The 120,917-nt window shown below is 45.0% G+C and overlaps 1 protein-coding gene across 3 annotated transcripts; it reads right to left on the bottom strand.

Annotated features, from left to right (window-relative positions):
* Nucleotides 1-28,308: 28,308 nt before the first annotated feature.
* PRKCQ (protein kinase C theta) lies at nt 28,309-114,303 on the bottom strand. 3 transcript variants are annotated; one of them, XM_074942682.1, is made up of 20 exons: nt 114,139-114,303; nt 96,154-96,315; nt 95,911-96,062; nt 92,492-92,617; nt 81,639-81,838; nt 78,886-78,946; nt 74,896-75,058; nt 73,847-73,878; nt 73,668-73,753; nt 72,472-72,601; nt 71,839-71,948; nt 71,228-71,351; nt 65,858-66,018; nt 63,073-63,246; nt 53,672-53,763; nt 47,039-47,101; nt 43,042-43,180; nt 36,978-37,166; nt 33,728-33,856; nt 28,309-31,361 (listed from the first exon to the last, which is right to left on the bottom strand). In XM_074942682.1, exons 4-20 carry the CDS (start codon nt 92,607-92,609, stop codon nt 31,206-31,208), a joined length of 2,127 nt encoding a protein of 708 aa, XP_074798783.1. In that variant the 5' UTR covers nt 92,610-92,617; nt 95,911-96,062; nt 96,154-96,315; nt 114,139-114,303; the 3' UTR covers nt 28,309-31,205. The 3 variants fall into 3 exon arrangements, with proteins under 3 accessions (XP_074798783.1, XP_074798784.1, XP_074798785.1); XM_074942683.1 differs by lacking the exons at nt 95,911-96,062; nt 96,154-96,315; XM_074942684.1 differs by lacking the exons at nt 92,492-92,617; nt 95,911-96,062; nt 96,154-96,315; nt 114,139-114,303 and having other exon boundaries at nt 78,886-78,942; nt 81,639-81,773.
* Between the last annotated feature and the right edge of the window lie 6,614 nt (nt 114,304-120,917).

The following is a 120,917-nucleotide window of genomic DNA, read 5'->3' as shown; positions in this document are numbered from 1 at the left end:
GCCAAAAAGTATTTGTGAATTTTGTTGAACTCACAGCCATGAATTAGATTCAGCAGCATGAATAACCCTTTTTTGTTGCAGAAAGGGTTGCAAATACTCATTCAAAAATGGATTCCCAGGGAAATACCCGTGCAAATATATAACTGCACGAGTGTTTGTGCTGGACGTGTTCACATGCCATATTAAAAAATGGGTGCATTTGGGAGTGACCCAATCAGTGAGCAGAAAGAAGAGCACGTTACTTAGGATCTGCCTATACTGCAGTCATTGGATGTGATTGTAGACATACCTAAGCTAGCTTTAATCTAGCTAGGTCAGATACTGGAGCCGTGAAGCTGAAGCCCCTCCCAAACCCTGGCTATTAATAATGCTACCATGGCTTCATGGTTCTAATACCTGAGCTAGCTGGGTATGTCTACACAAGCTGCAGTTGTGCCCTGTGACAGCAGGGTAGACATACCCTCAGACAACCAATCATATGGCAAGAATAAGTGAATTACAAACAGGGAATAACAAAAGGACAGCTGTTGCAAAGAGTTTGCAAGGAAGCTAGAAGAGACGTTTGTATAAACCATTCAGCTCATGATGAGCCTTTCCTTTTGTCATTCTGTCCCTGCACATGTGTCTTGGTGTTATTTGATTTTCTTTGTGTGTTTAGAGGTTATTTGTTTATAGGCATCACAATTTAACAAGATTACAAAAACACTGAATAAATACATTTAAATGAATCATTGACTGGAGTGACCTTAATGTCAATAGCAATCCCCTTTGACTCTACGCAAACATTTTAGCCTTTGCAAATCTGGTAATTCATTGCATCTGTTGATGTTACAAGTGAGTTTTTGTTTATTTTAAATGACTGCCTAATAGCTGGAACCGACATTGTGTCTCTTCTGCTGACTCACTGGTTAGTAAAAGCACTATAATGAGCATGACATCTTTAAACACTATTGAACATACTGTTTCCTTTCAACCAGATATAATTTGCAGTCATTCAACTCTCATGTAAAAGAAGCATGTGATAAAGTGTGCAATTTAATATGCCCCTCCCTAGCCATTATAGGAGAGGGTGCCGAAAATGCTGAGAATTCCAATATTATTTACTCTGATAGTCCCCAGAGAATATATATTAGCTGATTGCCTTTGTTTAAAAAGGCATGTGGATTTAGCTTCAGCAAAATCTTTTACTTTCTTTAACAGGAGCAATCTTGACGCTCACTTCCGTCATTAATAGACCATAATAATAGCAGTAGTTTTATTTATACACCACCCTTTGCCAAATTACTTGAAGCACTAAAAAACAGAATAAAACCAAAGTTGAACATTCTAAAAGGATCATAAAACACGCCCTATTATAGTACATAAACATTAGTGCTACCTGAAAGCAGAGAGACCAGTGTTGAGTTCCTGGCTCTGCCACTGGCTCTCTGTGTGACCTTGGGCAAGTCACTTCATCTCTCTTGTGGTAGCTAGATTAATAGATTCCAAGGCCAGTAGGGATCACTGTGATCATCTAGTCTGACATCCCATATAACACAAGACATAGAACTTCCACAAAATAATTTCTATTTAATCTAGAGCAGATCTTTTAGAAAAACACCCAATCTTGATTTTAAAATTGCCAGTCATGGAGAATCCACTACAACCCTTGGTAATTGTTATCCCCATTCTATAGATGGGGAGTTGTGGCACAGAGAGACTAAGTGACATGTCTAAGGACACACAGGAGGTCTGTAGCAGATGGATACTGAATCCAGATCTACTAAGCCCCATTTCAGTGCCTTACTCACAAGACCACCATCCCCGTCTAGACCACCCTACACCTATACTACCTTAGTTTCTTTCACTCTCCCCAAGCTTCTCACCTATAATGATTAAAACTTTCTCAAATCCTACTAAACTCAGTGACATCTTGTAGCAATGAGTTCCATAGTCTAATTGTGGATAGTGTTGAAAAGTATTTCTGTTCATCTATTTTATTTTTGCTGCCTTTCCATTTCCTTGAGTATTCTTTTACTCTTGATTTATGAGTGTGGGTGAATAGAAGTGTCCAGTTTACCTTCTCCTTACTGTTCATGTACTTTTATCTTGTCTCATTTTCCTCTTCTCTTCTCTAAGGTAAACAGATAACCCCTCATGAGGGTTTATGAGGACTATCCCGTTGTTTTATGCCAATAGTAAGGATTCTCTGGGCCAATGTATGGTCTCAAATACATGTACCACAGCTCTTGTTAAAGTTGAGAGGAAATGTGCTTGAAGATGAAGGGCCAGATTTTGGTCCATTGTCCAGCAGCCTGGAAAATGCCAATGCCCAAAGGGTTCATCTGGCTATGAGTCAGCATGCTTGAGAATCCACACTCTTTTCAGGCTGTCCAAAACATATGGAATTTATAATAAACTTCAATAGAAAGCAGCAGAATCAAGCAAACCGGCGGCTTGGCCCCTTTGATATCAGTATTCAAAAGGTCCCCAAATGTTTTAGGAACAAAGAATGAAGTCTCCTTTCCACTCCTAAGCCAGAGAGCAAACAAGGGAAGCAGTTGCCTGGTGGCACCCACATATGAAAACGGGATGCAAATGAGTGTATGATGCCAAAAGGCAGAGTGGGGCTTAGAATATTCTGTCATTAGGGGACCCCCCAGGGAAATTTTGATACCGCACACATTGAATACTTGTTATGTTCAATCAATTAGCATGGGGGAGATACAGGCCCAATGGTACATAGTCCTGCCAGGAGTGCAGGGGATTGGACTAGATGACCTCTCGAGATCCCTTCCAGTCCTATGATCTCAGAATATTCTCACTGACACAGCAGAGATGAATAGTTATGAGAATAAACAGTCCTGTGGAGGCGGCATCTTTCCTGACAGCCTCAGAGATTTCAGGGTGAGCACTTGTGTGCATTTGCAGGGACAGGTGTGTTTACATGCGTCTGTGTCTGCAAACCTTACAGATCCAGTGCACGTGGGATGGCCACCATCTTGGCTGACACACTGGGAATTGAACTGATAACCTTTAGAGCATGAGGGGTCACCGCTTGAGCTAAAACAAGTGAACACTTTGCAGCTGGGGGCTGTACTAACTCAGACTCCCTATGGATTGGCACAGAAGAGGATCTGCAACACACATGCACCACTTTCATTTTTATTTATTGGACTGCCCCTAAAATAGCTCAACATAAAATTTGGAGAAAAAATAATGAAGAAAAAACCAAACCCCTACGAATTACCCTGAGTAATTTCAAAGAACCTCAAAGAGCCACTTTGTACAGCTTTCTGTTTCAGAACACTTCACAATTGCCTTCTGCTTTTAAAACCCTCCATGGACTTATTCCAACCTCTGGTCTTATACAATGGGCCCAATTCTGATCTGATTTACAGAGGTGTAAATCAGGAACTCAGCACAGTCACACCAGTGAAAAACCATTGAGGGACCAAAATTTAGGCCCCTTATTCTTTTCTCCGTCTGAACCCAGTTCCTCGGCTTGTCTAGCATTGACCTTCTCTCTGTCCTTCGGGGCAGCCTGGCCATTGCTAAGCAGGTGCTCGGGTAGTATGGTAATGCTAATGAGATAGAGAGATTCTGAACCCTGCCCTCACAAAGGTCCCAGTTCAGCAGGGGACTTAAGCACATGCCTAATTTTAAGCATGTGAATAGTGCCATTGAAATCAATAAGGCCAAATTTTGTGCTTGGATTTGTACTTTAGAGCCTCTCTCTGACCCGTAATCTGAACACCTCCTGCTTCCAGAGCAAGTCTGAATTTGGATCCCAGTATGAAGCCCATGCTTTGTGGCTTGGGCCCATCACTACTCTTCCTACCAGAGCTTTCTCTTCTTCAACTCCTGTCATCTTGCTCCTCGCCACCTCCTCGAGTCTCCAGCTCCCTTCGCACATCACCGGCAAACCTCTCATTTGGATGTGATGTCCCAGCACAGGCTCATCTCTAGCTGTTCCAGACTGTTCATTCTATCAGCCCATTTGTCGGCATGAACATAAGTGAAAAAGGCCATTGAGTTTCTTCGCCTTGCCAAAAAGCCACATAGATTTCTGACTGGATTATTGTTTGATTGGCTTCACTGAGTTTTATAAGGGTTTGTACATGGAGTTGAAAATATTATTTACTTTTAACAAGCTATTTATGTCCTAGCGAGCCTCAACCACTAATCAATACTGTTCTCCCATCTGTTCTCAGATACTGAGATCAGCACATTTCTAATCTCCATTCTGAATGAAAGGAAAGAAAACATTTGGTCAGAGAGAGAGAGAGAGATGGATCTGAACCAAGTCTCCATATCCACACATCTCCAAATGTTTGGGAACTTCAGATCCAAATCCCTGACCTTTATAGGTTATGGACATCTTTAGGAGGAGATCCTTGTGTAACTTAGCCCTCAGTCTCCTGGGCTCTGATTAGTGTTAAGTTCATGGCATACAGACAGAGATATTATGTAAAATCATAAAATACTCTTTCTGGAAGGTTTCAACGTAACACTACTTTATTTCTTAGAATCCAGCACTAACACACAAGAAGCTAAAACAGAGAGAGACGAAGCACAAGTCACCTCACCTTTCTATAAGCTGACTCTGGAGACTGATTGCTGCTAAACCCAGATCGCACGCTTCCCGACAAAGCCCCTTAGCCTGCAAGCAGGACCAGGAAAACCTCTGAAAATTTATAGTGCTAGCTTACAGTTTTAACAGTTTTCAATACAGCACAATTAGAAGAATCATTTTACTCCTTACAGTCTCAGCAGACATCAAGGCTGTTTAAGTCAGTTCGTTTAAATAGAAGCAGTGTATTCTGACAGCCAGTTGTTCTGTGGAATTACAGTGAAAGGATGAGATTCCGTTGATATTATTATTTATTTGTATGGAAGTAGTGCCTTGAGACCCTAATCATAGACCATGACCCCATTGTGCTAGGGGGCTGTACAAAAAAACAATTCCTTGCTTCAGTGCTGTGTTGATGGCTCTTTAATCAGCCCCTGCTGGCTCAGGGAGCAAGGTATTGGGCCCAGAACTCAAACCTAGATCTCCCACATGGAACCAGAGAAGTCCCACTGGGCCACCTACCGAGACAAACCTTTTTTGGGTCAGCATCTGGCTAATAGTTGCTTACTTAAAAACATAAACATAGCAGTTATGAGCAAGAGGCTCGGTTTGCCATCAAGGCCTATATACGCATCCTATAGGCATCCCTATTCTGCGCTAGGCCTCATAACAAATGAGGTCACTTAGTGCTAGCTGCAGCTTGCCTGATGTGGATACGTCTCATCTCTAATCCTTACCATTAAAAGCCACCATCGCTGCTCTCATATCTCATTCTGACAAACGTGGCGGTTCTCATAGATATATTTCAAGCAGGGTTGCTGCTGCCTCTCCACCCCCTATATGGAGAGAAAGTAATAGGTAGCCCACACAACCAGAAACTGTGGTATCTGGCTATGCTCTCACCTGGCAGGTTAAGGAGGACAGAGCTGATCACAACTAGGGTTTCTTTACTGCTGGCAATCTGGGACAACAAGCCATTTCTATTGATCTACCAAGGAAGAGGGAAGCACAAGGGACTAAGTTCTATTTATCTATCTTATAGCCTCATAGATTTTAAGGCCTGAAGGGACCACCATGATCCATCTAAACTGACCTCCTGCACATTGCAGGTCACAGAGCCTTGCTCACCCACTCCTATAATAGGCCCATAACCTCTGGCTGAGTTACTGAAGTCCTCAAGTCTTAATTTAAAGAATTCAAATGACAGAATTCACCAGTTAGTCTAATTCAAACCAACAAGTGATCCAGGCCCCATGCTGCAGAGGAAGGTGACCCCCTGTACCAGGGTTTCTGTCCATCTGACCCGGGGGCTGTGTGGGCTATGCACCCCAGCACAGATGGCTTGGTGTGTTTATTTGATTAAAACCAAGGGTGGACATTTATTTGCAAGTTACTGCTGGGTGCAGCCTTCAGCCATCTGCTCCTTTGGTATCGCAAAGTTTGGGCACCCCGGTTTTAATATGCGTCACAAGCCTCCATATGCTAAAGCACAAGGCAGTTTCTAATCTAAGCCATATAGATTCAGTGGCATCAGACAGGGTTTCTTTTTTTCCCCCTTACAAGCGCCATGGTATCTTTTGCAGACCATCAGAACAAGCAAGCTTTTCAGAGAATTGATTTGCATTCTGTCTCGCTGCCTTGCCAGGGTCACTCCGGGTATGTCTACATTGCAATTAAACAGCCTGGCAGCCTGAGCCAGAGTCAGTTGGCACAGGACAGCCCACGGGTGTCTAATTGCAGAGTAGCCATGGCCTCTGTGCTGGCTGCCTCAGTGAAAGGAGAAGCCTGGCTTTCATTGAGGGAGGATCCAACTCGCCTTTCAGCTTTCAGGTTTAAATCAGGAGTCACTCCATGGAAGCCAATGGACTTAAACCAGCAAGAAGCTGGTCAGCGAGAATTAGATCCTTGGAGTGCACCATCCTTTCTTCTGAAGGCGGTAAGTGCTAGGTTATAGCTTTGCCACAAGCCCGGCGTGTGGGTCAGTGTTTGGAGCTGCACTGCCCCAGAGAGAGAGCAGGGGAAGAACTGTATCTCAGAGAGGTACAAAAAGGAGTAGAAATTGGCTAGTGGTCCAGGCCAGAATCAAGTGTTTATTATCCCTTCTGCAATGGCTCAGCTGTGGCGTCTGGCTCATTGGAGTCTTACCAACTCCTGCACCCCCTGCTTGGAGGGCTGACCGATCACATTACCTTGCATGGCTCGGGCCAAAATCTGAGTAGAATTTGCACCTGTGTAGGGGTGCAGCCTGCCTCACAGTCTAGCCCTATATGTTTAGTTTCCAGTTGGTTAGATTAGTGGTGACTAGTGAATAAGAATCACTCCCGAGGGCAATTTTGCTTAACAAACTTGGAGGGAGCAGTGAGCCTTTAAGCCTTTGTGATCCATGCAGTTATATAGGCTCTGATCCATCACCACAGCCAGCCCTGGACAATGTGATGTAGCTATCTGTTTTCTGTGCACTGCCCCTTTAAAGTTTCCAAGGAATTCACCTGGTGGTCTCCTTTGAAGACAGGATCTGAAGAGCCAAGATAGCTGAAGATGGCAGCTGCTACTGAGTGAGCTGTGTAACCCACACTAGGGGAAGTGCGGGTCTTTGTCTCCCCCTGCTCATTGGACCATTTAGGCAATTTGAGTCTGTTATGGGTTCCAGCTAAAGCATTTAAGCCTTTAGTTCAAGTGATAACGGCTCATATTATTAGCTCATCAAATTCAAATCCAGATTTGGGCCCAAGCTGCGTCAGTTACCATCACACCCATGGTGATCTCTCAGAGGGATTTTACATTTGTTCTTGTTTTGTCGGGCCGAAATAAGTCACTCGAGACCAGAAGTGTATAGTTGCATTGTGTGTGCGAGGAAACTAAAGCACAGAGCAGCAGCTTATATTCCTCCTCCTCCCAGTCTGAATCCTGGTGCCAGTGAGCTGCTACAGAATTAAAATGCATTATTAAGTTTAAACATCGTTTCAGAAAGTTAATTTCCCAGTCTCTGCCAGTTCCCACCTTGCTATCTCAGACTCCACCGGGATGGGATTTATTATCCTGATAATGGTGTGCTTCACTTTCTCCATTCTGTCAATTTTTTACTCTTTTCATTATTCCTAGTATGGCTAGAAGTGACTCGATATGATGAGTTGATTGTTATGCCTTTTGAATGAAAGTCACTATGCGGTTCCTTTTCTCAACTGCCTTCACCCCATGACATTATTTTTGGGGGGGAGATGAGATGTTACATCTCAAAGAATTTCACCCTGGTGGAAAATGCCAGTGATTTTAAATAAATACATTCTCTGAGATGTTACATTACCCTGCAGAGCTAGTGCACAGCAGAGATCAAATGGCTTTCCAGAACTGATTTTGCTTCCCCGCAAGCCGAACGGAATATCAAAGCCCACATTAAAAAGGAACCATTAGGAAAAAGGTTATACATAAAGTTATCAACGAAAAGGTGTTGTAAATGAAATGGAAATGACTGCCGGAGAAATCGTTTCCTTTGCTACCGAGAGGCCAACAACAACAATAAATAATAGAGCTGAAAGCTGAGATTCCTGCTCCAATGTCAGAATATTTTCTGTTTAGGTTATTTTAAAATAAAAGAGCAAAGTTGGCAGGTGGGATTGAACCTGGGTCCTCTGGAGCTTAGTGCAGGAGCCTCTACCACATGAGCTAAAAGCCAACGGGCTGTTAACTAAAGCTGTAGAGAAAACTCATTAATCTCTCTCTCTCTCAGTGGTCTCGCTGCCACGGGATGGACAGAGCACCACAGCCGGGTGGTGTGTGGGTTACACACACATTTACACCAGCTGAGAATCTGGCCCCATACGTGAAAAGAGAAACACAGACCTATGCAAACGTATAGAAACCTGCAATGATGATTACACTTTATTTGTATTATGGTAGGGCCACAGTTAGGTGCTGTACGGACACAGAGACAGCCCCGGCACTGAAGAGCGAGTCCTTTTGTAAATATTGGGGCTGCTCAGTGCTGGAGTACACCAACCCCCCCAGTGCCAGTAGTGTGCCAGGAGCACCAAGACTTAGAGGCAAGAACTGCAGGTGCTCCTGCATCTAGGCCTCATCGATGCTCGCCCGGGTAAGTCTCAATAACCACGCCGACACACGCCTAAGGGAAAAAGGGTATTTTGGTAGGGCTTGCGGGAAAGGGGAAGGTTGCAGATACCCTAGGTGCAGAGGCTCACCAGTTACAGTTCAAGGTGACCAATAGCAGTAAATGTTTGGGTCCCTGGGGAGTCCAATTGAGAGTCAGGGCTCTTCAGGGCTGGTGCTTGGGGTGCCCTCTCCATAGAATCATAGCTTATCAGGGTTGGAAGGGACCTCAGGAGGTCATCTAGTCCAACCCCCTGCTCAAAGCAGGACAAATCCCCAACTAAATCATCCCAGCCAGGGCTTTGTCAAGCCTGACCTTAAAAACTTCTAAGGAAGGAGATTCCACCACCTCCCTAGGTAACGCATTCCAGTGTTTCACCACCCTCCTAGTGAAAAAGTTTTTCCTAATATCCAACCTAAACCTCCCCCACTGCAACTTGAGACCATTACTCCTTGTTCTGTCATCTGCTACCACTGAGAAAGTCTAGATCCATCCTCTTTGGAACCCCCTTTCCAGTAGTTGAAAGTAGCTATCAAATCCCCCCTCATTCTTCTCTTCCGCACACTAAACAATCCCAGTTCCCTCAGCCTCTCCTCAGAATTCATGTGTTCCAGTCCCCTAATCATTTTTGTTGCCCTCCGCTGGACTCTTTCCAATTTTTCCACATCCTTCTTGTAGTGTGGGGCCCAAAACTGGACACACTACTCCAGATGAGGCCTCACCAATGTCGAATAGAGGGGAATGATCACGTCCCTCGATCTGCTGGCAATGCCCCTACTTATACATCCCAAAATGCCATTGGCCTTCTTGGCAACAAGGGCATACTGTTGACTCATATCCAGCTTCTCGTCCACTGTAACCCCTATGTCCTTTTCTGCAGAACTGCTGCCTAGCCGTTCGGTCCCTAGTCTGTAGCGATGCATGGGATTCTTCCGTCCTAAGTGCAGGACTCTGCACTTGTCCTTGTTGAACCTCATCAGATTTCTTTTGGCCCAATCCTCTAATTTGTCTAGGTCCCTCTGTATCCTATCCGTACCCTCCAGTGTATCTACCTCTCCTCCCAGTTTAGTGTCATCTGCAAACTTGCTGAGGGTGCAATCCACGCTATCCTCCAGATCATTTATGAAGATATTGAACAAAACTGGCCCGAGGACCGACCCTTGGGGCTCTCCGCTTGATACCGGTTGCCAACTAGACATGGAACCATTGATCACTACCCGTTGAGCCCGACAGTCTAGCCAGCTTTCTATCCACCTTATAGTCCATTCATCCAGCCCATACTTCTTTAACTTGCTGGCAAAAATACTGTGGGAGGCCGTGTCAAAAGCTTTGCTAAAGTCAAGGAACAACATGTCCACTGCTTTCCCCTCATCCACAGAGCCAGTTATCTCATCTTAGAAGGCAATTAGATTAGTCAGGCATGACTTGCCCTTGGTGAATCCATGCTGACTGTTCCTGATCACTTTCCTCTCCTTTAAGTGCTTCAGAATTGATTCCTTGAGGATCTGCTCCATGATTTTAACATGGACTGAGGTGAGGCTGACTGGCCTGTAGTTCCCCGGATCCTCCTTCTTCTCTTTTTTAAAGATGGGCACAACATTAGCCTTTTTCCAGTCGTCAGGGACCTCCCCCGACCTCCCTCCAGTCCAGTCACTATTAGATTGAGGGTTTCCCAGCCGGGCTCAGTAAGTGTCTCTCATTGGGGCCCCTCTGCACTGGCTCCCTGCTTAGCTGCTTCTGCTCCTCCATACGCCTCACACAGAACTGGTCCCATCTGTAATATCTGACAGCCACAGCATATTCGACACGCAGCTCTGCACAGCGTTATCTAGGGAGTCTTCCTCCATCCAGCTTCCTGCAGCTCCTGACGAGCTGCTTCCCAACAAAGACTGGCCATTTCCTGGTCCAGGACCTTTCCTCTGGCCTGGACAGGGAAAGGAGAGGACTGTGGGGAGGGGACTGATGGGATTTGGGAGTCATAGGCCCCGGCTTAGCAAATCCATCACACTTTTCATCTGAGGTTGGCAGATAAAATCTAATTCTTCCAAGCCTATTTATAGTGTTTATCAGTAAATATAGATAAATGTTGATTTCACCATACACATTGTGAAGCAGGAGAGCCGGAAGCTCCCTAGAAGTGGGGGTCCACCATTGCCTGGACCATGGCCTCACCCCCTGCTGTGCCCCCCAGTAGCCCCACCTGTGCTCCGCCCCTGAGACCCTGCTGTCACTTGGCCTCTTCCTCCTGAGGCTCCAACCGCTTGCTCCTCTCTGCCCCTCCCCTGCATCGCTCGCCTTAAGGCAGGTAAAAAGTGATATGGCCACGGCCACATGGCCCCCCCGGTGTGAGACTTTCTGTGGGTGTCCAGAACTATGATTGTCCCTGTTAATCCTCTGCTTTAGCCAAAGAGATTTGTTGGGTGTTAAACTGAGTGACAGCTCTCAGTCACCTCTGGTTGCTAGCCTGGCAGACAAGATCTTTAGGATTTCACCATCCCTTTGTGCCTTGCAGGTAACACTAGATACACCCTGGTCCCCAATCTCCCTGGAAGAGTGTTCATCTGCAGGACCCAGCCCTGGTCACAGAAATGACCAAATTTGCTGCGCACACACCAGCCTGTTGGATCTGCTGAGGTTTCACACATTTATTGGTCCTACAAAACCCAGGAACTCTTGGGCACCATCTACCGTGAGCTTTGGCCTGCTAAACCCAGGGTTGTGAGTTCAATCCTTGAGGGGGCCATTTAGGGATCTGGGACAAAAATTGGGGATTGGTCCTGCTTTGAGCAGGGGGTTGGACTAGATGACCTCCTGAGGTCCCCTCCAACCCTGATATTCTATGATTCTATGATACCAGCACGTTATCTATTACCTATTAATGGATATACAGGCGTAGGGCACGCTCATAGCAGTCGGTTGCATCCAGCTGTGGTTCTGAGCTATGCAGCATAGGCTATGAGCTATGAGCTGGCTGTTTCCTGGAACTGTTTGGGTTGACAGACTCTGTTATTCATACCACTAGACCAACCCAGGGCTGTTACTACAGAAAGGTTATATGTTTCGACCGAGGTCACACAGCGATTCCATGACAGAGCTAGGAGCTAGTGTAACCTTTGGGTGGGCTCAGTGCTTCTGCGTTGCCCTTCTCCAGTACCCATAAAAACCATCAACTCCCATAGAAAAGCAACTGGAGACCCAGAATTCAGTCTCTAAGGATTTTCAGCAAGGATTGCACAGGGTCAACCTCCCTACATTCAAGTCCCCAAAGGAATGAAATTAATGACTTTACTTAAGTAGCAACTTTATAAAATCTTTTGATAAAGAAACATAATAAATGATAATAATTTAAATTTTTACAACATAACATGGCTATTTTATAATCCATAGACATTATCTTCACAGTTATACATTAACATAAATAAAGAAAACAAATTAAATCTAAACAGGTCAGTCCCCACAGAAACACAGTGAGAAGAAATTCAGAGTTCCCCACAGTTTAGGCTGAGTTCACTTGAGTCTCAGTTAGAGTGTTTGATCACCCAATCTACAGTCTGCTGAGTGCCTGGTCTACATTACAGAGTTTAGTCAACTAAAGTTATGCCAAAAAGAAAAGGAGGACTTGTGGCACCTTAGAGACTAACCAATTTATTTGAGCATAAGCTTTCGTGAGCTACAGCTCACTTCATCGGATGCATGTTATGTCGACACTCAAAAAGTGCTATAATACAAATCAGCAGTGCATGTTCACACTCGCTCCCCCTGTCGGCAGAGCACGTCTATCAATTGGGGCACTATCATCGACAGTGTGAGTAATGCACTGTGGGTACCCATCCCACAGTCCAGCTCGACACCTTCTGCCACTAGGTCTTGTGGGAAGGCAGAGTAGAATGCAGCACATCTTGGGACCGGGCTCAGTGTCCCATGATGCACTGCTTTCCGTCCCAGCATTCCATGGGCTTCCAGCTTTCTTTAGTGGCATTTTTCAGCGGCCCTAGTTTGCTGTGCACCCCGGCATCTTTGTGTGAAGGGACGCAACATTTCCCCTCCACTTGCTTTTAAGAAACTTCCATTGGAATCCATGCAGACTCGTCCTCTGCTGAAATCACTGTGAGCCGGTCAGCTAACTGATTAACCAGCCACTCAGCTAAGTATCTAGCTTAAAAAAAATAACCCCTGACAAGAAAATACAAGAACTGAGAACCGCAAAATAGAAACGACTTTTTCCCCATTACTACAGTTAAAGAAAAGTTGGTGAATCAGACTAGTTGAGACAATGTAACTAGAACAGTCTGGCTAAAATCAAACAACATTCAAAGTATACAATTAAGATAGAAGAAATTATTTCCCCCCTTTCAATAATTAACATTGCTCATACTTCCTTGTTAAGAGGGTTAACAATATCACTGACCTGCTGCAGAGTTAGGGACAACAGTCTGTTTTCTGCTCCTGGGCTCAGCTTCTCCCAACTCACCCTTTGTAAAGCAGCTGCCCTGACCACTTGCCCTCATGGAGTCTAACCCCAGCAACAGGGAACCTATTGGGGCAGACCCAAAACTACCACACCCCAAATCGAGAAGCTTCTGCATGTATTGTGCGAAATCTGTCTATCAACAATTACCTAGACACGACTCACTCCTACCACCCAAGGGGTCTCTTAAAGAGATATCTCCCTATTAGGCATTTGGGTTACACAACTAGCTGACACACTGGTACCTCATTATTATTATTTGTGTTATGGTAATGCCTTGAGGCACCAACTGAGATCAAGGCTCTGTTGCACATACATACAATGAGAGTAGGGTGACCAGATGTTCCCAATTTATAGGGACAGTCCCAATTTTGGGGGCTCTCTCTTATATAGGCACCTATTACCCTCCACTCCCTGTCCCGATTTTTTACACTTGCTATCTGGTCACCCTAAATGAGAGACAGGCCCTGCTCCAAAGAGCTTAGAGTCAAATAGACAAGACAGCTCAGAAGGAGAGGGGGAGGGGGAGCTTCCCTGTATTAGATATGGGAAACTGAGGCATTGAGCGTAAATGACTTGCCCAAGGTTACACGGGTGTGTTGTAGCAGAGCCAGGAACTGAACCCAGATCTCCAACAATCAACTAAAATGTTAACCACAAGATCACGCTTCCTCGAAAACAGAGGTTCCCCTATGTTTTTTGCTGCACCCCCCTTCTCCATGGAAGCTACATTGCTGGGTCCCTCCAACTCCTGCCTGTCTGGTGAAGAAAGTGACTCACTGAGGGGAGCGGGCAGCCCACATCTTGGCTGCTGGCAAGACCTGGCTGGCTCCACCCCCGGAAGAGCCCACGGCAGCTCAGCACAGAGCGGTCTGTGGCTCTTTGCTTGCAGTCTCCGGATAGTTTAAAATATGTGGGGCTGTGGTTGGCCTGGTGTCTAGGGTGGGAGCATGTGCAGGGAGTCAGGTTGGGGAGGAGAGGGAAATCAGCAAAATGCTGCCAGGGCGGGGTCGGGTGGGGTGGGACTGTCCTCCTTTCCCTCCCAGCTGCTGGGGATTCCCTGCCTCTCTTCCTGCTGCTCTCTTGCCCTGGCCTGAACACCTGGCTGGCCACAGCTCCATGTCCCATCTAGTGCCCTCCAGACCCACACCTCACAGTTTGAAAACCACTGCCCTAAGACATGACTTAACACAACTTTGCATCAGTGCAGGCAAGGTTAACTTCATGGTAGTTAACCCAAACTATTCAAGCTCATGTTCCAATCTGGCTCAATGTTCTACTGAAGCCCTGAGAGATTCGATACAGTTTGCCAGCCTTCTGAAGGAACCTGGGATGACTTAAGAGTTTGCACAGTGTTGCTGTTGTAAGGTCTGATGCAAGAACCGTGTGGAAAACATTTGAGAATGAGTATTGCTTTGAATTGTTTTACTCCCTCAAACCCCAACACTCAAAGTGAAACTCAGCATCTCTGGGCAGATCAAAACCAAAGGCGATGCTCAAAGGAAGCATAAAGAAAGAGTTTTGGACAACTCTAGTTAGTGTTATGGTAAGTACTGGTGGCTGGTGGATGAGCTGAGGTGGGAATGAAGTGAAACCGAGTCTCTATAACTCTTTTGAGTATGTGCTAGAATAGGCGTGGGCAAACTACTGCCTGGGGGCTGCATTCTGGCCCTTCAGAAGTTTTAAGCTCAGCAACATCCCCACACCCAGAACGCTACACTCCTGGAAATGGCTGCCCCAGACATGTAAATCAATTCTGTCTGTCCCTGAGCCCATATTTATCATTGGTGGTGATGGATAGTGCAGCATTAAATTTCCTTTAAACAAGTGATTGATAACAAGCATAAATGTGAGAGCTCTCGTTTCTCGGGCTGCTCAGGAAATGAGTCATCAGCACTCTGCAGTGCATTTGCCTCACTTTCAAGGAGTTGGTGTTTTAGCAGTGGATGATATTGAAGGAAAATGTACATGTTGATTTGTGAGAGTCCTTTTAATCAACTTCCCCTTGTCATATCAACCTGTTGCATACCTGTCAATACTTTGGGGCGAAAATGAAGCTGCCAAAACCATCCTTAGCAGGTCACGGCTGAGGACAAGTGATGTGTCAACCCTTCCCTGCCAAAGCTGGGAACATTTTCCGATGTTATTTATTATGGGAGTGCCTAGAGGACTCAACCAAGATCGAAGCCCTGTTGTATTAGACAAACACAGAGACAGTCCCTGCCTCTAAATACTTCCCAACTGAATACACAAAAAGTGTTACATCCAACACTGGGCAATTCTCTATAGGACCTCGTCTTGACAAATAAAGAGGAACTGATCACAGAACTAAAAATTAATGGTAACTTAAGTGCAACATTTATAATGTGCGAACAGAATGAAGTCCAGACCAGTGATATATATACACACTTGGTGCTTTAAAAAGGGCTGATTTCACAAAGCGGAAAACAATTATGAGGCAAAATCAGCTAGGAGGAAGAATTTAATGAGAAATATGTGAATGATAATTTGGAATTGTTTAAGAACACTTTACTAGATGCCCCAAAAGCCACAATCCCACAATTGAGGAAGAAGGCCCTGTTGATTAAAAAACTGACCTGGTTTAGACGGGTCATGAAGGAAGCTATATAACAAATTAAAGAAAGGGGAAATTGATAGTAATGAATATAAATCAGAAGCTGGGAACTGTAGGAACTATAGAAAATTGACAAAGGAAGCAAAGTGAAACAAGGAAAAAATCTATGGTCAGTATAGTTAAGAACAATAAGAAGGAGTTTTTAAAGTATATTTGGAACAAAAGAAATCCTAGCAATGGTATTACTAGGTGGAAATGGTAGACTTATCAATAATAATGCAGAAAAGGCAGAAGCATTCAACAAGTATTTTTGTTCTGTATTTGGGAAAAAATATGATGTAGTCATATAATATGATAATACTCTTTCCATTGTGCTAATGTCTCAAAAGGATGTTAAGCAGCAGCTACTAAAGTTAGATATTTTCAAATTGACAGGTCCATATAACTTTCATCCAAGAGTTTTAAAAAAGAGCTGTCTCAGGCACTCACTGGACCATTAATGTTGATTTTCAGTAAGCCTTGGAACACTGGAGAAGTTTGAGAAGATCAGAAGAAAGCTAAAATTTTGCCGATATTTAAAAAGGGAAAACAGGATGACCTGGTAATTATAGGCCAGTTAGTCTGACAACAATCTCTGGCAAGATAATGAAGTGGCTGATACAGAACTTGATTAATAAAGAATTAAAGGAGGGTAATATAATTAATGACAATCAGCATGGGGGTATGGAAAATGGATCCTGTCAAACTAACTTGATATCATTTTTTGATTATATCACACATTTGGTTGATAAAGATAATAGTGTTGATGTAATATACTTAGACTTCTGTAAGACATTTGACTTGGTACCACATGGCATTTTGATTAAAAAAATTAGAACAATATAAAATTAACATTGCTCACATTAAATGGAAAAGAGCTGGCTAACTGATAGGTCTCAAAATGTAATTGTAAATGGGGAAATCATCAAATGGTTGTGTTTCTAGTGAGGACCTGCAGGCATCAGATTTTGGCCCTATGCTATTTAACCTTTTTTATTAATGACCTCGAAGGAGACCTAAAATCCTCACTGGCAGTTTTCATATGACATTATTCACCACATGTGGTAAATAATGGAGAGACCTGTCCTCTTCAGTATTAGATTTTTTTCTAAAAGATACACTCCAGGAATGCTCTTGGGGCAGGTCTCTGGCCTGTGTTATACAGGAGGTCAGACTAGCGGATCACAATGGTCCCTTCTAGCTTTGGAATCTATGAATCTCTGAAGCTGGAGAAAGGAAGATAGAAAACTGAGGCCCAGAGAGGTTAAATGACTTTCCCAGTGTCACACAGAAATTCTGCAGCAGAACTAAACTCACATCTCTTGAGTCCCCATCCTGTGTCTTAACCACAAGACTCTCCTCTCTAAAGATGCTGGTAGTGTCTAGGAACAACAATCAGACCATTGACTTAAAGTGTTGTATAAAGACTATGCTGCATAAAAATCATAACCTGCATCCCTTTCTTTTCTTTTCTCTTGTCTTCTGTACCCTAGTGCAGTTTTTCTTCAGTCTCTCTTTCCTACTATATTGTGTCCTTTTTCTGTGATGCCGGCAAACCAGGTGCCAGCTCTTACCAAGGTTTTAGCCCTCAGCCGAGCACTGACAAATTCATTGCTGGAAATCAGTCTGTTTCACCTGTGTGTTAGTATGGTTAAGATGGGTATTGAACTTATAACAATGTCTTTAGTGTTAGACTTTATGACATGCTTGTAAATTGCAGCATGCATTAATCTCACTTATACTATCTTTATCATGTGCTATAAGGTAATATTTAAGTTCAGGAGGGATTATCTCTTGCTTCTCAAGAAGGCTGTCAAAATGAAATGGGCCATTGAGAGACATCACAATACAATCACTTTATTAACTGCTCCGTCACACCGATGAAGAGGCTACAGTGCAAAAGGGCTCATTCCATCAACTTGAATTCTGGAAGAAGGAAATAAAGACAGTGAAGAAGAACAGTTTTCATCTCTTTTGCTGTTTGGACTCTCATAGGGATGAAGTCACAAAACAGCAGCAGAGATCCCCAGGGTCAACCTGCCTTAGCCCTAAAAGACATGCAATGTTCACAGATTGCTACAACTCTGTCACCTTTTGGAACCATAGACAGTAACTCATTTGTGTATGTATGTTTGCCAGCTTTAACCTGTGAGTAACTCTCTCATTTCTTTTTCCTACTTAATAAACCCTTAGTTAGTTTACTATAGGATTGGCTACAAGCATTATTTTTGGTGTGAGATCTGAAGTACAAGTTGACCTAGGTAAGTGACTGATCTCTTGGGACTGGAAGCAACCAGAATCTTTTGTGATCTTTGGTGTACAGCAACTAACTAAGTCCAGCTTGCCCAGGTGGCAAGACAGACGGGCATGCCCAAGGGGACTATCTGTGACTCCGTGGTAAGGCTCAGACTGCTTCAGGAGTTCACATTTGTTACCGGGTTTGGATTGGTGAAATCTAATTGTAGCACATACAATCAGTTTGAGGTCTCCACCCTGCTTCTTGACCCTCTGCCCTGAGGCCAGCACTCACAGTCGTGGGCCACTCCAGACAGCGTGACACTTTCTATTTATTGTTTCTTTCTTATTTTGCCTTGATCCCCATCTACATTTTGCTGTCGGCATTTCCCCTCTCTCCTCCTTTCTTCTGAGTAGCCCAATCTCTACCCACCATTCAGTCTCCTCCTCTGTTTCCCCCCAACCTTGAGTCTTCTTGCTCTCTCCCCACCGCCTAGTACTACCTCCCACCCTTTAGTCCTCTCCCCTCTCCTGTCCTTTCAGGCCTGGGACTGGAGAGCAGGATCTGCTCAGAAGAACACAGGTGGGGAGAGTATTTCAGAGGGTGAGTAGGTGAATATGCAGGCATGGATGAGTTGTCCTAGCCTGAGTTCCCTGACCAAATCCTTTTGCTTTACTGCTCTACCTTGCAGTTGTAGCCAGAAAGTTTCTGTGGGTGGTGATTTCTAATTCACCCCACCCCCAAGCCAATCTGAACTTCATGAATATATAGATAGACAGTGCCTGATCAATCAATCCAGCCATCTATCAAGCATCTGTCACCATAGTGTCTAAGGATCATTCAGGTTTAAAACCAGTGAGCACTATCCAAGGAGTGGTTCAGTGGAGCAAGGGAGGGAGTGAGGGATCTGGTTTTCTGTCCTACTCTAGGTGCCCTCCAGGGGCCCTAATTTGAGTCCAATGTTAGCTCTCCATCCTGCTTGAAGGTATAGTCCTAATTCCTTCTTTTCTGCATGGGCCCCATTTTTTCTGCTTGATCCCCTCCAGTAAAAGTGGGCAGCTATCATCAGTGCCTAGAGAGGACAACAGTTACTCTATAGCCACTTACATTAAATAGAAGTGTGCTGCTTTCAGTGGGGAGGGTGCAGCTTTCAGGGGGAAGGTGAACAGTGTTGGAGACCCTCAGAGTTAGGCTGGATGACTTGGTCTTTTCTCCCTACATTATTCGGGGTGTTTTTGCCTGCCAGGTTACTGCTACGGAGCCACAAATACATTGGTAGGGATGTTTTATATTGAACTCCCAGCATCCATTTGTCTTCAGTGATTTTACACACATGCCCATTGATCCTGCAAACCCCATCCTTGTGTGGTAAAGAAAATAGCCCCCTCACTAGCTGATCCCAGAGTGAGCTTTCACAGCTACAACTGAGGCCATAACTTCCCTGTAAAGCCAGGAAAGAAAAATCAGCAAATTCCTGAATCAAGCTACCCTGCTTGGCTTGGCTTGGCTGGTCTGGTCCCTCCCTCTCTTTAAGTTTCCCTATCAGTCTGAGTGAGGAAGAAATGTCCAGCTTTAAAGGGTCTCTGACCCCACCCCTCACAGCCTCTACCAATCACAGTGCTTAGTCTGCTTCCTACAAGCTCCCTTTGGCCCTGGGAAAGTGATCAGGCCTTTCTCCAGGTGCTTAGGATCAGGGTCCCTGACACACATAATGAGCATGCAGAAAGTCCCATTGGTATCTTAAAGGGACAGTACTTAAGTGATTTAAAGGAAGAAGCGTGAAGATTCCTGTCCAGATTCTGTCTCAGGTATTTCTAAGGTGTGCACCTTGGGACAGAAGGGCCTTAGTATCTGCCTAGCCATTTCACACCAGTGCACACTTTGGCCTGTCCACAGACTGACCCATGGCCTCTATTCTGTGAATATCAGATTCAGAGTAGGATTCAAATCTTGCCCTTGCTGAAGGGATAGAGGGCCAGGTAGTGCAGTTTCTGTGGCCCGGATCCACAAAGGGACTTGGGTGCTGTAACCGGGAGGATTGCAATGCCTAACTTTTAGGCACCTAGAAAATCACTGGAATAACACTGTGATCCACTAAGCCTGAACTAGGTAACCAGGCTCTCTATACAATGCATGGGGAGAGAGAGGTGCCTGAGAATGTGACCCACAAAAGACAGCACAATAGGAAGGGAACTGCCTAAGCTAGCCAACTGGAGAAGCCAAGGATAGGTGCCGAAGTCTGGGCTACAGGGATGTGCCTATCTCTGCTTATGATCCGTTCACGGGAACCCCTCCTGCAGTCTGGTGGCTTAGGCACCTAGGCCGTTTCCATGAAAATGAGTTAGGCACCTGCCTCACGCCCCACAGAACAACTGGAGGGGGTCGCCTGGCAGCCTTTAGTCCAGTAGTTAGAGCACTCACCAGGGAGGTGGGAGAGCTGGGTTTAATTCCTCCCTCTGCCTGAGTTGGGAGAAAGGATTCGGACCCGGGTCTGCCACTTTTCAGGAGTATGCTCTAACCACTGGGCTGTGGGTTATTCTGAGGTGGGCTTCCTCAGTCCCTCCTGCTGAAGCTGTTCTACCATCTTCCTCTGGCCAGATTTTGACTGGGACCCGATCTGGTGGGCGGCCTCTGAGCACACCAACTGGATCAGGCCCCCTGGGTGAAATAGGTGGAGTAACACCCGTCTTCCCATGGTTCATGAATCACTCTGGAGCTTAGGCAGGAGATAGGTGGCCAAATGCCTTGAGGGGCAGGGGTGTGCATGCTCAGAGGCAGAAATTTATCCGCCGAGGGGACTTTTCCCCCTCTTTTTCTGTGCTTATTTGATCCCCATCCACATAGTAACTGAGGCCCAGATCTCCAAGGTATTCAGGTACCTAATTCCATTTGATTTCATTTGAGTTCATTGCCTAAATATCTTTGAGCAGTGGTTCTCAAACTATGGGGCGGGCCTCCCAAGGGAGGCATAGGAACATGTTAAGGGAGGGGCGAGCTGTGTGCTTTTTGTTTTGTTTTGAAGAGCTCTGACTGACAGCCTAGTGCAGCTGGGGCTCGTGCAGACGGGCTGTGCACACTTGACAGCGGGAGCAGTTCCACCAGGTCTCGTGCTCTCCTTACCTCCCTGCCACCCTGAATCTCTCACTGAGAGGCCTCCCAGGCAGAGGGTCTCCTTCCCGCTGCAATCCGTTACCTGGAGGCAGCAGCAGGGCTTGAGGGCTCCGAGGCTGACAGCTCGGGCTGTAGGGGCTCCGGCTGTCAGCCTCGGGGTGGCAGCAGCTGCACAGAAGTAACGGTGTCAATGGGACGCTAAGTCTGCTGTGAAAAGTGACATTAACGAATATCACTTTCCACATTGCTGCCCTTCTGTGCTGCTGCTGGTGTGGTGCTGCCTTCAGATCTGGGAGTCCAGCCAGCAGCTGCTGCTCTCCGCTCTGCCTTCAGAGCTGGGCGCCCAGCCAGCAGCCGCTGCTCTCCGCTCTGCTTTCAGAGCTGGGCGCCCGGCCAGCAGCCGCTGCTCTCCGCTCTGCCTTCGGAGCTGGGCGCCCGGCCAGCAGCCGCTGCTCTCCGCTCTGCCTTCGGAGCTGGGCGCCCGGCCAGCAGCTGCTGCTCTCCGCTCTGCCTTCGGAGCTGGGTGCCCGGCCAGCAGCCGCTGCTCTCCCCTCTGCCTTCGGAGCTGGGCGCCCGGCCAGCAGTTGCTGCTCTCCGCTCTGCCTTTGGAGCTGGGCACCCAGCCAGCAGCCGCTGCTCTCCCCTCTGCCTTCAGAGCTGGGCGCCCGGCCAGCAGCTGCTGCTCTCCCCTCTGCCTTCGGAGCTGGGCGCCAGACCAGCAGTTGCTGCTCTCCCCTCTGCCTTCGGAGCTGGGCGCCCGGCCAGCAGCTGCTGCTCTCCACTCTGCCTTCGGAGCTGGGCACCCGGCCAGCAGTTGCTGCTCTCCGCTCCGCCTTCGGAGCTGAACGCCTGGCCGGCAGCCGCTGCTCTCCCCTCCGCCTTCCGAGCTGGGCGCCCGGCCAACAGCCGCTGCTCTCCCCTCCACCTTCGGAGCTGGGCGCCCGGCCAGCAGCCGCTGCTCTCCCCTCCGCCTTTGGAGCTGGGCGCCCGGCCAGCAGCCGCTGCTCTCCCCTCTGCCTTCGGAGCTGGGCGCCCGCCAGCAGCCGCTGCTCTCCCCTCCGCCTTCGGAGCTGGGCGCCCGGCCAGCAGCCGCTGCTCTCCCCTCCGCCTTCGGAGCTGGGCGCCCGGCCAGCAGCTGCTGCTCTCCCCTCTGCCTTCGGAGCTGGGCGCCCGGCCAGCAGCCGCTGCTCTCCACTCTGCCTTCGGAGCTGGGTGGCAGTATATGTACTTGTGTGTGTAAATGATTACAGACACAAAGGGGGGGGGGTCCGATCAAATAAGTTTGAGAACCACTGCCTTAGAAGCTCTGGGCCTGAGTACCTGGCATCAGCGAACTGAACACCAGCTAAGGGTGCTATGAAAGTCATGCAGCCAGCAGCAGCTCTGCCTCAGGCACATCTGCATGGCAGATCTCTTTAGGATTAGAAAAGCTCTCAAGTGCTGCTCTAACCCCATCCCAGGGGCTGCCGCTCTACTTGCTGATGCTGCTGAGTGAGTCTGGCTCAAGAAAGTGGCAAAGCGACATTTTGTGTGTGTGTCTCCTTGCATTGCAAGCAGCAAGAAAGAGCAGGGAGAGAGAGAGTTAGCGCAAAAGAGAGATTTTCTAAAAGCTAATCTACAGGAACAGCGCAAAGCAAAATTTTGGCGCTAGCATTGACACTGGAGTTTAGTTTCATGAAAAGTGGCTTTTTGTCAAAATGGTGTTTTGTCACAAAAATGTCCTTTTTTGTCAAAATAAATCTAAACTCAGAAGTTTTTCGACTTTCAGTTGCTGTTAATAAAAACAAAAACAAACAGACAAACAAATGCTCTTTTTATGTTTGATTCTTTGGGGGGCTGAAAAATGCCAGGAAAAATGTAGGAAAAATGTATTGTTTTCTTTTATTATTATTATTATATATTTTGCAGAATATAAAATACATTTTCCAACCAGCACTAGTGATCATGCAAAGTCCCTGTGGCAACTACCCCAATTGCTTCTGTGGAATAGTAACATTAGTTAGGAGAGCATTTAATGTCTTTCTGACTGTCTTCTGCTGTGATGTAGAAGCTGGAAGCCAAGAGGATCAGCCAGCACCATATGACCAGCATGTTCTCCCCATAACACCAGCAGATATGCTCCATGGCCCATAGCTGGGGCCCACTGATCCGGCATGATGTACATCACAGACTAATTTAGACCCCTCTGGATGTGCTAGAGGGGAGTGAGGGCACCCGCACATCAAAGCCTCTGTATAGAAGCTGTCCACGGTTTGGTTGTTAATACATCTGCAATTGAATTTTGGTCCTGATCCTAACACTCTTACTCTCATTGAGCAGTACCCTAACTCAATGAGACAACTGACATCGGGCTAGGCTGTGAACCTCCTTCCTCCCCTTACCCATGTTGGTGAGCAATTACTCCTGTTGAGTAGCTCCATTAGCAAGAATGGGGCTGCTCATGTGAGTAACTGAGTGGGGGAATCACTCAGCGTGGGTAAGGGTAGTAGAATCTAGCTCCAAATCAACTGTGGGTGCAAATCTGTGTTCCTGCCCCTCTCATGACCTGAGCAGCTGAGACCATTGTGGGTGCAAAAAACGTGGCTTACATTTACACCTGAAGCCTGGGAGGCCATCACCGTGGATATACACACGCCACTCCTTTCACCTGGAGGCCAAGGGCAGGATTTGGCCCATAATGAAAGACTAACCAAGCCCTGGTAAGACCTGGATGAAACTGTTCGCAATAAAACATGCCCCTCTCTGAAGAAGATTGTGCACCTGGCTTTGGAGGAGGTAGGTTTAGCTGAAAACAGCAGCAAGGGGCTGAGTTTTTGTCAGCTTCCACACAGACGCTTTGCCTTCAGCCCAAGATGGCGCCTATCACACAGCAGATTGCACCACAGGAAAGCCAGTGTCGCTTCCCATGTCACTCTCTGTGCACCACAGACACCTCCTGGCAGGGAGAGACCAGCCTTTGAGCCCGTCACTCCGGCAAGATGTGCAGCGTTCACGTTCTCGCAACGTAGAGGGCCCCGTGCTTCGGGCTTTTGGTTTTCAAAATGTTGACGCTCGGGGCGAGGAGCAGACCCCTCTTCTTGCGGTCAGAGTCAAAAGCACAGCTTGCAGTAAGTGAAACGGGGGGTACGTTTTGGCAGTTATTCAAACTTGTTTCCCTTGCGAATCACCCGTCTGCTCTGCAGCTTGGCTGTGTGGGATGACGTCTGGGAGCAGTTCAGGCCACGGGGGTGTTAAAAGCTTGGGGTGCTCAACCACCGAACCACAGAGGATGATTCAGCAACTCAAATTATCTCACTTCCTCAGACTGCTCCCTTTGGCTACGCTTGCGTGAGGGTGACACATGCACCCTATGTCCTTGTATAGACGATGACCCAGCTGGATGTTAACAGATACTGAATTTAACCTGCATTAATTACAGACAAATCCTCAGCTAGCGCCTAGCCTGAGTAACTGGGCTGGACGTTTGGGATCTCTCCAGGGATCCTGTCCCCTCAGGCTGTGGAATGGGAACAAAACCATTCGATGGGCATTACTTCAGCATCACAGCTGGAGTAACTCCTGCAGGCCTTGGGCACACCGCTAGGTAATGGTTGGTAGCTGGTTGAACTGTCAGAGATGGACGAGCTATCAGATCTTTTCGATTTGTATCTGCTACGCCGGGCTTGATTCTGATCTCACTTACGCCGATGTGAAACAGGGGAATGCCACTGGAATCAAGGCAGTTACACTTGTGTAACTGGTTACGCTGGTGGAAGAACCAGGCTCTGTGATTTGTTGACTCTTTCTCTCAGATTAACGACAACTGAGCAGTCACCAGATCAGTCAGCAGGATGGGGGTAAATCTTCTGCCGTTTGCTCATTTCTCAGGACAGGTGCAAGGATATGTTTTTGGCTTCTGGCACCCCTTAACACTGACCTGGTTCCATTGTCTATTGTGGGCTAACATAACAAAAGCCTCCAAAACATCAGTGGCCCCTGAAGGAAACTAGTTTCATCTCATATGTTTTGACTTCCTGCATTTTCTTGGCGAGCTTCTCTAGGCGGCCACTGTAATACAACTTACCTAGGTGTGCACGATCCCTGGGTCTTCTCTCCCTTCGTGGTTCAAGAATCAGAGCTGGTGCACATCTCTTAAATGTCTGGACATTTTCTCCTTTGTGAAAAGTGTTTGCTGTGTTTTGATCAGCTCTACCAGGGATTCCTGTTTGGCAAACAAAGGGCGGGCTCATGACATCAGTGCACAAAAGAGGGGAAAAGCTGGTTGGACAGCGTCCATCCCATCCCAACTTTGGTTATAACCTCAGCCCCAGTGAACATGGCACTACTCTAGGGGCAAAGTGTCATTTGAATACCCAGCAACCCAGCCAGGGAAATCCATGCTTTGTGTTTGCCTCTCAGATCTCAGCTCCAATATATTGCTCTTCTTCCCTACCTGGTTTCCCACGACGTCAGTCCAACTGAGCATGTAGGGAGAGCAGAAGTAAAAATCTGCCACATGAAGCTGAGTGGAGAAGAGTGATCACATTATAGCATGTCTAGCTATGTTTCTTACATAGGTGTCTGGCCCCTATTACCGTAGTTATCTGAGCACCTGATAATCTTTCATATATTTATCCTTGCAACATCCCTGTGAAGTAGAGACATGCTCTAACCCCATTTTACAGATGGGGAACTCAAGCATGGAGGCCCAGATTTGTAAAGGTATTTCGGGACCGAAAGATTCAGAGAGGCACCTAGTGGGATTTCGAGAAGTGCCTACGCAGGTGAGGCACCTAACTCCTCTGGGAGTTGGGCACCTGGGTACTTTTGAAAATCCCACATAGGCATAGCCCTGACTCCATGGGTGCTCCAGGGCTGGAGCACGCAGGGGAAAAAATAGTGGGTATTCAGCACCCACCAGCCACAGCTGGGGCCCCCACTTGATCAGCGGGGGGAGGAGCTCGGGGGAGGGCAGAGAGCTGCAAGTGGGCGGGGGCCTCAATGGTGGAGCTGGGTCAAGAAGAGGTGGACTGAGGGCGGGGCCTCAGAGGAGGGGCCGGAGCAGGGGCAGGAAAGGGTGGAGTCAGCGCTTAAGCACCTATCTGCACTTTTAGGTGCCTGAATATCTGTGAAACTCTGGCCTTAGGTACCTAAATCCTTTGCAAATCTGTCCCAGAGAGACGAGTCCAAGGTCATACAGGAAGCATGTGGTGGAGCCTGGACTTGAATCCAGGTCTCCCAAGTTCTAGGGAGGTGCCCAGCCACTAGACCATCTTTCTTCTGCATGTAGCCATTGTTTGTGTTTGACCAGAGCTTCTGCACTAAAAGCTAAGGAAATACAGTACTTCCTCCAGCGTTTCGCTGAACCAGCTTGAGAATGTCAGGAGATAGTGTTACAGATGGGAGATGGAGTTTGCATGTCTAATGAGTGAAGATATTAGAGACACAAGATGGGTGAGGTAATATCTTTTATCGGACCAGTTTCTGTTGGTGAGAGAGGATGGCTATTTAGAGATGGTTTGTATGGGTAGGGGGAAGGAGAAATGGGAACCATTTAGGCAACAGTTCAGAACGATACCATTCAAATTAGACTTTTCAAACCCAGCTCTGAATTTCTTGAAAGTCTTGGATCTCAAAGGTTTTGTTCATTCCATTGGAGATATGGGCTGACCACAAAGTTGAGATCCAAAGCTTCCTATAAGGGAGGGGTGTTGGTAAATAAGGTTTTGATTTGGGTTCATTTCTAATTAATCTGACAATGCTAATAATGAAACTTGTCTTAGTCCCTCAGTGTGGAACACCAGACAGGATTAGGTAATAGTAAGAAACCTCAGAGCCAAAACTCAGAAGAAAATCAAAGTAGGAGACAAGGAGCCAGTTCAGATATTAAATGTGATATGCTTTTAAGAGGCAATCAGTGATGTATCTATTTGGCAGTATTTCTACTTTAGGGGGAGCAAGTGAAATGGCAGAAATTGTATGTCTGCAATGCAAATCCACAGTACTATGAAGTTGAATCTGAGCCAAAAGACAGCTCAGTTCAACAGTTATTCTGGTATAACCCTGAGCATACTGTTGGTACTCATTAAGGGATGGTGCTCAAATCTGGGATCTTGGGGACATTACTGTACATGTGTATATCTCTATTGTTACAGACATACTTGCTGACAGGTATTTTGAAATAAATGTCCAAAATAATTGAAACTGGCATACTTATATAGTGTTATTCTTACAAATAAAATTTGCAGAATTTTAAAATATCCTGTGCAGAATTTTTAATTTTTTGGCACAGAATTCCCTCAGGAGTAGAATAGGCTTGTCTGGAATTCAACAAGCAGGAAGTGAAGTGATTTTATTTCTATTGATGTAGATCTTTTTTTAAAACCTGCCCATCCATCACTCTAGGTTAAAGTACAGAAAGACCAACCCTTTCAAAGTTAGATGGCTAAAAATGGACTCCTAATTCTGAATGTAAGAACCTAATGGGAAGTTTCCTTCCTATCAGCAGTGCTGAGCACTCACAGCTCCCATTGACTTCAATGCAAGCAGCAGGTGCTGAGCACCAGTAAGAACCAGGCCATCCTCTCTTACATGCCCAATTAAGGATTTAGGTGTGGGATTTTCAAAAGCACACAGGATTGGCCTAACTCTGCTCCTGCTGGAGTAAATGGGAGTTTAACCATTGACTTCAATGGGAGCTACGTTTAAGCCAACACTGAGTTCTTTTTAAAATAACACACTGGGTGCCTAAATTTAGGCCCCTGTAAGCATATTTGGAACATGATGGTGGATGTTATACCTCCCTGTTATTCCCATGCAACCCCCTTTGTCACTAAGAGGAGAATTTGGCTCTTTTCTTTGATCCAGTTTCCCTTCTTATAATATCAATTTTTTCTCTTAGATACTAAAGGCCTGATGCTCAGCTGGTATAAACTGGCATAGCTCCATCGACTTCAATGGAGCGAAAGTGAGATACACCTGCTAAGGATCTGGGCCCACGATGCACAAGCAAATCCCATTACTGACATCAGCGGGAGGTGTGTGCTCCCACGTAAGGGTACAATTTGGTTTTACAGTTGCTGTTGTGCAGAAATAGACGTTAGTCCATAGCACAGGTTTTAATACTCAAATGTGTCCTGACTTTGGTTCCTTACCACCTGGTTGAAATGCCCCCGAAGAACACGCAGCAGAGCGCCCGTCACAATTTGAATGGCTTTTCTGAGTGTGTCCTTTCTTTGTTCCCCTTTAATCACATTTACACTCACTCGCCAATCATACACAACATTTTATTAAACTGTACAAACAGCACTGACATTTTAAAAATTCATGTTAACGAATCTAATTAAACATGATGACTAGCGGCAAACAGTATGCACAGATTTCGCCTACGTTTCATACAGCACAAACAACGACTTCTCAAGAGGCAGGAGACTCACATTCCTGGGATAGTCTTTTAACAGCAAGGTGGTTTTCTTTTCTGTCTTAGATTTTCATACTGCTGCCCATCACCGTACTATGGTGAGTGCCCATTCCCTCACATGGGACCATGGTCACTGACACTGATGTCCAGAACGTGGTTGTACAGGTAGAAAGCCTGTGACAGTTTTAATTGAATCGAGTCATTAACATGACATTGCCCTTGGAAATCTCTAAATATTCATACAAATCCTCAGCTGGAATAAACCAACATAGCTCCACTGAAGTCAACAGAGCAGAGAATCTGGCTCTTTATTCCCGCTTTGACATGATAACCAGGGTAAATATTTCCATTAGACTATTAGTGAAAAGCAGTAACTTAGAGGCATTAGATCTTTCCATTTATCTCTTGAACGGCAACTAAATAAGTAGGATGATGGTTTTGCAAATCTCAGAAGACAGCGTACATTTATTGTAAAGGATTTCCACTAAAATCTCATTACTGCTACGATATTTTTTTGCCCGAAACAGAACATAATAGCTCAGCAACTTGTTGTCAACAGTTGAGAGAAAATAATTGCCATTAACATGCAATGTATTGTCTCATCTTTAGAGTGTCGTGTGCAGTTTTGTACCTTGGTTCAGGTCCCTGCTGAATACCAAAGAGCAGGGGCAGCATCATTTGTAGCAGTATTTAGTTGTTCAGTCTTTGAAAGTACTGAATACTATCTTTCAAGTTAATACCTACAGGACAATGACTGGAGGCCCAAATCCCTAAATTATGTTTTGGGGGAGAGTCTCTCCATATTCCTGACCACGTGTTAGGAAGAAGAGACTCCCCCAAAGAGAATCCAGCCCTGATTTTACCCTGAATCTGGCAGATGCTGGGACAGGAGCTTAGAGCAGCGTTTCTCAAATGCGGCCACCATGGCCTTTTCTTGCTACCAGAGGCCCCTGGGATGTGTGTGTGGGGGGAGTGAAAGCCCCTCCCTCTCCCTGTTGCTCTTGGATGCACCACCTTGGTATCAGTTGCTGGGGCTGCCAGCAGGGGTTGGGCCCTGCCCCCCTCTGGAGACACCTGGGGCACAATGCTGGAGGAGCAGGCAGCCGGTGGGTTCCCCACCTTCCTAATGGGCGGTGGGGCTCAGGCTTTGGGGTTCAGTCCTGGGGTGGTGGGCTGGCAGGCTCTGGCTGTGGGGCTTCGGGCTCCAATCCCAGGCTTCAGCTGCACAGTGGCAGGCCCTAGGCTCGGGGTGGCAGGACTTCAGGCTCTAGCGCCCCCTGCCTCCCCTAGCCCCTCATCCAGGGCTTAATTTGTCCCCAGGCTTGGCAGGGCTGAGTAAGTCTGCTGTGAAAAGCAGTATTTGTACGTTAATATCACTTTTCACAATGGACTTACTAGCTAGCAATAAATAAATTATAATGATATGGACGTGCATATGTGCATATTTAATTGTTTTTCTTAAAGCTGATTAAGTATTTTAGGGAAAAGTGTGAGAGCGGCCACCAGCAAGAGTTGGTGGCCGCACTCTGAGGCCATGAAAAATTTTGTCCTGAGAACCCCTGGTTTAGAGAGTCCTGTTTGAATGAACACCCATAGGGTACGTCTACCTTTGGAGCTGGGGGTGTGATTCCCAGCTCAAGGAGACAGACCCACACTAGCTCTGATGGAGCTGGCGGGCTAAAGATAGACTGAGATGCAGTGCTGTGAGATGGTGGGCTAAAGACACACTGAGATGCTAGGCATGAACTTGGGGCAGCTCGATCCTCCCGCTGCTTGCACCGCCACAGCTATGCTCTAATTTTAGCGCGCTAGCTCAATCAGAGCTAGCGTGGGTATGTCTCCTCGAGCTGTGAATCGCACCCCCAGCTTGAAGCATAGACACACCCATACAGTGCAGATGTGAGGAATAAAGCTCAGAGCTGAGCCTCAGTGCATTGAAGTAGAGCTTGATTTTTAGTCTGTGGTTTGAAGATCACTTATACATGTCCCCAGCCTGCGCAAGTGTAAATCCCTGCATGCACACCTAGGCAAATGTAACATTTATGTGCATGCAAGTGCTGGAATTTGCACCCACAAAGCCCGTCTGTCCCAAGGTTTTTTTGTGTGGGCAAATTCTAGCTCTTGCACAAATAAAGGCATTTTTAAAGCGTGCAGGCCGGTGTTTGTCTTCGCCGTGTACATGTAGGTGTACATGCAATTTTACAGGTGCACAGGTGGGGGCTGAAAAGAGACCTACCTGGAAAGGTAGTCTTCTAGGAGGTCCAATTCTTGAACACACAACCCTTTACTCAATGGAAATTAGGCCTCAATAAGAACGTCAGGACTGGACACTGGAGTAGCAAATCTGAAACGCGCCGCTAGGGCCGAAATGTGGTTGTCTTACTCACACGAGGAGTCCCACCGGCTATGTGTGTGAGTAAGGTGAACAGGATTTTGTATCTACTCCTTTTCTATTGCCTTCAAATTCAAGAGCATGCAGAAAAGAGAGCGAGACCAAGAGAGACCAGAAAGAGAGTTGGCCATTCGTGAAGTACGTTTGGCATCTGCTACAGGATACAACCAGGTGGAAACCCACAAACACGGTATCAGCTTTCACTGGTGAGTGCTTCTGTTCAGGTCCTCATCAAAGTGAACCATTCTTGGTTTTCAGTTGATAGAAGTGTTACTCAAATCAATTCACAGAATTCCTTTAGCGAGGAAGGTGCCGGGGAGGGCAGATCTCAGGATAACATCCTCTCCATTTTAGGGTTCACAAATGAAAAGTTGCTGAACATATTCTGGTCCATGCTGTTAATCAGCGCTCTGTCTGCACACGACAGTCTAGGTTTTTCATTGAGAAATTCCTTGTCAAAGTTGCTACAGTCACTTGTGGATTTCTTCAAGAAGGAAAAAGGAAATAACGAAAAAACAGTTGTTTCTTTTCATAGCATTTACCATTCATCTAAATCTAATCTAATGGTATATTTAAGTCACCCATACCTTTGGGATCTAAGGGCATGTCTACACAGTGTAGACACTTCCTACGTCCATGAAAGGGTTTTTGCGTTGATGTAGTTAATCCACCACTCCAGGAGGCGGTACATAGCGTGACAGAAGAATCCTTCCACTGATCTAGCCACGTCTACACTAGCGGTTAACTATGGTGCTCAGGGTGCAACATTTTTCACAGTGCTGAGCGATGTAGTTAGTTCGATCTAATTTTTAAGTGTAGACCAGACCTAAGTATCCATCATCCTGGTATTGGTTACCTTGGTATCAGTGTGGTATCAAAGTATCCAGAACCTTGGTGTCAATCACCTATCTCTCACCGTGATATCTAAGTACTGTAAATGGGAGTACAGATTATATGGGCAATATTGTGACTCCAGTGAATTCTACCATGTAGGGATATTAGAGAATTGGTTTCTTTTTCTGTAAAACAGGGATAATTATGCTTATGTATCTGTCTGTGCAGGCTAATTAACCTGTGTTTGGAAATAACTTTGAAGGTAAAATGCTCGACATAAATGCTGTGTTGTAAGTACTATACAAATGCTATTGCTGTTATTGACAACATCAGCTGTTGGAGGGAGGGATAGCTCAGTGGTTTGAGCATTGGCCTGCTAAACGCAGGGTTGTAAACTCAATCCTTGAGGGGGCCATTTAGGAGTCTGGGGCAAAAATTGGGGATTGGCCCAGGGTTGGACTAAGATGATCTTCTGAGGTCCCTTCCAACCCTGATAGTCTATGATTCTATGAGTATTCTCCAGATTTCACAGAGAAGCTGATGGTTTGATTTGGCCTTGTACCTTAATTCTGTGTGCCATAATAAAGCAGAATCCCATGGAGCCAGTGCTTAATTTGTAATGAAAGATGTGCCGGGGCTCAAATAGTTTTTTTACATTCATAATGGAAGCAGAAAGCCCAGAGTGGGTGGGGCTATGAACTACCAAGCCTAGAGGTGCCGAGACTCAGCCCTGGCAAGCCCTGGCACAAATTAAGCACTGCATGGGGCGCCAGAAGTTAGGTTCAGCATTTTCACATTTGGATGTCTATGGTTAGGTGCTTCTGTGTATACTTAGGCACTTAACCAAAGGCCAACATTGTCTATCCTGTGTGTCCAAAGTCAATCCATGTTGAGGAATCAGGGCCTGATCTGCAGAAGCAAAGAGTTCCCACAACTCCACATGAAGTCAATGAAGCACGTGGGAAATCAGCACAACTAAAAACAAGGCCCTCGGTGCCTAAATGTGGGTTGAAGTCCCTGACATTAGATTCCGGAGCTTGAAAATTTTGCCCAGAGTGTCTGACTAGGGGCGACTACATTTGGAAATGTTGGTCTGAATCCCGCTGGTGCTCTCCAGGCAGGCTGTTCTGATTGGCTGTTGGTGCCAGCTTCAGTGCTGGTAGGGAGAACCAGTGGCATAGCCACAGGTGGGCCTGGGTGGGCCATGGCCACCCCCCCACAGCCCCAGCTCTGCTCTGGCCCCAAAGCTTGTCTGCTCTGCTTGCCCACCCAGCGCTCCTGATGGGGAGCGGGAGCTTGCCCCGCACCACCCGCCCACCCAGCGGGGAGTGGGGTCAGGGCATGGGGGCTTGCTCTGCTCTGCCCGCCTCGTGCTCCTGCTGGGGCTGGGTGGGTGAAGCGGGGAAAGCCCCAATGCCCTGAGCCCACTCCCAGGCTGGAGCGCCGGTGGGGTGGGCGGAGTGGAGAAAGCCCCCTGCGCACCCCCTCCGCTCCCCGACAGGAGCGCTGGGCAGGCAGAGCGGGTAGGGGCACGAGAGCACCCATTTTTCTGCGGTCCTGGGTTGGCCCAGGGGCTAATCCGCCACTGGGAGGAGGGCGAGTGAGCGGGTGGCCGGTGGAAGTAGCGGAGATCTTCAAAAAAGGCAGGCCCACTGCCTGGGGGAACTGGGCCCGGTGTGGGGCGGTGGCACCTGGAAGAGAGCCGGGAGCCGTGCCTGCTGGAGAGCAGCGTCTCCTCCCAGAGCTTGGTGTGCACCCGGGGCCCCGGGGAGCCCCTGGGCAGTGGGTCCAACCATCGCCCCCCCCCCCGCAAGGCCAGCTGCATGAGGTGCGGGTAAGCAGGCCCCCCATCCCTCCTGCCTTCCCAGCCTTCCCATAATTGCCCACCCACCCGCAGTCAGGGCCCACCCACATAGCCTATGCTGGCCTCGCCACTGGGGAGAACGCACAGTTCAGGAACAAAAGAATGTGGTAAGAAAAGCGTTTTGATCTGAGGAACCTAAGAATAGTCCTTACCACTCTGGGTTTGAATGGTGGTTCCATCGCCCGCTCTTCTAGAACCTCCCAGTTTATCTCCTGGAAAAAGGCATGCTGGCGGATGTTCCCCTTTGCTCCGAGCCTCCTCTCCGGTTCTCGCACGAAAAGCTGGAAGTTAGCAGAGAGCGGAGCACCTTACTTTTCTGTGGATAGCACCGTCTTCACTAGCACCCACGTAGCCATGGTAGGTGTCACCCATGGTACCTCTTTACTCAGTGAAAACGTGAATCTTGCAGGCAAAGTGGTGCTGATTCCTAGCCCCACATGCCAAGCGGGAAGCTGAATCATCTTGTCCTGGTCCTCATTACTTCACTTTGATACTTGAGGCCAATTTTTCAATGTCAGCCATTAAGCTGTGCCCTCAAAACGTGCAGGTGCACAAGCAAATGGTGAATTGTGTGTACAAAATAGGTGCTTAGATGCATGATTACTGCACCTGTTTGCCTGTGCAAATGCCTGTACAATGACATGTGTGTACAATTACGGGTTGTGAGGATGAATATTTTGTAGATAAAGCTGAGGCATGAATGTTGGGAAAATTAGGCCTTGATGGCTGGAATATTCATATGGCAGGTGTTGCCCACCTTCATTTGTACCAAGCATTCCAGTCATCTGGTCCTGCATTTTATGGGGTCTCCAAATCAGAAAGGCTGCTAAGAGGTGGCAAAGCTACTTAAAAATCACTCCTTGCGGTCTGTGTGTTGTCTTACCTTCTGTCAGCACTTTTACCATGACACCTCGGCCCAGGGGCACCGGAAAACTGGCGCTATGCCCTCCCACTTTTTATCAGCCGTAAGGACAAGCAACAGGGGAAAGGAGTGGGGCCTCAGGGGAAGGGGCAGTGTAGGGGTGGGGCCTCAGGGGAAGGGGCAGTGTAGGGGTGGGGCCTCAGGGGAAGGGGCAGTGTGGGGGGCGGGGCCACGGTTTGGGCACCCGTGGCCCCCCACTGTTAGGAAGCTTCCACTGTCCCTGCCATGGCCACAGGTTCCCTAGTTTATCAAGATCAACTGAAAAGATAGAAGACTTTTCTAGCCCTGGAAGAAGACGGGTTGTCCTTGACACAGATTTTCAAAAGAGCTGAGCTCTTCTGCAGGCCCCTAAACGAAATGGCATGTAGAGTGGGTCAGGAATGTTTTGACAAAATGCATTTTCACTCGAAAATGCCAATTTGACAAAAATGAGACTTTCTGTAGGTGGGCAATGTTGTGGTAGGCATGTTGGACCCAAGGTATTAGAGAGTCAAGGACATATCAGGTTTAATGAAACTTTCATGGGGAAAGGTAGCTTAGGTCCAGGATGGAATTTCTGGTTAGAGAGAGAGAGAGAGAAAAAAAGACTATTCCCTCCCAACATCCAAAAAGACCAGTGACTATAGAATCTGTTGAGATGTGGGTAACCTTAGTTCAAGACCCATCTCTCCCTGACTCAGACCAGGAGCTTGAACCTCGGTCTCCCCATCGTGGCTAACCACCAGGCTACTGGCTCCAGTGGCATGGGTCTCTCTGTGTGTGTTTCCATGAAAATCGTTCAAAGGGCTCTGTTCTCATCCCCAAACAGGACAATTTCTTTTAAATCTCAGAAACATTTGCGTGACAGGAAAACCATTTCCTGCCCAGCGCTAGGGGCCACATTTTCCAAAGTGCTCAGTGCCCATCAGCTCCCATTGTTCTCAACACAAGAAACTATTTGGGCAATCTGGCCCCCCACCAGTTGTCGGCGCTGAGGTCTTTTGAAAAACTGGCCTCTTATCTGGGGTGGGACCATGTCTTTTATGTGCATGCTCGTTAGCAAGCAAACACACAGCAAACAACTAATAAACAACAATAAGGTCTAGGGCCAAAGGTAGCCACTGAAGAATTGGATGGAAGGAAATCCCAGCTACAGAATGGAGTCTTGGGTTGTGCACCAGCAAATCATAACCTGGCCACAGTGCTGAAATAGACCAAAGGAGATTGATTGCGCAGTTATAATTCAGCTATACAGAGTCCCCTCCGCTAAATTAAATGCTTATGCTAATGAATCTAAAGACTACCACATGTTTAACTATACAAATTCAGTGCTAATGGGAAGTGGCCAATAACCAGGATAATTGTCTCTTTCTCAGAAAGGGAGTTTAGTGTTTGGCAATAAGGATGATTTTTATTTCTGATACTACATTAAATAAAGCTAACAAAGGCTCAGTCTGCTTGTGCAGAAAGACGGCACCAAGAGACACCTAGTCAGGCCTCCATAATCTCTCTCTCACATGTTGTGCATTGTTTGAGTCAGCATGTTTGTACTTTATTTATTATTCTTATTATGGTGGTTCCTAGAAGCCTGAGTCCTGCTGTCCTAGGTGCTGTATATACATAGAACAGAGAATCCTCTTTCTCCATTATTATTATTGATGGAGCATGGTGCATTACCATGTGACTTTACTGACACATAAATAACATGGTCCTTCCCCCGAGTCCAAACCAGAAAGACTAATGTGAGATATGAGAGAACAAGGTGGGGGATGGAGACAACGTGGAGATGAATGTAGGCGTTAAGATTCAGGGGGCCTGGGATCAGGCCCATTGTGCTCTGAGATCCTCAGACAAAGCACTGTGTATAATCGTGCATCCAGCTTTGGTCCCCCCACTACAGAAGGGATGTGGACAAATTGGAGAGAGTACAGCGGAGGGCAATGGAAATGATTAGGGGGCTGGGGCACATGACTTACGAGGAGAGGCTGAGGGAACTGGGGTTATTTAGTCTGCAGAAGAGAAGAGTGACAGGGGTAGCCTTCAACTACCTGAAGGGGGGTTCCAAAGAGGATGGAGCTCGGCTGTTCTCAGTGGTGGCAGATGACAGAACAAGAAGCAATGGTCTCAAGTTGCAGTGGGAGAGGGTTAGGTTGGATATTAGGAAACACTCTTTCACTAGGAGGGTGGTGAAGCACTGGAATGGGTTTCCTAGGGAGGTGGTGGAATCTCCATCCTTAGAGATTTTTAAAGCCTGGGTTGACAAAGCCCTGGCTGGGATGATTTAGTTGGTGTTGGTCCTGCTTTGAGCAGAGGGTTGGGCTAGATGACCTCTGAGGTCTCTTCCAACCCTAATATTCTATGATTCTATGTGATTATTTCTCACCATAGTACTAAGGCCATTTCTCTGCATACCAGTGAGAAGATGCAAACATCAAGGAGAGATGTTAGCATTTGGCAAAAAGGATCTGACCTGTAACAGTGGAAGTGCTGTGTCTTCTTACCTTCACTAGGATGTCTTTTGCATCCTTATTGAGCCAGCGAGGGTAGAATGGATTATCCATGCGGATGGACTGGAAAAGCTCCTCTTCATCTTGGCCATGGAAAGGAGACTGGCCAATCAGCATCTCATACAGAAGGACACCAAAGGACCACCAGTCAACCGCAGTGTTGTATTTCTGTCCCAGCAAAATCTATGTCAGAGGGAGATTGGCAGGGAGTGAGAAAGGCAGACACAAAACACTTGACATTAATAGTCTATCCTCTGGATGCTGTCCATTAGTGGCAGACTTGGACCCCTCTACAGCTGCTTTGTGCTGCTTAGGCAGAGCAAAACAGGCATGATGCTATTTTAAACAGCCATTGGATGATTTTCCTCAGTAACCTGCAGATGGCATAGACTTACCAGTGCACCCTTCCTCACAGTTGCCAGTGTGGGGTGTGAGTGGTCAGAGCAGCTCTAAATCACAGCAACTCCAGGCTTCCTGAACCCTCCCTTTGGGCCATACACAGCTGGGTATAAGTCAGGGGCTTCCCTGAGGCTTCTTTAACTGGTCCATGGCCCCTAATGGAATCAGGGACAGAAAGGTGACGTAAAGACCCCTTTGCACCATCCCTCTTCCACAAGCTGCACCCAGAGCAGGGATGCAGCTGCAGATTTGGGCCAAGGACTTGGAGAAAGCAATTAACTGGCATCATCGTCGTCGTCACCAAGTGGATGGGGAACCAGCCTGTGGGTCAGAAGACCTGGGTTTGCCAACGAGCTAGTGTGTGACTGTAGGCAAATCACTTAATCTGTCTGTGCCTCAATTTGCTTAGCTACAAAAAATAGGGATAATAACAATACTTACCCACCTTTGAAATCTATGCCTGAAAAGCTGTATACAGTAAGTATAATTTTACTACGCAGTTCGCTTTCCTGAAACAATAGAAGACTAGTGCAATCTGCTGCAGCAAAAATAGTCACACGGCTAGCAGGTAAAGGTGTGCCAAAGTTACATTCTAAACCCTGCTGGTTTTCTGCTTACAAACATGGAGCTAAACTGTTGAGCTGCAACATGGGAAGTAGTGCCAGCCCCACATTCTTTTGCAAAATTCATCAGAAAAAGAAAAATTAACTCAGACTTGTGAGTTCCATCGTTTAAAGAAAAAACCAGTTTGTGAGGTGCGTCGTGGGGCTTATTTGACTCATCAGAGCTGTATTTTAAAGAACTGAATTTGGAACTGATTAGTAGTCTATACCAGTGTTTCTCAGACTGTGGTCTGTGAATCACTTGCTGGTAGCCCACAGAGAGCAGGTCATATGATGTTAGCCCCACCTCGTTACTAGCTTCTTCTACAGGCATCCATGCTCTTCGTTATAAAGAAAAGCCCTGAGGCCTGGGGAAGCAGCTGAAGATAAGAAGGAAGGAGCCAGCCTAGCTGCATGTAATGTAATTGGTGTAATTCCCATAGGGATGTTGCACAATTGTGAATAGGATCTTTATTAGGAGGGGCGGCAGTCTGCTAATCACACATTGTTTGTGGGGGAGAGGTAACCAATAGATTATGGACCTACTTCTCTGTTACATCCAGTTAATAGTGGGGGAAGCAAAATGTATGTGTACGTTGGTGAGGGACAGAGCTAGTAGGGAACCTGTTATTTTGCTCCAATAGCCTGAGTCTTTGCCCTGGCATTGGACCAGTTTAGAGCAGCCCAGGGGCTGCTCTAAAATGCACCAGTGTGTTATTCCCTAGGGACCATATGCCAGCTGACTTTGTGCTCTGCCAGTCCTCTTGCCCATCCTAACACACACCCTCACCCCCAGCACTAGGGTCTGCAGGAGAGGAGTAATAGGAAGCAACTCTGCTGGCTCTATGCTGGTTGGGGATTCCCCCATGCTAGGAAATATCACTGCAAAGGTGGTAGAATAGGTCAGAGAAACTTGTCTGACCTGGTTGTTAGGATATGGTTCACTAGGTGAAAAGTTTAAACCTCTGGTCTTCAACATGGTCTAATAGCATCTGACATTTTGAGAAATCAAAATCAAAACCGCCAGAATAAAGTTTAAAAATAAAATAATGAGCTCAAGTGTCCACAGTCATCCAGTTGTTTTTACAGAGTTTTGTTAGGTTTTGTTATTTTATCTTTTACCACTGACAATGCTTTTTCTAATTACATTAATGTGCAACTGGCCAGAAAGTTGCCTATCCATGCACTATACATACTTCAGCCCCACACCAATACACAAAGCCTCTGTCAGCTGCACCTTAATGAACAAGGGTTTCATTTCACTCCACGGTTTATCGCTGTATTGGATAGATTTTTGATTCACAGAAGACAATGCCTCTGACAGCTTGCTTGCAACAATGACTCAGAAACTTCTTGGTTCCCAAATCCCTATTCAAACAGGGTTCAATTTCCACAGCAGGAGGTGCAAAAATAATCGCATAATAGTCTAGTGCCATGTCTTGTAAGGTTTGCTGTAAGCAGCTACATGGGATCTTTAATGTGTTCACTAGCCCCAGTTGTAATTTTACAAGCTGTCCTCTGGTGTGGTGGAATCACTCTAAGTTACCCCGGAAAGGAATGGGACAGCATAGAGGGAATTTCACTCAGCTATTAACAGTGCATAAACTAAGCTTCATGTTACTGGCAATCACATGGCCATATTGAAGGCAATGAGTTTACAACGATGTAATGAGAGCCGAATTTGGCCCGGCAAACCTACTGTGATATGATTGGTCCAGTTCTGCTCCCATTTACATCTGGAGTAACTCCCCTGTAGCCAGAATCTGGGTGATTGTATGTGAGCCCAGAAATGACCCTTTTCTTGAGATAAGCCAGAGCAATAAGAATATAACCCCATACCCAGTTGTGAGTGAGCAAGGCCAAGTTAGAAAGCCCTTCAGCGTGAGCAATTTGGGAGGTGGCAAAGACACGGGCGTGGGCTTGCTGGCATTCGTTCTCTGAATTGTAAGGGCTCTATCCTGTAGACTTTATGAAGGTAAATTTTCCACTGAGGCCAATGAGATAGGGCAACATGACAGAATTCCAATGCCAGACCTAGGATAAAGACATGATAAGTCAATGGGCATTTTACCAGAGTCAGACTGCTGGGTGAAGCCTCAAATGCAATTGTACCTGTATAGCATGGGCTACATTCAGTCTGCAGTGGCCGTCCAGGAGCTGCCCCCTGTAAGGAACTCTGGGAGAGTCAGCCAGAATTCTTCCTGGGGGCTCTGAGGAAATGACATCACCTTTCAGAGGGTTCCCTCTAGGGCGCTGGCCCAGCCCTCACCTCTCCCCTTTCCACCCTTTCTCAGACAGCTACTGCCCACTGTAACTTGCCCATATTAAGGGGCTCAAGAAATGGAGGGGAAGTTCATTGTGGCTCCTCCCCTATGCTCTTCAGCACAGGGGCTGATTACAATTTGACCCCGTATGCTAGAGTTGCTGTAGCTATAAATGACTAACTGTGGAGATGATTAATACCACAGAAGACAATTATTCTTCTAAGTGCAGGCACAGCCGCTGATGGCTGAAGCGGTGTGGTCCGGAGAACAGGGTACTGGTGTGGGAGTCAGGATACCTGGGCTCTTTTCCTGGCTCTGCTACTGATCTGATGTGTGACCTTGGGCACATCACTTTACCTCTGTGTCTGTTTCCCTTCCCACCCTCCATCTGCCTTGTCTACCTAACTTGTAAGCTCCTTAGGAATATGTAAGTATAGCACATAGCACAATATGGCCCCAGTCTCAGTTAGAAACTCCAGGCCCTACCGCAATACAAATAATAATAACTGGAATAGGCAGCTGTGCTGAAATGCTGGAAAAAGTCTGTTACATGGCTTGAAAGATGATTAATAAACTCCACCAGTTCTTTCAGTTTGTAGGTAAAAGGTTTTTCTATGCACTGGCTGAAGTTCTAAAATAAATGATGGTGCTGAGATAAAACCTCTCCAGCTTGCATTAAGTGAAATCGCAGATAATGGATTATCTCTTGAAGACCGTGACTCTGGTTTAGGATCAGAAAAAGATTTCTTTAAAAGAATGTTGAAGCTGAATAAAAGCCACTGGGGACTTGATTACGATCTCACGTCCACCGGCATCAAGCCGGCATCGTTCCAATGATTTCAACAGAGCGGCTCCTGAATTGCATGGTTACCACTGAGATCAGAATCAGGTCCCCGGAGCGCAGTAAAAGATTGATGAAATACAGCGTGGGGGAAAACAAAGCCTTTAAAAACCATCTGGCACGCACTGATATCCATCACGAAAACACTAAACTTGGGGAACGGGATCTTGAAAGGCAAAGAAATGGATTTCAGAGCGATGCCAGGCATGATGCACTGAGGGCTCTTGAGTTCTCTTCCTTCCTGAGAAACATTTGGCTTGTTGCCAGATTAGTCAGAGTGTCTCCACGGAAGATCTGTGTCTGCTTTCAGCTGGAGTCTGCACCCAGTCAAATCAACCACAAGGCCAGGAACAGGGTGAGGGCAGGAGGAAGAGGCATTGTTGGGGCAGGGCCTCCGGAGAAGAGGTGGAATAAGGGCATGGCCTCAGGGGAAGGGGTGGAAAGAGGGTGGAACCTCAGGGGAAGAGGCGGAGCTGGGGGCAGGGCCAGAGTTTGGGCACCGGTGGCCAAACTCTGGAGCATTTCTAGAGCATTTCTGGCACTCCTGCACCAGGCTACATCAGTCAGGGCACACAAAGACCGGATTCTGGTCTCTACACACAGCTCATTAACTGATGCATCCTGGTGAAGGAGAAGAGGACAAGGAGGAGTGCAGGAACAGAGGGGACTTTAAGCCACCTTTGTGTCTCCTTTTATCCCAGCCCCTGATACACTTTAGAGCAGCCTCGGGGTAAATAATGTTAAGCTTTCCCCACTCCCATCTAGGAACCAAAGGCAACTGAAAAACAGTGAAAGCACAGTGACCACCCCCCGATAACTCCTCACTGCCCATGTCGTGCACCATACATAGGATAAGGTAGCTGCTTATACTGGGGTACTTCCCAGGGGCTGTTTCTGCCCCCTTGATGGGACTATAAGGGAGAACTGGGCCCACTGACTTCAGTGATTGACCCTGATGTAAGTGAGAGTCCCTATATATTTATTTGAAGAAACAGTTGGGATTCACACATGCTTGTATTGTGCCTTATTTAGAGCCCAGTCATGTTAACACTTAACTACTCAGCAAAGACCCTGATGCAGGAAGCACTAAAGCATGTGTTAGTTCAATGGCTTAAATCCCATTGAAATTAGGGAGTATCCAGTCAACTATTCAGGATTTTCAATTGAGTTTCATGACGGGTCACTTTAATCACATGGTATTCTTTCGCCTCATTGGATGACCTGCCTTTATAAACAGCTGCTGCCTGAAATGAATTTCATTTAATCACAGATCAAATTTCATTTTGTGATTCAACCACTTATGGTGCAAAGTCTGCGTTCCACAAACGCTTGCCTGATCAACATTTCAGTTGTAGGAATGTTCACAGACATAGGCGACGACTTCTAGTTTTCTCCGGGGGTGCTCCACCCCGGCTCTGCCCCGAGGCCCTGCCCCCACTCTGCCCCCGCCCCTGAGGCCCTGCCCTGGCTCTGCCTCTTCCTGCCCCAGCTCCACCCATTTCCTGAGGTCCCCACCCACCTGCTGCTCCTGGTCTCTGTCTTCCCCCAAGCCCCTCCCTTCCCAAGCCGTCAATCAGCTGTTTGGCGGCGGCGACGAACAGCTGTGGCTTTGGGTGCTGATCATCCACTATTTTTTTTCCGTGGGTGCTCCAGCCCTGGAGTCAGCACCTATGTTCACAGAGTCAGCACCTATGTTCACAGAGAGCAATAAAGGGTACCAACAAGCCAAACTGAAATCCAGTTTCTAACTAGGGGAACCATTCGCAAGAACCTTATATACTTTTCACGCAGCCCTCCAAGTGATTAATCATTGTCTGTTTCCTCAAAGAAAATGATTCAACTACTGGGCTAAATTATGCTTTCAGTAACAAGCGCGCAACCTCATTGACGTTGGTGGGCTTCCTGCAGGTAGGACTGAGAACGGATTTGACCTAAGTTCAGGTCACACCTACCTCGGGAGCAATGTAATCAGGGGTTCCACAGAAAGTGCTTGTCTTTGCATCTTCAAACATGTTCTCCTTACACATCCCAAAGTCAGCGATTTTGATATGCCCGTCCTTGTCTAACAGAACGTTATCCAGCTTCAAATCTCTGCAAGAGAAGAGCAAAGTAAACATCTTCTATGGAAACATTGTCCAGAGGCATAAGTGCATGTATAATATTACATAACATAGGTTCTTGCAATAGGAGAGTGGCAAGATTTGGTGATTTGAGAACACAAGGGGGAGGTCAAGGTCTCCATCCTGACCCCAGCAATCTCTACAGCCAACTCAGTGAGTTCACCCTGTCTACTCTACTCCCATTTCCTCACCTGTCATATGGGCTTATTAATAGTTACTGTACCTACCAGGCCCCGGAAGGGCATTGTGAAAATTAATGGGGAGCAATATAGAGTTGTCCTATCTGCTCCGCAGCTCCAAGAATAAAATTGTCTGTGTAGGAGGGGCAAGAACACAGCCTCACCCTACCCCCTTTGGGCTGTACTGAACCCCAGGGCACGCAAGGAAGATACACACCTTGCACTCAGGGAAGCACATGGGCTGTAGTTTTTATCTGGCTGCTGAGCCAGGGTACAAGAAGGAGGAGGGTTTTTTACACCTTCTTTCTCATTTGTCAGCCCTGCCACACCCACACTAATTAGCACTATAAGCAGCTCTGCTCCTGGGGGGAGGGAGGGACATTAGGAATTCATGGAGACTGAGACAAAGGCCAAATATACTTTCCCACAAGTCCTGTCCCCAAAATCGAATTCCGGTGCTAACCTCAATGGGGTATGTCTACACTGCAGTTAGAGATGCATGTGTGCTGCAGGACCTCGAGATATACCAGAGCTAGCTTTGATCTAGCTAGCCCAATAAACAATCGCAGGGAAGCTGCAGCCGGGCTGGCTTTGCAATGGCTGGGAGCACCCCAGAACCTAAGTAGAACATCCATCATCTTTTCCCTCCCGGGGCCGCACTAGCTGGGGCTGAAGTATTTACAGAAGTCCTTCACGCTCTACTGCCATGCTCTCCTCTGAGGTTGCAGGCTGCTGTGGGAAGCTGGGAGCTTGGAGAGAAAAATATGTATGGGGGAAATTAAAAAGCAAGCCAGCCAATGAATCACGCACATCAACACAGAACAAAGAGGTGCCCACACAGGAACAACCCCTGACAGGAGAAATGGAGTGATAGCTTCTTCTGGGTTAGTCTCCAGAGCTGACCTAAACTTCAAAAAGAACAGGAGTACTTCTGGCACCTTAGAGACTAACAAATTTATTAGAGCATAAGCTTTCGTGGACTACAGCCCAATTCCTTGGATGCATTGAATGGAACATATAGTAAGAAGATATATATATATATATATATATATATATATATATATTATACATACAGAGAAAGTGGAAGTTGCCATACAAACTGTAAGGGCTAATTAATTAAGATGAGCTATTATCAGCAGGAGAAAAAAACTTTTGTAGTGATAATCAAGATGGCCCATTTAGACAGTTGACAAGAAGGTGTGAGGATACTTAACATGGGGAAATCGATTCAATATGTGTAATGACCCAGCCACTCCCAGTCTCTATTCAAACCCAAGTTAATGGTATCTAGTTTGCATATTAATTCAAGCTCAGCAGTTTCTCGTTGGAGTCTGTTTTTGAAGCTTTTCTGTTGCAGAATTGCCACCCTTAAAGTTACTGCTGATAAAATCGCGATTAAGTCACAGGGACCAATTTTCCAGGCGGTTTTTTAAGCAGCACATTCTTCTGCACTCACATGCACCAGCAGGCCCTTAAGCATGTGAATGCCCAACTGGGCTACAGTTCCAAAAGTGACGTAGCCACTTTACCTTGAATGGTCCCTTGAAATATGGGTTAACTACTTATGCTAAACAATCGATTCCATCCTGAATATTTAGCTGTGGCACTCTGAGTACATTTCCCAGACCTGAAGAAGAGCTCTGGATAAGCATGAAAGGTTGTCTCTCTCCCCAACAGAAGCTGGTCCAAAAAAAGGTTTTACCTCACCCACCTTGTCTCTGTAATATCGTGGGACTTTATAAGCTCTAAGCTACAACAACACTGCATACAGAAGTGACTTGTAATTTTGGGCACCCCATCTGAGGCACCTTGAAAGGGGGCCTGACTTCCAGTGGGTGGCTACTCAGAGCCTTCTGAAAAACAGAACGTTGTCTCAAATTGAGCACCCCAAAAATAAAGGCAACCAAAATTACTTAGGCTACGTCTACACTAAAGACCGATGCAGCTGTGCCACTCTCGTGTAGCCGCTCGATGCTGACGGGAGAGAGCTCTCCTGTCCACATAATTAAACCACCCCCAACAAGTGGTGGTAGGTATCTAGTTGGGAGATTTCAGAGTAACAGCCGTGTTAGTCTGTATTTGCAAAAAGAAAACGAGTACTTGTGGCACCTTAGAGACTAGTTGGGAGAAGCTCTCCTGCCGACATACCACTTGTGCACGCGACCACGTATGCCGGCAAAATGTATGTCGCTCAGAGGTGCGGTTTTTTTACACTCCTGAGTGACACAAATTTTGCCGACATAAGCGTTAGTGTAGACATGGCCTTAGTTGCTTTTGAAAATGTAGCGTGCTCTCTCTCAGTAGTCAAACGCGAGCCGCCTTGGACTCCTTTTAAAGGCTGGGATTTATCGAAGGAAAGACAAGGGAGTTAGGCATTCAAATCCCATTCAGTTGACGTGCCCGTTGAAAATCCCAGACAAAGCACCTATGTTTAAAAATAGGGACCATAATATCAAGAGAAGAAAACATTGTCACAGGATAATAGTCTCCTGCTGCTAGAATACTGCCAGGTTGAAAGGTGAGACATTGATCAACAAGAAATAGAGAGGCAGCAATTCCAAGTGGCAGATATTCATGTTGTCATCATTTCCAACTTCACTGACTTTATTTCTGTTACACCAGGGGTCAGCAACCTATGGCACGGGTGCCAAACATGGCACGTGAGCCAATTTTTAATGGCACGCTGCTGTCTGCCGGACCCTATTGAGTAAGAACATTTTGTGTATTTAAAATCCCTTTGCAGTTCTATTGGAACACTTCAGTAGTACTGTAATTCCCCCCTGCCCCCTCCCCCTTTTAATATAAGCCGCTGTCTTCCAATCTCGAAGCGGCTACATTGCAGTGGCAGGGCAAAGTGACCCTTCCATTTATAAGCTCTAAGCATGCATTCCTGGTGCACTCAAAACTCCTAACGAAGTGAGTGGGAGTTCTGAATGGACATGTACTGGAGGGATTGGGCCCACGTTTTGCAATCATGTCTTTGGGATCTTTCAGCTCAAGGCACTATGTAAATGTCAATAACATCTCAAACTGGGGTGGGATCTGAGTTACTACAGAGCATTCTTTCCTGGGTATCTGGCTGGTGAATCTTGCCCACATGCTCAGGGTTCAGCTGATCGCCATATTTGGGGTCGGGAAGGAATTGTCCTCCAGGGCAGATTGGAAGAGGCCCTGGGGGGTTTTCACCTTCCTCTGCAGCATGGGGCATGGGTCACTTGCTGGAGGATTCTCTGCACCTTGAAGTCTTTAAACCATGATTTGAGGACTTCAATAGCTCAGACATAGGTGAGAGGTTTATTGCAGGAGTGGGTGGGTGAGATTCGGTGGCCTGCATTGTGTAGGAGGTCAGACTAGATGATCGTAATGGTCCCTCTGACCTTAATATCTATGAATCTATGAAACTGGCTTTGGAATACACAATGGGCATTGACTTCAATGGGAGTAGGATGGGATCCCCAAAAGGGTGCATAAGACTGACTCTTTTCCAAGCTCTTTCCCCCAAAATAAAATAGGCGAATGGGATGAAAAACAAAGCGGGTTGTAAATTCAATATTAGTATGAAGAACAACGTACAAACTAGCAGGTAAAATCAATATGTTGAAGAAAAAGCCTAACTGTGCCGTATATTAGATTCCAATGTGTAAAACTACCTGTATATTATTCCCTTAGAATGAAGAAATTGCAGACCACAAATGATTTCAGCAGCATAGAACCTAGAAAAAACAAACAAACATGCATCAGAACTGATGTCTCCCCACAATAATTCTCCATTTGGGGCCAGATCCGCAGCTGGTGTAAATTGGCATCACTCCACTGCAGTCAAAGGAGTACAAGCAACATCTTCAAAAGCAGCCTAGTGATTTTAGGACCCCAAGTGGGATTTCCCTACACCCCCCAATGGGGGTGTTTACCCCCGCCCCCGAATTTCCCCAACACCCCCCCAGTTTTGTGAACTAGTTACCTGCAGTGTTGCCAATTTAGTGATTGTTTGGGAATTTGAATTGAAATTGAAACATGAATACACTTTAAAAGCATATACAGTGTATCATAAAATACGTGTATCTGAAAAACTATAATAGATTTGAAAAGTATGAACATAGACTAGCTTCCTTCTACAGCTGTTTATGACAATGTCAGTGCACTCATTTTGGTGATATCGGCCAACTTAATAATTTCAAATTATGATTTGTAAGCAAAGTCTAAATGAGCTCTCCCTGACAGCTAGTGATCAGCAGGGGGCTGGGGGGAAAGGCTTCAGGACCAGATTGTATTTACATTCACACCTAATCTACCTAGGCATCCAGCAAACTGAGCTGCGTTGCCCAAGTGCTAGATTTTGGCTGGGGCTGGGTTACAAATCACTTGAATGGGGTGGGGGGGAAAGAAATGTTGTTTTTGTTGTAGGAGTAAAGGGCAGTAGAACTGTGCTTAGCCTGTGCTGACTGAGGGCATCAGGAGAGAGGGTGGGGACGGGTGTTTTGCTTGAAGGTCTGCCTGAGTCACAAGTACTGTTTGACCTGCCCCTCTCCACTGTTTAAAGACAGAGCTGATTAGGCTCCATAGAGAGTCTTTTGTTGTGTTAAGTGACCACTACAGCTGAAATCACTGATAATCAAGTCTAAGTGCTTAGACCTGCTGTGGGACAGTGTTTCTGTGGAAGAGACGGTCCAGTCTGCACTCGCAGTGAGGTTCCCCCGCTGAGAGCTCAGCTAAAATCCCTGAGAGCTGGGTGGAACCTCAAGAGACCAACTCGCAGAGGTCACAGTGGCAAGTGGCAGCAGAAGGTGACAGCACAGGGCCATTGGCAACAGAGCGATGGAGTGAACGGTGGCACAACGAACAACAGTGGCCAGAGCGAACAGTGAGCAGCTGGAGGAACGAGCAAGGTGCCTTCTTGCTCCCACACCTGGGAGGTGAACTCATGTGAAAGCACCTCTGAACTCTGAGTCTCCACTGACCAAGGACAACACCGGTGAGTGTTAATGAGGCTGTTACACAACACAGTTCATGCGAACAAACATGTCTGTGGCATCATACTTTCTATTTCGGCAAGAGATACCACACACTATAAACGGGAGGCCAATGTTAAATGCATTGTCACTTGTTCATCCTGAAGTTGAACACTGGTTCTGAACAAGACCAGCAAATGCTCACTGTCTTTCTGCAAGAAACAAAACTGACTGGCTAGATGCATGTGATGCAACAGTGAAAGACTCAACAGTTGAAAAAGTGAAGAACTCTCTCACCACATTCAAAAAATTTGCATACATGGCTGATGAATGCACCAATGCAAATGGTCATCAAGTATTAAGTCATTTTTCAGAGTAGCAGCCGTGTTCGTCTGTATCCGCAAAAAGAACAGGAGTACTTGTGGCACCTTAGAGACTAACAAATGTATTTGAGCATAAGCTTCCGTGGGCTACAGCCCACTTCATCAGATGCATAGAATGGAACATATAGTAAGAAGATATACATTATTATCACTACAAAAGTTTTTTTCTCCTGCTGATAATAGCTCATCTTAATTAATTAGCCTCTTACAGTTTGTATGGCAACTTCCACCTTCTCTGTATGTATATATATATCTTCTTACTATATGTTCCATTCTATGCATCCGATGAAATGGGCTGTAGCCCACGAAAGCTTTATGCTCTAATAAATTTGTTAGTCTCTAAGGTGCCACAAGTACTCCTGTTCTTTTTATTAAGTCATTGTGTACGTTATCTTGATGTCAGTGGTAGGCCAGTACATGCATTTCTAGATGTTCAAGTTATAGAAAACAGATTGGCTGCATCTGTGACAACCCACATCTTAGAAGAGTTAAATGCTTGTCAATTGGACCCCAAACAGATGGCTGCTTGTGCATTTGATGGAGCTGCAAACGTCTCTGGAAGACATGGTGGAGCACAAGCTTTTCTCAGAGAAAAGTGTAACCCTAGTCTCTACTATACACACTGCAGAGGTGCCATTACTCCAACTAGTGCTAGTATGAGCTGCAGACTCTTCAAAAGACATTAAAAAAACTGTAAATTGAATGTCTTTATAATCATTTTTCAGCAAGAGTCCAAAAAGACTGAATATCTTGGAAAATATAGAGGATACACTGGGACTGAAGTTCAAAGTAGTCCAACCTGGGAAAACCCTCTGGCTTTCTCATGAGCAATCCTTGGCTGTTGTCTTAAAATTACTCCAGCCATGATTATTGTCTTTGGAAAGTATCTACCAAGATGGGATGGATCTAAGTAGTGAGGCTGGTGGATTACTTTTGCTAGTAGGTTCAGAGAAGACTATTGCTGTTCTCTCTCTTGTAAGTCTACTGTTGAAACCACTTGGGTCATTAAACAATGCCATCCAGGCATCTGCTACAACAGTGGTAGATCTTTGTCCAGCAATAGAAGCTACATTTGGATCAATCAGAGAGCTATCCATTGAAAAAGTACTGGAAGGAGCAAAGACTTCAGTCCAGAAGTTGAGTAATGAAGGCATTTATATTGAATCCTTAAGTGAAGAGGACAAGAAGTGTTTGTTAAGACAACTGAAAAAGTACACAGACTTGATTCTTAAAAATCTACAACAGCGACTTCTAGATTCTACTCAACCTCTACGTAGCTTTTACAGATCCCTGTCCCATAAAACACCGACAGTTGAGTGGAGTGAGGCACTACCAGCAATGGGGCTGCCATGTGCTCAGGACAAAATAGAGAATTTGAACAGAGAGTGGAATATTATACGACGAATGAATGAAGATTTGACTTCAACTTCTTTTTTATCATCACTAGTGGCTCGACCCGATCTTTATGCTCTGTTTCCTGGGCTGAAAGAAGTAGGAATTCATCTCTTGCTACTCCCAGTCAAATCAGCTACAGTCGAGCGTTCTTTTTCATCATTGAATAGAATTTTGTGTTTTGAAAGACATCGCCTTCTGCCTGATCATGTGAAGGAACTAATGAGCATATCAATTGAAGGAATGGAAGTACACACGAGAAGCCACCTAAGGTGAATGCATTGCATTCAAGAAGTTCATTAACAGAGTTGTGCAAAATTATCACAAGAAACCAAGAAGGATGTAGATGTAGTGCTTCATAGAAGGCTTGAGTAGCCAACTTTAATTTGTGTGATGATTTTAAAATCTAATAAAATGGTCATGAAACATTTTTCAGTTTTTACTATGGTGCCATACAGCCCAACTTCACCTCACGGTCTCACCCGTCGGCCCTGACCCCCACCCTGTACATTTGAACATCCCCCCCTCCCCCCGCAATTTCAATTTCTGGGGAAAACACTGCCAACTCCCTTTTTCAAACATGACTTAGGCACATAAGAGCCCAAGTTCCATTGAATTTTGATGAGGTTTAGGCTTCTAAGGGCCAGATTATTAGGCACCTACAGATGACAATAGGTTCCAAGTGGGATATTCTAAAGGGTCTAAGTAGGTTTGGTTCTAATTGCCATATAAATCATTTGGAAAATCAATGAGAATTGGCACCTGACCTGCTTAAGCACTTTTGAAAATACTCTTAGGCGCCTAGTGTGCATCATTAGGCACCTTTGAAAATCTGCCCCCTATGTGCCTAAGTCACTTAGGTGCTTCGGGAAATTTTACCCCACATCCGTTTACACCAGCTGCAGATCTGGTTACTTGTGTCTTTTGTAGAATCCTTTTTACCAAAGTTCTTTAGAGACCCTTGTTCACAGCACACTTCTGCATCGGGGTGAAACTTCACCCCAATACACAGGCCCAGTGTAGGACCAATACGCCACTTAAGTTTCACTTCAGCCCTCAAAATAGGACCCCTCTGCCCAGAGGTGAGTGTAACCCTAGAACCATATTTCCACTGGATTCTACTGCATCCTCTCATCAGACCTTGAATGTCCTAGGCTGGAGGCACAGTCCTCAACATTAAGTTTAAAAAAAAACCCCAAACCCCAACAAATCAAACTTTTATTTAAATTAGGCCCTGTTATTTAAATAGAAATTAATTTCTAAGGTGTTTCAATATTGACTTTTACAATATCTTTTGTTGGCATAAGGATTTAGAAAAAACTTTTATTTATTTCAATTCCTCTATTTCAGTTGTGGCTACATACATTTTTAATTCTCCCTCGGTGTATTTACTTTTTATATAAATTTACCTTTTTACCATTTGTTCTGACAGGGTTCATGTCCCCAGCCTGCCGTTTTTGCTGCTCGGTGACGAAAACAAGAGACTCTCTTTTCCTATTTTTGTCCAGAGTAGGTGGTCCCAGGCTCTCATGGGGGGGGGGGGGGGGAGGAGGCAGGGATAGCTCAGTGGTTTGAGCATTTGGCCTGCTAAAGCCAGGGTTGTGAGTTTAATCCTTGAGGGGGTCATTTAGGGATCTGGGGCAAAAATTGGGGATTGGTCCCTGCTCTGAGCAGGGGGTTGGACTAGATGACCTCCTGAGGTCCCTTCCAACCCTGATAGTCTATGATCTCTGCACAAAGGGGCATGTGGCTGACGCAGTCATCCTAAAGCTAAAAAGCTTCTGGGAATGGCTGAGGCTTTGGGATTCTTTTGTAGTTGTTTTGCTCAATGGCTTTTTCTAAGGGTACATCTACCCTGGAACGAGGGGTGTAACTCCCAGCTCAGGTAGATGTACACATGCTAAATTTGATTGAGCAAGAGCCTAAAAGTAGCAGAGTAGCTGCAGCAGTTTAGGAGGTGGGAAAGTCTAGCTGCCCAGAGTACAACCCCATCCAGGAGCCCAGGTATGTGTTCAGGAGGCTAACCATGCTGCTGCCCGCACTGCCATGCAGTGCTGTTTTTAGGCTAGGGCATGTATGTCTACCTGAGCTGGAAATTACACCCCCAACTGTAGTGTAGACACACCCAGAGTCTTCTCCTGCCTGCAAAGACTTTCAGCAATCAAACTGGGAAATCCTGACAGTTTTACTGCCCCTGCAGTGGGAGTTTGTTCATTTACATCAGGGCTGAACGTGGCTCAGTGTGAGCTGCCCACATGTGTACAAGGCCAGAAGATGTCCCCAGACGTTTGACACTGAGCATCAGGGGCCTGATTAGCCTCTCGTTTACTCCAATTTTACACTGCTGTAACTCTGCTAACTTCAGGGGTTTCACTCCTGATTTCCATCAGTAGCAGTGAGATCAGAACCAGGTTCCAGATCTGAAATTCAAAGTGCGGCACAATCGGGATGCAGGTTGGGGGGGTGGGGGAGGGGGCAGGAAGAAAGCCTTAAGCCACCTTTGTGTTTTCAAAATTCTGGCCTAACTGGGGCCTCCCCAGCTCCCAGTGCAATTTAGGGCAGCCCAGGGGCTGCTCTAATTTTCAACAGTCACCGATGGGCTGCTGCACGGCTCAGAGTATTCCAGCAATGGCACTGTCCTCCCCCAATTCTCCTCCTGCCCCAAGATGTGTCTTGCCAGAGACAGGGAAGAAAGGTGGCTTGGGGCTGCTTAAGCCACCCCTGCAGAGCCAAGGGAACCCCTCCTTTCTGGAGAAATCCCCAGCAGCTGTTCTGCACCCTTTTGTGGCTGGAGCCAAACGGAGGTGCCAAAATAAGGGACAGAATCAGGGTCCTGGTGTGTTGTCAAAAGTCCTGCTATTGCCTTACAGTCGTCTTCCCTGTAGATTACCTAGAGATGTGGATCAATGTAACCCTACCCTCTTAGTTCTTTACTGAATGATTCAGACTTCGTATGAAAAGGCCCAGGTACCTACTTCAGCAGCCTGACTGGGTCCGCTGATCCATGACTGGAAAAATCAGCTGAACAAAAGGCTACACATGACTGGAAGATCTTGAAATGGAAAGTACGCCTTGTGTGATTGTTATGGTTGCACCTAGACCCCTCAACTGTGATTGGGGCCTCATGGTGCTAGGTGCTGTACATACATAGTGTAAGAGAAAGTCTCTGCCCTGAAGAGTTTACAAGCTACACAAGATAAGACAGAGAAAGGGTGGGAGGGGAAACAGAGGCACAGGGAGAGGAAGTGACATGCCAGAAGTCAGTGGCTGAGGCCAGATGACAGCAATAATACCAAGCCCTAATTATAGTAATTTTCACCTGTAGGTCCAAAAGCTTTACAAAGGAGGTTCAGTATCATTACTCCCATTTTACAGATGAGGAAACAGAGGCACAGAGAGGAGAACTGGCTTGCCCAAGCTAACACAGAAGGCCATTGGCAGAGCCAGAAACAAAACCCAGGTCTCCCGAGTCCCTGTGCTTTATCCATTAGGTCACGCTGACTCCCTATTACACTAAGTGTGTGACCTATTAAAGTAAATGGCAATTAAATCATCTTACATTGCTCTGGCGGTGTCAAACTTGTGACAGCTTTGGATATGAAACATTAGATCTCCTCCATTTAGATATTCCATTACGAAAAAGAGGTTTTCCTAGAAAAACAATAAAAGACTAGAATTAGGTACTGAAAGTAAAAATACCATGAAGAAGGAGGGGGAGGAGAAAGGGGAAGGAAAGAAGGGTACAATACAAGGTTGGATTTCTGAAGCAACCAACTTATTTCACCGGTATTTCCTTTCCACTTTTTTTTCCTTGACCCCCTACTTAGCTCCCACTGCCCAGATTTGCATAATCACTGGTAAAAAACATAATAATAAACAATCCCTAACTCACACATAGCATTTTTCATGAGCAGATCTCAAAGTGCTTTAAAAAGGAGGTCAGTTTCATTATCCCCCTTTCAGCAATGGGGAAATGGAGGCAAGGAGCAGTGAAGTGACTTGCCCAAGACCAGCCAGCAGAGTGACAGAGCTGCGAATAGAGCCCAGGGCTTTTGAGTCTCAGTCCAGTGCATTGCTCACTAGGCTACACTGCCTGCCATGGGCCTCAATCGTAGAGACACTTGCCCATGTGAGCTACTTCATGTATGGCAATAGTCCAATAGGGAGTTTGATCCTGCAATGTGCTGAGCGCGTTGACCCTGATCCAGCAAAGCAAGTGCTTAATTTTAAGCAACTGAATAGTTCTATTGATGGGGAAGTACTTAAACAATTATTGCGAAGGTTTAAGTGAATAATAATTCTTGTCGTATGCCCAAAATGTGCTAACAGGTCACAGAAGTTTTAGAAAGCCGCTTCCTACTTCCAAACTGGATACGGACAAGTGTCCTAATACTGCAATTGGATCCCCACAGGAAGACTCTGAGGCTAGTACAGTGCCCCGTTATATAAATGGGGTCCTGCATAGGAATCATTAGCAGCACTGGACTCCAAAGTTTCCATTTCAGCTCTTTGCGTATGGGCATTGCGTATGGTTTTGATAGTGCAATTACAGTAGGGACAGCCCTGTCACTTGAGCCTGCACGAATCCGAGTGGATGCCCTGGTCTAGTGGTGTCAGAACACCACAGAGAATTATGCCAGGCTGGGTTCTTGCCCTTGCCCTGACTCTGGACTCAAGGACAAAAACTTCCTCTGGAGTCTTGGAAAAGTCCTTTGACCTCAATGTCTGATTCTACCAGGCTCTGAGGGACAGCCAGTGACATCAACTCCCACTGGGGCCCTCAAGAGTTTAGGAGTCTGAGGACCTTTCAGGAGGAGAGCGGGATTGTAGCTTGTGCATATGCAGAACTGAGATATTAATTATTGAGCTTAGAATTCTGTTGTGAACATTAATAAAACAATAGCTTAGACTATGAATTTAGGCAAAGTCTTAAATGAGTGTTGGGGCATAAACTGCATCATGCCAGGAAGCACTATGCCTCAGAGGTACCCTGGGAGACACAATTTCTCCCTTGCTTCTTTCTTGATCCTGAAGGGTAACAATTTGCCGCTGGCCTGTAAATTACTCTTCCAATCCTGCTGGCTCAGCTTCTCTGGCCAGCCAGTTCCCCTCCTCTCCCTGTTGCCATGCTCCAGGTGGGGAGTCAGCTGGCTAATAGTCCTGCTTACTCCCATGTTCCTGGACCTGGATAGGATCGTAAGGGGAGGTTTCTTCCTCCTGTTCTTGGGCATATATTCTGAGTCAGAGTACAGCCCGATGTTTGCAGTGTCATTTGAACATGAAAAACGCTATATACAGTGGGCACCTTTCAAATCTGGACATTCCCCACCTGTTGGAGTCAATCTTAAAATGGCCGATCCCTCACCCTCACAGATCTTGGGAGACAGGCCAGTCCTCACCTAAATTTAATGGTGTCCAGTTTGCAGATTAATTCCAGTTCTGCCGTTTCTCATTGGAGTCTGTTTTTGAAGTTTTTTTGCTGAAGAATTGCCACTTTTAGGTCTGTAATTGAGTGTCCAGGGAGGTTGACATGTTCTCTGACTGGTTTTTGAATATTATAATTCTTGACGTCTAATTTGTGTCCATTTATTCTTTTGCGTAGAGACTGTCCAGTTCAGCCAATGTACACGGCAGAGGGGCACTGCTGGCACATGATGGCATATATCACATTGGTAGATGTGCAGGTGAACGAGCCTCTGATAGTGTGGCTGATGTGATTAGGCCCTATGATGGTGTCCCCTGAATAGATATGTGGACACAGTTGGCAACGGGCTTTGTTGCAAGGATAGGTTCCTGGGTTAGTGGTTCTGTTGTGTGGTTGCTGGTGAGTATTTGCTTCAAGTTGGGGGGCTGTCTGTAAGTGAGGACTGGTCTGTCTCCCAAGTTCTGTGAGAGTGAGGGATCATCCTTCAGGATAGGTTGTAGATCTTTGATGATGCGTTGGAGAGGTTTTAGTTGGGGGCTGAAGGTGACGGCTAGTGGTGTTCTGTTACTTTCTTTGTTGGGCCTGTCCTGGAGTAGGTGATTTCTGGGTATTCTTCTGGCTCTGTCAATCTGTTTCTTCACTTCAGCAGGTGGGTATTGTAGTTGTAAGAACATTTGCTAGAGATCTTGTAGGTGTTTGTCTCTGTCTGAGGGGTTGGAGCAAATGCAGTTGTATCTCAGAGCTTGGCTGTAGACAATGGATCATGTGGTCTGGTCTGGATGAAAGCTGGAGGCATGTAGGTAAGTATAGTGGTCAGTAGGTTTCCAGTATACAGTGGTGTTTATGTGACCTTTGCTTATTAACATTGTAGTGTCCAGGAAGTGGATCTCTTCTGTGAACTGGTCCAGGCTGAGGTTGATGGTGGGATGGAAATTGTTGAAATCATGGTGGAATTCCTCAAGGGCTTCTTTTCCATGGGTCCAGATGATGAAGATGTCATCAATGTAACGCAAGTAGAGTAGGGGTGTTAGGGGAGGAGAGCTGAGGAAGCGTTGTTCTAAGTCAGCCATAAAAATGTTGGCATACTGTGGGGCCATGCGGGTACCCATAGCAGTGCCGCTGACTTGAAGGTATACATTGTCCCCAAATGTGAAATAGTTGTGAATGAGGACAAAGTCACAAAGGTCAGCCACCAGGTTAGCCGTGACATTCTCGGGGATACTGTTCCTGACGGCTTGTAGTCCATCTTTGTGTGGAACGTTGATGTAGAGGGCTTCTACATCCATAGTGGCCAGGATGGTGTTTTCTGGAAGATCACCAATGGATTGTAGTTTCCTCAGCAAGTCAGTGGTGTCTTGAAGATAGCTAGGAGTGCTGGTAGCGTAGGACCTGAGGAGAGAGTCTACATAGCCAGACAATCCTGCTGTCAGGCTGCCAATGCCTGAGATGATGGGGCGTCCAGGATTTCCAGGTTTATGGGTCTTGGGTAGCAGACAGAATACCCCGGTCAGGGTTCTAGGGATGTGTCTGTGCAGATTTGTTCTTGTGCTTTTTCAGGGAGTTTCTTGAGCAGATGGTGTCGTTTCTTTTGGTAACCCTCAGTGGGATCATAGCATCATATTCTCTGTATATATACATATCTTCCTACTGTATTTTCCACTGCATGCATCTGATGAAGTGGGCTTTAGCCCACAAAAGCTTATGCTCAAATAAATTTGTTAGTCTCTAAGGTGCCACAAGTACTCCTCGTTCTTTCTAATGTCAGACCAGTTACTGAAGAGGAAGAAATATCTTCCCATGGCTTTAATGGTCACAAATATTTGACCCATTCATGTGGTAGGCATGCATACCACGTACACCTGCTATTGGTTTCCTTTGTTATCCTTGCAAATGTGTGCTATTCTAGGGCCAAGTCCCCAGATGGTGTAAATTCACATAACTCCACTGAGGTCAATGGAAATAGGCTGATTTACACCAGAGGAGGATCTGGCCCTCCAAGCCCACCTATATCAGTATGTATAGGCCTGCCTTGGGTCTGACCCTGTACATTCTTCGATGCATTGACTTCAGTGGGACTACTTAGGTGACAAATGGCTTGTGCAGGATCCTGCCTCCATCAATTTGTGGTTATAGGAAGTACAGAAGATACTATTTGCAATGAAAAACTTTTGGGGACAATCAAAGCCTAACTGCTAAAGACAAAATGACTGAGGGTTTAATTTTGTTCTTCAGTGCTAAAGAATGTTTCCCCTTGTGTAATATCAGCCTATTCTCTAGAGATGGCAGCATTTCCTACAGCTGCCAGCCAATTCAATTCAGTCCTCATCTCACACAATTAGCTTTTGATTCTGATTCTCGCACTTTGTCTTTTACTGAATGTTAAATACCTTATTTGAGATGCTCTGCTTTGCAAGTCCATCTGCTTGATTTAAAGCAGCAAACACATCTGAATATGTATACAAAGATGCAGGTGTAGATTACTGTATCTCCACATACTAAAGGCCTCCTGGCATAATTTAGCAAAGGTCAGCAAAAGGCTAATTGCACCAATTAAGTCTCACTTAGGACTTCAAAACAGAGTTCTCTGTAGTGCTTAAATAGAGAAGCTAACCTACCCCTCCTACAAGGTGATAGAACTGCCCCTATTGCTGGTTTCAGGACTGGTTGAAAATTTTCCAAAATTCCTTTTGGATGGAAAATTGGGTTTTTGACTAAGCCAAAATTGCCTTCTGCTCAAAAATTTTCAATCTTTTGTTGGGAAAACCTAAAAATGCTCTAATTTTCCGCTGAAAACTGAAAAGGTTTTGGCCAAAACACTTTGGTTTTAAATCTGTGATAAAAAGTCAAAATTTTCTGCAGTGGCAAAAAAAAATTCTGACCAGCTTTTCTTAAAAACCCCAACCTATGGACCAGATGTTTAGCTGGTATAAATGGTGCTGATTGTCAGTAGAGGAATGGGATAGTCAATGGAGCTATGCAGATTTACTCCAGCTGAGACTATTGCTCTCTGTCACTTTAATAATCCCTGACACCCGCTTTCCTCCTTTCCTTGACTACCCGCTGTGCAGAGGGCAGAACTCTGCCCCTATCATGTACTGACATCATCCTGAGTACTGTAATGTCTTTTCAATACAGACTTGATATTTTTGATGTGACAATGATCCATTGTGAACCTGAATGTGGGGGACAATTGTGTTTTTACAACTTTTCTCAAAGCTAGTCTTTTGAACTGCCCTGGCTTAAATTTGTATGATGCTGATATAACAGCATAGTGACAGGCACAGAAAACCTAGCCACTGCTGATAGCAGAGATGAGTGGAAACAGGCATTTCCAACTCAAAGAAAAATCTGAAGATTCAATATTTTTTTTGTCCTGAATCAGGATGAAAAGTCAGATTACTGAAATATTTCATGGATCAAAATATTCTGAGAAATTTTGATTCAGAAATAGATAGGCATTTCTTTTCATCATTGTCGATCACAATGAAATATGTCAACATGCCCATACTGAAATGTTTTATTATAGTTTGTTGAACTGACCCAAAATGTTTCATTTAGAATAAGTTCAAAATTAAACTCCATTTCCTTATGATGCTACATTGCCCCATGGGAATCTTAGACTGGGAGCCTGAAGGTCCCATTTGGGCCAGGGTCCCTGACTGGACTACATTTCCCATAATGCACCTGCGAGCACATGTGTCCTTTGATTCAACACCCAGCTTGGTCGGAGGGGGAGGCCATGTTGCCCATAGGGGAGAATGGGGGCCTGAAGTACAACTGCCATTAGGCAATGCAGCACAATATGGAAATGAAGTTTAATGTTGAACTGACTCAAAATGTTCGAAATATTCTGATTCAGATTGATGGAAATTTAAAAAAAAACAACAACAACAAAAAAGCAGCAAAATCTAAATGTTTCACTGGAAAATTCAATTTTCCAGAAATGCCATTCTCTACATTCAGTGTCATTTTGATAGGGAATTCCTGACCAGCTCTAATCAAGATGTGGGTTTGATATGTTGATAAGAGGATGACGGGAGTGCTTGTATATATTAATGGCCTAATGCTGCATGGTACTGAGTGTTCGCCATGACATCCTGAGTGCACTCCACACCCACTGAAGCTTCTTGAAACTCTCAGCTCATCACAGAATTGGCTCCCAAGATTTTATTTTTAATGGAAGTTAAAGGGTCTGATTCTCCTTTTCCCTAAGGCCCTTTACACTATTCTGTCAGTGAACAGGAGTCTTAAAGTGTTAAGTCCCATATGTTAACGTGACATGTTATGTCAAATTTGGCTCAGCCTTTAGGTGTTCTGCAAATGAGCTGTTACAAAAGATAAGGCTAACAGCATAGAAATGTTTCAGTAACATTTATTTTTAAACTACAATAAATGTGGTTTCTATTTTACTGTTAGAGGGACCTTAATGTAAACTAGAATCTGGTGTATGAAGTGAAACAAGCTGTAAACAAAAATGTAACTGACTTTCAAAAATAGAAAGTCTATTTTTAGTGTTCAAGATCAGCAAAATGCAAAAATCAATCAATAAATAAAAAGCAGCAGCATAAATGGTGAAGAGTTAATTCAGAGATTAACACTGTATCGGAGTAAATAATTTCAGGATTAGGATCATGGGAATTATAAAACAGTTTTTACCATGTCCCTTTAAATCACATGAAATAAAAGTTTTTTAACACAGCATATAATTAGCCAGTTGAACTCACTGCTGAGAAGATCATGGTGACCAAAAAAAAAGAAAGAAAAGGTAAATATCAAAAACATTTGAAAAAAGTGCATCTTCATTTATTCTAAGGAGGCTAAAAATGACAAGTGGCTTGATTTTCACGAGTGCTGAAGAATTGCATCTTCCACGGAAGTCAGTGAGAGCTGTAGGTGCTCAGCATCTCTGAAATTCAGGCCAAAGGACTATCAATTCTCATAGTTCGTAGCATACATTGATCATCACTTGCTGGGATCAAGCAGAAACTACTTCCCGTAATGGATAATACTGTCCAAACTAGGTACATTAGGGAGATATTTTATTCCTCTGAAGACACGTGGCAGATATTGATGTTGATGAAGAACACTGGACTGAAAGGACTATTGGTCTGTCTCAGTATGGAGATGCCTATGTTCCTGTTTCTACCATTCTTTGTAGATGCATTCAGTACATAAAGGAACTCAGAAACTTCGCATTGCCAACAAATCAATATTTCAGAAAGGTTTCTGACTCACGCTTCTCTGTTTGAAGCCACTTATCAAAAGCCAGTCCAGTGAAGCCTTCAAAAAGAGATTCCCATAATAACTCCTAGGCATGGCTTCTACACACCAGTGCATCTGCTATGAAATGCTTACTCTGAGGATATTCTGATTAAAACGTGCCTCCATCGAGTGGTGAGAGAATGTCTGCGGCTTGTTACAGCTCTCTCATTCAGAATGACTTTCATGAGTTGAATGATCACTGCTTGACTCGGTCAGAGGAGAAAAACATAAGTCAGAAATCAATCACAGTCTACGGGCGATTTGGATTAAAAAGACATGCGCTAAGTCCTACAGCTACAGTGTGAAATGAAGAGGCCAAACTGCTTTAAAATGTTGAAAAGTTGACTTGGGTAAAACCAAAGAAGATGCTTAACATGCGTCAAGAGGGGAATATAACATCATGCCGAAGAGAGGGGGGCCTGAAGTGATCACTCATTTAACCTCGTTGCATTTTTCAGGACTGTTCACTGTACAGATCCTTGTGCTTCAGGGCATAAGCCAACCTCTGACCCTAGGAGCCTAGGAGAAGCTTTTCCTGGAGGCAGGTTACCCCATAACTGCCGACTGTAGGGTTATTGCACTTCCTCTGAAGCAGCTGGTGTTGGCCACTGTTGATGGCAGGATCTTGGACTATATAAACCAACACTCTGTTCTAGCAACATCTACATTGCTATACATCATTCCCACTGGTGTCTCACCCAACCTACCTTTGAATATCAACCACCTCCACTGGGAGTATATTTCACTTCCCAGTTGTTATTATTGTTAAGAATACTTTTCCTATTATCTAGTCTCAGTTTTCTTTCCTTAGTTTCAGGTCATTTATCTTTCCCCCACAATCTCTGAAACTGTACATAATTTCCTTCCCGTATGTTATGGGTATCCCTTTGCTCATCCTCCTGAAAGGACTAAAATAGATGCCAGGATTCAAAATTTCATGATCTACTGACACAGGAGTTCACAGACTTTTCCACAGTAAATTTCATCCACTGTCCTTAAACACGTGTTGTTTGGGAAGCTAACTGCATATGCAACAGAGGTACTATTTGTTTCCTATGACACTGGCTGCTATGTTGTTAATCTAGCACTAAGCAACATCTAACATCGCCAAATTATGGTATACGAATGAGCATGGAAGCCTCCTGAGATGAATCCAGACCTTCCAGAGCTGCCTGAGTGAACAGAGTGGTCATTGGGATGTCATTCCAGATTTTATCCCCAGTTAAACTTGTCTTAATGCCAGTTTAAAATTTTAGTATATAGAGCAGTGGTCCTCAAACTGCCTAGGGGAGTGCAGAGGAACATGGCGGGGGGGGGGGGGAACAAGGCCCGGGCCAGCCCCCATGGAGGGCGAGGAGGGAGCACCACCCAGCCCTGCTCCACCCCTAGCTCTGCCACAGCCCCAGCTCCCAGCTGCTGCTCCGCTCCTGGCTCTAGCCTTGGCCCCCAACCGTGGCCTGACCATGGCTTCCCCTCCCGGCCCCAGCCCCAGCCCCCAGGTGCGGCCCCACTCCTGGCCCGGCCTCAGCCCTGCCCCCAGCCTCAGCCTCAGCCCCAGCCCCTGGCTGCAGCTCCGTTCCTGTCCCCAGACCCGTCCCCAGGTGTGGCCTCAGCCTTGGCCCCCTTATCCCTCTCCATATGCCCCCCCGGGACCCGCAGCCCTGCTCCAGAGCGGTGGCGTGGACAGGGGAAAGGGGGGTGTGACCCTGAAAAGTTTGGGGACCACTGATATAAAGGGAAGGAAACAAACTGGTTCTTTTTAATTTGCCTGGTATGGTGCTTGAAAGGCTGGTCAGGGACACAGAGAAAACCTCTGGAAGCTACGTTTTGCATCCGGGTGCACAAGGCTCATGCACGATTTAAGTCCCACTTAAGCCTTGTTTTGAGAGCTTAAATAGTGATATGTCTTTTGCTGTCCCCCTGCACAGGACTGAATTTCACCCTTAGTACGTACTGCAACCCCCGGTGCACCACAGGGGCTCTCTGCACAGCCAGTCTTAGGTGGGGAAAGCAGGATAAATCGACAGGGGCCAAAGTCCAAGCATGCTCCCCGGAGCGGATCAGCTGGCTAAGTGTCCTATCCACCCTACACCCAGCACTCTCTGGATGAAAGCTGGGGATGAGGTCAAAGTTTCCAAGGCACATGCTGAGACTGAAGGTTTTGTTTCAGAGAACTTTCCTCAGAGTAAACAGGCTCAGGCTTTAGCCCACTAACCGGAGTAAAGCAGAGTGTCCCCAGCATGTTCGGGGACAAATGGAAAGCCCGTATGTACCTTGGTTTGGAATGTACAATACACATGGGTTAGAAACGGGTGCTCCCAAGCCAAGGAGAGGACTCTCTTTTCCACCATGGTGCATTCGACGTCATCGTCCATCAAAACCACATCCTTCTTCAGAGCCTTCACAGCGAAAAACTGATCCGTATTCTTTAACTCGGCAAGGAAGACCTAGAAGGGGAAGGCCACCTCATATAAGAAGTGTGTTTTCTCAAATCATGTTCAGACCCATTTAAAGAAGTGAGTTGAGCATAACTGGCTCAACACCAGGTTGATGAGACAACTTAGAGTGGAAGGATGATCTAGTGGCTAAGTCACCCGACTAGGACTCAGGGAGCCTGAGTTCAGGTCCCGATTCTGTCCCAAACCTCTGAGGCTTTGGGAAAGTCACTCAATCTACTCGGCATTTGTAAAATAGGGGTAACACTTTCCTGCCTCATAGGGGTGTTGTGGGGATAAATCCATTAATGACTATGAGGTGCCCAGTTACCACAGTGATGCGGGCCATGTAAGTAGATGGAACACTTCAGACAGGTGAAAATTTTGGTGACTGAAACCAGTTTTATGCAAGTTTTCATAAATAATGTTTTCCATTTTCTGACCTACCACGACAATACTCTAAAAGACATATGGGGGAGTATTATTTTGTCAGCAATATATAAATGGAATGTTTGGGGTCAGATCCTCAGCTGGGATAAATCAATGTAGCTCCACTGATTGCCTGATTTATACGAGCTGAGGATCTGGCTCTAAATGCAAGGTCAGAGGGCAGTATGAATAGAGAGGTTGCACTTCTACAGTGTTTCTCGGCTGAGGATCTCAAAGCATGTAGCAAGTACTAATGAATTGAGTCTTAGAGAAATAGGCAAGCTTTATTATACCTTTTTTACAGATGGGGAAACCGAGGCACTCAGAGGCAAAATGACCGAATGAGCCAGGAGCAGAGTTGGAAGTAGACTGACTTCTAGGCCCCCGGGCTAATTACAGTACTGGGCAACCATGTGGCTTAGTGGACCAAGCACTGTACTGGGCCTCAGAGGACCTGGCCTCACTTCTTAACTCTGTCATAAATTTTCCAGATGATCTTGGGCAAGTCACTTCCAGCTCTGTGTGTCAGTTTCCCCATCTCTATCATGGGGATACTGACATCCTTTATAAAATGCTTTGAGATCGATGGATAAAAAGCACTATATAAGAGTTAGGTCTTATTATTAACACTCCCCTTGGTTAGCTAAACGTCCAAGAATAATCAATGAGGCTTCCTCGGTACTGTTTACTGAACCGTAGATATGGAAAAGTGCAGGGGATCCGCAACCCCCTTGCAAGTTTTATTTATTCCTTTGGTTATTTGTATGTTTAACTTACCAGTGTGCTGTGTATCGCCTCTCCCATGCCATATGGGGAATAATCAGAAATATTAATGCTGACGCTATAACAACTCTCTCTCAGTGCCCCTCCATGCTATGGAATATTCTTTAAGAGAGGGGCTCAAGGGATAGTAACCAGCATGGAACTGACTGACTGGGAGGCAGGAGAGGGTAGGAGACAGTAAGGTCAATGCAGTGGCAATGGGCTTCTACACAGATGGCCCAGTACCATCGAAACCCATACAGATCTCTGGAGAGTGGCAGGGTATGAAGGCTGAACACCCTGTGTCTTCTCCAAAGGAGGACACACCCCACCCCAACCAATGGAAGAATTTGGAGAGGATTCTGTGGAGGAAGCTTGTCGTGTTTTCTGCTCCCACCCGGTTTTCTGTGGAAGGGCCTGATTTGGCCCTTCCGTACTAAGCTTGTTCAACTATGGAAAGCAAAATGGAAAAAAATAAATCAGATGTTTCATTAACGATTTAAGACGTGGCCACAGCAATTGCTTCAGTCCATAAAATATGTAAGAATCAGCCATACACCCAGGGGCAGGTTCCATCTCTGATGTCTTTGGGCAACATGTGCATGCTCATTAGTTGATGCTAAATTGCAATGAAGAGTTGCTTCCGAATTGCCTCTCAGAACTGCATGAGCGCCAGATGAGTTCACTGAAGGCAGAAGATTCGAGTTTCAGATCCAAGGCACAGATCCCCAGCCGGTTGAGACGGGTAGAGCTCTATTGACTCAGTGGAGCTATACAGATTTACATCAGCTGAAGATCTGGCCCCAAACACCTAAGGGATGTAGCTGAATCCAGCCTGAGTAAGGGGCAGAGCATAGTTGCACTGCCCCAAGAACAGGGGGCTTCACAATCTGGTCCTTGCTTCCTCTTTGCTTTGAAGGGGGAAGTAATCTACTCCAGCCTTTTTACAGGTGCAGCTTACTACCTCCTCTGAACTAGCTCAGCTGTGCTGGCTGATAGCAGAGCCAGGACGCCACCCAGTCCATTCTCTGCCCAACTTCTCCCCACCCACATGCATAAAAGGGGAAGTAGCAGCCTGGCTGCAGCTTTCCCCTCTACACAGGCTCTGGTGATGTGGATAGCCGATGCAGGGGAGTGAGAGGGCCCTTATATTATATTTACTCTCCTATGCAGAGGTGGGGCTGGGTTTATGCTTGAGCCCTGGGAGAGTTAGGTTTCTATGCAATGCAACAGTCAGGTACCCGTGGTGATGTTTACATCTTATTTATCATTAAGGAGGTTTGGGTCAGTGTTTCTTCCGAGGTTTGGAAACACAGTCATGCCTTCTGCCCCTGGCAAGGCAACATCCACGCAGGCATTGAAAAGCTGTTTATATTCTCCAGCAGTGCAATACCTGGCTTCACTTAGCACACGTCAGCCCCATCTCACTTACCTTGCCAAAGCTTCCCTTTCCCAACATTTTGTGTAAGACAAAATCATCGATTGTTAATTTCAGCTGCTCAGACTTCTGGTCTTTCCCCGGTTCTGATTCCACGAGAGACTCAGGGCTTGTCACATCTTCCACCGGCGTCTCCCAGGAGATTCCCTGTGGCTCTGAAATGAACCCCAAAGCAAAATAAACACCCAGAAACAAAACAAAAAACCCACATCCTACTTTTACATTTTTCAAAGACACCCAGTTCCAATTAAAATCAATGGCAATCCGGTGTCCACACTCACTAGGTGGATTTCAGGCATTGTACCTCAATCTCCTTCTAGTTACGTCAGTTTTTACAGTGGTGTAACTCCACTGACTTAAGTAGAGTGACTCCCGATTTTACGTGGGTGTAAATGAAAGAGAATGACACCCTTTAACTGCAGTGTTGCTTTCAAAGCTGAAGAACAGGGCCAAACCCTTAGATTTGGTGCAGCTTTTACTTGACATTGCTTCTTGCTGGCTGTCACACTATGCCATGACATCTTACCCTTGAGCCTCTTTCAAGCCCATTGCTAAGGCTGCTGTGTGAAACAGACGAGACACTGTTTAAATTTCATGCTCCTATCCCAGAAGTTCAGATCAGGTTGGCTGTCTTTGCTGTCAGTTTCTGGAGTGGAACTTTCAAGAGGTTCCTGGCTATTCTATTTATTTAGATTTATAAAAACCTGTATAGGAATCTATTCCTTACTGAACCTATACCATAAACTCAAACACACAATACCATATAGAGGATTGCTCAGCCCACCTTGACAGATAAAATAAATATCCACTGGGGAAGAGATGGTCCCTTAGGTAAGGGGACCATCTCTTTAAAAATGGTTTAAAGCCGGTCCCAAACCATTTAAAGCTTTATAGGTTAACACCAACATTTTGAACTCCACCTAGAAACTAACTGCAAGCCACTGCAGATGTAATTCACTGATCAGCGTATGTTAGATCCTCCTCTGGGGCCAATTCACAAAGGATGCAAGTCTCGCTCTTTAGGGTCAGAGAATCACAGAAATGTTGGGCTGGACGAGACCTCGAGAGGTCACCCAGCCCAGTTCCCTGCGCTGAGGCAGGACCAAATATACCTAGACCAGGAGTTCTCTGGACAAATTATTTGGCGGCCCACTTTTGCTGGTGGCCACGCTCACACTTTTTCCTAAAATATTTAATTAGCTTAGGAAAAACATATAAATATGCACATAGGCACGTCCAAATCACTGTAATTTATTTATGGCTACCTAGTAAGTCTGCTGTGAAAAGTGATATTAACAAACTTACATGTACCACTTTTCACAGCAGACTTATCATAGAATCGTAGAATATCAGGGTTGGAAGGGACCTCAGGAGGTCATCTAGTCCAACCCCCTGCTCAAAGCAGGACCAATCCCCAACTAAATCATCCCAGCCAGGGCTTACTCAGCCCCGGCTGCCTGGGGATAAATTAAGCCCTGGATGAGGGGTGGGGGAGGGAGTAGCAAGGGCCGGCGGGGGCGAGGGTTGGCTGCGGGAGGCAGCAGGGGGCTGGAGCCTGAAGCCCTGTGGCTAGGGGACGGAACCCAAGGCCCCAGAGCTGAAGCCCAGGTCTGAAGCCTGAAGCCTCGTGGCCAGAGCCTACCGCCACACCACCCCCAGGCTGAAGCCCAAAGCCTGAGCCCCACCATCCCTGAGAAGGTGGGGAACTCACCGGCTTCTCCTCCAGAGTTGTGCCCCAGGCGTCTCCAGAGGGAGACAGGGCCCAACCCTGGCTGGAAGCCCCATCAACCAACACCAAGACATCCAGGAGCACCAGGGAGTGGGAGGAGCCACTGCTCCCTCTTCCCTCCCATTACAGCCCAGGAGTCTGTGGCCGCAAGAAAAGCTCCTGGTAGCTGCATTTGGCCACGGTGGCTGCATTTGAGGAACGCTGTCCTAGACCACCCTGGACAGGTGTTTGTCCAACATGTTCTTAAAAACCTGCAATGGTAGGGATTCCACAACCTCCCTTGGTAACCTCTTCCAGCACTTAAGTATCCTTAACGTTAGAAAGTTTTTCCTACTATCGAACCAAAATTTTCCTTGTTGCACACTAAGCCAATTGCTTCTTGTCCTACTCCACGTGGACATGGAGAAGAATTGCTCACTGTTTTCTTCCTTTTACTGAGCTGTAGAGAGTCATGCTACTGGTGCGAGAGGCCTCTGGTGTTGACCAAGATGGCCGTCATAACAAAGGCTCCAGAGCATTGGTATAACATGCTTCTGCTTTCATAAGTGGGCTGCAGCATTCTGCAAAAGCTTCATTTTCCCAGGGGTCTCCATGTGCAGCCCTCATGCAGAGCAATGTGATCTTGAGATGACAAGGCCATGGATAATGATAGCAAAGTGGGAAAGGAAACATGCTCTTCTCACCGTTTCACTGGAATCTGAGCCGGGAGCCCAATGTTGTGACCTTTATTGGGTTTAAGCTTTGGCTTAGTTTTGCTTTTGTTCCTAACACATGTATTTTAAAGCTTGCAGGAGAGGTGGTTTCTGTGCTACCCATTCTATGAGCTGTATTTCATATGTTGTGTTGCAGCCCTTGGATGCCAAGGTAATAATAGGCAATATGGACCAAAGGTGGGATTTTCCGACAAGTCGATGTGAGTTAGGAGGGCAATGAAAGTCATTGGGACTTGTGCGCTGAACTCCCCTTGGGCAAATTCCCAGCTCAAAGGAAAGAAGACAATGTGCAAGGGTTCTCCACATTGGTCAACTGGGGAGGGGAACAGAATCCTCTTTCCAGGTCATGGGGCTCCAGCCCAGATCCACAGGCCCATGCTCTTACCGTACCCTGCCTTGCCCACCTGAACCTACTCTCCAGTAACATAGAGTGTGCTGTCATGGAACACAGCTTCACAGCAGGAAAGACAAGGGGAGCTTCCTGGTATGGCCTCCTGTTGGCTATTTCCAAATGCAGTTCTTTCACATCAAGGTGCACATTAGCACTGCAGATTAGCATGTATGCACCTTGATCTCAATTATCCAGTCACAATGATACTTGAATTTTGTAGGCATAGCATATACTGTAGTTCTTAAATCTATGGTGCAACTCAACCATTTTATTAATAGATCCTCAGCTGGTGTAAATCAGTGTCACACCATTCACTGCAATAAAGCTACAGTGATTTACACCAGCTAAGAATCTGGGCCAATGTGTTCTGACTTCTTTTGAATTTTAAATGTTCACTGCTAATAATGAAAGGAATATAAGCTATTGTGGTTCTCAGGGGGAGGTAATTTCCAAACGTGGGAGCTAAAAGATTCCACTTAAAACCCACATTTTGACGTTTAGGTCAGCTCTTGGGTGAGTAAGGTGAGATTTTCCATTGACTTTCTATGGGAATGATGGCATGGCTACATGGGGACATCCAGGAAAATTAATCCAAATTAACTAAAGGTTTGAATTTGAAGCACACTTTGGAAGTGAATTAAGCCACATCAAATTAAGGCCACTTTAATTCTGAATAATAGTGTCCATGCAGGGATTTAATGTGGTTTAACTAATCCACTTTAAGAATTAATTTGGATTCACCTTCCAGAGTGTCCTTGTGTAGACAAGCTCTTCAGCACCTAATTGATATCTGTGTCTTTGAAACATTTCCCCTAAATGGCCATTTTTTGTATGAGTGCAGATTTTATTAAATGTGTGATGTGGCCATGCTATGAAGGTGGGCCACACTCACAAAGAAGGCTCACAGCATCAGTGGTCATTACCTGCAGGGATGTTCACAAAGCTAAGTACAAATAAAATTCAAGAGAGGAGAGAAAAGATTAAAGTGAAACAAGCCCTGGAAACACAATTAATTAAGCCAGTTCTTTGAACAAGTACACATGTCAACAGCAGAGTGTAGCTTGCCAACAGCGTGGCAGGGTACACAGGTAAGATAAACACAACACTTAAACACTTGCAGGAGATTAACCTTTCTGTAATCAGCATAATTAGTTAAGACTATACCAACATGCCTGCAGTACTAAAACAGTAAATAAATAAATAAAAATATAAACTGTTCTGAAGCTGCTCTCTTTAAAGAGCATTACTCTTTCATCAGCTGTAAGCCACTGCACAGAGAAAATAATAAAACCAGGATATGAATTTTCAGTGGTGAGCAGATAGTTCAAACTAAACAGTGGGTGACGTTTCTTCTTCAGGTTCTGATGAATATGGTTGTGGGTGGGGGAAGTGTTGGGGTACCTGACCTAAAGGAGGATTTGGGGAAGAGTTTGTCAGCAGTGTATGTGGTGCTTTGTGCCTCATGTCACTGGAAGACAGAAATGGATGGGTTAGGGCATGTCTATGGAGAGGTAGAAGGGAATTGCACTGGGACCAGGGGGATTAGTTGCCCCTGTATGGAGTGGCTGAGAATAGTTTGAGGGTAGGTATGACAGAATGTGGATGAGAGGGATACATTTTGGTAGAGGCATGACTCTAGAAGTGACAGATGTTGCTTTGTATTGACTAGTGAACATATCACATGGAGTGAGTTATTTTGTGGAAACTCCACTATTTGGAGAATGCACTGGAATTGTTGCTGACTAGGTCTAAGCCATAAATCATGTCCGTGCTACGATGTCAGAATCATCACATCATGCGAGGCTTGGAAGGAACCTCTTGTGAGTGTAAGCTACACCCACTCGGTGTGACTCTCTGTCTCCTGGTGGCAGCTAGGCCTTGGCTAAGAGAGGTAGGTCTTTCAGCTCAAGTAATAGAGGCTCATTTATGGATTTCCCAGGTTTGATCCCTGCTGTCAACAACCCATCCAGGGACATCAGCATTACAAGTGATGGTCCAAACATGGAATCTAGCTGGGAAGCCTCTGAGGCTTGGGAAGTGCTTCCTGCTCAGGGGAAGATGAAAACCACCACCAGATGGGGACAGAGCATAGAGTGAGCATGGCTTATATACATAATACAACGGGTGTCTGTTTCCTGTACTATGAGTGGACTAAGGGCAGGTCTTCACTACCCGCTGGATTGGCGGGTAGCGATTGATCTATCGGGGATCGATTTATCGCGTTTCGTCTAGATGCAATAAATCAATCCCTGAACGCACTCCCCGTCGACTCCGGAACTCCAGCTCGCGGGAGGCGGAAGCGGAGTCGATGGGGGAGCGGCAGCGGTCGACTCGCCACTGTCCTCACCGCCAGGTAAGTCGACCTAAGATATGCCAACTTCAGCTACGCTATTCGCATAGCAGAAGTTGCGTAGCTTAGGTTGACCGCCCCCCCACCCCAGTGTAGACCAGGGCTAAATTCATTATTATCATTGTCTCCTGCTAGCAGTTTAAATAATTGGCACCGTCAATACACGTAATTGGAGAGCTACCTCTTTTCCCAGTTGCAGGTGCTGGCACAGACTGAAGCAGAGTTACTTCTTTCATAGGAACGGGAAGGCCAATTTCAATAGGTCCTTCTCTGAAGATCTGTTCAGTGTCACGCAAACAGCGAGCCTGGGTCACAAGCAAAAAAGGAGCAATGTTTTGGCTGAAAACGCCTACGAGCACAGGTCTCTTATGATACCTGCTTCATCCGCACAGGCATAATTATAGAAAGACAAGGAGGTGGCTACTAACTAAAGTCATCAATTAAACGCATTAGGAAGGTCATGGTTTTGGAGTCTTTGTTTCTTTAAAGCAACACACTGTGGAAGAGTTTGAGTCTCTGTGTGGTTCTATATATTACAGTCATGCCTAGAGGCCCCAACCAAGATCTGGGTCCCATTGTGCTGCAGGCTGGACACACACACAGTCAGAGACAGTCCCTGCCCTGAAGAGTTTACAATCCAAATAGACAAGACAGAGTGGAAGGGGAAACAGAGGGTGAAATGATTTGCCCCAGTTCACACAGCGGGTCAGTAGATACCACCCAGGTCTCTTGAATGCCACACCAGTGCCCTATCCACTAAACCATGCTGTTTTAGTCCACGAGCTGTTGTACCTGTTGGGTGCTCTCTATCATTGCCAGTGCTTCGGCCATTAGTTTCTGGTTAACTCCACAAAGGTTTGCCACTTTCGTCTGGCACTTGTGATGGACGTTCATGCCACATGCTGAAAGGAAGAAGTTTATGAGGTGATCGGAGCCTGGGGAGGATTGCATTATAAACAGCATTTGTCTGACATGAGGCAGAGCACTTCAATTGGCCTGAGCCAACAGGTCAGGGTGAAATTCACCCCTGTGAAGCCCTACGGAGCTCAAGGCCTAGGCACCAGTTAAATCCTATTGGTGCATAGTCACTGTGCTGGCCCAACCTGAATAAGCCACAAGCTGGGGAGATGCATGGGGACATTTTCCTCCCCAAGCCTGTGGAGCAGCTGTGGATCCACTCTTCAGCCCCATGGGCCATGCATCCTTGTGCAGTCCCCAAAATGATCCTGCTGTGTGTGTGCGTGTGTGTGTGTGTGGGCGATCCTCAGGCTCTGCCCTCAGCATGTCCCCCTGCCCCCAACGACTAAGGAGCTATCTGCATGCTTAATGTAAACAGGATTTGGCCCTTAGACTGCAGCTCCTCAGGAGAGCAGCCTTGTAAAGGCCCATTCATTCCATCTACATTTGCAGAGCAGCAGGACTCACCGTCACACTTTAACCCTTGCCTCGCCAGGCCCCAAAGAAGTGTGCCACAGTGCTCGCAGAATGTCGGGCTCTTATAGTTGTAGACCTTAAACCGGTGCGGCATATCTATCTTAAACCTCTCCTTGTGGAACTGCAAGGAAAAAAGTCAGCAGTGAAAATATTACCCACTCTGCATCAGTGCTGAATTAAAAAAAGAAAAGTACTCATCATCCATATTATTCTATCTATTTTAGGGGGATTATGCTGCTGCCCATCACTGTGGTCTTTGACAGCCTTATTATTAGTTGGCAGGGTTTTTACCATGCCCGGGAAAAAAAAATCCTTGGGAATAAGCAATATATTGTACATAGAAAACAGGGTAGGGAAAAAAGTGACATCCATGCCAGTGCTGTATCTTTGTTATTGGGATTGACCAAAAAAAAGGAAATTGTCTATAGATTTACAAAGCCAACTAATGGATTTTGCCACAAAGCTCCCATCTTTGTCAACGGGAATTGTGTGGCTAAACCCTCTAGTTAGCTTTGAGAATAACAGCCTAAAGTGTTTGAAGGGTGTAAACACCATGGAGGGATCAGAATTGATGAAGGGAAAAGCTACATGGGTATAAATAGGGGCTGTGTGATGAAATTAACTAAGAAAATCGTAGTCTTAATATCAATGTGGAAATGGCAGCTTACTCTCATTTCTGCAAAGATTAGGGAAATGCTCCCTGGAACAATGATGTGAAAAAGCAAGATAAAGGCATAATAAAGGGGAACTTGTCAATATACAGATCTCCCATTAACAGTCTGCAAAGTTTGGATAATATAATATATACACTCTTGAAATGGTAAATTCCTCGATTTTAAGGCCAGAAGGGACCATTATGATCATTGAGTCTGACCTCCTGCATCATAAAGGCCAACAAACTTCATAGTATCTCCCTCGTGCCCATAACGTCTATCTGCGGTATAGCATCTCTTTTAGGAAGACATCCAGTCTTGATTTAAATATTGCAAAATCAGTTATTAAATTTGAGTGCATCACAAATAAGAGATTGTGTGACCGATCAGGAAGGTGCAAGCAAAGGACACGAATCTGATTCATTACACCCATTCTACACCAGTAACTTCAGTGACTTCACTGGAGTTACTCCTGGCTTACATCAGTATAAGAAAGATCAGAATGAAATCCCTATGCCGAAATGTGACACATACCATTGTTTCTCTGCTATTGATTGCCGATCCTGTGCACTTAGCTATTACTTTATCAATACACTTCTTATGAATGGCAGCATTGCATTCTGAAAGAACAGATAAGCCACGATATTAGGAAAAAATGCCATCTAAAAAAATGACTGAATAAATAATGATAGTAATATAATAAAGCTTCTTACGCCTGCACTGGTAGCCTTGTTTGTTAAGACCCCTGGAATAAACACAAAGCTGGTTAATTTTGAATTTTCAGAGAGCCCCCATAGAGCAGCAGTATTTATGCAATGGAAATTGAAGAAGACCACATTGATTTTTATTAGCTCCTGTAGGGCTTATCTAGCTTAAGTATCTTTATTCACTTCAGTTAGTAGTTAGAATGACTGCTTGAGGCCCTCACAGCAGGTTTTGTGCACTTTACAACTTTTAATTTTGCATCAGTTAATGGCAACCTGTTTATTAGAAACCTATGTGTATTTTAGTCACTGCAGAAACAGTAAAAGATAGGAGTGAATGTTCATACTGGTACAAATGCAATTAGAATCATGACAACTGGGTGTGTCATATCCCGGGAATGAAACATGTAACCCCTACATGTAACAGATAAAGGGCCTGATACCGTGACACTTACTCACACGAGGAGTCTTTACTCCTTCAAACAGTTCCAATGCCCAAATCCTGAGGCCCTTTCTCAGTTTCCAGTCCTAACGACCTGATCACACTCCCATTAAAGTCAACGGAAAGATTCTCCGGCCCAGATCTTCAGAGGTATTTAGGCACCTAACTCCCATTGATTTCAAAGGAAGATGAGAGGCTAAATACCTTTGGGGATCTGTGCCTGACGGACTTCAACTGGAGCTGGACTGGGCCCTGCTCAGACAAACGCTCACTGAAAAGGCCCATTGGAGTCAAGTATGTGAGTGAGAGTTGTGGGGTCAGGCCTCTTAATGGTGAGCAATAATAATGTTTCTTCACTGAGGTTTGGAGGAATGGATCCTCCTGAGATGATGATTAATGTCTAGTATGTAACAGAAGTGCCCGGGGACATCTGCATACACATGCACATGCTGAATTGCACTGGGCTGTGATCCAGGGAAGACTTGAAAGCTCCTCACTTGAACCAACTCTCATTCATTCGTAGCCACAGAGTGCTTATGGAATGGCAGCTGGTTAACACGGCGGACAATGAGTTTCAGAATGAAAGGTGGAGGAAGCTCTGAATCATTGTACGTACCAGACGAACTCATGGCAGACAGAGCAGAATGTGGGTTGTGGGAAAAAGGTAGCAGTGAACTCGTGACATTTGACGTTGTGAATTTTGGCTTGCTTGATAGCTCCCCGGCGCTGATGCAGGGAGAAAAACCCCTCTGTCTCACAGTCGATCAGCTCTTTAGCATCTGGGAAGAAAGGAGACGTAAGAGTTCATTACGAAATTCAGTTATTGTGTATGTGTGTAGATATATACAGTATAAGTATATACAGTGTAAGTACAATATAACTACAGTGTGTGTATACACTCACGGTAGTTATACTATACTTATACTCTGTGTTCTCAGCTGTCTTTTACTGGAGAATCTCAGAGTGCTTTACAAGCATTAATAAATGAAGCCACACACCACTCTAGTGAGGCAGGTATTACACTCATTTGACTGATGGGGAACTGGGACACAGAGAAGTTAAATGACATGCATAAGGACAGAGGCTGTACAGTTGACAATAGAATCCAGGAGTCCTAAGTCCCAGACCTATGCTCTAGCCTCCCCTCTGTAACTATGCTGATGGAAGCAACTAATGTAGACCAAACTCACCTAACATATATACTTAGTATAAAGCTTATAAGAAATTACACATGACTCCTCTGGTTAGATATGAAGCAGGCAGAGTGCCCTTGTCTGTTTCATGATGGCTTTCATTCTACCACTTTAAAGCAGAAAGGGAAAGTCCTCCAAATAAGCAGTCAATCAGTTTAAATACCAATTTGCTGTTCTGAAACTACTGGTAGAAGATCCGTTCAGCATTTACAACGTGAATGTATGATGGTGGGCATGACCTAGGAGAGGTAAAAGCAGGGGAAACAGCTGGCAAAATTCACAATGATAATCTGAGCTGGGCGGGAAAAGGTCATTCTGTTTCATGGAGGATTTTTATATTTTGTTCCAATTGGGAACGAAACCCCCAAATTTCAAAATTCTCATTGAAAAAGAAAAAGATCCCCAGCTCTGGGGCAGACGGCTGGTGGGCTGTCTGGAAGTTGTGCACTCTGGAAACTCTGGGGTCCCCAGCAGCCCACCAGGTGGACCCTGAATCTCTGGAGTCTCTGACTCTGAAGCAGTCCGCCTAGTGTGCTTCCCTGGAGCCACGGACCATGGAAGCCCTGAGGTCCCCAGCAGCCCATCAGACAGGCTGGCAAGGAACCAGGTGGGTGAGTGGGCAGAAAACACTGCCAGGGTTCCGTTGGAACTTTGGTGAAATTGAACCATCTCTGTGAAACATTTTATTTTTGATGAATTGGCAAATTCTGATGAAATACTGTTGCACGGGAATTTTTCCAACCAACTCTAATGATAAAGTGGATTGAGCTGTTTGCTACAATGACAGTGTAGGTGTCCTTCATGTTGTATCCCCAGTGAAACTCAGCCCTGATCAGAATAGCTGGTAGAGTACATCTACAGGCAAGAAAATAGTTCATTTTCCATGTCTGTTCCATCAGTGTTCAGTCTGGCTAACTATTGGTGACAATGAGGTCAATTGTGCCGGTAGAACTGTCCACTAGGAAATTGGCTGAGACCATCCACTTATTTCACCTGGGACCCCTGAATTTCGGTTTCTACTGACTTGAACTAGCATTGAGCTGATGACTTAAGGGAGAAAATTCTCGATCCTATAGCCAATGCCTTGAGCACTCCTATCTAACTTTCCTCCCACCTCTACCCATATTTTAAATCCAGTGTATTTGTTTTCCATATACGTTTACATTTAAATTCTAGAATCTTGGGTGATGCTATTTATTATTAGAAAAAGTCTATTTAATTCTGTGGCAAGCAACATTAAACGATAATCTCCCCAAAACTACAGCTCCATGCTTCTAAATATGTGTTTCCAAAGGTTGGAATTGGCTTAAAATGCTGAATTACAAGACAACAGGAACCAGTGAACTGTTGCTAATGCTAATTCATAATATGTAGAGCATAGGAATTATTTAATGTATTGTTTCCAGCAAATAATTTTCTTTAAAGTAAAAAAAAAAGGCACTGAACCCTTTCTGTATAACCCACAGAAGCAGAATGTGTTAATACAGACAAGCTCTTGTCTTCTCTTGTTGGCTTTCACAAACGAAGCAGGGCTGGGTCTGGTTAGTATTTGGGTGGGAGATTTCCAAGGAAACCCGAGGTTTTGAAGGAAGTGGTTTGAGTGGTTTACTAAGTTTGCACGTCCCTCTAGTCAGAACTGAACTAATGCCCCATCATGAGGTTACAGCACAGTATGGAAGTGCTGGCATTGGACTAGATGGAAAGGAGAGAATGTGACCGAAAAACAGTCACGAGTATCTCTTTGGGATGTTGTTGACCTCACTGATACCTTGATCTACTAAGTGATGCAAGGTATGAAGGCATAAACAAGAGGAAGTATTTTTGAGGCATGTTTTTTTAAAATCCACCTGGTGCTCTTTCAGATGCAGTTTCTTTACCATTCAAATTACAATCTGTAATTTTGGAGACTAACCAGTTTATTTGAGCATGAGCTTTCGTGAGCTACAGCTCACTTCATCGGATGCATAGCATATTGTGGAAACTGAAGAAGACATTATATACACACAGAGACCATGACCATGACCATCATGGTCTCTGTGTGTATATAATGTCTTCTGCAGTTTCCACAGTATGCTATGCATCCGATGAAGTGAGCTGTAGCTCACGAAAGCTCATGCTCAAATAAACTGGTTAGTCTCTAAGGTGCCACAAGTACTCCTTTTCTTTTTTCTTTTTACGAATACAGACTAACACGGCTGTTACTCTGAAACCAATCTGTAATTTAGGGCTTGATCCAACTATGAGTTAGATCAGGGCCATGGGGTAAATATTCATGAAGCTGTTTTCAAAAATATAGACCTTTCAACTCTTGACATGAGTGCTCAGATGTAAGATTTTCAATTTACACAGAATTGTGCCCTGAAAAAAGTGGTTAGAATTATATAGAGAGATTCTTTTTGCATATTCCTTGCAATTCTACCAGGCCAGTACTGATTTACTATATGCTGAATTCATGAAAATATTCACAGTTAGTGTGATTCTGCAAGCTTTGCAGAGGAATAAAACCCAACCCTTGCTAAATAATATAATAATATCCACCAAGTGGATTGTACAACAATGCACCTAAGTATTCTGTAGGAAGTAGCCTGCACTGAAGTATTGATTCTGACATTGCTATGTGCAATACGGAGATGTACTGGACACCTAACTGCCCTAAAGGTTAGCCCCCGTGATGGGTTAAGACTTCTGTTTCAATGCTGACCTGATACAGCTTGGCAGCAGAAGCCTTAGTACCCATCAGAGGTAGGAGTTGATGAGGAAAAGTACCAATGTGCACATGCTTCCTAATGAATTATTTTCATTGTCTTATTGGAAGATCTTTCTAAGTTCAGGTTGTTACCTCCCCATCTAGTCCTCCATCCTGCACTCATCAAAGTCAATGGGAGTTTTGTCAAGGTCAAAAGATGAAAATGTGTTTTACATGGCCATTTATGCACTTTGCCATCCCTTTATGTTGAGATTGTTCCAAACCAATATATTCTTAATGTATACATTTTTCAGCTAGGAGCTCTATACAGGGCCGGTCCAAACCTTTGAAATCAATGGGAGTCTTTCCACTATCCTGGATGGGAGCTGGATCTGGAATTAGGTCCTTTTTTCTTCTGGGTTGGCTTAAAGGAATGCATGTGTAGGGATGGCAGCTACGGGAGAATCCACTTTTTTACGTAAAGCTAGCAAATTTGAATGCAAATAACTGAGGGACAGCCAACGTGGAACCCCGCAATGCAATATGAAGTGCTCTTCATAGTGAAGCCGCATTCAACCCATTTCAATAATCTCAATACAAGTCTATAGGTGAATCATCAGTATTGAAGTGAGCATTATTTTAAATGCCAGGTGTTTATCTGAAGATGACTTGTCTGTCCCACATAACCAGAAATCAAATCAATTAATCAATAAATAGTGTCACTTGCCGCTCATTTCCAGGAAGTATCTTGCATTCATTAGCATTCTCCCTTGAGGTTTCAATTCTAGCTGGTTGAGACAAGAAGAAAGAAAAAAAAGTGTAGATGTTAGACAGCAATGCTACTTAACGGCAATCACTTCAGATGCCTGAGCGAACTCAAAGCTAAAGTCTAGCAATAATCTCAGCTGGCAAGAAAAAAATTCATTTCCCCACAGAATTCAATAAATGGCAATAACTACTCGGTTTTGGTTCATTCATTATTAGACACAGTAACCACTGGAGAACAAAGTGTATAGAAGGGCTCTGGGAGAAGCGATGGACAATATGATGGGATGGGATGTTAGATGGGATGGGATCTGAGTTACTACAGAGAATTCTTTCCTGGGTGTCTGGCTGGTGAATCTTGCCCACATGCTCAGGGTTCAGCTGATTGCCATATTTGGGGTCGGGAAGGAATTTTCCTCCAGGGCAGATTGGAAGAGGCCCTGGGGGGTTTTTGCCTTCCTCTGCAGCATGGGGCATGGGTCACTTGCTGGAGGATTCTCTGCTCCTTGAAGTCTTTAAACCATGATTTGAGGACTTCAAGAGCTCAGACATAGGTGAGAGTTTATTGCAGGAGTGGGTGGGTGAGATTCGGTGGCCTGCGTTGTGCAGGAGGTCGGACTAGATGATCATAATGGTCCCTTCTGACCTTAGTATCTATGAAATCTATATGGTTATAAGACTATGTTGTTTCTCACCAGAGGCTTGGGAACAGCATGCTAGAACATATATGAAGTATGGATAAAATAATAAATAAAGCTCAGATTTTCCAAAATGCTCCATATCCACCAGCTTCTATCAAGAGAACATATCATTCCCAGTGGCAGCTGCTGAGTGCTAAGCACTTTTGCAAATGTGGCTGTAAGTGCCTAACTCCTATAGGCTTCAATGGGAGTTAGGTGCCTATCGATATTTTTGGTTTGCTGGCTGAATCAAAACATTTTTTAAGAAAAACTGTTTCAGGTTGACCCAAAATAAAATTTTTCGACAATTAGGAAAAATAAAAAAACCTCAAGGAAAGTTTGATTCCACTCCACATGAAATGTTTCATTTTGTTTTTGAAGGCTTTTTACTTAAAAAAAAAAAACAACTGAGATGGAATTCGAAACGAAAAGTCATTTTGAATAAAAAATTGAAATATTTCAATTAGAAAATGTCCGAACAAAGTGTTTAAATTTGGGGGGGGGGGATGTTTTGGGTTTTTTTCAGCCAGAACAATTTGGTGAATTCAACAGAAATTCCCAAAATGTTTTGGTTGACCCAAATCTGCATTTTTCAGCGAAAAAGAGCTTTGGATGAAAAATTTTGCCCAGCTTCACTTCTTAGGCACTTTTGCAAATCCCACTGGGTGCCTATCTGCATCCTTAGGCCCCTAAATGCCTTTGTATCTGGCTCTATGAAGCCTAATGGGACTTTGGGTATGTCTTCATAGCAACTAGATACCCACAGCTGGCCCGTGCCAGCTGACTCAGGCTCGTGGGGCTTGGGTTGTGGGGCTGTTTCATTGCTGTGTAAATGTCTAGGACCCTGTGAGGTGGGAGGGCCCCGGAGCTCAGGCGCTAGCCGGAGCTTGGAAGTCTACACAGCAATGAATCAGCCTCACTGTCTGAACCCCACGAGCCCGAGTTGGCTGCCGTGGGCCAGCTGCAGGGTTTTCTTTGCTGTGCAGACATACTCTTAGGCTCTATGTACCCGTAGGCTCTGAAGTCTCCAAACTGTTTTTAAAATAGAAATGAGTTTTTGAAAATTTTACCCTATGGGTAAATCTTCCAAGTTAGCATAGGCGCTGACTCCGTGGGTGCTCAGCACCCACCAGCGGGTCCCGCCAGTCAGCTTCTCCCCTCTCCCCAGTGCCTCTCACCCACCAATGGGCCTGCCAATCAGCTCCTCCCTCTCCCCCCCACGCTCCCACCAGCTGAGGATCAGCTGTTCAGCAGCGGGCAGGAGGAACAGCGGGGGAGGAGAAGGAGTGGGGGGCATGAAAAGGCAGAGTGAGGGCGGGGCGCACTTGGAGGAGGGGGCGGAATAAGGCAGGAAGGGACAGGGCAGGGGTAGGGCCTTGGGGGAGGGGTGGAGTGTGGGTGGGGCAGAGCAGGGGTTGAGCACCCTCCCCTGTCCCTATTAAGAGCACGGCGATCACAAAAATACTATTTGCTAAACAGCATTACCTGCAGCCTGCCTGCTGGGATTATCATGCCATGTAATTAATACTTTGAGCCTGTTTCATCACTACCATACTTCAGATTTATACCACTGATATTTAACGGAGTCACAGTGATATAACACTGAAATGATGCAGCGGTGAATCAGTCCACTGATATTAGACAGATTAAATTTTAAGAGCATTTCTCTAGGGCACATAAGATAATTCATATGTAGTCACTCATATTACTATCTTCCCCCAAAGGATTATCTAAGCAAAGCTATTATGTCTGCGTGACTCAGAGGAACCAGAATGCTTGCTAATATAAGTTATATGTTTTAATATAGCAGTGACAGTTAATATAAAAGCATTATGTTGCTCTTTTTGATATTCATGGACTGCTTTCCATCAAGCAATGCACGAGATTATGCCACATGAGTTCCTTGGATGGGCAGACAATTTTTGTTGGCATATCAGTTACATTTGCAATCTGGTATGCACGTAGCGCCTCCCCTTATTCCATAAGAGTTATCTCTAACAAGCCATCAGTGGTGTTAACAACCCAAAGCGCTTACCCATATTTCTGTCTTCCCATTGGTCTTCTTGCACCTGTCTGCCAGTATGTTGAGTTCAACTGTGGTTTCTGAAACCATCTCTGCGCTTTTGTCCTTCACAACAATGTGCATGACCCTACCCTTGTTGATATGGGCGTCGAACGTGCTGTTCCAGGGTGGGTACATGGTGGGCTTCTTTTGGACGTACACTTGGCCATTCTCTGTTAACAGAAAAGATATTTAGACATATTGGGATGTCCGCCTGAGAGGATGCGACACAATGGGCCTGATTCTCATTTATGCCAAGGCTACCACGCAGGTGAGAAGGGGCCCTTGAACTAAATTTAAATATAATTTGTGCCCACTTAAAGACCTCTTTATTCTGCCACAGTGATGTAAAGTGACTTAGAGTAAATAAGAATCAAGTACATTAAAAATCAGTGGAGTTACACTGGTGTTAATCTGCAGTAATGCAGTTATGAATCAGGCCCTCATTTTGTCTCGGGCAAAATTATTTTCCCAGCATTCCTGCCTCTAAACTTCTTTGTCTTCCAAGATGAAAGCAAAACAGGTAAAGCAATTCCATGGTTATTCACTCTGAACCCAAACAAAGAAACTGGGGGCTAGATCATTTCTGTGGAGGAAATGAGACCGGAGTCAGAGAACCTAGGCTTCTGTGGGAGGATAATCACTCGTTTCCCTCACAATTACTCCATCAATGCTAGAAACACTGAAGAAAATAGGGGCAGGAAAAGGTGACATAGGAGACACAGGTGCTGACTTCTATTTTTCCTGATGGGTGCTCCATCCCCACTCTGCCAACTTTCGTGTGGTAAATAAGCACTCCGACTTTCACAATAAGCCAAAAATCAAGCTAATCCCATTTCAAAACAAGGCCACAACAAGCCAATCCCTAAGAACCCCAACACTCTAGGTCACTAGATACCCCCGGCGTGCAGGCTGGGACTGTGGTGGGCCCGCGGTGCACCCCGACTCTCTCCCACCCTTGCCCCTGCTTGCCCCCCTTGCCCCTGCTTGCCGGGAGCTGATCAAAAACAAGAAGCAACAAGCAACAAGCTACAGGCCAAAAACTAGCCAACAAGCCAAAAACTAGCCAACAAGCAACTCACAAGCCAATTAAGCCACAAAGAAGTGCAATTTCTGACTTTTTTCATGGGTTTGGCATGTCTGCTCTGTGCCCTGAGGCCCTGCCCCTACTCCGCCCCCCTCCCCAGAGGCCCTGCACTCGGTCCACCTCCTCCTGCTCCCCGCTCCACCCGCTCCCCTGAGGCCCGCCCTGCCTGCCTCTTGCTGCCCTCCCGCAAGCGCCTCCCGCCAGCTGCTGAACAGCTGATCAGCAGCCCTGCCAAACAGCTGTGACTGGTGGGTGCTGAGCTCTCTGTTTTTCTTTCCTTGGGGGCTTGATCCCTGGAGCACCCATGGAGTCAGCGCTTATGATAGGAGACACAACTTATTTGGATGTGAGGTATCTTTGAGGCCTACCATAAAACTGCCCAGCCAGTCCCAATCATAATTTCCCCTACTCTTTAGTCCAAGTCTCGCCAGACTCTTTGTCCCAATCTACTCCTTTCCTTAGATCTGGCTTTTGCCCTCCGCATTTGAATTAGACAGTTTCCTCCTCCACATTGCCTGGGTACCAGCAGAAGGGTGACTGAGAGGACAGGAGAAAGGCTACCTGTCTTCAGTTCCCGGGCCCAAACGCACACGGACTTGGAGCAGCTGGGAGAAGCCATCACAAGGAAAGCTTTATTCCCATTGTGACCATACAAATGAGAAGAACCTCACCCATCTTTCTTAGTATTGTACTGTCAGTTTATACACCACGTCAAGAACTTGGACTCTTTACTCAAGGTGAGCTCTGTTTAACAATAATCATCCTTAACTTTTCCTCTTATAAAATGTTAATTTAATGGAATAAGAAAATTAAAAATATAAAACATGTTTAAGTGCATTGTGGGATAATAATACCGCCCTTCTGCCGAGCGTTAGCAGACGTCAGGACCCTCCAGGTTGGTTTCCCGTTGAAGGAAAAATCAATGACGCAGAGCGAGGGGGTGTATCCTTACTGTAACTGGTTTATTTACACAATATACACGAATCCATGAACAGAGGTAGTCACAAACGGCATGCAGGAAAAATCCCAGTTTCTGAAATCTCCACCCAAAAACCTGGTTCCCACAAAGCAACTCTGCACCAAGTATTGATTGGAGTTAGAGAAATAAAAGGCAGAGAACAAACTCTCTTGCTGTTTGCAACAGATTCCTTTAAAATAAACTATGTCAAGCATTTCTGCAAAGAATACACACTGCTGGCATGCTGAGTGTAATGGTGCCCTCTGGTGACTCCCTCCATAACAATAATACTTTACACTTCCATTGCCTCTTACTTCGGACAATCTACAAATGCTTTATCAATATTCATAAAAATACTTTCACGACTTCTTTATATATCACACAGAAGCAATGGAAACCACAGCACTGGACTGGGATTTAGGAGACCTGGGCTCTATTCCTGGGTTAGCCACTGACCTGACAGGTGAGCTTGGGTAAGTCACTGCAGCGCTCTGTGCCTCAGTTTCCCCATCTGACCTCCTTTGTAAAGTGTTTTGAGGTCTACTGATGAAAAGCGCTATGTAAGAGCTCGGTATCGTTATTAATTATCATCATCATCTTCATCATTATTTTCAGGTCAACTTTAAATACTTGGGTGTGTGCAACCAACTGGAACCAGTTTAACTAAAGGTGGTTTTATAAACCGATTTGGTGCCATTGGTATGAATTTTGGTTTTGAAACTCTTATTTTGGTTTAAAAGTAGTTCATTTTGATTTCTCTTAATCCAGTTTAAAAAAAAATGAATTAATTGGCAGTGAACCACTCTTAAATTGAATTAAATGTGTCTTCAAGCAGACTTGCACCAGTTTAACTAAATCAGTTTGCAAACTGATTTAAGGTAAACCACTGCAAGTTCTGCATTCAGACCAGGTCTTGAAGGAGCAGCATTTTAAGGGAGCCCATGCTCCCAGGATAAAGAAACCCCCCCGCCCTGTCTTTTCTCTAAGGGTGGGTAGAGGGAAAGGAAGGAGACTGCGATCTACTGTTGATTGGGGCTTGGGGGAGAACCAGCCGTCTGCCACCTGCTGCTGTTGGAAGGGAGGAGCAAGAACCAGATGGGAGGGAACAGAGTACGGGAAGCACACAGAAAGCTTTTAATCTCCATTCCCTATCCGGCTCACCCAATGACAACAGAAAGCTGCCTTTATTGCTCCTTTTCATCTCCCCCACCTTAGGAGTCCATGCCCTCCCCGCCCTTCCAGCAGCTGGATCATTGGAGAAAAAGGCAGAGAAGAGATGTCTCTTACTGTACCTGGTGCTGCTTCCCAGTGTGACCTCTGCTAGGATGCTGCCTCTCAGCTCCCTGGGTCTGTCCTATTGGCATATCACCACAGCAGTGATCCCCATCCCTACAGTTTTGAAGGGAAGGATCTGGGATCCAGGCCCAGCTCCCTGTATGTGTCGAGGTTTTATATGGTAAGGACCAGATCGTGAACCCTTTACTCACACTGGCTTATTTACACTATATACACCAGTCCTTGAACAGAGATGGTCACAAATGGTATGTTGGCAAACCCTGCTTCCTGAAATCTCAGCCCAAACTCTGATGTGTTGTTCCCTGGAACAATTTTGCACCAAGATGTTAGAGAAATAAAGGCAGAGAACAAACTTCTTACTGCTTGCCACAGCTTCTGCAAAAAGAACCTGTATCACAAAACTAACAAGACAGTGTTTCCTCATCTGAATTTGGACTTCTTATATAAGGGTCTCCCAATATGAGTAGAGGTTGCACCACTCAGTCCAAAGTTTGAATCTGTACATGGACTTTCCCGAAGTTCAATGGAATTTGGATCTAGATCAGGCCCATCTCTGTAATTAAGGACCATCACATATTTAGTAAGTGTGTGGTTGGGCACATTTTACTCACACTTGAACACTGTATGTGTCATAAATATAAAGGGAAGGGTAAACACCTTTAAAATCCCTCCTGGCCAGAGGAAAAATCCTTTCACCTGTAAAGGGTTAAGAAGCTAGGATAACCTCGCTGGCACCTGACCACAATGACCAATGAGGAGACAAGATACTTTCAAAGCTGGAGGGGGGAGAAACAAAGGGTCTGGGTCTGTCTGTGTGATGCTTTTGCCGGGGACAGAACAGGAATGGAGTCTTAGAACTTAGTAAGTAATCTAGCTAGATATGCATTAGATTCTGTTTGTTTAAATGGCTGAGAAAATAAGCTGTGCTGAATGGAATGGATATTCCTATTTTTGTGTCTTTTTGTAACTTAAGGTTTTGTCTAGAGGGATTCTCTATGTTTTGAATCTAATTACCCTGTAAGGTATTTACCATCCTGATTTTACAGAGGTGATTCTTTTTTACTTTTTCTTCTATTAAAATTCTTCTTTTAAGAAACTGAATGCTTTTTTCATTGTTCTCAAGATCCAAGTGTTTGGGTCTGTGGTCACCTATGCAAATTGGTGAGGATTTTTATCAAACTTTCCCTAGAAAAAAGGGGTAAGATTTGGGAGGATTCTGGAGGGAAAGACGTTTCCAAACGAACTCTTTCCTAATAATAATAATACCAGTGTTAGACGTTTGGTGGTGGCAGCGAAAGTCCAAGGGCAAAGGGTAAAATAGTTTGTACCTTGGGGAAGTTTTAACCTAAGCTGGTAAAAGTAGGCTCAGGAAGTTTTCATGCAGGTCCCCACATCTGTACCCTAGCGTTCAGAGTGGGGAAGGAACCTTGACAGTATGTATGTAGATTTTTGCAATTAATATACTTAGATAATTGTCTGTGGGCCTAATTCATCCCCGGTGTAATTCCTGGCTTTGATGGAGTTTCGCCAGTGATGATTATGGCTTTCTATGTCAAATAACAGAGGCTTGCTTCAAGGCACAAGCTCATAAATATGCATTCAGTATCTTTTGATAAAAAGTTGCACAAAAAGAAAAGCAGCTGAGTGCAACATAAACTTCCAGATGTCACTGAGAACAAAAATATTAACAGGAAGAGCCATGACTTCCTCACTGCATTAGCTACACAGCCACCAGACATAGAGAAATCAATTTATCCAAGAGACACAATCATTTGCAACATAAATATCTGTTTTCAGTGCCCTGGAAAATATATGGCTAAAATAAACAAACACTGGGATGGTAATGAATTGGCCAATGCATAAGGGCAAAATTCTCTCTGATGTAACTCCACTGAAGTGAATAGAGTTATATCAGGGACTCATTTACCTCCATGCTCCTGGAAGATGAAACAGCATCTGTCTTTCCTGTAGTGCAAGGCTTTCTCTTTGGCTGACAGTGTCTCTTGATCAGTGGGACTGCATATAAAGTTCAAACACAGTGCAGAATCTCTCATGAGACAAATGGCATCAAGACAGGTGTTAAAAGGGCATGGATCCAGGTGGCCCATTAAATCCAGAGCAGCTTTTAAATGACAGATTTTTTTATGCCTCAAAGGCTCCTATGATATCTGGAAAGGTTTCTCTTCTGTAGTGAGCTGCAGTAGCACTTCCAACCACTTTTATTTTTAAGAATGGCAATGGCCTTTGATTAAATACTGCGATTCCTTTGTTTAAAACAAACAACCCGAAAACCTTCCCTAAAATTACAAAGTGCAGAAAAAACAGCATTCAACAGACACAGCAGTGAAAGATGACACCAATGCACATTGCAAAGTACTGAAGCAGAATCTTCTACTAAAATGGCTCCAGCATAGAGGACCTGATCTAAAATCTAAGGCTCTGTGACATACCAGGGTGGAATCCAGACCAGTGGGGGGCTGTGTCACCCCTGCCCTATAACTTTGGGTGCCTTGCAATGCCTTGCTGCTGTAGGCTCCAACCTGGACTGCTCACAAACAGCCGCCAACACGCAGCTCACTCCCAGATGTGTTTGTGTAATTTCACATCACCAGCCTCGGTTATACTGCAGGGTGACCTCAACACACTCCCAGTCCCGGATTTCCCCCCTGAAGTGTATGTCTTGTACTGCCCAGCCCTCTCCTGGACAGTCCAAATATAAGAAGTCTGTTATTCCTTTAAGAGAATAATATACAACAGCTTATTACCTGAAACAGAGTTACCCAGACACTTTAACTTAACTATGCTGGATTAGATAAAACAAGTTTATTAACTACAAAGAGATAGATTTTAAGTGAGTACAAGCCATGAGGCATAAGAGTCAGAAATGGTTACAAGAAGAACAAAGATAAAATGCTTTTTAGTGCCTAACTTAACAAACTAGATAAGATTCAAGCAAAATTTTTCACCACATGCTTCCAGCAAGGTTAAAACTCTTCAGGTCAGGATCCCTCCCACCAAAGCCCAATGGCTGTTTTCCTTTGTCTTCTTAGGTGTGATGCCAGGGAGAGACAGGTATGTCTTGGGGTGTTTGCCCCACCTTTTTATAGTTTTTTAGCCCCTCTTTGAAAAGCATTTCCAGCTGAGAACCAGGAGACAGGCAGTCTGCTGGAGGAAGGCCACTCCATGCTGTTTTTTTGCTGAGATGCAGATCTCTTTGTCCCTGTCCCCTATGCATCCGATGAAGTGAGCTGTAGCTCACGAAAGCTTATGCTCAAATAAATTGGTTAGTCTCTAAGGTGCCACAAGTACTCCTTTTCTTTTTGCCAAAGAATGGTCACTTGTTGACACCTGGCTGGGGCATCAGCTTGTTCTTCGTCTTTGGGAAACTGGTTTAATCTCTCTCTAGACTTATCTGGGAAACCTATTTCAGTCATTATTTCAGCTTATGTTCATAACTTTACATATAATGTGGCTATATGCACTTTACCATGCTATTACTAGTCAGCAAGTGATGAGTTTTCAAATTATACCTCACAAGGCATATCTTGTACAAAGACTATTACAATAGCGTGTAGGGTGTGAACACAGGGGTGTATTCCATCACAGGCTCATTCCATCCTGATATATCATTGGACCCAACTAACAAAAACAAATACATTTAAATAATTTAAGTTTATAAAAGAAACCAACAATAGCCAAAAGTTCATTGAGCATTCCCTGTCCTGTAGTGGCAATTTAGCATCTTTTCCCCATAAAAGCCTTGGAGGTAGTGTAACGCGGACAGACCCCGTGGATCTCTGGAGCTTAATGCATGAGCCTCTACCGCATGAGCTAAAAACCAGCTGGCTGTTAGCTAAGTCTGTAGAGCAGACTCATTAATCTCTCTCTCTCTCAGTGGTCTTGGTGCCACTAGATGGGAAGAACACCACACCTAGGAGGTGTGTGGATTACATAAGCATGGTCAGAGCATAAGGCTAGGAGCCAGGATTAATAGATTCTATCACCAACTTTGCAACTGATGAACTGAATCTCCTTGAGCATTTCACCGAGCCCAATATTTTCATGCTTGGGTGTCACATTTGGGCACCTAAATAAAAACAACCTGATCTTCACAGGTACTGAGCAGCAACACCACCAGCTTCATGAAACTTTCTGGAGGGAATTGAATCTAAACTGCATCAGAAGATATCCAGGGCTCAGGTCAAAGGAAATGGGAATCTAAGAGGTTTTTTGTTTTCCATTCCAACATGTATATGCTTCAAGGGCCTGCACAACTTTACTCCTTCCTACATCTCAGATCTTGCCTCTTATCATGTCTTCTCTTGCCTCTTTTGCTCTGCCAGTGATGCTGTCTATCCTCAATGCCCCTTTATTTCCTTCTCCCACTCCTGGCTTCATTCCTTCTTCCATGCTGCCAGATCACAGGGCATCAGATCCCCACCGTCTTCTCCTTCTTCATCTCTCTCCTAAAAACCCATATCTTCAGCAAGGATCTGAGACACTAGCCAACTAACAGATGCCCTAACATTTTGAAAGACAGGTTGCATAGGAAATGTACAAACTGAGATTTTCAAAGGGACCTAAGGGAGTAATGTGCCCAAATCCCACTGAAATTCAATGGGAATTGAAGCCCAGCTCCTCAAAGATATTTAGGAACCTAACTCCCATTGAAATCAGTGGAAGTTAGTTGCTTAAATACCTTTAGGGATCTGGGCCTGGGTGCTTAACTGCATTAAATAAACACCTTCCATCAAGTGCATTTTGCCTGATCTGTGCCTATTTTTAGATTGCAAGCTCTTCTGGGCAGGGTCTGTGTGACATTTCCCCGGGTACCCAGGGCTGTGAGGCACCTGCTTGTGCCTGCTCTTAGTGTGAGGAAGTCTTGTCTGTGCCTACCGGGGGTCAGCTCCCCAGCCCCAGCAGCCACGGGCAACACAAGTGCTCCCTTCTAGGCCTACACAGGCCCTGCTGGCACTCTGCAGCCTAGCGAAAGGTACACTGTGGTCCTGGAGCCCTCCGAGCATCCTCCTGTTCCATTGGACGCTTGCTGGGTTCCCAGATCCACTGCATCCAAAGGAACAATTCGCCTCAGCTTACCAGTTCCACCTCAGATTACTGCACCGCTTAACACACAGCACTTAGATACGTTTGCAGTGAAATTAAGTGTAAGTTTATGTAACAAAGCAGAGAGAGTCAAGTAACAGCAATATTGGAAACAAATGGTTACAGAAAAGTAAAACCGTAGGACGCATTTTAGAACCTAGACTTCGTTGACTAGATACGTGCCTGCCTTGTACAACAATGCTCACCCCAAGTCCTTTCAGCGTTTGCCAGCCACTGTGACCCCACTTTCCTACAACAAATATGGTGTCAGCTTGCCTCCTCTGTGAACAATCCTGTGTGCTTCCTTGTATCCCTAGCAGCCCTTTGTCTTTAGTCAGAATCAGGACACACCCTGCTGTTGTTTTGTTCCCTGTACGTTTTCTTTCTTGTAGATTTCACAATTTCCCCACGGATATCTGGGTTGTGTGCAAATAGGCAACCGTTGTAAGACATACAATATAAATATGGCCAGACACAGAGATGAGAGTCTGTTACCGCCTGCCTGAAAGGAACATGTCCAAGGTTTGTCATCTCCTGGTGTCCTACCTTAACTCCCAGATCTTCAGAACATAATTTCCAGTATGGATATATATCTTTGTCAATATTGTCTGTGTATACATTTTGCAATGATTATGCCGACCAGTGGGCTACTGGCTCTCAGTCGAGACTTCACATGCCACTCTTTGGTGAACAATAAGGCACATATTTGACCCAGGGAATCCCTGGAAAGCCCTGGGCACCCCTCTGCCGGTTGGCATCAAGTGATCCCTCAATCACAGTCTGTCACTATTTGTGTCCGGCACAGAGCTGAGAACATTGTTGGGACTTAATGAACAATAATCTGTTAAGGAAGGGACATAACTTCAGAGTCTTCTCTAATGGAATAAACCAAGATTCCTCAAATTTATTTTATTCCCTTCTGAACTGACAGAGGCTTCAGTCTGAGTTGTGGCTCCTTTAAAGGATTCACTGAAGAAGAAGACACCCTGGCTATGAATAAAGCTGAACTAGAAAGTATTGCTTTCAATCGAGGCTGTGAGTTTTAAGATCCTAAGGATCTGGTGGCATCCATTGTTTTCCACCTAAATGGATTGATATCCCTACATTTTCCAAAATCATTTAAAATATATTATGAAAGGGTCAATTTTAACACTGTATAAACAAACATAGTCCACATTTTCTTTAAAAAAAAAAAAACAACAAACCACAGTGAACCATTGAATTAATTGTTTTAGAAGTATAAAAATCTGCTTTTACTAACTGTGTAACACCCTGCAGAGCTTGTGATATAAAGAGACTCCTCAGGTAGGTTGATTTCTAAGACAGTCACCTGAATTATTATTATTTATTATTGTAGCATCTCAGAGCCCATGTCATGGACCAGGATCCCATTGTGCTAGGTGCTGTACAAACAGAACACAAAAAAATGGTCCCTACCTCCAAAAGCTTGCAATTAAGTATAAGGCAAGTGACAACAGATGGATACAGGTGGATGGGGGAATATAAGGAAATAATGAGACAATGGTCAGCATGGTAGGTAGTGGCCAACAATTAGTCTAATGATTAAAATAAATAATGGTCAAACGCAACAGTAAATACAAGAAATTCTTGAACAATAATTATGACCTGATTTTGCAAATACTTATGGATGCGAGTAACTTTACACATGTGTGTAATCTCATTGGGATTGTTCTCATGCTTGAAGACATGTGTGAAAATGGTTTCAGGACTATGGCCTATATAAGTCATTCCACTTTCAAAACTGTAACAATGCATGCATTTGGAGCTGGAAAACCGGCTACTCCAGTGTTTTCTCTCCACACCTAAGTGTAAACCCCCCTCAAAAATATATCTTACACCAGAGCAGTGATTACGGTAAACAGTTCATGCAGTTTTGAACGATTCTGCCTGTTTGGGAGAGATTTCCCAGGCTTCTTCAAACAGAGAAATGGCTGCTCCTGGCCGTATCTCTAAAAATGTAATGAACGTTTTAAGTTATACTGCTGTATCTCAGAGACACCGAGGCAATTTGCACCTAATTTGAATAAAAATGAAACAACGTGACTTGGCTCAGCTAATTCTGGAGGAATACATGCTGGGATCTATAGCCTCAGCACCCAGGAGCCCACAGTAAAGATGAGGGCTTTTCTAGGCTACCTTTTAAACACTTCATGGTCTTGAAGGCCCCAGTGAGCCCAGCCAAGCCATGCATGATAGAGGAATTATTCTACGGAATACAATCGTTTTTAAAATTTGTTATTAAAAGATGCTACAAATGCTTATAAGGATCTCAGCCCACGTTTTACGCACAAGTAGCAATGCAGAGAGGCACACATCTATAACAGCCACATAACATGTATATCTTAGCATGTATATGCTTACCTGATTCCTCTGCTTCTTTGACCATCACCGCACAATAAGGATTAATCACCTCCCCTTGCGATGGCAGGTAGGGGCCGCTGTCATAGTTTGATAAGCCAATCCGAAGAAAGGGTGACATGACAGATCCTGTGTCGAGGAAAAGAGAAATGATATTTGGGGGAGTTGAAAAATTCCCTTTGTTTTAACTAGTGTTTGATCACTGGTAGCCGGGGGGGCAAACTCGCAGCTACTTATCCATCCGAACCGGGCCTCTATGATTTCCTCTTAGAATCATAGAATATTAGGGTTGGAAGAGACCTCAGAAGGTCATCTAGACCAATCCCCTGCTCTAGTCCAATCTTCTGCCTGGCAAGATGCTGGACTAGCACAAAACTGCCATGAGGCTACATATGAGTGAGGTAATGTAACCTGATGTGTTGATTTCAAGGCGTGACTTAACGGGTCACAAGGCATTTGCTGGAAATGCATTCAGCTGGCTTCAGAGTACCACTGATCCAACACCAGCTCCCATATAACTACACATTGGAAGTACAGCAGGAGTGAAACCAAGGCATATTGATGGGATAACCTCTCTTGTAGCTTATGTGCAGTCACACGCTCACAAAACGGACCGTTTTGTGGGGAAACACTGAGCTTTGGGAACACCAGTCTATTGGAAACCTGCAAGTGAAACATGACGCTGTGAAAAATTGAAGCGCTATTTATGTGCAATGTAGAAGTGATGCCAGGCATCCACATCACTGAGTAGCTGACACTTATTTATTGGCCAACCTTTGAAGCAAAAATTCTGCTCATTGGATCCAGATCTTTCGAGGAGGAGAACACTTATGGAATCATAGATTCACAGAAATGTAGGGCTGGAAGGAACCTCGAGAGGTCGTCTAATCCACCCCCTGCACAGAGGCAGGACCAAGCAGACCTAGACCTGACATATGTTTGTCTAACTTGTTCTTAAAAATCCTCCAACGATGGGGATTTCACAACCTCCTTTGGAAACCTATTCCAATGCTTAATTATCCATATAGTTAGAAAGATTTTCCTAATATCTAACCTCAATCTCCTTTGCTGCACATCAAGTCATTGCTTCTTTTTCTACTTTCAGTGGACATGGAGAACAATTGATCACCGACCTCTTTGTAACAGCCCCTTCCATATTCAAAGACTGGTATCGAGTCCCCCCTTGGTCTTCTTTTCTCAAGATTAAACATGCCCAGTTTTTTTTAACCTTTCCTTATAGGTCAGGTTTTCTAAATCTTTTATCATTTTTGTTGCTCTCCTCTGGATTCTCTCCAATTTGTCCACATCTTTCATAACGTGTGGTGCCCAGAACTGGACACAATACTACAGCTGTGGCCTCACCAGTGCCAAGTAGAACAGGACAATTGCCTCCTATGTCTTACGTATAACGCTCCGGTTAATACATCTGAGAATGATATTAGCCTTTTTTGGAACTGCATCATACTGCTGAGTCAGACTGAATCTGTGATCCACTATAACTCCCCAGATCCTTTTCAGCAATACTAACCAGTTATTCCCCATTTCGTAGTGTGCATTTGATTTTGCTCCTTAAATGTAGTACTTTACACTTGTCTTTACTGAATTTAGTTTTGTTGATTTCAGAACAATTCTCCAATTTGTCAAGGTCTTTTTGAATTTTAATCCTATCCTTCAAAGTGCTAGCAACCCCTCGCAGCTTGATGCCATTTACACATTTTATAAGCACACTCTCCACTCAGTTATCCAGAGTAATTAATAAAAACATCAATTATTTCCAGATCCAGGACAGACCCCTGCAGATCCTCACTAGATATGGCCTCTCAGTTTGACAGCAAGCCATGGATAACTATTCTTTGAATATGGTCTTCCAGAACAAGCTACATCCCTCTATACCAATATTCCAGTCATGAGATTTATTCCACCAAGTCTTTGAGATGCCAATTAAGTCAGAGTTTAGCTTAAGTACAATACTTCCAGTTCTTCCTGTTTATTCCCCATGCTCCTTGCATTTATGTTTAGACATCTAAAGCCTGGTCTACATTACAGAGTTAGACCGATGCAAGGCAGCTTACTCCAACCTAACTATGTAAGTGTCGACATTTAAATTTCGCCCCCCGCTGACGTAACTGCCCCACTATGCCGACGTAATAACTCCATCTCCACAGGCGCCGTAGAGTCAAGGTTGATGTAGGTAGGTCGACGCAGTGTCAGTATAGACACTGCATTGCTTATGTCAACTGTTACTGGCTTTCAGGAGCCGTCCCACAGTGCCCCACCCTGACAGTACAATCAATACCCGTGCTCTTGGTGAGGATGCGCACTGACACAAGGAGCCGAGTGTAGACACGCACAAGCAATGTAATTACTGAGGCAGCTGTATGCTGATTTAAGTTAGGTTGTGTAGATGTGACCTAAGATACATTAAGCCACTGTGAAATACCGTACAGCTGAAGAGCAACTTATTTGTTCTCCTATTGCAGCTCTTCTACAGCTTGCAGTGAAAAGATACAGCAAAGTGATAATCATGTCAACAGAATAAACTCTTTATTTACAGATTATTGGGTGCCCATCATAGTAATATCTAGGTCCCATACAAAGAGTAAAAGCTCACGACTCTGGTCTGGCCCCTCCAATATCTCCCAGTCCACTTCAGCTGCCAGTTTAAGACCTTACATCTAGTTGTCAGAGCCTTTATTGGCTCAGGTCCTACCGACATAAGACAGTGAATGTCCATCTATGAACTGCCTAAAACAGTGTGATTCTCTGGGATAATGAAGGTCACAATGCCCAGTAATAAGCGTGTCAGAGCTGGAGGCAAAGCATTCCCAGTTAAGGGCATCTGAACTTCTACAAGAGATTGCTGAATCCACAGTCTGACCAATTTTAGAAAACACTGAAAAATCTTTTTCATGTGATAAAGGTTTTCCCACCCTAACCAGAACAACATTCACAAGAACCACCACCACATCTCACTTATACACAAAAACACCCTCTCCCGAGCAGAGCATCTGATAAGCTGAAACGTAAGAAGTGCCAGAGACTGTATGAAATTCACTAGGGACTTTGGTATTGCTAATCTATTTTTGCACAGAAAGTGCTCAGATATGGTCATGGGCAGCTGTACAAAAGCCTAAAATAAACAGAATTGACACATACGCACAGTCCACAAATGGCAAACCTGGCCTGTAACCTCCTGCTGCCTTTTGAACTGCTTAGTTGCAGCATCAATCAACAGGTTGCCCTGTGCTCTCAAGGCGAAACCTGGCCTTTCATGGACTATGAGTGGAAATAAATCTCACAGTCCAGAACTGACAGCTGAGATCACCCAACCACCAGTGCTCCCATAGACTGACAGCAAAAACAACCCTACTGACCTCAAAGGTCATGAAGGAGGATAGGATAAATAAAGACATTTTTCTTACCTGTAAATGGAATTTTACTGATAGACAAGGTCAGTCTCTAACTCGATGGGTTTTCCTTTTCATCACATCTGCAGAAAACATGGAGCACTGTCACTGCTGTCTCTCATTGTCAGTGCTCTTGTGGCGGAGCTGCCTTTAAAACTCGGGGCTCTCTGTTTAAGGAGATGGGAGAAAGGAGAATGAATTGGGGGAGCTGGAGCAAAACCGTGTCACAGCCACTTGCCAGAATGGCGACCGTCTTACCAGGCAATTTGGAGAGGCGAGATTCCATCCCCACACGCTGTGCAGAAGTAGTGGGTGACTGCAACAGTCAGAAGGAGTCTCTGTAAGTGCATGACTGTGCCTCACAACCCTAGCTTCTGGCAGATCCTCTTGCCATCTCAATATGGTAAGACCCTCTTCTTCCTGGTTTGGAACATGAAGACAAACATCTAAAATTAGGACTGGGATTGAAACAAGATTTGGGGCAAACGCTCCGGGCCTGATTTTTCAAAGGCACTTAAGACTCACGGCTTAGCACCTGTGAAGTCTGCTCTTTTCTGGCACAGGCAATAGGGTGGTTTATTCGCTGCTAGATCTTTAAGGGGTTCATTAAGGGATTTCCTCAGATAAGTCTCAGCAGCGTAGGGACAATCCACCAGCTCGGTGTTTGTGTGAAGGTTCTCCTCCCAGTTTTAGCTAAAGTGCCCTGGGATCTGCAGCTGTGTAGCTGCTAATCTGCCTGAGACACAGATTGAACTCTATGAGGAATCATGTAGGTGTAACGCCCAACAGTCCCCAGTCATCAGCAGGCAGGAGTGAACCAGGGACCTCAGTGCATGACCCTCTACAGTGTGAGCTAATAGCCTACTGGCTGTTAGCTAAGGCTATGGAGCAAACTCATTAATCTCTCTCTCTGAGTGGTCTTGGTGCCACTAGATGGGACAGAACGCCACACCCAGAAGGTGTGTGGGTTACACAGGCACTTAGGTACTATGTTTAATACAGTGGAAAGCCTTTGGATATCTTGAGAGAGGCCTCAGGCCTCAGAGAAAGAAAGCACCATAAGCTCTTCATAAGACACCAGGCAGTGCACCGATGATGGTCAGACTGTGCCAGATGAAAATCTGAAAGCTCCTAGGGTCACTTCAAAAGACTACCCACATGCTTCTCTATAAGATCTCAGTGTGTGATGTTGCCCGCAAGTGGGAGAAAGTATTTTCGGAAGCATCTGTGATTTGTAGCTTTCACAGGAATCGCTGGGGAGGGTAAATCACAGGCTGGAGTATCTGAAATTAGTTTCTGTACTGCAGAATAATACAGGGAATTAGCATCATCCATCTCCTCAGGTCTTGGGTGATATATCTCTGGAGTTTGCTTCAGCAGCTTGGAGATACATCAGTATTAGAAAGATAGGTCCTTGAGGGAAGCTGGTGAGGCATCCCCATTATCGACTCAGGCTTGGATAGGTTTGCATGGCAACAAACAGGATGGGAACAGATATGGCGCAGCACCAAGAGCCAGGTGAGTAGCAACCCCCTCCAAAGTTACTTATTAGGAGAGGGGTCCATGATATTAAAGAAGATGGGGCATCACGAAGAGGAGTGACTTAGCCTGGATTGATGGAAAAACCCAATCCAAATAGACAGCAGTCTCACCACAAGAAACAAATGCATTGTTCTTCTTTCTTTGTCTGCAACTATTTGAACATTTCCTACCCCCGTGAAATAAGAGGCCTAGCTAAACTGGGAGGGGAAAAAACTAACTTGAAGAATTCTGTCAGCAAGATTTAAATATAAATGCCTGTGCCTAGTAATGGGCACCAGGGCAAGCTAACAGGACCCTGAAGAGAGCCTAGGGCTGGCACTCAAAATGTCTGCAATCTTCTGCTCATGCCTGTTGAAATATGAAGTAAGTAGAAACCCATCTCCTTAGAGGTTGCCCACTTGGAGTGAGGAGATGAGTCTGTTGTATAAATAGCACAGTAGGAGTTTGGTTCCGCTTTGCATTTGTTTGTACCATCAGTTCTCCATTTTTTTCATTCTGCTAATGACCTGGCAAGAGAAAGATCCCTTAATGGATACATGTCCCAACACCCTAATTCCCAACTGTTTGGCTCTCAAAACAATCCACTCTGTGGACCCTCAGGAAGGGCCGTGATCACCATTAAGTGGTCCAATGACCCCATGCTGAGCAGCACTGGCTTACAGTCACGGCATGATGGCAGGGGATGGCTCATTTGATGATTACCTGTTCTGTTCATTTCCTCTGAAGCACCAGGCACTGGCCACTGTCAGATGACAGGATACTGGGCTAGATGGACCTTTGGTCTGACCCAGTATGGCTGTTCTTATGATTAAAAAGTATAATATAGTACTTTGGAAATCTTTGAGCATGAAAATCAACAAAGCAGTCTAAATATTGTTCTATATCTTCTTGGCACAAAAATACCCCAAATGCAACTAAATCATTTTCTCAAATATTTAGAAAAACTTCACTTAGGTGAAAAGTATTGGGCTACATTCATCACTAGTGTAATCCATTGAAGTGATGCACTTACTTTAGCAATGAACATGGCCCATCATGTTGACAGCAAAGGTCAAAGTTTTTTAAAAAAATCCATTTTGAAGAGTTATAAGATCTCAAATCAGTACCAGACTTAGGGCCCACCCCTCATACACCATCAGCGTTAGGAACGAGGTCTGTATTCCACTGGAGAGTTGAAAACCCTCCGTTCCAATGGAAAATAGCATTTATTGTAGCCCTGGTTGACTGCACAGTAACTAACCTCAACAGCATGTCACTATATTCTATTGAAAATCAATTTTAGGGATTCTTACCATATATTAGTTATAAAGAATTGGAGCCCTGGATTGGGAATATGCAGGGAACTTCCCATAAGCCGATCATTGAAATGTCATGGCAATCAAGCAGTCATCAGCAAAGGAGAGAGGATATTTCACACGGCCATGTGGGCCCTTTGCAGCTGAAGGAAACAGATCGTATCTGGGGGAGGGTTCATCAGGGATCTGCGTGAGTCTTTTGTGTTGTGTGCACTAACTTTCTATTCCATTTTTTTACAAAGAACAATAACTACAGGCTCACTTTTTCTCCCCAGTAAGACCACAGAAATGTGTGAAGTCCCCACAGAAGTGTCTGGGGGGAGACAGAGAGCAGGCACCTGATTACTTGATGAAAGCAGAGGGCATATAGTATACACCCAGTCCTGGCACAGGGGAGGGCTGGATGATCTAATCCTTTGCTTCATATCCAACTTCTAACATCCTCCTATTTTCTGTAGCTAAATGCCTATATAAAAACACTTCTTTATTAACCACTCAGAAAGCGTGAAGCTGGATGGGACTGGACCTCTGGCAGATATCGTGGCATGGTGCAGGAGAGCAGTAGATGACAGTTGCACCTAATGGCCCCCGTTGCGACATTAAGATGCAGCTCCTGCTCCTGAAGAGCTTACCCTCTAAGCTAACAAGGAAGACAGAGGTAAGGAAGCACCATAGTCTCCATTTCACAGATGGGGAACTAAGCACAAAGGGATTCAGTGACTCACCCAACATTACACAGGAAGTCTGTGGTGGAGTTGGGAATTAAACCCAGGTCTCATAGTAAGACTATGTAACTAAGACACTTATATGGCGCCTATCAACAGGCTATCTGAGCACCTCAAAGCCTTTAACAAATGTATCCTCTCAGCACCCTGGTGAACTAGGGCAGTGCTATTACCCCCATTTTACAGAAGGGGATTGAGGTACAGAGAGACTAAGGGCAGGGGTGAAAGTAATTTAAAGGACTTACTGGTACACCAGAGTCCTGAGCAGGGGAGTGGCCTCAACTGGAAGAGGGGTGGCCTCAACTGGAAGAGGCGGGGCCTTTAAATCAAGATTTAAAGGTCCCGGGGCTCTGGCTGTGGCTAGGAGCCCCAGGGCCTTTAAATCAGCCCGGAACTACCAGCTGCAGAGGCAGCTGGGAACCACGGGGCTCAGGGGCGAATTAAAGGGCCTTGGGCTTCGGCCGCCATGGAGCTCTGGGCCCTTTAAATCACTGCGGGAGCCCTGCCGCTTCTACCCCAGGGCTCCGGCAGCGGGCTCGGGCAGTAATTTAAAGGGCCGGGGCTCCTGCCGCTGCGGCCCTTTAAATCACTGCTGGGGAAGCCGGTCCGGTACGGCACGCCGGACCGGACCGGCTTACTTTCACCTCTGACTAAGGGCTAGATCCACAAAGGAACTTTGGCATCTAAGTCCCCGTTTTAGGGACCACTGCAATCCACACCCCCCCCTCAGCTGCTGCCTAACCCAATGGGTGCCTAAACTCACTCGGCACCAACATTTTTGTTGTGAAAGTTGCGTTGGTACCTACGTTTCTGCTTCTGAGCATAGGCACTGCTGCTCGAGCCAGGTGCCTTGGCCCGTCTCCTACCGCAGCCCCAGTGCAACCCTCACGCCTGGGAAGATAGGAGGGGCAACACTTTCTTGACTATATTAGGAAGCAATACACTTAACGGTCTTAAGCAAATGAACGGGGGAGATTTAGGTTGGATATTAGGAAAAACTTTTTCACTAGGAGGGTGGTGAAACACTGGAATGCGTTACCTAGGGAGGTGGTGGAATCTCCTTCCTTAGAAGATTTTAAGGTCAGGTTTGACAAAGCCCTGGCTGGGATGATTTAATTGGGGATCGGTCCTACTTTGAGCAGGGGGTTGGACTAGATGACCTCCTGAGGTCCCTTCCAACTCTGATATTCTATGATTCTATGAACGTGAACAGCATGGAATGTTCAGACTAAGGCCCTTATTCAGCAAAGCACGTAATCACACGCTTAGCATGGTTGACTTCAGTGGGGCTTAAGCATGTGCTGAAGTGTTTTGCTGAATCAAGGTCTACCCAAGGGGAGATTTTAAACATTTCAGCTCTTTTTTCAGGAGCAAAACTCACAGTGTGTGGAGCGGATGGGATATATTTCCAGCCATATTGATATGGCATAAATTATCTCCCTTTTGCTGGCAAAACTACACAGGACCGGCCCACCACATTTTGGCACCTGAGGCGGGGAGCTCAAATGACACCCCCCTGCCTCCTCGCTTAGGCCAAAACTTTGAAACTCTGGGTCCTAGTGGCGCCCCCCCACCCCAGTCTGGCACCTGAGGCGGCCGCCTCAGTTCACCTCATGGTAAGGCCAGCCCTGAAACTACAGTTGCAAAAATCTGAGTATTTGTGCCTTTAGCTTTCTAATCTGTGACCACAAACAGATAGAGGAGCTGGTATTGTAGGTGAAAAATGTAACCCACAAAGGGATGCTTCCCAGCTGAAAGACACTTGGACACATGCATAACTTTACACACCAGGAGTAGTCCTGTGACTTCTGAGCTCTCAAACGGAGTTCAACAGGATTCCTTCCGGTGAATAAAGATGACCACATGAGCATAGACACGGGCTCCGTGCGTGCTCCAGGGCTGGAGCACCCACAGGAGAAAAATGCTGGGTGATGAGCACCCACCGGCAGCCCCCCATCAGCTCCCTCCTACCCCCCAGTGCCTCCCACCCACCGGCGGGTCCTGCTGATCAGTGCCTCCCGCCCACCACAATCAGCTATTTCGCGGTGCGCAGGGACGCTGGGAGGGAGGGGCAAGGAGCGAGGGCATGGCGTGCTCAGGGGAGGGGGCAGAACTGGGCAGGAAGAGGCGGAGCAGGGGTGGGGCCTTGGGAGAAAGGGTGGAGTGGGGGCAAGGCCTGGGCCAGAGCCGGGGGGCCGAGCACACCCTGGCACTTTGAAAAGTTGGCGCTTGTGAGCATGTGCATAAATCCTTGCAGGATCAGGGTCAAATTTTCTCTCTCCCTGTCCTGAAATTCAGTAGAGAACATGTTAGGAATTACTGTCTGACATACGTAAATAATTCCTTCTGTCATTTTCATTTTAGGGGTATACATCGACTGGTAGTGCAAAAGAGCTAAAAACAATATTTTTAATAAGAGAACATCTGAAAGCATTTTGGGTGAGACATTCCCTTTTTCAGACTGCCTTGGGCAGTGGGAGGAGGGCTGGAAAGGGAATTGGAATAGCTATTTAATTTCCCTTTTCTCCACAGCCAGCCACTGAATTTGCAGCCAGTGGCTTAGAGGGGGCGGAGGAGGAGTGAGAGGGAGTGGAGGGGAGTTGTCACTTCTGGGAATGTTACGGACTGAGACTCTATGTGGTGAAGACCTCCAAGAAGTTTACAATCAAATTTGATTTCCACGCCTCGAGGATTCCTAACCCAGCACCAGGCAAACACCCCCACTGATCTGTATACAATTCAGCCAGAAAATGCACTGAATGCTTCTGCCATGTGGAAAAGATGGTACAGGGTTCAGAGTAGCCCATTGCAGCATTCAGGAGATGGGTAATTTCCCTTTAAATGGTTTGTGGATCATCTAGTGATGCTCTCTGTGTTCTATGTTTAGAGATCTGCCAGAGCTGCAGGGTATGAACGTAGCTAGGCCTTGCATGCTTTATAAGGCTAGTACACAGGGTTATTTGGACTCCCCCATGCTCATGTGATGTCACAGAGGCCAGAAATGTTTGTTAGATCACCCAGTGTGACCTCCTGTATATTACATTCATCTTATGTTCGTTGTGTGAAGAAGAAAAGACACAGCACCTAGACTGAGCCAAATCCCCAGCTGGGTTAAATTAGTTCCAGTGACGTTAATGTAAGTAGGCAGATACTGCAGTTGAGAATCTGACCCGTGGCTTCAGCCCACACTACAGGTGGAGGAGAGACAGATCCCAGGGGCTGAACAATGGAAAGCTGGAGACATGTCTAATGGTGTTTGGGAGCCTTAAAAAGACACTGAAATGTTAAGGGAAGGATTAATGCTCTTCATCCTCAAGAGATGGACTTCCAGCGAGATAAGGATTATTCCATGCAAAAGGGATCTTTCCCAGATGCTGGATACTTGCCTTGTTCCCTAATATGCAATGGGAATATCTCTAGCAGTTAATCTGCCTTTGGAGACCAACAATTTTTACAGGCTGGTCTGAATCCTCTGCTACTTCTGCAGACACCAGGGAGAGGCAAACCAGGAACACCAATAGGGGAATTGCAAAGATATTCAGTGACTAAAACCTTGCCGAATTCCCTGTCTACTAAGCAAGTGTATAACCATTTCTTTAGCCATCATTCCACGCACTGCCACCTCTGATGCACTACACACAAACACATCCTTACCTATTCAAACAGAAAAATGTACAAACACTAGATTTACTTTCCTCTATTTCTGCTGCTTGTTTATTTTTTGCCTTTTTCTCAGCTATGCATAAAGAAAATTGACTGGTCAGTTTTGCTTTTGTTTCTAGTTAATTTCACTTCCTGCATTAGCCCAGTACTGCAACATCTGGGTGGCAAAAACCACAGGGGAATGTTTAATTGTCTAAAAACAACTATTTCCACTGGATCTATTTTATTTCATGGAAATATTTCTCATGGTCAGTTTTCTTCTAAGAAAATTTGACCTGATGGTGGATCTTTTCAGATAGCTTTTTAAAAGCAGTTGCATTCCATATAGTGATGAGGGAAATCTCTTACACTGAGATACAACTGTGGTACCTTTCATTCTTTTGTTGTCTTGTTCGTTAGCCTGGTGGTTCCTGTATTTCTATAACATTTTGGTATTGGTTAACAGACTTCCTGCTGTGTTTACTTTTAAAAAAAATGACACAGCTGGAGTTTTGCCTCAACCAATATCTAACCACCTTAAGTCAGAGTGGCATCTATTTCATAGCACTTCCTGCCCACATCGGCTTCTGTATTTTTTTTTTCACTCTCAATCAAAAGCAAAAGAAAATGCAAGAGGGGGGGAAAAATAAGATGGGCTTGATGTTTAAAAATCCTCCATTTTGCAGGCCCAGTTTTGAATCCACACTTAATTCTGGACAGAAATATGGACCTCTAGTTCCCTGATCTCTCCCATAAATCAGGCACAGTAGTTAGATAATGGACATGCTTAGGGTGACCATGTATTCCTGAAAAGTGGGACCAAGATTATCACACAGAGGAACTGAAATCCATATTTTAGTACTCAAGTATGCTTATTTAGGAGCCTAAACTAGGATTAAGGAGCCTAATTTTAGGCCCTGTTTTAGTCTGGGAATGTCCCTGTTTTCAGGACCTGCCCCCAGTGTTTTGTCCCAGTTTTTGTAATGCCCCTGCAGAGTGGACACCTCAAGGTGCTGCCAGCCAGCTAGCTGATCAAATTGAAGGCAGACTGACAGAACACAGGGTCACCTCAAGAACATCCCCTAAGACTGTCATGTTCCACGCTCTCCCCACCCCTAGACTTTCCAGGAAACCTGCATCCTCTGTACAAGAGTCCTTGAACCAGCTGAGCATCTAGCCCAGTATTACTGAACACTTTTGCATTGCTGAGACTCAATTATACTATCATTTGGTACCTTTAGTCATTCATCCTTGTCCACTTTCACTTGACCAGGTACCTTGTGGTTTCATCTTTACTCCCTTCAGCTAATTATCTTAAAGGCAGATGCATTTCTCTTGGGCCAGAGGAGCATCCTTTTGCACAACTCCACACCTTCTATCTCCATCCTCAGCTAAGGTCTCCCATAGGTCTCTATTGCCCACAGCCTTGACTTTGAGCTCTCCTCCTCTATCTACAAATCACCTCCACAAAGTTTCCTGGCAGCATCACTGCCATGGTGTTGAGGTCCTGCCCTGTATCTGCATCTCCTCTTGTTGTTACTATTGCAACGCCCTTCTCTCTGTCTTTCCAGCTCCCAAGCTCTCCAGACTCTAGAATTCTGTCTGCTTTCTTACATTCCTAACCCATCAATCCCATCCACCGACAACTCCATCGGTTCCCCACTCATTCCAGGCTCCAGTTAAAAATGGCATTCTTTGTTTATGAAACCATTTTGTAGCCCAATTCACAGCTCTCTGTCTAGTTAACACTGGCCTCCTTTCTTTCCCCTAGCAGAGTCTCACATCTGATCATGGCAGATCCTTCTGAACAACCTCCCTGTAGCTCTCTGCTTTGCCCATTTTCCAGCTCATCTCAGCTGAAGAGATATCTCTTCTCCTTTATCCATACCCACGAATGTCTCTCTCTCTCCTTCTGCCCTTATTTTCCTCTGTGACCTGAACTGAGTATGGTGGGATACAGACTGGATGAGAGGATCCAATATACAATTAACTTCTAGGGTATTACATTCAGTCCAGGATGGCGAGAATTAGGCACTTTCTCACATTCCCTCCTAAAAGTGTGAGCTTTCCGCAGGTGAGTTTTATCCTGTGTGAAGAATTAAGCAAAGATCAAGCAGCTATGACCTACTGCCAACTCACAGGGAGGTCACTGCGTGGTTCTGTCAGTCCATGGGCTAGAACTTCTTCCACTGCCCTTCCGTGTCCCTTGGAGGCACCGGATCCAGGCTGTCACACATGAGTGGCTTCTCTTCTGGCCTTCTTCCTGCACTCCCCTCTATGTTGGCCTATGTAGGGAACATCCATCCCACCCCTACACAACATATCTCAGGACTTTTGTGACATGAAGGGCCTTGTCCAGGATCTTCAGTATTCATCACGGGGTGAATTTCGTCTTACTTTACTTACTCGTATAGTATGTATAGGATACTTGTATAGTAACTTACTTTACTTGTATAGTATGATCCCATTCTTAGTGTACAATGAATTGTCCAAATAGCCTCTGTGGTTACTCACTAGAACCCCTGATGGTAATTGCACAGGTGATCGTGATGCACTCAGGAACTCAGAAAGCGTGACTAGCTTCAGGGTTGCATTGCCTTCTCTTCTGGCTCTACACTTCACCTGGGCTTTAAAGTTGATTGTTGGTCATGACAAAAAAATACACGTTTATAGTAAAGCAATGGTGCCTCACTACTGTGAGCAGAATATATTGAGTCAAACTTGTAAAAAATCCCAGAAGAGGTTTGCTCTGTAGGTCACAGAGGTCATACGTTGCTATGAAAAAACCCCTAAAAGTCATTATTTTTTAGATGAAAGTCATAGTCATGTCAAACATACAGAGGTAGGACCAGATCTTGCAATGCATCCAGCCGGAGCTCTAGTAATTTCAATAGGAGTTAAGCATGTGCTGAAATGCTTTCCTTAGTGGGGATAACTTAAGCATATTCCTGAGTGCTTTCCATTATCAGGGCCTAAATGAATTAACTTATGTATCACTTGGTAAGGTGGTGAATAAGATGAGGACATGATAATCATCTACAAATTCTGAAAGGCTATGGAGCCTGATCTAAAGCCTATTGAAGACAGTGAAAGGCACCTATTTATTTCAGTGAGATCAGATTCATAAACACCAAGTTTCAGAGAGGTAGCCGTGTTAGTCTGTATCAGCAAAAACAATGAGCAGTCCTTGTGGCACCTTAGAGACTAACACATTTATCTGGGCATAAGCTTTCGTGGGCTAAAACCCACTTCATCAGATACATGGAATGAAAAATACAGTAAGCAGTATATATATGAAAAGATGGGAGTTGCCTTACCAAGTGGGGAGTCAGTGCTAATGCGGTAAGGCAACTCGCATCTTAGGAGCAACTCCACCAAAGCCAATGAGTCATTCTGAGACCAGAATCAGGCCCACTGGGCCTTAATTCTACATGCACAGCTGAGTAAAGGTTACATGATCCACCCACATGTGCAATTCTCCGTGAGCCAAAGCCTGGTCCCATTGAATCGGTGGGAGGTTTAATATTCTATCCTGTTCTACGCAGGTTCTTATACTGTGCTCATCACTGTAGTATCTGAGCATAGAATCTGGGAGACTTCAGTGGGACCATGATTTGACATTAGAAAGAGCTGCACTGTGGATAGGTAGTGATATATGATTATAATTAATAAAGGGGCTAAATCCTTTGGTCATTATTCAGGGAGGAAACCACTGGAGGTTTGCTTGTGTAATCCACACACCTCCTGGGTGTGGTGTTCTGTCCCACCCAGTGGCACCGAGACCACTTAGAGAGAGTTAGAATCATAGAATCATAGAATATCAGTGTTGGAGGGGACTTCAGGAGGTCATCTAGTCCAACCCCGTGCTCAAAGCAGGACCAACCCCAACTAAATCATCCTAGCCAGGGCTTTGTCAAGCCTGACCGTAAACACCTCAAAGGAAGGAGATTCCACCACCTCCCTAGGTAACCCATTCCAGTGCTTCACCACCTTCCTAGTGAAAAAGTTTTTCCTAATATCCAACCTAAACCTCCCCCACTGCAACTTGAGATCATTGCTCCTTGTTCTGTCAGTGAGTTAAATGAGTTTGCTCTACAGCCTTAGCTAGGAGCCAGTTGGCTTTTAGCTCATGCGATAGAGGCTCATGCACTAAGCTCCAGAGATCCCTGGTTCGATCCCGCCCCCCGGTGACCAGAGTCTGTCGGTGTTACACTTGAATAAGGAGTGAGTAAAATCTGAGAAAGGATCTTAGGATCTGGCCTAAGCTTTGGGCAAGTTTCTTAGCTGGTTTATATTTCCCCATAAATCATCAGACTACTTTATTACCTGACCCTTAAAAACCGCAAGTGTACTTAGCAGGCATCAGCAATTCAATGAAGGTGCTGTGATCTGTACATACACACATTAAACTGCCCCGGCTCCCCATGCTGGAGAAGTACAACATTACATATGCACTCTGAGCTAACATGCATGCTGATAATGATGCAGAAATGATCAAAATAATCAAATGCCATATAGGGTTACTGGCTGAGAGGCTTATGTCGACTGGACTTGGTTTATTTTTCTTCACAGACAGTGCCTGGTGCTATAACACAAACATGGAAAGAACTGAACTTCATGGCCTGAAAAAGCACATTTTTCTGAACCTCCATGTTTGTTTGCTCTGGAATGGAATATCTAGGCTATGGGTGATCTTTTACCTTTCAGCACAAGGAAGATATACCATCTATGTAGGTACTTAGATGGTCCTCAGTACCAGAGCATCCATTCACAATATACTTATCCAGTCTCTAACCTCACTGTATTATGACCGACTGTGACCCAAGAGCCTCTTAATGTCAACTGGCAAGGGAGTGCAATGGGCAGTGCAGGGATCTCTTGGGTCGGATATGTACCAAAGAATGGCATGTAAGGTCTCAAATAAAAGCCGGCATCACACTGTGAAATGTATGTACATAAACTGTTTAAGGAGTTATGTATATACACTGAAAATACGTCCTTAAAGTCTGTCTCAAGGCACAGGTCACTGGCAAAGGTAAAAAAACAGGTTTCTTGTCAGACAAGAGATCTCGCTCTACCTACATATTTACATGTAAATTGAGTATTGTCTCGTTCACGATGGATTTCCCATCACCAGTCTGAACTGAAGGCAAATGAAAGATTGTGGAAAGACTCTAATGGCTAGTCTACCCTAGAAACATTACAGCGGCATAATTACTCCACCTCCCTGAGTGGCAGTAGCTATGTCAGCAGGAGAGCATCTCCCACCGACACAGCGTTGTCCACACCGGCACTTAGGTTGGTGTAACTTATGTCATAAGTTATATCAAAATAAGCATAAGTGTAGACCTGCCCTCTCTCAGGAAGAGTAGCACAGCAGAGGCGAGGGAACCCTGTCTGCAGATGCACATCAGATGGTTGCTTGACTATATCTGGGGGGCAGAGAAGACACATGGGCACCCTTGACTGAGGGACTAAAAGGACAGCAGTTTTGCTTCATGAAAAAGGGGTCTCAATCAGGCTTGGTCGAACACACTGAAGAGAACTTTGGAAGCGATAGACTTCTTTAGACAGGATGTTAACCTGTTAGTTAAATGGAGTCTTTAGAAAGGGTGTTATGTTTTCATTTTATATGTAACCATTTGTTTCCGATATTCTTATCCACTTTCACTTGAATCGCTGTTCTTTGATAATAAACTTATTCTTGTTTTCACTACAAACCTACCTCAGTGCTGTGGTGTTAAGCAAAGTGATGATCCTGAGTTGAATCTTACGAGCTAGGGAACAACAGGCTAGTGTGTGCTATTCTTTTGGGAACAACAGGCTGGGTAATTCTGTGAGTGTTCAGTGGAAAGGGGGCTGGATGCTGCAGGCAATGCTCCGAGGGGATTGGTGTCTGCCTCTCAATGCCTGCCCAGAGAGAGCGAGGCCTGCGGAGGCAGGGAAGGCAGTGCTTGTGCTGCCAAAAGCAGTTGGTTTTAGGGAGCTGATCCACAGCAGGCATAGACATGACCCCTTCACAAGGGCAGGTGGTCGTAAGGTGCCTCACAACCCTGGGAACCTCTCTCTCTCTCTCTCTGGGTTTTATACAGCCACCCATTGAGACTCCTTCATAAAAGTGATGGCCTTAATTCTCAGGTTTCCGAAGACTGTTTGAAACCAGAAGGCTCATTTGGCCTTCTTTCCTTCACCAAAGTATCCAAGCCCCTTACAAACATTCATAGCTTTCCTGTGAGCTATGGAAATATCATCCCTATCTTGCAGCTAGAGGATGACTGAATGACTTGTTTAAGACCACACAGGAAGTCTGAAACTGAGGGGGAAATTGAACCCACTGATCCTATTGCCAGTGTGCTATCCACTAGACCATTTTTCCTCCATGCTTTAGCAGTGTTAAGGTGTCTTAAAGCAGGTAGAAATATTAAGGCTCCTTCTCCCTCCCTTTACTACACTGCTTGAGTGGTGAAAAGGTGCCTTATTAGGCCTGATTCTCAGTTAGCCTCTGTGCTAATTATAGAGCAGGCTGCAATGATTAAGGATTCATAATAATTTCCCCTCTTACCCCCTCGTCGTTTGCTCTTAAGTTTTGGAAACTTTCATCTCTTGGACTGAAATTTTCCATGCTTGGGGGCTCTCTCCAATGGTAGATTTGTTCTGAAGGCTTGAAGGAAAAGGGGGTCAGTTGTTCTTAAGCATAAGGAGAGTGGGGAAAAAAGATACACTTTTCCCATTGCAAAATAAAGTAAAAATAAAATAAAAATTCATGCATTCATTTATTTGAACACCTGTATGGTTAAAAAGGACTTAGAAATAGCCCTTCCTGAAAATAATAAAAATACTACCTAGCTAGGTAGATTCATCTGTAGATTCAAAGCACTTTACAAAGAAGGTATCAGTAATTTCAGTTTACAGACAAGGACATTGAAAACAGAAGCCATTTGCCTAACATAACCCAGTGGGTTTGTAATAGAGGTGGAACTAGAAGCCAAATCTCCTGAGTTCTAGTCCAGTGTATTACCCACTGGGCCACACTGACTAATTACCCTGGAGAAAAATGACAGCTCCATGGTATACATAGGTATTCCCTTTACCCTGTCCCTGCACAGGTATTCCATACCCTTAACACTTCCTGTATGTAGCCTTTCAGGCCACATGTGCCCTGATGAGCAAGCAGCAGGATGTGGGCCAAAATGCATGACTATGTTTTAATATATATGATACCAAAAGAGTCGAGTAATTTGACAACACAATTCTGTACTAACCAGCTGCTTGAAAACAATAGCTCTAATATCTGACAACCCTAAAGCGGGAGAGGTTATCCGCTGCTTGGACAGCTGCGTGTAATTTCAAGAGCAACCTGGTCTCATTCTTAAATGTACCAAAAAATTAATAAACCTTTTCTCTGCTGCTGGATGCAGCATGATCTGTGTCAAATTAAAAATCTCCAACAGGCCAGGAAAATTACAAAAATTAACAGAAACTGACAATAATACGGATAATCACTTGCTTTCCAAAAAGCACTATGATCAGAAATCAGACATTTTGGACAGGATGTGAGTATAGGCCACAGGAGAACAATACACTAGAACTGAAATAAGTGGTCATGATTTCTGCTTAACTCAGGCCACTTCCTGATTTGAATCAAGGACCCCATCCTGCAAACCCTTATGCACATGAGTAACCATAAGGCAAGAAGTCCCTCACGTTAACAGGCAGAAAGTTACTCGTGTGTGATTGTAGGACCAAGGTCGTACTTAGCACTGTGCAGTACATCCACATGTGTAGTTTTTAGATCTCCATACAAATGTGTTTAATTTCTTTTTATTTTATGTTTTTCAAAATCAATCTTCAAAGCCTGCACAAAAAACTGCAGTCCACTTTCACAAATTCTCGCTTTAACAGGTTTGCAGAAATATAAACAGCAGCAGAATCTGGAGCAGAGCTTTTAAACTGATACAAACTTAAATCCATTAAAATTAACACAAAAAGCCAACAGCAAAAAAGCAGATAAAATGATGGGGGATGGTTAATACAACATCATATAATACTCTGCCAGGAATATAGCTTTTTATGATCAAAATCCAACCAACAAGAGAAGAAATTAAAAAGCACTCATCACATGTTAAAACCTACTTTTCTCATAAGGGGAAATGTGGAAAATATCTCTTTTAACCTGCCAACGTGCAGATGTGATATATGACAAAGACCCAAAATGAGGAAAACTTAAATGTTTCATGGTGGGAAGCTAAAATCCTGGAGATTCCTTTCTTTAGTGTTGATGACTTTTTCCATAGCTGCAGTTTCATGGTTCTTTATTTCTGATTTAAATATTCTCCACAACAGCAGAATAGAGGAGACTAAATTTGTGTGGACCATAGAAAACTTTGGGAATAGGTGACTTTCCTTGAAAGGAAGTACTCTTGAGGGTGGGAAATAGAGTTTACCCCATAGAAGAGATTATTAGGACAGCCTCCTGTTTTAAGAGACCATTCAAATTACCATCATATGTAGTGAATACAAGTCTGCTTCACATTTATCAGATTAGATGGTCAACTCCATTGAGCAATCAATTATTGTTAGTGTCTTGATTGGTATCTTAGGACACATTCCACCGTTAAAGGGACTGTGCAGAAAACATACCATTGTTTTGGTGGAAACTTAAGAGGATTTTTCTGAAATAAGAAATGTCATGATCCTAATACAGGAACCCAAGTTTGGCAATTCAACAAGATGGAAATCAAAATACACCCCCCCTGAACTGCAAACATTTCTATTTCTCTTTTTTAAAATAGCAATTCAGTGAAACTTTATCTCTTTCTGCCCTAGTAACCTTACTAAACACTCTTTTATTAGCATGACTCAGTTGGGTGGCTGTCAGCTGGTCAAGTTATTTTTACTGCAATGAGCATTTCACTGGTGGAAAAAGAATGTAACTCTCTCCCTGCAAAGCATGTCAATAGGCTCTGTAATGAAGGAAAGTATCATTGAAAAGTTAACTGTATTGTATCCACCAATCAAAAGCAATGACCAAAAGGATCTGACTATGCCCAGGAGTCTAACTGTACTTCATTAGCATTCAACACTCTAAGGTTACAATATAACCAAGGTCACATGCTTGAGTGGACAGAGCCTGAGTTTTCAAATCCCACCCCTGAGAAAGGAAATGCAGCTCACTACATATACTAAGCCTGCAGGCGGGAGTTGGTTAGTTGCTGTAGGCCTCTCAAATACACTTTCAAATCCATCACCATATTATTCTGCAGTGCCTCTCCTTACATGCTGGATGCCAAAATGATTTACAGCGTTAAAGAGATATACTGTCAACTTCAAAACCCCACTTTCTGCCTGAAAATCCGTTGCCTGCCATTGTCACAAAGAGGCACCTCAAATGACTGTACATGAAAGAGGTTAGAAGGGGGAAAGTGTTTTCTCTATTTGTTCCAGTTTGTTTACTTTGGAGCTTCCAGAACACTCTGTTTATAGCCATTTTCTCTGTTCCCCATGTACAGCCAGTCATTTCCCCCTGTTCTATGTATTCATACAGCATCAGGGGAGAGAAAAACAAATTTTTAAAGACAGGAAAATGTGATTGTGAAACCACAGAAACTTGTGGGGAGCCTCAGATGTAGGACTTGAAACTAATTTAAGCTCTTTTCAAAAAAAAATATGAGTAGGGTTTCAGTTTGAGCAGGGTGCTTTAAAATGAGAACAAAATGAGAGAGACATTAAGGTAGAAATGGCAGGTTTAATGTCACCCAATAAAATGACAACAAAACCACCCAGACCATCTCAAAACTTTCTTTTTTTCAGTTTCTGCTCATTCAGACACTAAAATCTCCTGGAACTTCAGACTTCCTTTTCTCATGCACATGTTACAGGCACAAACACTCTCGGTCACACACACACACACGTTCTGGCACTTATACACACAGCTGCACACTTTCACATATCAACACATGGTCACATACATACACCATCACCCTTCAACACGCTGTCATGTACATGGATGCCCTTTCTCGTGTGTTGCACTCTCACTTGCAAACATACATATATGCTCCCTCCCACACAAATGTGTTTTCCGACACACTCTCCCATCATTGCTTTTTACAAACACACAATTGCTCCTACTGTTATACATACGCTTCCACTCTCCCCTGATGTTCACACTCACGCCTTCAGCCATCTTTGACAATCACACACATTCTCTTTCTCTCTCACACACCTCTATATGCCTCTCTCACAATAACACACTGAGACCCCTCCACACAATTACATTCACTCTCACCTACACACACTCGCTCACTCTGCCTGTGTGGATCTCTCACTATAACACACACAACACCCCAGGTGTATCTCTGACCTTACACCCACACACATCCCTGTGTGTCTCTCTCTCACACACCCATGTGTGTCTCTCTCACAATTACACACGCCTGTGTGTGTATCTCTCACAATTACACACACCTGTGTTTATCTCTCTCTCTCACACACACACCCCCTCCCCATGTGTATCTCTGACCATTGCACTATACACACCCCTGTGTGTCTCTCTCACAGTTATACCCCGTGTGTATCTCTCACCGTTACACACACCTGTGTGTATCTCTCACAATTACACACATACACCCTCCCCATGTGTATTTCTGACCATTGCACATATACACACCCCTGTGTGTCTCTCTCTCTCTCTCACAGTTACACCCCTGCGTGTACCTCTCACCATTACACACACATATGAGTGTAACTCACAATTACACCCCCTGTGTTTCTCTCTCTCACACCCATCCAGTGTGTATCTCTCACAACCACACACTCACACACACCTCCCTGCGTGTCTCTCCCCACTACACATACACACGTTTGTAACTCACAGTTACACACCCCGTGGGTCTCTCTCACCATTACACACACACACACACACAGATCGCCACTCCCCGCTCAGCGCCAGCCCCCGCGCCGCATCTCCCTCCGCTCTGCGCTCCGCACCCCAGCCCGGGACACCCCCCGCCCCAAGCCCCGCCACGCGCCGCGGACCCCACCTGTTCTCGGCCGCCTGGAGCGGGGCCGCAGCGGGGCTCAGCGATCCCAGCGGCTGCCCCCGTCCGAGCTCCGCGCCCTGCCCCAGCTGCTGCATCCACCCACCGCCTCCGCTGCCGGGGGGAAGTGAGTGGGGAGCTTCAGCCTGGCTGGCTGCCTCCCTGGGACTCCCCTCACCTCCCCGCCCCTCTCGCAGACCCCTCCTCCCCCTGGGCAAGGAATCCCCCGCCCCACCCCTGCCTCTGGAGACTCAGTAACCTCCCAGCCCCGGGACAGAGTCCCCACTCGGTGGATTTCCTGCGCTTGGCAGCATCATGCGCTGAGTGTGTGACTAGAGATTCACAGATCCGGAGGAGGCTAGAAAGCAGGGGACGTCGTGACCCTCTAGGACTTCCCACAGAGCACAGGCAACTTCCCCACTGGAATTCCTAGAGCAGATCTTCTAGCGAAACTGCCAGTCTTGATTTAAAAGGAATCAGTGGAGGAGACTCCATCAGGTCCCTTGGTAAATTGTTCCTGTGCTCAATTACCGTCACTGTTAAAAATGTACCCTTTACCTTTGAATTTGCCTGGCTTCAACTTCCAGCCCTTGGCTCCTGATCTCCCTATCTCTGCTAGAATGAAGAGCCAGTTATTCAATATTTGTTTCCCGCGCAGATATTTATAGACTAGAATCAACTCAGCCCTTAACTGTCCCTTTGTTAAGCTAAACGAAAAGGAGGACTTGTGGCACCTTAGAGATTAACACATTTATTTGAGCATAAGCTTTCGTGAGCTACAGCTCACTTCATCGGAGGCATTCAGTGGAAAATACAGTGGGGAGATTTATATACACACAGAACATGAAACAATGGGTGTTACCATACACACTGTAAGGAGAGTGACCAGGTGAGCTATTACGGGGGGGGAGGGGGGGAGGGGGGACGAGACCTTTTATAGTGATAATCAAGGTGGGCCATTTCCAGCAGCTGACAAGAACGTGTGAGGAACAGTGGGGGGGAATAAACATGGGGAAATAGTTTTACTTTGTGTAATGACATATCCACTCCCAGTCTCTATTCAAGCCTAAATTAATTGTGTCCAGTTTGCAAATTAATTCCAATTCAGCAGTTCAGTCCAATTACCTGCTGGTAATAGCTCACCTTTCCTGATCACTCTTGTTACAGTCTGTATGGTAACACCCATTGTTTCATGTTCTTTGTGTATATAAAATCTCCCCACTGTATTTTCCACTGCAGGCATCCAATGATCCAATGTAGCTCACGAAAGCTTATGCTCAAATAAATTTGTTAGTCTCTAAGGTGCCACAAGTACTCCTTTTCTTTTTGCGGATACTGACTAACATGGCTGCTACTCTGAAATTTGTTAAGCTAAATAGATCAGGCTTCTTGGGTCTATCAGCCGCCCTTAGGCATGATTTCTAATCCTTTAATCATTCTCTGAACCCTCTACAATTTATCAACATCATCCTTGAATTGTGGACATCCGAACTGGACACAGTATTCCAGCAGCAGTCGCACCAGTGTCAAATACAGAGGTAAAATAACTAGGGCTGTCGATTAATCGCAGTTAGCTCACACCATTAATTCAAAAAAATTAATCGCAATTAAAAACATTAATCGTGATTAATCACAGTTTTAATTTCACTTTTAAACAATAGAATACCAATTGAAAGTTATTAAAAATGTTGGATGTTTTTCTACATTTTCATATATATTGTATTCTGTGTTGTAACTGAAATCAAAGTGAGTATTATTTTTGATTACAAATATTTGCACTCTTAAAATGATAAATGTGGCGGTTCAATGACAAGACAGAACACAGCTTTTAGCAAGCAAGTGAGCTGGTCTCTGCTAACGGGCTGCTGCCTGTCAGCTTTCCACCTTCCCCTTTATTCTCTCTCTCCCCCCGCGCATTACATTCTCCAACAGATAAAAGGAATACACTGGCTTTGTTTAACATTCTTATTTACCAATTTCTATCTACCGCATTCCTTGCTCTCGGGCCTTGAGCCCAGTCCTGAGAGGCTTCCCACGGTTCATGTCATCTGGGCGAGATTCCAAGGTTGATGCCCTTGAAAGGAGCTGTGTGTGCACAGGTCCAGCACAACACTCCGGGTGTGCCCTGAATGTTGCCAAGCGCATAAACCTTGTATGACTCCTACAGATAAACAAAAGACAAGTACTGTAGTGCAATCTCTTTGTTATGAAAGTGCCATTTACAAATGTAGATTTTTTTTTACATAACTACCCTCAAAAACAAAACAATGTAAAACTTCAGAGCCTACAAGTCCACTCAGTCCTACTTCTTGTTCAGCCAATTGCTAAGACAAACAAGTTTGTTTACATTTACAGAAGATAATGCTGCCTGCTTCTTATTACAATGTCACCAGAAAGTGAGAACAGCCATTTGCATGACACTTTTGTAGCCGGCATTGCAAGGTATTTACATGCCAGATATGCTAAACGTTTGTACGCGCCTTCATGCTTCAGCCACCATTGCAGAGGACATGCTTCCATGCTGATGACGCTTGTTAAAAAATAATGCATTAATTAAATTTGCGACTGAACTCCTTGGGGGAGAATTCTATGTCCCCTGCTCTATTTTACCAGCATTTTGCCATATATTTCATGTTATAGCAGTCTCGGACGATGACCCAGCACATGTTGTTCATTTTAAGAATACTCTCACAGCAGATTTGACAAAACACAAAGACAGTACCAATGTGAGATTTCTAAAGATAGCTACAGCACTCGACCCAAAGTTTAAGAATCTGAAGTGCCTTCCAAAATCTGAGAGGGACAAGTTTAGATCATGCTTTCAGAAGTCTTAAAAGAGCAACATTCCTATGCAGAAACTACGGAACCACTGAAAAAGAAAATCAACCTTCTGCTGGTGGCATCTGACTCAGATAACGAAAATGAACATGTGTTGGACTGCACTGTTTTGGATAGTTATCGAGCAGAACCCATCATCAGCGTGGATGTGTGTCCCCTGGAATGGTGGTTGAAGCATGAAGGGACATATGAATCTTTAATGCATCTGGCATGTAAATATCTTGCGACGCCATCTACAACAGTGCCATGAGAACGCCTGTTCTCACTTTCAGGTGACATTGTAAACAAGAAGCAGGCAGCATTATCGCTTGCGAATGTAAACAAACTTGTTTGTCTGAGTGATTGGCTGAACAAGAAGTGGGACTGAGTGGACTTGCAGGCTCTAAAATTTTACATTATTTTGTAATGCATTTTTTGGACATAATTCTATATTTCTAAGTTCAACTTTCATGATAAAGAGATTGCACTACAGGACTTGTATTGAGTGAATTGAAAAATACTATTTCTTTTGGTTCTTTGCAGAGCAAATACTTGTAATGAAAAATAAATATAAAGTGAGCACTGTACACTTTGTATTCTGTGTTGTACTTGAAATCAATATATTTGAAAATGCAGCAAACATCCAAAAAATTTAAATAAATGCTATTCTATTATTGTTTAACAGTGCAATTAATCGTGATTAATTATTTTAATTGCTTGACAGCCCTGAAAATAACTTCTCTACTCCTACTCAAGATTCCCGTGTATGCATTCCAGGATCACATTAGCACTTTTGGCCACAGCATTGGACTGGGAGCTCACCTGCAGCTGATTATGCCAAATCTTTTTCAATCATTAAAAGGATAAAGCTCCCCCCACCATCCTGTAAGCTAATACATACATTAGCTATATGAAAATGCACATTGTTTGCTCGCACCCAGCATACCAAGTGATCCATATCACTCTATTTCAGTGAGCAGTTCTCCTTATTAATTACCACTCCCCCAATTTTTGTGTCATCTGCAAACTTCATCAGTGATACTTTTATGTTTCCTTCCAGGTCATTAATAAAAATATTAAATAACATCGGGCCAAGAATTGATTCCTGAAGGACCCCACTAGAAGCACAGCCATTTGATGATGATTCCCTGGTTACAATTACATTTTGCGGCCAATCAGTTAGCCAGCTGTTAATCCACGTAATACGTGCCATGTTCATTTTATATCTTTCTGGTTTTTTAAATCAGAATGTCATGCAGTACAAAGTCAAATGTCTTACAGAAGTCTAAATCTGTTACAACAACACCATTCCTTTGTCAACCAAATTTATAATCTCATAAAAATATCAAATTAGTTTGCCAACATCTATTTTTCATAAACCCATGTTGATTGGCATTAATTATATTACCTTCCCACAATTCTGTATTCATCAAGTCCCTTAGCAGCTGCTCCATTATCTTGCCTGTGACTGATGTCAGACTCACAGGCCTATAATTACCCAGATCATCCTGTTTATCCTTTTTTAAACATTGGCACAATATTAGCATTCTTCCCAACTTCTCGAACTTCCTCAGTATTCCAAGACTTATTGAAAACCAGCATCAACAGGCCAGTGAGCTCCTCAGCCAACTCTTTTAAAACTCTTGGGTGCAAGTTAGGAGGAGCTAGTGAACAGGAACAGCAAACAGGATTTTTGAGAGGGAGTTTAGAGAGAAAGCATGAAAGCCACATACACTTAATGCTCTGTAAATGTAGTCCAATAATAATCTCCCCAAACCCAAACAATAACAACAAAACAAAGAACAAACACCTCCCCCCCCCACAAGAATAAAAAAAATGCAGGCAGAAGTCCATAAGCAGAGGGGAGGCTGCCCAGTTTATTTCACTGAATGCTGCATGTAGATTACTTACCTTGTGGGCAAGCGGCCTATATGTGCATTTAGTGCAAGCAACCCATGGGCCTCAGAGACCGAGTGTGGGCTCTTGAGATCAGAGTGCCTGAACTGGAGGCGCTAAGGGAGACAGAGATGTCCACAGATGAGACTTTCAGGACACTGGTCCCGTCCCCCGTTTGATGGCCTCTGTGCTGTTGAGGAGGATGGAAGCCTCAGAGAAGGAGAACAGCAAACTGGAGTGGAGGGAAACCATCCCATGATTGGGACCTTCCTTCCAAATGATGCCATAGTGTCCTTTCACACTGAAGAGATCCCTCTAGGGGAGGGAACCTTTGTTATTAAGAAGAGAGGGGTAATAGTAACGGGGAATTCCATTATTAGAAATATACATAGTTGGGTTTGTGATGACCAGGAGAACTGCATGGTGAATTGCTGGGGGTGAAGGTTGTGTACCTCTCAAAACCTGTAGATAGACTTATGTGCAGTTCTGGGAAGGAGTCAGTGGTCATGGTACCTAGGTAGGGAAAGGTAGGAGAGAGATCTTGGAGGCCAAATTTAGGTCAGAGTTTAAAGTCCAGTCCCTTCATGGGTAGCTTTCTCCAAAATGCTTCCAGTTCCATGTGCAGGGACCGTGAGACAGGCAGAACTGCAGGGTTTCAATGAGTGGATGAGACAGTGGTGTTTGGAGGAGGGATTTTGATTTATTAGGAACTGGGGAACCTGTTGGGAAGACTATACAGGAAGGCTGGGCTCCACCTAAACCAAAAGAGAACCAGATTGCTGGTATGCAAAATTAAAAAGGTAGTAGAGAAGTTTTTAAACTGGGGGAAAGCTGACTGATGTGGAGGAGCACACAGTTCAGACAGAGCTATCACTTAGGGGAGGATTTATTAAAGGGGATAGTCTACATCCTAGTAAAGAGGAGAGGATAGAAGTTGATAAAGTACAGGTAGGAGCTGAAGAGAAACAGTCAAATGAAAAAGAGTCTCATTCAGTTACATCACATGAAGGCAGACAACTAAATATTGACAAATTTGATAAATGCTCGAAGTCGAAAAGCTTGTATACAAGTGCTCGAAGTCCAAAAACTAAGATGGGTGAACTTGAGTGCCTGGTATTCAATGAAGATATTGATATTATGGGCATCACAGAACATCAGAAGGCAGAAAGTTGTTGGAATGATGATAATCAATGGAACACAGTAATACCAGGGGACAAAATATATAGGAATGACAGCGTAGGTCATGCTGGTGAGGGATTGGCAATATATATGTGAAAGCAAATGCAGAGTCAAATATAATAAATGAATCAAATGGTACCACAGAATCTCTGTGTACAAAAATGTCATCCTTGAATAATAAAAATATAGCAGTAGGAATATATTACTGACCACCTGACCAGGATGATGACAGTGATTATTAAATGCTCAGAGATATTAGAGAGGCTATCAAAACAGAAACTCCAATAAAACTGGGGGATTTCTACTGTACCCATATTGACTGGATACATGCCATCTCAGGGCAGGATGCAAAAACAAAATTTCTAGACACCATTAATGGCTGCTTTTTGGAGCAGGTACTCCAGGAATCCACAAGGGGAGAGGCAATTCTTTATTCAGCCCTAAATGGCACAAAGGATCTGGTCCAAGAGGTGAATATAGCTGAACCTCTCAGTAATAGAGATCATAATGCAATTAAATTGCATTGTAGGAGGGCAAACACCAAAGAAAGCCACCATAGAAGCATTTAATTTCAAAAAGAGGAACTATACAATGGGGAAGCTAGCTAAATGAAATGGAACAGCCACAAGAGTGAAATGCCTGAAAGCTGCATGGAAACTTTTTTAAAACACCAGAATATAGGCTCAAACTAAATGTATATCCCACATAACAGCAACAACAACAGCAACAACAATCATAAATAATAAATAATTAGTAATTAGTAATTAATAATAAATGAAGCAGACCAAAAAATGCCACCACGGCTAAACAACAGAGTAAAAGAAGCAGAGAGAAAAAGGCAAAAAGAACAGGAGTACTTGTGGCACCTTAGAGACTAACCAATTTATTTG

The sequence above is a fragment of the Natator depressus genome, chromosome 1, assembly GCF_965152275.1.
Source record: "Natator depressus isolate rNatDep1 chromosome 1, rNatDep2.hap1, whole genome shotgun sequence".
NCBI classification, from domain to species: Eukaryota; Metazoa; Chordata; order Testudines; family Cheloniidae; genus Natator; species Natator depressus.
This window is presented reverse-complemented; position numbering and strand designations above follow the sequence as displayed.

Bases quoted from the DNA above. Each gene is read 5' to 3' on its own strand.
- PRKCQ (XM_074942682.1), bottom strand. From the start codon at position 92,609: ATGTCACCCTTTCTTCGGATTGGCTTATCAAACTATGACAGCGGCCCC. The intron at 73,754-73,846 runs GTAAGAAGCTTT...CTGTTCTTTCAG, and splicing joins ACAAGGCTACCAGTGCAGGC to AATGCAATGCTGCCATTCAT. The intron at 33,857-36,977 runs GTAAGAAGACAC...GCTAACTTCCAG, and splicing joins CAAAAGACATCCTAGTGAAG to CTTTTCGTGCGAGAACCGGA.